The following is a 108695-nucleotide window of genomic DNA, read 5'->3' as shown; positions in this document are numbered from 1 at the left end:
GAAATTTTTCACACTGAGGACAGTCACCCATTGGAATAATCTCCCCAGGGAAGTGGTTGACTCAGGCACATTGGACACTTTCAGGAGTCGTCTGGACAGGGTGCTGGGCCATCTTGTCTAGGCTGTGCTCTTCCTAGAAGGGTTGGACTAGATGATCCCTGAGGTCCCTTCCAACCTGGGATTCTGTGATTCTGTGATTCTGTGATGTGCAGAGCTGAGGAGAGGTGTATGTAAGACTGACTTTACCTTTCTGGAGGTCAGTCTAAATGCTGCTCCATAGGCACTGTATAAGAGATTCAACACGAGAGTTAATAACAGAAGGAGCCAAATTCACCCTGGAGGAAGGACATTATTTTCCAGCAAGTGAATTCCAGCAAGAGGCCAAATTAGGCAAAGACCTAAGATGTACCTCAAGTGAAAGAGGTAAACAGCTCAGTCCCCTCAATGAAATTGTTTCAGGTTTATCCCGGTGAAATGAAGATCAGAAGTTGCCTGGAGGGAGCTTGCTTTATTTTATAGCTATCTAGTTATTTTTTCTGCTGCCCAGACCATCTGTTCCATTGGTGGGTATGTCATCATTCGCACACCCACTGAATGCCAAATTAATCCAAGTCACACAGCTTACACCTCCCTTCTGACTTAGACCAAACTATTTTATTCCAGCATAAAATAGACATCAGAGCTAAGTTTGCCTCACTCACTTCCGAGGAGAAAAGGGTGAGCTTTGGGGCTGACTCTGATCCCCTAAGGGGACAACCTTAAAACACCAGAGCTTTTGTAGCAGATCCCACCACAGATCATCACCAGTGGGCAATAATGGATGCCCAGTGGGAACAGGGATACAGAAACAGAGCAAGGACACAGCCACACTGCCAGGCCCCTCTCTCACACTGCTGAGAACTGCATTTTTGAGAAGCTCTTGAGTCTTTGTATCCAGTAACTCTCAAATGGATTACCTTTCTACCAATCTTTTAAGCCCAGAGACTATTTGTGCCGGCAGCCTCGTGTGGCAACAAGTTACACAGCTGAACTGTAGTTTAAAGAATTGCCTCCTTTGGCTTTCTTTGAAACTATTACTATTGATTTAATTTGATGTTATATTGGAAGACAGGAAACAGTTATTCAACATTTGCATCCTTCTAGCTGCTGAAGATCGTTTAGACTTTTATTGTGTGCCCTCTCTGGTTTTCTGTTCTCCCAGACAAAGGCTCCTGGTCTTGCTGACCGTTTCTCACATCAAAACTGTTACAGACTTTGGACCATCTTTCTTTATTCCCACCCACTTCTTTGAGCTGGAAGGATGGGGACAGAACAGCACACACTATTCAAATGCAGTCACACTGTGAATCGTACAGTGACATGATATTTTCTAGTTTGGTCTTCATTTCTTTCCTAACATTTGATTTGCCTTTTTAAATGCTACTGAGCACTGAGCTGACATTTTCATAGACCTCTCTGTACTAACCTCAGGATTGCTTTCCACTGCAGTAACAGCTATTTGGAGCCTATCATTGCATATGTATAGTTGGGCTTTTTTCTCCCATGTGCATTACTTTACATTTATCAATATTGAATTCAGCTGCCTTTTTATTTCCAAGTCATTCTGTATTATGACATCCCTCTGCAGCTCTTTGCTGCTTTTAGTAGTTGGCCTTAAATTTACTTCTTTGAATAACTTAGTATTGTCAGCAAACTTTGTTACTTCATCTTATCCCACTTTCCAGGTCACTCAGGACTCGATCAATCAGTGCATTCATGTCGGACTCCACTGGTGATCTTCCTCCACTGACTTTTATCCTTTGATTCCTATCTTTTAACCATTTATTTCTCTGTGAAAGTACCTTCTTTTTATCCCATTGCAGCTTAACTTCTTTAGCTTCAGGTTAGCTTTGTACCACTGAAAATGCAGCTTAATGACTTTGAGAGGAACTTGAACATTGGTTTTATCTGAAAACAACTGAGTGGGACACTATGAAGATAGGACCAAACTGACTCTTTTTTGTCATGGTTCAAAAAATGCCATTTCTCCCAATAATCATGAACGGATGCCTGAGACAAACTGCTGCTGCAGAAGCATGCAGACTGAAGATGCACACAGACATCTACAGTAACAAAGAGCACACCTATTTGCAAAGCTCTAGGTTTGGTCCATGTTTGATTTTGGATTCACTGGGACATGCTGGATCTTCCTGGCAGTAGAGGAATATAGTTAGCTGTGCTTTGGGGAGTGGATTTGTTGATCTGAGTTCATGTCAAGTGTGAGGGAGACTGTGGCCTGCACAGATGAGGTCACTGAAATGTTTGGTTGGGAGACAACTGTGGGAGCCACTGGCAGACTTGCAAACCTGGGAGGAAAACAGTAACGATGGCCTTGGGAAGAAAGGGCAGTGGAGGCAATTCCTGAGCGAGACATTTCACAAGGCAGTTCTGCACTGAATGCCAGAGCAGCAGTGATTAATGTTAGGGGCGTTCAAACTAATAGCAACAAAAGATATTTAAAAATACTGAATTGTGAAACTAAAGGGTAAATGTGTAACTCACATAGGACTCATTGTTGCAAGATATTGCTGAAATTATGATTTCATGAGAGCTCAGATTTAGTGTGGACTAAATCAGCTTGCCTGGTGACAGGTCTGTCTTTCCAACTCTGCTACTGATGTTGTGAAACAGCTTTCTCTAGTGATCATTCCTATCTGTCCTCCATGTTTCCCTGCCCAGTCCTAATATCCTTTTTGATATGCCTGTTCATCCACTGAAGTCTATATCCCATTCCAGCAAGTTTTCTTCCTTTTCTTGAGAGAAAAAACGTTCTGTATAAGTTTTCATCTTTTACTTTAAAAACTGTGGAGAATTGTGAGCATTCAATTCTCTGAGAACCTCAGCTGAAGGGCCTTAATCTCCTAGTTCCCTGGGTTTATCAAAGTTGGCCTTTTGCAGGGGAGAACTTTAGTTCCACCTCTCTTTCTGTTTAATTTAAAAGTAGGTCACTCTCCTCAAAATATTGGTGCATTTAAAATGAAATGTCACCAGACCACAACAGGATTGAACTCCCTGAACTGGAGCGTGAGTCAGGGAGGGTTAACGGTGAGTAAGGCAGGTGAGGGCTAACCCATTACTTGTAAGTGAGCAGGCGTCTGGCAAGAAGTCCTTGTAACCCATAGTAGAAACCTCTGAATAAAACTCAGTGGCTGAAAGGTGTGTTGTAAAGCAGAGACGCTGCCAGTGCTGAGGCAGGGCGTGTAGCACGGGTGTGAAACAGCCTCCCGGAGCATGGCAGCTCAGGGGCAGCTGTGGCTGAGACCATGGGGGGGTCGGCAAGGAGGCAGAGAAGTGGTCCCTTGGGTGCAGCTCTGAGAGGCAGAGCGGTGACTACTTCTTCTGAGCCCAGGAAATAGGGATTTTTTTGATTCAGAGAGTCTGCGGGTGACAAGGGAGGTAGTCAGAAGAACACTGGAAACCCAGAGGGGGAAAGGCGGGGAATTCCTATTACTGGGCTGCAGGCAGGCGTGCCATAGCGCACCTCCTCACTGTGGCACCAACCTCTCTGACAGCAGGGCTGGGTAGCTGTGCAATAAGGGTGCAAAATATGTGTGTTTTGGAGGGGTGGCTCCTTCACTGCCATAGTGATCGTGCGTGATCCACAGTGAGCAAGTATGACCAAGCATGGCCAGGGAGTGCTGAGGGAGATGGAGCAAAAGACCATCAACATATCCAGATGAGAGAAGACTCTGAGAACAGCAATTTGATAAAAAAGTAACTGATGCCAGGGCCCTAGTGGCACCACCAGCCCTGACTGTCCCTGCCCAGTCCCCCATAGCTCCACCACAGCCCATGACCCCATGTCAGCCCCCCAGGGCCATCAGCCCTGGCCCCAGCAGTGCCACAGCTGGGCCAGTCTCCAGCTCCCCACAGCCCTGCCTGGCCACGGGCCCCACCGAGCTGGGCCCGCCCATGGGCCCACGTCCTGTCCCCGTCCCAAGGGAGGTGCCCCACTGGGTCTGCTGCAGTGCCCCTGGCTGCCAGCTCCTGGCTGGGGGTGGGATGGGCACTGGCTGCCAGGCTCTTCCCCAACAGACACCCAATGCAAGGTTCACTCTGGTCAAGCAACTGTCTCAGCACACTCCAGCCGGGGCCAGAAGACCAATTCTGTAGCACCTGGGCACTGTGACCATGGCAGTGCTGATCTGTTACCTGTATCATATTTCTCAAGCAGGAGATAGAAGAGGTTTTGTGCTAGGCAAAAAACCCTCAGGTTGATTCCTGCTAGCATTAAAGCATATGGTGCACCTGTGTGTGTCATTTCCCTCTTGCACCTGAGGAGGACCCTTCCTGCCCCCCTCTCCACCAGGGCTTGCATCTGGTGAGTGTTGGTGACTCCAGGCTTGGGAAATTTGGTAGGTGTCTATGGGGAGTCATGGGATACGCAAGGTGCCATCTCACTCTGCAAGAGCTGCAGGGAAAAGCAGCCATCCCTGACATCCGTATGTTGTGCAGGCAAAGCCACAGAGCTCTCCTAGAGCCTAGGGAGCTGGGATAACAGTGCAGGCATGGTGCTCCAGCTTGAGGAGCTGACTGCAAGGCACTGGTGTACAGTCACAGGATGATACTTCAAAAGCGATTTAACAGCTGGCTGTCTCCAGTCCAAATATTAGACTGAACAGACTATTTTGTCAATAAAAAGACAGGTGTTTGGATGTCTAATTCTTTCATATAGGGCTGAATAAAACCTCTTGAACAAAAATATTTGCAGTTATTTCACACTTAAAGTATTTGTGTCCCTTTGGTTAGCTAGCAGGCTGTGTAAGACAGCAGGCAGAGACATTTCTTGGGGGTAGACTTTTTGGCAGACCTTTCTGAGCAAAACACATTTGAAATAATTTCCCACTGCAAAATGGCCCTGAGCATTTTTTGTCATCTTAGTCTGTTCTTGCTCAGGTATCAACAGTGTTCCTCACTGGCTGAAAGGATTTGAGAAGCAGATTGACGCAGTGGAAATTCAGTCAAGCCAGATGCACGTGCCTGCAAGAGACGTGATGAATCCTGTGTTGCAGGGATAAGTAAGGTCAGGATTCACAAAAGAGAACGAGGTACCACTGAGCCATGGACATGCTGATCCTGTCGCACTCTCCCTTAGCTTGGAGATAGTCCTACGGTTTGCTCTATCCTGGATCAACTGCCACTGGATGTTTCTGGGAGCATGGGGAGTGGGGGAAAACCGTATGTTAGGTTTTGCAATGAGTACTTGTTCTTGGAAACCTGTTTGCATCTTGTCATTTTCTTAATTTCATTGAATTTGGATGCCACTTAAGATTTAGTAATCTCCATTGCCCAATTGAGAAGCTAGACGCTTTTTGTTGAATAACACCCTCGCTTCCTGTAGAAGAAAGCAGCATGGATGGTGAGTATCTCTCCAGCATGAATTCTGTGATTTGAGAGAGGAATTTACAGACCTGTTAGAGAACAAAGTGCAAAAAGAGATCAAGGCTGTCTTACAATCACTGCAGCAATGTAAGCATCAGGCAGCAACTTCAGGGAGCTGATCCACAATGCTGCAAGCAGCAGGTTTGTGTGTCCTTGAGGAAGAAATTTTTATATATCAGGGATTCTTTGGGGAAAAAAAAAAAGAAAATGCCTGTGGACAGAGAACTCTAAGCCAGGGATCCTCAAAGTTTTCTTAAAGAAGGGCCCTCAATGGGCCCTGACAGCTGGCCTCATAAAAGAGTATGCAGCCTTTATGTTCAATAGTTGTAACACTGAAAATGGACCTTGGAAAAGGCTGCATGTAAAATGTCCCAGGGGTATATGGTCCTAAGGGTTAATAAAGTCTCTTTATTGTCTAATGATGTTTACGTGCTTCAAAATGGCTACCTGTAGGTTTCATCCTAAGTGATGCTAGACCACTGAAGCAAGCAGTGCTTTTGCAAATCTTACATTATCGGCACTCTTGTGCTTTTGGACAGACCAGAAATTGGAAAGAGAATTGCAAATTTTTCTTTGTAATAAATGTTTCAGGCCTCTGCAAGCTGATTTGCAGTGGGTGGAAACAGGTAGCAGTGCAGAAAATAATCTCTTCCTGGTAAACTGAACAAATGTAGATGCAGAGTATAAAGGGTTTCTTGCAAAGGTAGACCTGGTACCTGTGATAGAAATGGCGGCACAGCAGAGCAGAGCTGAACTCTTTCCACGCAGGTGTGCCGTCTCTGACAGAAGCCCAGTATCAGCAAATTCATCTGTAGAAAGCAAACAGAATAGCTTTCTGTCCCTACTTCAGTTTGTGTGTGGGCTAAGACTGAAGGGGGAATTATGTGATTCAGGCACAATATGGAGCTGCCTGACAGATTGCAGACAGATGTAAGCTTGCTTGGCTTGTGCTCTGCACTGACTGAAGCTCAGCTAATATATTCTATTTCTCCGTCAGGCTTATTGCATCAAGCTCAGCATTGTGCTGATAATGCAGTCACGTGGCTTCTGCACCCCAGCTGGCTCGCTTCCTACCAGCTTGAAGCAAACTTGCATCTGTCTTCAAAATACGATGTAGACATAACCTTATAACAGGCCAGCACTTCTCAGCCTGCATATTGCGGAGCTGGGACATGCTCAAAGCAGGAGGGAAAGGATCAGAGGTTGTCTCAAACTCTTTGAAGTAGAAGGTATTTGAAGATACGTGGTAGTACACAGGCAACCTGGAAGGGGTCACAGTGAGTGGGAGCAGATGGTAGCTTGACTGACAAGTGGAGATGTTGAGCATCTCAGTATACTAAACTAACTGGGTCCCTGGAAGCAGGAAATTGAACAGTGTATATTTCACATAGGCTTGTTACTGTGGCTGTTCCCTGACGAGCAGATTACACCCGTGTGTGACCGTTCCCCTTCATTCCTGTGATGTGTTCCTGACTTGTGATACAGAGCAAGCAAGCAATCTGATTACTGCCATGCTGATACGGATGATTTGAGATCTTGACACAAGATGTCATTTTGTCATAAAAATGGAGATATTGATTGCTCCATAAATTACACTGATTAGAAGTCAGAGCATAGCAAGGACCAGTGAGATGGCTAGAGAATGTCCAAAAGAATATACTTACTTCTGAGCAGGAGAAAATGTAACTCTTTTATTTACAAGATTAATCAATATTATGGTTAATATTATTATTTATAATAATAATAATAATAATGTTAATGATTATAATATTCATAATACCAAAATTAGCCTATATGTACCCACATTTAACTCTTAAGTGCTTTTTGCTTTAAATTTGAAACTTCAAGTAGGATTTCTTTGTTTTAAACTTTATTTTTTTTAAACTGAAATAGAGAGCAAGATTCTAATGTTCTTTCATGCTCTAAATGCCCTGTTCCACTATAAGCTCCATTTGTTTTATGTTTGGAAGAACTACCCATACAGCACAGTTACCATAAAGACAAAAATATTGGGCAGACTCAAATTTCCCCTTTTTCCTAAACAGCACACACCATTCCTATAAAATGCAAATGGATTTTTCCACATTAGTCTTGTCATAATATGTAAATGTATATTCTTTCCTGTACAACGGAGATTCTTTGCTAAGCTTAAGCAGATATTTTTTCAGTGTCAGACTGTGTATGTCCACCACTTCCAGCCATTTTTTCCAGAGAAAAGGATGTGATAAGTGCAAACATTTATAATCCTAACAATTGATGGAAGTGAAAACAGCAATTTTTGCTACAATAATAGTGTGTGCATGTAGGACTTGACCACCAGTGAGAATATTAAATTATTCACTCGAATTTGTATAGTAACAAAGATTGACACAATTTAGCAATAATTTTGTTTTTATAATGTAAATATGAAGTTACAAATCTAGCTATTTATGAGGCCCTATATTTAGTCTTCTGTTTAGTTTGCCATTTACTGTTTAAAATTAATACCTTCCATGCCTCGTAAAGCTTGTATACAATTAAGCTTTCTCCAGGACCTTCACTCATTGACCAAAATGCCCCTGCCTTGGTTTCCACTGTGGCAGGATTGGCTCCTCTGCCTTTCGCTGTTCTGAGATTTCTAGTGTAGAAATGCTGAATGCTTTTACCTCCAGGTGACACTTGTAGCCTAATGTGTTGCTTAAATTAAAGGACCTTTTCAATGAATAAAGGACTACAGTATATCAGACTTCTCTGAGGTTCACACAGGTGGTTTGGGACCAAGGAGAGCATTCTGGTAGTATAACTCTTGGGTGCTCTGCCAGATTGCTTATTACATTAAACTTTTTTCTTATTTCAATATTTATGAAACTCTTGAAGATAAAGATCTAACTTGAGATAACTTCTCTGAAAGCCCAAAAGGACTTCTGAAGACTCTGATGATTTTGCATGTGATTTATAAAACAAAAACTTGCTTTTCATTTCTGTTTTAATTTCCTCAAGCCTCTGTTGTGGTGTCTAAAGCATAGTAGTGCAAATTTATGGTTTCAAGACTTCAAAACCACAGCATATTTACCAGTGTTTACTAACCAGCTGAACAAGTCACTTGCCACCTGAATACCGGAATGATTGTTTTTCCACTTAAGAGAAAGAGTGAAGGGTCCATAGTTTTGTTGCCCTGCATTTTTATCAACCAGTAAATGGAAAGACAGCCTCGTGTCTTGCAGCAAAGCAGACTGCAGTAGCAACATTTTCCTGGGCCGAAGATACGCTCCTACTTCTCTCTAGGAGGTTGCCATCTACAGCCTGTTGCCTTTCTGAGCAGCAAGAGATGGATGTTCTAGAGAAACACATTTGAACTTTTAATAATCTTATGTCAAGACCACTGTAAAAGCAGTGGATTTATTCCCTATTACTACAGTTAAGTACTCCACTCCCTCCCCAGTGGGTACTCTGATGTTTAACTACCATTAACCATTAGAAAGATTTACCTAAAGGTCATCTTAAATTTCTCATGCTGTAGCATAAACCCATTACATTTTTCCCCTGTCTTCAGTCACATGGAAATGAATTCATTCAGGTTGTTTTGCCATAATGTTTTAAATATTGAAAGACTACTCACATCCCCCATTTCTAGACTAACCAACCCCATTTCCCGTCTTTTCTCTTCCTCCTCTTGCCTTCCCTAGACTTACTCCAGATGATCTCCATCTTTCCTAAAGCATGTGATATGTACAGCTGTACACAGTACTCCAGTTGAGTGCTTTTATACACCATGCCTGTCCCTATGAGACTGTCTTTATTCCTGAGATATTCAGCTCTGAAACTACATCAGTAAAATACATACTTACATGGCACAACATGGAATATGTAACAAAATATATGTAGAAGTAAAGGAAGGTTCCATAGGAATCTTCTTTCTAGGGTTTTTTTAAGGTGATCTTTTTGAGGGAGTGTAGATACACGACTGAGACCTTCCAGTTAAACAAAAATTTGAGTAACTGATGAGATGTATGGGAATGGATGATGTGTATAGAAAAGGTGAAAGGTACAAACTGGCTTTGGCAGAAGGCTGGTACTGATCAAAACGTGGCAGCATGTTGGAAGAGTTATAATGAGTTTTGTAAGACCCTGGGGCAGGTATAAGGAAGTAGAATCTGATGTGGAAACAGAAATGAAGCTAATTAAAGGACTTGGAGGATTAATATACCTACCTATTTAGTACTCAACGCTTTCAGAGCACTTCTGGTGATTACACCCTACAGCGTGAAGAATTAAATCCTTTAGTCTTATTCTAAAGAAACTAAAACAGGTATCAGTGCATTGGCTGGATTTTCACTTTCTTCAAAGTGGGAATATCTAAATAGTCAGGACCCCAGCCTTGGTTGCTGCAAAATAGCAGAGCTAAGGTGTAGAGAACAAGCTTTACATTGCCTTGCAGCAAGTGTTTACTCCTTGAGCCATGTTTTAGAATAAGTGGAGATCCCTGTGGGTTCAAATGCTTCCTTGCACTTCATTTGGATGTATGCTAGGAGGTCTAAACTAAGCTTTCCTGAGTCCAAGTCAGGAGGGCCGATTCCTGCCTCTGTCACTGAACACTTGAAAAGAAACAGTAAATCTCAACTTCTTCTCTTCTTAGCCAAGGGGGTGAAATTTGAGCAATTAAACAAGTGGTCAGAGAGAGAGAAAGTGATAATGGCATTCAGAAAGGGAAAAGGAGTGGTAAAAGTAAGATGTCATTTCCCTTTTCCTGATTTCTTTAATGCAAAGCTATTTGTGGAACAGGGAAACATAGTCTAGAGGGACAGACTCTGACGCAGCAATAGTTTGCCCGAAAGGAATCCGCTACTTGCTTTCCCAAGTTCCCTTCTCTCATGCTTTCCTGACAGTTCACAGATTATTTCACTGCCATAAGAAATGGGTCATCTCAGCAGCACCGTAGCATATGGGTCATCTCAGCAGCACTGTAGCAAATGCAGAGCAATGCAAGAGCGGAGAGAGGACTCAAGCTTCTGAGCCTTCTCAGCTCACTTCGGGCACCAACGAGCAGCCAGCTTTTCTCCTGACACAGCTCAGTACCCATTGCTTTGGGGGCAGCAGTGGTTAGCGTGGCTATCGCTAAAGAGATTAATCCCTGTGTTTAAATATCTCACAGATCAGGAACCCTTTCTGATTTTACCCCAGCTGTCTGTACTCCTCTTTGATTCACATTGGAGTTAGACTGTTTTACCTCCTCAAAATGGAAGCTTTAATTGTCCTTGTGTTATATCTCATTGAGGTTACAATACATGTAATTAGATGACCTCAGGCAAAAACTGAGTCTTACAGTATATTGGTATTGTTATTGGCTGCCATCTACTGACCTGCTGCTTCTCATCACTTGCGTTTACTCCAAAAACTGAGCAATGACCTAAGTGGTTTTGTATTGCAAGGGTATGCTAAATAAGTTTATGTAGACTTCTACCTACTGCCCTATAATATTTGTCTTTATTGCACATATCCAGTAGGCGTATAGTAGAGCAGCCATTAAATGTAATGTTCAATATATATGGCCAAAGGAAGTGTGTTTAGAAAGCATGGCTAATAGCGTAGGGACAAATTCCATTTTGTTTCCCACAGATATTAAGGCTGACAGACTGTTAGTTGCGTGATCATTAGCTAAAGTGAGCTCCACAACAATGCTTGAGGCAGAGCAATAATAATGTGGCGGCAGATGCAGCAGGAACAGCACAAGCCAGCAGCATCAGTTAGGAATTATTTTGCTTATCAGCAGAACATTCAGATTCTAGCCAGAATCTTTAGATTGTGTTCTTTCTTTTCTTAAATTTTCTTTCTGAATCCATCCTCAGGTCTTACTCCTTTGTTGACAACAATTTTTCAAAGCAGTACCTAGAGACTATAAATTCCATTTTCTTTGAACAAGCATATGGGTAAGGGAAGTCCTTTATGGCCTAGGAGAAGTTGTTTGTTTTATAGAATATTAGAATAGTTTGGGTCGGAAGGGACCTTTAAAGGCCATCTAGTCTAACCCCCCTGCAGTGAGCAGGGACATCTTCAACTCGATCAGGTTGCTCAGAGCCCCGTCCAACCTGACCTTGAACGTTTCCAGGGATGGGGCACTTACCACCTCTCTGGGAAACTTGTTCCAGTGCTTCACCACCCTCTTTGTAAAAAAATTCTTCCTTATATCTAGTCTAAATCTTCCCTCTTTCAGTTTAAACCCATTACCCCTTGTCCTATCACAATAGGCCCTGCTAAAATGTTTGTCCCCATCTTTCTTATAAACCCCCTTTAAGTATTGAAAGGCCACAATAAGGTCTCCCTGGAGCCTTCTCTTCTCCAGGCTGAAGAACCCCAACTCTCTCAGCCTTTCTTCATAGGAGAGGTGCTCCAGCCCTCAGATCATTTTTGTGGCCTGTGTCTTTCCTGTGCTGAGGGCTGCAGAGCAGGATGCAGCACTCCAGGTGGGGTCTCACCAGAGTGGAGTAGAGGGACAGAATCACCTCCCTCAACCTGCTGGCCACACTGCTTTTGATGCGGCCCAGGATACAGTTGGCTTTCGGAGCTGCAAGTGCACATTGTTGGCTCATGTCCAGCTTTTTGTCCACCAGTACCCCCAAGTCCTTCTCAGCAGGGCTGCTCTCAATCCCTTCATCCCCCAGCCTGTGTTGATACTGGGGGTTGCCCCTACCCAGGTGTAGGACCTTGTACTTTGTAACAGCATGCAGTGTTCAGGGTCTTAATTACTACTGCATTTTAAAAATAATTTTTACATCTATTATTAGTACTTCAAAATTATGATGTATAAATCTGTGTCCTGATGCCTATCCCTAGGACTGGAACACAAAATTGCACCAAAAACCTGCCCATAACTGTAAATCACCCGGCTCTTCTTCCTCCTTGATAACCTGAAAAAAAGATAGGATAATAAGGATTTAAATACATTCTTCATAATCTGTATTTCTTACACTGAACTGACTGTGGCAACAGTAATAGATTTTATAGGTTTGCTCAAAGTCAACCAAATGTGAAACAATATATGCAGAGTTGCGTTTGGGCCCTGAGGGACACATCCATGAAGAACCATGAAGTCATATTTCATAATGACATATTTGCAATGTCATTATAGTGACATTATGAATGTTCTGCCTTCAAATTTCACAGGCATGACAAGTTACTAGAATTTTTTTCAGTTCCCAACTAAAACCAGCCACTTCACCCTATTTAAAATTTCTTCAGATACTGGTTGGTTTCCCACTGCCCTCTCGAGAGTGAGTCAGTTCAGCAGCACCAATGTGACCGCCTCAGTGTTGTGCTGTACTGGGAGGGACTTTAAGACACTCTTCATAACGTGGGTGAAATAGGACTACAGAGCCCAGAAAACTATTCCATGAGGTGGGTGTGTGCATTTATATCAGGCTGTCCCTTCAGCACAACAACTAGTCAAGGCATTAGGAGTTACCTAATTTTTTAGTACTACATAAGGCTTATAAATGTTGAGGAACTTTCTCCACTTTTCTCTTCTAGGAATGTGTCAGAACTCCTTTATCTTCTGCTATTGAGCAGGGTGCCTGCAGTCTGGTCTAAAACCTCTTGATCACACGAAAAATACCCAAGTGCTAGACTTGATTTTGAAGCGATGTTTGACAGAAGTGACTAAATAATGGATGCTCCTTAATTATAGAGTATCTACAAGGGTTTGTGATTTCTCTCAATATGTATTATTAGAAAATTTTCAACCACTCGTGGTTATGTTTTTTTTTAAAGTTTCTGTGCAATAGCAAGGTGTCAGCTATTTAAGCTTACTAGTTAGTAAGTCATATGGCACCCAGTGTCCACCTCCCCCAGTCTCATTACAGCTTCAGTTCAGGGGTCCTGCATGTCAATAAATGCATTTAGAACTGTGCCTGGAGGAAGTCTTTGGGATGTAAGCACACACTTCAATACTGCCCACAATAGGGATGGATCTAGGCCGACACCTACCTGCTCTCCTAAACTCAGAAATGTGTGGGCATTTCTACCAAGACTAATTGCTAATCACAGAATCATTTAAGTTAGAAAGGACCTTTAAGATCACCGAGTCCAACTGTAAACCTAACACTGCCAAGTCCACAACTAAACCATGTCTCTAAGCACCACGTCTGTCTACATGTCTTCTAAATACCTCCAGGGATGGTGACTCAACCACTTCCCTGGGCAGCCTGTTCCAGTAGTTGACAACCCTTTCAGTAAAGGAAGTTTTCCCTAATATCCAATTTAAAACTCCCCTGACGCAGCTTGAGGCCGTTTCCTCTTGTCCTCTCGCTAGTTACTTGGGAGAAGAGACCAAAACCCACCTCACTACAACCTCCTTTCAGGTAGTTGTAGAGAGCCATAAGGTCTCCCCTCAGCCTCCTCTTCTCCAGACTAAACAACCTCAGCTCCCTCAGCTGCTCCTCATAACAGTTGTTCTCCAGACCCTTCACCAACTTCGTTGGCCTTCTCTGGAGACGCTCCACCAACTCAATGTCCTTCTTGTACTGAGGGGCCCAAAACTGAACACAGTATTCAAGGTGCGGCCTCACCAGTGCCCAGTACAGGGGGACGATCACTCCCCTAGTCCTGCTGGCCACACTGTCTCTGATACAAAATGCTAATTCAAAGCTCATTAGCATATGCAGCTTCATTAGAAATGATGTGTAAACATTGCAGTCAATCAACATTTTAGTTGCCCAAATGTTTGTGGAAAGCCAATTCAAGACAACATGAACATGTTAAAAGTGAATTCACCCTGAAATTTTGGCACTTTGTTGTGAAAGTGTTTGCAAGGCTGACCTGCCTCCACCTGGACTCTTTTAAAACACTCGGAGCTTTATCACTGCTATGATTTTTTTTCTGGTTCTAAAATTGGTCTTGTAATAATAGACACATGAAATTTGCTGACAGATTTCCCAGTGAGCTCAGAGGGGCTGAAGCTGCTATTTTAAGCACCGTTGTGAGAAAAGTGATTGGTAGTATATGTACTGAGCCCTGATTCAGCAAGAATTAGTGCAGGATGCCTGCTTCATGTTCCAGCTACAAGAAACAGTGAAAAGGAACTCTACTTGAATGGATAGAAACATCAGATTACTAATTTTGTTAGCAATAGTGAGCTGAAGATTACTCAGAAGAGTCCAGCTCTAGTCAGAGCTTCAGCTGATGAAAATGGGCAGAAATTCAATGAATTCAACAGGGTTATAATAATTTTACACTTACTCAGGATTTGCTCTGACATCTGAATGTGAATTTATTTTAATCACAATTTAGTCACAACTGCTGTCAGTTGAATACCCTTATATCTTGTTGTTCTGCAACAAAGACAAAACTGTTTTCCGTCTCTGTGTGATCAACTTGAACAAACTGGGAAAGCAGTGGAACAGGCACTTGAAGAGGCAGTCTAAACATGGCAGGATAGCCATGTTTAGACAATCTAAACCTATGGTAGATGACAGACCTCTGAAAAAGATAATTTTTTGAATTTAATAAGTCAGCTGCCCCTGGAAGTTGAAATCAATTTTGAGGGTAAACATCCAGATTTCCTAAAATGGCCTGGGAAAGGAAGAGGCTTTAAAAGTAGTTAGTAGTTGTAGTTACTGCGCTGTTGAGATCTGAAGTATACTGAGCTGAATTGTTTCCATATTTCTTTTCAGTTGAGGCTGGATTTAGCTGGAGATTATCTGGCATGGCATGAAGCTAAATATGACTCAGAAGGACATTCTCTGTAATAACTTCAGTGGTTTTGCGCTTACTTAATTTTATTTCGTCAAGATCAAATTAAGCCAATTCTAGTCCATTAGGAAGGTGTGTGCACGACAGCCTGGGGATGTGGAAGGGGGAACCAGCCTTCGGACTGCGTGGATGCCAGCCGTGACAGCTTTCATACTCTCTTCCCGGAGGGGATGGAAAGAATGATGTAGCACAGCAGATTTTATCTGTGTGTGATACTTACTGTTGTTATAAGGGAATTTCAGGGTGTGGAGTTAACCCTCAAAAGTCTGTGTAACTACCTGCACATGTCACGTAATATATGCCATGTTAAATACATCTAGCGTTCCCTAGTGAGTCTTTCTCTTTGTCCTCTCCTATAATTCCCTTGATCCACCAGTGATCTCCCTAGTGCTATTGCAAATGGAGAAGCTTAGGCCCTCTCCACACTCCAGGCTTTTCTCTGGCCCTCAAGAAGCATCTCCTTCAGCACCTTCCTGCTACTCTTGTCCTGTGATATTCCTGGCTAACTGCTAGTTATTCCCAAATCCTGACTTACACAGCAGCTGTATACCACTTACTCCTCAGTGTTTCATGATGTAAAGGAGGGAAGGAGTGCTTTTCTGCATGCAGTGCAGGCTTCATAGAAAACAAGAATAATCTGAGATGGAATAGTTTAAAATGAGCAACATCCAGTCCAACACAGGGCTTATTTTTGGGTTTTGTTATTTTTTTTTTCCTTAAAGAGGTGTATTTTACACCTTTGAGTACCTCACATCACTGAGGTCTCCTGAGGTTAAAAACCTCAAAACTATGTGTGGATAATTCCCCACAGCTTTAGTACAAAATATATTAGTTTAGCCTGAAAAGGTGTTTGGAGAGTAGAGGAAGAGGCAGAGTTTAGTGCTTTACCTCACTGAGTTTTTCTTGCAGTAAAACTGCCATGCCCAATTTCTCCTGCAAATTTATCACATGCCCATTGTTCACTCCAAAGTAAAGAAAACATCTTTTTTCCTTGGGAAGTGTTGAAGACAAAGCTCTAGTCTCCCTTTCCAAGCCTGCCTGCCTTTCTGGGCAGCTTGCCCGCAGTTCAGGATCCCTGTTTATCCTAAGGAGGGCAAAAAAGCACAAAAGGCTTTTCTAACATCCGCAGCTTTCCAGGCGTCAGAGGGGGGACTGTGGGAACCATGGCGCGGGGTCGCTGCTGACCCACCTCCCACAGAGGGGGTCCCCAGTGCAGCTTCAGGCAGAGGAAGTCACTCCAGGCATGTAGAAAGTGGGGGAGCAGAGTGCACCCCTGCACACCCATGTAAAACAGACACGATGGAAAAAAACGTGTGTGTCCTGCCTTTAACAGGGCAGCAGAGTCTGGGGTTTCCCTGCGGTCACCTCAGGAAGCATCCCTCCCCAGGCGTTTGCTGGGCAGTGCAAGTCCACGCAGCCTCTTCTTGAAGGCTGTGGCTTACCATCTTAGCTAGCTCCTAACTATATGTTTGACTCCGCATGTTGCCTTTGCGTGCCAGAAAGTAAAGATCAAACCTCCATTTCTTGGTGGGTTATTCTTTTTTTGATCTCTGGAAACTGTAGCCCTGAACTGTGTTTTCAGTAATTGCAAGATTTATTTTTGGCTGCTGTACGTTAATCACATTGGAATGGGAGGAAAGCAAAAATAGAGAGGGAAGTGCATAACTATTGAACAGGAAGAATAAAATCAAAACATTCGATGTGCCTTTGTGGCCAAGAAGGCCAACAATATTCTGGGCTGCATTAAAAGGAGTGTGGCCAGCAGATCGAGAGAGGTTATCCTCCCCCTCTACTCTGCCCTAGCGAGGCCACATATGGAGTGCTGTGGCCAGTTTTGGGCCCCCCAGTTTAAGAAGGACAGGGAACTACTTGAGCAAGTCCAGCAGAGAGCTACCGAGATGATCAGGGACTGAAGCATCTCCCTTATGAGGAAAGGCTGAGAGACCTGATTTGTTCAGCCTGGAGAAGAGAAGACTGAGCAGGGATCTTATCAATACCTATAAATATCTAAAGGGTGGGTGTCAAGAGGATGGGACTAGGCTCTTTTCAGTGGAGCCCAACAACAGGAGAAGGGGCAATGGGCACAAGTTGGAACACAAGAAGTTCACTAAACATGAGAAAAAAACTCCTTTCCTGTGAGGGTGCCAGAGCAGCGGCACAGGCTGCCCAGGGAGGCTGTGGAGTCTCCTTCCCTGGAGACATTCAAAACCCACCTGGATGCATTCCTGTGCCCCCTGCTCTGGGTGTGCCTGCTCAAGCAGGGGGGGTGGACAAAATGATCTCCAGAGGTCCCTTCCAACCCCTGCCATTCTGTGATTCTGTGATACCTAATTTTCTAAGACTCTTGAAAACAATGGTGCAGTTTGGGGGTGGGGGAGGGGGGAATAGAAAGAGCTAGCTGCCAAAAAAAGTACATAAAAAGCAGTCAAAACTGCACAAAAAGGCATGATGTTCCTTTAAAAAGCTACATGTAACCACCAGAGTACCTGACTAACTGGTACATAACGTGTTCTACTAAGCATAGTAACTCTCCCACTGAGAGAAATACCGTGAGCCAAACAAGAATATACATGTTTTGGAAATACTTTTCCAGAATCATGATGCTTGTTCCATTAGTCAATCTGGTGCATTTTCAATTGGTAGAAGACTGTTGAGCCTTAAATGAAACAGTCACGCAGAAAATACAGAGAGAAACTGGGAGCATAGTTATCAAAAATCAAACTTCTGCAGAGAAGAAAATAGGAGGACAAGATATGATCCTGTTTGGGTCTGCCTTACAGGCCCTCAAAATGCCACTGTAGTCCAAGCCAAAGAAATGCCCACCATTATGAAGCAAAGATAAAGCTGCAATAATATTGCAAAGAAAAGAACCAAAAAGAATAAAGAAAGAACTGAAAGCTGCAGCACTCTTGCAAAGAAGTAAGTTTTCATACCTTTCTAAACGTCTTTGAATCTGTTATGCCTGACTTACTGCTGCCTTTGTCTTTTCTGAAGATGAAGTCCATTTTTCTGGATAATGTTTTGTGTCTCTGAGGTGAAAAATAAATCAGCAAAATAAAAGCCAGCCCTGTGGAATGGAGGGATTCCCAGGAAAGACTCAATTTTTACTCCCACAATGGTCAGTGCCACCTGTAAGCAGGGTGAGGGCAGAAGGTCAAGAGCCTTGTCCCAAAGTCTCTGAGAGAGGCTGAAATCACCTGCTCCCTCCATCCTGATACACTGGCTGGGCCTTTTGCCACATTAAGTGCAGGAGAAGCAAATAAATGTGAAACCCATGTTGCTCTACAGCCCTCTGTGGTCACAGGGGTGGCATTGTATGCTGGGCTGCTGGGCTGGGTGGCAGTGAGGGGCAGCAGGAGCATCTGACACCATCACCTACTTGAGGCTTCGGTTTTGCTGAATGGGACTGGCTCTGCTCCAAAGCCGCAAACTGAGCAAAATTTCCAATCCCTTTCTGAACAAAATTGAATGTGTTGTTGATGGAGCCAGAAATATTGATGAACCATCAAGACTTTTGTTTCCTGAGCTGATTGATTTCTGGTGCCCAGTAAATGTAAGAAAAGCCCTGCACATGTGAAATGGTTCCCAGCTAAATAAATGGGAAAAAAAATCTCAAAAGGACAATCAGTAAAGACCTGATACTTTGTTGACCTAGCTGGCTAGGCTAAATTTGCTCCAACTCAGACCAGTTCCATTATTAGTGAAAGCAAATGAAATGAACCTGGGAAGAGAACAAGTGTTATGGAAATCCAAACAGCTCTTTCCAGTGGTTGTCAGAGGTCATGGCATGCAAAAGAAGTCATGAGTGATCAACTCATGGAGGGGCAGTACAGCCACAAATGGAGTAGTTGTGATGTACTTAACCTAAAGCTGTCCTTGGCCTGGGGTCTCAGTTATAGACTTCAGTAAATTTTAAGTGTTCAGGAGAGAAAGAACAACGATTTCAAAGATTTTACTGGTGCTTGGACAGGGTAGCTGCTTTGACTCTAGGCAGTGCTTACTGTGGTGAGGCCTCAAACATGTGGGACATCCCCAGTGAAGCATGGGGATGAAGCTGTAGCTGAATATATTGATGGCTTGGATGCTTTCTTCAGCTGGGACACATGTTGATATATTTGAATGCATTTGGGGTTTGAAATTGTTTTAGAATATCTTGACAATAGGTTTTTTTTGTGGAATCACAGAAAAGGGGATCTGGGAAGCAGGGAGGCACCTTGTCCATGTTTATCCTGTTCTTAGACACAAACGTCGATGCTCCATTTCTTGGGGGTAATCAATTTGAGTGCCTCATTACCCTTATGAATTTCATAGCGAATTTTGTATATGAGTACTGGAATTGATGTTGTGCTGGCTAATGATATATTACAGTATGATCTATAACCTCATTTTGGTGAGGTCCAGCATTATGCTCTGAAAACACGAGTGCACACACTTTGCTACCCGAGTACATGACTTAACCATCATTTTATGTTGACTTAAGCACTAGCTACTTCCAAAATGGACTATCTCACCTTCTCCTGCCCCTTGCCCAAATATGTCTACTTGCTATCTCCTGGGTATTCATGCAGCCACAGCTGTACTGGAGTCAAGTCCTTTCTCCTTGCCTGCCTCACCCAAGAAAGGGATGTTTTCTGGTGGATCAGGTCCCTGGTCTGGATGACTGTGCAGCGGTAGGAGGGCTCACATTGGCACCACTGGCAATGAGAGTATGCAGCCAAGGACCTGGAGGCGTGGGTGTAGATTAGTGCCAGCCCATTGCAGAAGTGGCCCTCAGGTACCGCCCAGGTATTCAGATATTGCTAGCCAGCTTCCCCTCCCCCTAAGATGCATCACATCAAAAAGAAAACTGTTTTTCTTCTGTTTCTAACCTTCACACTGCTCAGAAGTTCCATATTTGCTCAGTCTTTTTTCCACAGATGCTGAGGCTGGGAATCTCCACTTTAGGAAGAAGGAGACCCACTATGTGGCTCAAGGCACCAGCTGAACTTCATCCGCTCAAGTGGAGTTTTGCTTTTGACTTTGGAGGGGCTGGATTGCATCCTGAGGCTTTCTGCTGGGCACGAAGAGGACCAGGGTTAGGATGGACACCTGAAGAACAGGCAGCGGGAAGAGCCATGCTGTGGCCTCCCTGCATCCCTGCGGCCTCCAGGCATGCCAGCATGCAGTGGGCACGGGTGTAGTATCGCGGGGAAACAGCAGTGCTTTGCACATCTGAAGCTGCCATGTGGCTCTACAGACAGCACTGACATGACCTGCCCTGAACAGTGCCCTGGCACGGCTCCACTCTGAGCCTTCCCATATCTGTGCTGGAAGAGCAGGACCTTTTGGATGTCTACAGAAGCGAGTCAGGAATGAGTTATAAACAGAGCTACCCTGGGATTATTTCCCAAATTTCAGGGCCTATTTCTAGTTTGGGGCATTTTTTGTTTGGCTTTTTTTTCACCTGTTTTTAGCTCGACTTTTTGCCCTATTCTCCCCAGGCCCAGCTTGGGGCAACTTCCAGGTCAAACAGGTGATGATGCAGCTTTTCCCCTCCTTGGAGTAAGGTCCCCTCTGCTGAGGGGAAGACCAGGAAAAAAAATTTCAAGGAAGCAGAATTGTACTATCAGATGCAAAGGCAGGTAACAAGCACAGACATGGATGAACACTGCAGAACTTCAGCCACAAAATCAACATGAAGGTTGACAAAAAGAAAGAATAGCAAGAGAAAATGGCCAGCCTGCAAGGCAAACCACAGCAGCCCAGTTTAATTGCCTAATTAAAAGTCCTCTGCTAAATAAAGATAGCTCTGTAGTTCTCTGAAGCAGCTCATCACTGCAAAAGGCTCAGAAACACACCACAAAACTCCGCGTGGGGAAAGGAGTGTGGGAGAAAAAGTCATAAGAATAATCACAGAAATTATGAAATCAGTATTTCCCACTCAGCAGGTAAAAAATAATAACAATAATAACAGTAATAATGGTAATAATACTTTGCTGTGTTTACTGAAATAACACCAACCTGGACCAGAGGTGCATCTCTGCAGATGTTGTGCGGAGAGATGACATGGCCCATGCCCTGTACCCAGCATGGCCTGGGTCGTGGGGTGGCTTCAGGGAGTCCCCTGACACCAGCCAGGGTCCTCCTGCTGCATCAGTGCCATAAATCTACTTTTGTCTTCCTTCTTGCTGTGCCCTCCGAGAAACAAAACACAGCCCCACACTCCAAAGCATATTAAAGAAAACTGTGCTTTTATAATGATCTTCAGGACTTTTCTGGCATTTTTCTAAATTGGATGGGTATGTTACCTCAGTACGGCAATTAATGACAGTTAAATATAAATTGAGAATTAGTATCTGCCAACTTGATGTGATGAAGTCCTAGCAGGCTTTTTGAGCTGTTTTTTATGGAAATCATTATTCTTCAATTACACTGGTTCAGCTTTGTCAGCTATTGTATAACCTGTGTATGTTGTTTCTCAAATTAAAGGAAAGCTTGGCATTGCAATAGGGAAGAAGCATGGCATCTGCAACAGAAATGCCAAAATCCTGGAAGCTGCTCCACGAGCATGAGTATTATGTGCAGAGCAGATGGTAGGAAACTAAGCATATAAGAAAATATGAGAGAGGTGTGTTTTGTGTAACTATTGCTACATTTTATTTCAGGTAAGTTTTTTCCAATGTATGCAATATACTGGAATACATATTAAAGCACTGGCAATGCTCTGTAGAACAGGAGCCATTCTTAGCATTTGTGCAATAATATAAAGCTTCAGAAAGAGAGAGAAGATTGTTGTGAATCATAAGGATCATTTGGAAAGAACATGAAAAATGCTGCCTGTTCAGCAATCAAGAAAAGCTCCAACCGCTTCACAGGATGCAGTTTCCAACCCTCATCCTGTGTAATGAAGTGAGCCAGGTTACACATGTGACCAAACACTTATTTAATAAATGGTACCATAGATTTTCCAAGTGCATCAGTAATCCAATAAAATAATTCCCATGCTTCAATTAGATAAGTGTGTATTTTTTCCCCCCTATCTAATCAGGACAAGCTGAATTACATCAGATATGGCCATCATGCCTCCTTAGGCACAGACTGGCCGTTGTAAGGTGTCAGAGCCCTGCTTTGCTCTGTAGGCAGCTGGCACTCCCGTTGCAAGTAGAGGATTAGAACCTGTCGAGTCAAAGTCTTAATCTCTTCTCAGTCATGAGTCAGTGTTGAAATGGCAGTCAGAGCATGCACAGTCAGCAAGAGAAAGATTTGTTGTGGCTAATGGGAACACCAAAGGAGAAAACACTTCAGCTGAATTTACTGAAAATATGGAGGACTCTGCTATAAGGAACAAAATTTAATGGCAGTACCCTTAAGAAAATTAGAAATAAACAACCTAGCTGTGCTATGAGGAGAGGGGCTTATTTAAAACCTTCTGTTAATTTTGATAATTACACTGTAAATGCTTTGACATAAAAAAGAAACATGTCATGTCATGTTTATCTATGAACCTAGAGGATTCACAAATCCCATAGCTAATACAGGTAAGATGGCGATCGGCCAGGTAAAAACACTATTAAACAAACAGCTGGTTGTTGCTGAATTACTTAATGGTAAAATAGTTACTGACATTAATATAATATCTTTTATAATAACAATACTGTACAGTCTACTATATTCATCCAGGCATGGTGCAATATAGAGTACTATCAATTCAGAATAAATTCAGAATTAATTTCTCCACCTCCCTTCAGCCAATAAGGAACATCTGTTTTTCCTTTTTATCTTTTTTGAAAAGATATTTCTAAAAATGTAACCCCGATGAGCACTGTCCTGCCTTCTTTTGAATGATGCAGGGATGCGCTTCTGCTAGCAGGGACGTCAGACTAGACATGAAGTCAGGCACGTGTCTTTTCATGGAAGTGTGTTGTTTTTTTTTTTCCACTAGCCGACCATAGGTGAAAAAAACCTTTGGCCAAAGCCTATGGCTCAAAATCCTAGGGAGAACAGAGAAAGCCTGGCAGGAGGCATTGGCTTCAGCCATGAAAGAGTGCAATATTTTTATTAACTTAAAAACCTTTAGAAAGACTCTTTAATAGTATTGTTCAAGACAATTGCTGGCAGAAAGAAGCATTTTAGGGTGTGATGGGGTGTACCAACTGCCAAGGAGATGTAGTAAGTAAATGTTTGTTTCCCCCTGTCTAAATAGCAATCTCATAGTTTGGGGACTCGTCTAGAAAGCTAGAGAGGTTGATTTTAGGATTGCTTCAGAGGCACCCTAAAAAACCACCTCCTGTCAGGAGACTGCTCTAACCACCCCAGTGCCCCCCAGTGCAGCCCCCGCAGCCTCTGCTGAAGCCATGCTGTGAGAAGCAGGGTGTATAAACCCAAGTGCTGCAGTGACTCTGCTGTGCTGCTTCTAGCTCTTGCTCAGAATCAGCCGAGGCAATTCTGAACGAGGCTCGCCACATCGGACTCAATTTGGGCATCTTCTGCAAAAGCAGGGTTTTTTTGGATTGCTCTTCTGAGGTGCCTCCTCCACTGTGTAGAAAATGTAGCTACCTAACCACGGGCTCGGGATTCAGCTCTGAAAGGGGAGGACAGTCAAAGTGGATTTATTAACTCTGCCTACCGTCGCCTCATTTCCTAGTGCTACAGAGCTGTATTATGTGTCATTCCAGGAATAATTCAGATGGATGAATATAAACACACTGTTGCTAGAAAAAATATGAATGTGAAGTGCACTTATATATCAAAGAATAGGCATAGATAGATAATTCAACAACAGCATGCCTGAGCTGAAGAACCATTCCACATAGCACCAAATATTGGTTCAATCCTTTTCATATGCTCTGCCCCTCTAGTTTTTTCAGTCACCTGACATCTTCTAGAACAGCTGTTTTAGATCCAGCCTCATCATCAGAAAACACATAATTTAGCAGGTGTATCTTATCAAATGAAATTTCTTCCTATTTTTCCTTTGATTCATTAAGGTCCTCCCATTCTCAGGATGATCCATGGCAGATTGCAATCTTTTCCCATTTACAACATACCAGGGGCATTTCATTGTCTGCTCTTTAAAGATGAATTACTAATGTACTAACCCATGGAAGCTAGCATATAGCTACATTTGATTTCTTCAAATGCCAAGGGTTGTTTTTGAGGTCAAATCTAGTGAGTTTTTAAGAATCAGTACAGAGGGGCTTAGGAATAGGAATCATTAGAAGTGCCCTAAATGATTAATGATTAATTTAGTGAGGATGCTGTATTTAAAACTAGTAACACACTACCGCTTTTTAATTGCAAAATATTACAAACATACCTCAATACCATACCTTTCACATTGCACAGGACCAAAATGTATATGGAATTAATAACTTTATTTTTTCATAACTCACCTTTTTACTCCGTAGTGTGTGACAGAGGGGCATTTGCAGGCTGTGGGATAGATGGAGATTGAGCTATGTAATAAAATTAATGCATAAATTACTAATGGTATCCTATCTAAAGCTAATATATTGACTAACCCTCCTGTGAACATCAAACAGGTCAGCGCACTAAGAGGTTACTAACTAACTGATGCCTGTGGTGTTTTTCTTATGGTGGTTTGAAAGGAAAAGAAAATGACCCTGATATAGACGGTATTTTCACTACTGCAAGAAATATATGGGCCCATTTTGCAACACTTCTCTGAATTTCACTTTAGGAAACGTTTTTATAAAGTGCTGATACCCAAACTCTCAGTGGTGCTTAGAAAAGTGCAAGGCCTGAATGACAGAATAGCTTTAAAGTTGACTACAGCTACAAAAAGTAACTTGTGTTTATTGAACCTGACAGTGTTTCATCCTCCTCCCATTAAAATTAGAAAGTTAAATATAGGACAATACCTGTAGGCAAAAGCTCCTAAATCATCTCTGTACTATCCAATTCTTTGAAGCTTGTTAAATGGAGGCAATCTAGACAGGCATTTAGCAGATTAACTAATATGTATATTCATACAAGAACATTAAATTTTGAAGCAGTCATACCATCGTATAAACCTTACTAAGCTGAACCTGCTGGAAAATGACTTAAGCCTAAGTGGGGGAGGAAATGCTAAATTGTGCCTTATACTGAAAATTGCTAGAGACAATCTCATTTTACACTTAAAAATGTCCTTTATGTAACCAAGTGCCTTACGTGACCATGTGTTTTTAACCGCTGCTCTGTTGTCTCAAACCATACTGCTGCGCAAAGTTTGGGACAGGGAGTGTCTCTTGCTATGGATTTGTAAAAGTACTAAGGACAATGGGACTTTCATCTTGGTAATATTGCAACGAATTGTTATAACTATTTTGTATTTATGAACATCTTATGCTTGCACATGGAATATTTCTTTTCATATGTTATTTATACAGAGCTGCTGAGTGCAGCAAAATTGCATGAATGCCCCAGAGCTGGATGGCTGTTGTACACATAAAAGCTTATTCATTTAAATTGCACATATTTAGAGAGGGCTTTTGGATTCTCCTTGTTAAAAATAGCTTGGTACAGAAATACCCACAGAAATTAGGACTGGAGGGCACTTTTGACTATGTTTTTACAAGAACAGGGCCATGACCTCTTCTTTTGCCCTGAGGGCAAATACCACGGTGCAGCTGAATACTTTCCCCCCTGTATGTGATGGCCTTGTCCGTAGCAGCTGTTGGGAACAATCTTTGGAGATTTGGTCCCAGGCACAGTGACCAGTGCAGGGCTGAGCTCCGGTGGGGACACCACTGGTAGTTAGCAAGTAGTTGGGTACCAGTGCTTGAGCCTGCTCCTGGCCCTGGAGAGTTTACAGGGACAGGCATAGCCTGAGAGTCTCCTGGTTCATCTCTCTGCCTTCAGGCTGGATAAACTCTCCCTGTAGAGAAATAAATAAACAACAAATATTTGCCTTTTTTTTCCTGAAAAAACTCCAAAGAAGTGGATTCCACAGCCTCCCTGTGCAGTGTATTTTGCCATTTCTTTATTGCTACCATTGGAAATTTTTTCATCACGTTTAATCAAAATCTCCTTTGCTTCAGTTTAAGCTCATTATTCCCTGTGCTCACCACATGAGATTGAGATCACATTATTTCCCTCAGCTTTATCGACACTTCTGCATTTTATAAACTAAATATTTCTGGTTCCTTTAGTCTTTCCCTCTAGGTAATTACAGAAAGGGCATGTCTTTTAGACCTTTAATCATTCCAGTTACTTTTCTCCGATTTCTCCCAAATTAGTCCAATCTATTCTGGTGTATCACGCTCTTAATAGGGGCCTTACCCTCAGAATCTCACACAGTAAAGTTACTTCATGTCTCATGTGTATGACACTCTTCTTTATACCTCCCACTGTGATGTAGCTTTTTTCGCCACAGCATGTTTCTGACCCACGTTCAGTCCGTGATCCAGGCCCCCTTGGTCCTTGTTGATAGAACTGCTGCACTGGATTGGAAACTGCTGGAAATGATTGTTTATGTTTCCTCCATCAAAATAGCTTTTAGCTTGAAAGAACATGCACCGGGATGGCATCAATTACTTAATGCTTTTAACAGTTCTGTGCTCTTGATGTCTCTTGTTATAGCCAGAGAGACCACAGGCTCCTTCCGTGCTAAACAGCTCTGTATCATTTCTGCTTTCCCAGAGAAGAAAACTAAGGACTTGGGAAGTTTACCATATCAGTCTTGAACAACAACGAAGAAAAGCACCAGGTTTTAGTTACACATCCATGCCCGTTTTTAGACAGTCTTGGGCTCATTCTGTACACATTCTTCTGCAGAATGCTTTGAGATGTAGGGATGAAGGGCCATGAGGCAGAACAGGACTATTGGCAGCTAAATTTCTAAGTGTTTGCTTTCTGCTCTAGCTTTCACTTTTTTTTTTTTCAGTTTTCCCCCCTCCCCGGATCCAGCACCTGAGTGCCATCACTCACCACTAACTGCCAAGCAAAATGGGTAAAACACATTACGTCCCTCCTCTACGGGCTGGCCAAGCTATACAGAATAACTTATTATCATTCTTCATTATTTCTTGAGTGCAAGCGAAATGGACTGTGTAGCAGAGGTGACAGGTACCAGTCTGGGAGATGACTGATCCAGAATATTATTAATCTAGATACTGTGAGTGACTCACTCTCTAACCCATACTTTCTTTTAATGCTTTTGTTGGTCTCTTTTTATGGACTAATACAAATACTTTATCCATGTCACTCATTTTCTCCCTTCGTATTTCACCAAAGGGTTAATATTTCAATGTAAGCAGAGTGGGACTCAGAGGCAAAACAACAATCAATATTACTAGAGGCTGTGGGATGTTAATTGTCCAGCCCTGCTTCATGTTTTGTTTTGCTGTTGGTTTTTTTTTTCAAATCTTTTCCTTTATTGATTCCCTACTTCCCCACTAATCTCTTCCAGAAAAAAGGAAGGCCGTCCACATCTTTCTAATTAAAAGTGACAGCTTGGGTGGTAGTGCTCAGATGAACAATCATAGGTTCTTTGTACCAGGAATTGCTGATGTTATTGAGGGCAAGTGCAAGTAAACAGAGGTTACCTACTTCTTCTTTAGTTGTTACCTATCCTGAACACAAAGTACCATGACAACAGAGCCTCTATATCCTAACATGACTGAACAGCATGCACCAGAGATGCTCATAGATGTTGTACTTGATACTTGGGAGCACTCTGAATTTCTGGCTGTTTTCTGAGACCCAATAGTGGGCACCCAGACTGCAAACTGGAGCCCTTCCAGGGGGACCTCCTGCTTTAAAGGGCCTGGCATCCTCTCTTACCACTGCCACTGCAAGAGCAGCTGGGAGAGCCAGAGCTGAATGGTGCCTGGGTCCCATGCAAACTGCCAAGGCATGCACCCAGGAGGAACCCAAAGGGTGGGTTTCTCCCTGAGGCAGGACTGGGGGAAGGAGAGCTAGTATATTGGGGTCCTAATTAGCCTTCTTGTCTGGGAGTGGCTACATGGATGCATCATGTGGTCCTAAGGTGAGAGTTTGGAGGAATTCCACTGCAGAGGAATGGCCACCACTGCCAGATTTCAGGGCATCATAATCTCCTGCCACTACTGGTATAAGGGAGAAATGAGGCTCCAGTCACATCCCACGCTTGGATCTCTGCTCTGAGACAGGAAGAGGTTGTCATTGTGCACACTTACTTTGTAGGAAATAATGGGTGTATGCATACAAATTTGTGTTTCCTTCTATTTTTTCTCCCTCTCATGTAGCGTATATCTTGTACCTGAATGTAGCTTGGCTTGTGTAACTCACAAGTACCCAATGGTCTCCTCTTGAAATGCAAGTCTTCCAAAGTCTCATTAGCAGAGAGTCTCAAGCTATAAACAGATTATATCATCAACAAGAGGGACCAGAGCAAACACTTTAATGTAACAAATATTTGCTTTGTGTCATTAGTTTATATGACTAGTATTAGAATTACTGATTCCACCACAGGTATTACAGCTGGGGGTTGAGCAATGAGCCAGTGGTGTCTCCTTTACAAGAAAGGACAGAGAGGAAGAAGCAGCCAGTGGTAACAGACATTTGTAAGAACCAGACCCTTAGAAGCTTTTTAGTAAAGGCAAAACAAACTAAAATAGTAGAGTTTTGGAGCGTCAAAAGGATGGCTGCAAGAACAAAAAGTTGGTGGTGCTGATAATGATAGATCGACACAAACACAGTGTCTTTGGAATATGGAACATCAATATCACAAACAGATGAAAAGCAACTGAAAATGAAAACAAAATCATACTACAACTGGGGAGAGAAGGAAGTTACCAGTCAGAGGGAGGGGTATTAATTAGGACATGCAAAGTGAAAATCACTAAGAGACACAGAACCCATTAACAGCTTATAACCCCAAGCTAAATTCAAATAGGAGACACAAAAACGGCACTTATACACTGTCTGACACACATGAGCTACCACTGTGCTGAAAGCAAAGCTTAGTTCTGCAGTGGTTTATGAACTATGGCAGCATCCCCCTGAACTGCTTTTGTTTATTGATGCAGAGGATGGCAACACCAATGCGGACAAGGCAATGGCAAGTGTGACCCCAGTACCCACACCACAGGGGTGAAACCTCCTCCGAGCTGAGTGAGGTGTCAAGGCTTCTTACTGACAAAACACTTTCCTTACACAGAAATAACATTAAATAATTCAGGACAGCGTCTTCAGACTCCTCAGGTGCAGAGTCACCAGGCACCTGCATCTGGTTGATGGCAGTTTCCAATAATCGTGCAAGAAAGCAGCCTTGCGACAGTAAATTTCACTAGTGTGCCAGGGGAGAAGTCTCACAGCTCACCAACAAGATGCCATGCAGAGCTCTTAAATGGCAGGGTAGATGGTAGGCAAAGACTGTCTAGCACTGCAAAAATAATGGAGTCTATCACTACACACGTAGGAGACTCCCTGGTAACTCTTAACTCAAGTATTTTGTTAGAAAGCCAAGGATTACAAGCATGAAATGATTCTTATGATTCTGAGAACATGTAAAAACTAACATGCATTTCTCAAGAAGGAAATATAACCATCAACTGGTGTGTACTTTGCAGTTTAAACAATTCCAGGTTGCTAAAAATCTCCAGCCTATGAGTCTTCTACTGAACTCTAATTTCTTCCTGAGCGCATAGTCATGAGAAGCAGAAACCAGCAAAATTAAATACATGTGAATCCCTTAAAGAGCAAATGCCTCAGGAAAATAACCAATACTGAACTGAATGAAATTTCATGACACATGCTGGTTTATTTCAGAGTCCAGTAACTTCTTATTTATTCAGAAAAGAACATGGAAACATCTAAGAGAAACTGCTATGAAACAGTGGAAAGCCATGGAGAAGAGGCAAGCTGCAGGGGTTCTTCCTTTGAGCAGCCTCCGGGGAAGGAAAACTTGTGGAGAGCGGCATAAGAAAGGGGTCTTGGTTTTGGCCAGTGTAGTATCTGACAGCACAAGAAAATGGGGATTTAGACTATGACTGAAGATAACAAGCCTAAACTTTGTGTCCTAAATAGCGAGCTTGCCTAGAGAAGAACCTTTTACCCACAGAAGGAGTCAACACTGACATTTGTGGCCAGCACTGATGGAAGTGTCAGTTGTTTAGGAAAATAATATACCTGCTGTCAAACAGGGTTACTAAAGGTGAACAAGCAATTAATGCTCAGGGCCTTGAACCCTCAAGGTTCACTATGTAAGCCTCCTGAACAACTAGTCTGGATATGACTTAATATTTTCTCTGACTGGAAAACAGGTTAGGACCGTGCAGTATGTGCATGGGAAGTGGATACAGCTTCATGTTGCTTACATTCACAACGGAACCCCACAGGTCTGGGAAAGAAATGGAGGGAATTGCATGTGATGCAAGTGTTCCTCTGCCTTTGGTGTTTCCTAATCCACGTCGTCTTCACTTCTCTTGTGACCTGATACAATGTTCCTGTGAGAAGGACGTGGACATGATCACACTGAGAGAGCACTACATTTCAGTGGTGGTGTATTTTATCTCCCCTTTAGTTCTATTGATCAACAATTAGCTTTAGATGAAATGCAGCACTGTGGTTTTGATTTAGCTGCTGGAAGACCCTCGCTTATGAAACTTAATCTCTTATGCCCTGAATTCATTCCTCAAGGCGGGTCTGAAACTGGGGCTGAAGGGTTGGGAAGGATTGTTCCTCCCTCTGCCATGTTAACTCTTGCCTTTGTTATGGGTGTAACCATTAAGCCTCCCGTTGTGGTATGGAGAAGTATTTGTGAGAAAACTTCTCACTCCAAGAAACGCTCTCATTTGCCTCCAGACACTCAGGAGTAAAGTACAGATTGTGCCCACACAGGGCAGCATTGCCCATCGCCAGGATGCTAGCAGATCTAAACGTTTCTTCTCAAATTTAACTTTTAAACAACTAGATCTTTCTTTCAAATGAAGCTAAATCATTGCAGGAAAGATTCTTGGCAGCACTTTTTGCCCTGGCTTCCTGAGGAATGCACTTACTTTAAAAACTGAATGAAAAACCAATGGCACATGAAAGTGCCTTATGACAATGCTGGCAGTTCCACCAGTTTCTCATCCACCCACGTTTACCAACCACTATGCCTTATGTTAGAATTGTAACTTTGAAATGATAACCTCTGAGGACATGCTTTTTAATCCCCTGTACCTCATGTTCTACTTGAAGAGTGTTGCGGAAGTGCTATTTGAATAGCGGGTGCCAGCTTTTAAATGTCTGTAGTGATTATAATAGCCTATTAATAATAGCATTGAAAAAGTCCTTCAGCTGAGACTTTCTGGGTTCTCACACTCAGAGTCAATGTGAATATTTTAGCCATCTTTACACCTGATATTTGCCATAGCAGAGAACAAAAATCTCAGTGTTGTCCTGCCAGCTTAGGTCCAGTGTGAAACACTTCAGCACTCTTTTGGTTCCAGAAAATATCCTGTTATGGTGACAGTTTGGGTATTCCTGCTTTATATCCCATGGAACGGCCAGTATGATGCTTAGCATGGCTTTAAAAAGCCTCTCATGCAATATTTACCTTTTTTTGCATTAATCAATTTTTCTCATGAACCAAAAACAAAATCAGTCTGTAAGATGAAAATATTCCTGCTCTAAACAGGGAAGTTTCAAGTTTTGTGGTTGAGAACGTCAGCACCAGACTTCGAACATGACACGCAGAGCTGAAGACCCAAATTATAGGCCACTCCAAACACAACAGTTTCAAAGACAGCCACACCCCTCTTTCAAAAACTCCTCTGCGCCTTTTTGGTTTCTCTAAGAACAAGTTGTTGACGATGGTATTTTCCTACTGTATTTACCCAAGCTCAGATTTATAAAAGCCAGGCAGGCAGCACTACCCAGCTGTAGCTGGAAGTCGAGATTTGCTTGGGTAATGGCAGGGGAGACTGCCCAGCAGATAGGACAGCCTCCTTGCATAAACTCGGACTTGTGGGATGTGACTTGCTCTTAAGCTCTGCCTGCAGCCCAAGCTTTAAGTGTGATCTGCGCTGATGTCTCGTTGTAGTTGCTTGGTATCTCTGAAAATCACGTGGTCCCTACGTACAGATATGCTTTGCTTGGAAGAACTGGTGCTTTTTTAGATGAAAATCTAAAAGCTATCATAGCATTTAAGACCAATAATAAGATTTTATCTCTTGATCATATTAGATGATGATCAGCAGCACAAGCTGAGGTTTACCTAAATAGCTTGATAAGGTTCAGATGCCTCATGCTAGCCTCTTGTTCAGTGGTGTGTCAAACGCAGGGAGCAGAAGAGTCTGAAATGCCACCGCAGCCACGCAGACATGGCAAACAGCAGCAAGGATCTGACTGAAGCAGCAGTGCCCGGGTAATTATGGCCAGTGATCCATGCCCGACTCCCCTCTGCCCCTTGCCAACTTAAGACATCCTCCCCTAGGTCACCGTGTGCAGGGGACGGTCACACTGTCACACCGGGCACTTCCAGACGCAGGTCTGCACGTGCAGGGGGTTGGCTTCTGCCCCTTGTCACTGGCAAACCCCTTTGCTAATGGGGATGGTCCAGTGCCCCTGACAAGCACCTCCGTCACGTTGGCTGCTTACGGGCAGTCACTTTGGTGTTCGTGATGGACCACTGCTGATTTCACCCAGTGCCTCCCGAGAGACACAAAGCTGCTGAACACGCTAATGCTAACCGGTGCTTTTTAGAAAGACAGCCACCTCCACAGGGCTAAGTGTCACACTAACTGCTGATAGCTCGAAATATTTGCTGTTTGGGTTCACGGCCCTGAAATCACACACACACACGCACGCACACACATGCGCACGCGCGCGGTCCCCTCGAAGAGAGGAAACGATCGCGTTCAGCCTTTGAATGCTGCAGATATACAACATTCATAAATGTCGCGTGCACGACGGGGCAATATTGCATTCCCTTAAAAAACAAAGCAGCCACAGAGCACCCAGCAGCCGGGGACCCCGGGGAGCCCCGGGGCGCGACCTGCCGCGGGCACAGGCCGCTCCGGCTCCGCGGGCAGCAGCAGCCGCCCGCCCCAAGCCGGCACCGGGCCGGCCCAGAGAGGCCCCGGCGCCGCCGCGGCTCCCCCGGGCGGCTCCAGGCTCCGCGCCGCGCCGCTACACGGCCGAGACGCGGGGCCGGGACGCGGGGCAGCTGGGCACACGGGCGGGCCGTGCCGCGCCGCGCCGTACCGCCCCGCCCCTCGGCTCTCCCCGCCCCGCCCCGGTTTGGGCCCAGCCCTCCCGGCGGCGGGGCCGGCTGCGCCGCTGTGCCATGAGAGGCTTTAAACGGCAGGTGCGGGGGAGCCAGGCAGACGCGCAACCGGCGGCTGCTGCGGCCCGGCGGTAGCGGCGGGAGGGCGAGCCGGTGGACGGACGCCTTTCGGCTCGGCTCGGCGGGAGCCGCGGCGGAGCGGAGCATGTCGGTGGCGACCGGGGGCAGCGAGGCAGCGGCAGCGGGCGGCGGCGGCGGGAACCGGGTTTTCTTCCAGACCCCCCGCGGCGGCGGCGGCGGCGGGAGCAGCTCCTCCGGCGGCTCCTCCCGGGAGGACTCGGTGTCGGCGGCGGCGGCCGTGGTGCAGGTCCAGCAGCGGCGCCACCAGCAGGGAAAAGTGACGGTGAAATACGATCGGAAGGAGCTGCGGAAGCGGCTGGTGCTGGAGGAGTGGATCGTGGAGCAGCTGGGGCAGCTCTACGGCTGTGAGGTGCGGGGCCGGGGTGGCGGGGTCCCCGCCGCCGCCGCAGTCCCCCCCGCCCGCCGCCGCCGCCCGCGGCCCCCGGCACCCCACTCCCGCCCCGAGCCGCATTTCGGCTGCGGGTAGGGTAGAGCTGTCACCGCCACCTCCAAATGACATTCCCGGCCCGCCGCCCCCTCCCTGCCGCCGCGATGCGGTGTCGCCCGTCCCGCGGGGAAGGGCGGAGGGTGTCCCCCGCGCCGTGTCCCGTCCCCGTTCCCAGGTGACTGGGAGGGGACCGCCCTTTGGGGACAGGCGGCGGCCGCCACACGGCCGCGCAGGGAGCGGAGCGGCCCCGCTCCTGCCGGGGGGCGCCGGCGGCTGCGGCGGGTCCGGGGGCGGCGGGCGGCGCCGGGCTCCCGCGGCGGAGCCCCCCGGGGCGGGTTGGGCCGGGGGTCGCCGTCCCTGCAGCCCCCTGGGGCAGGGCAGGGTGGGCCGGGACGCGGGGGCGTCTTCTCTGGGCCTGAGGGTGTCGGTCCCCCTTAGGCGGGAGCTGGCGGGGCGGCCGCCGAGCCGGAGGGGAGAGCAGGGGGCTGTGGGGGGAGGCGGAGCGGTGCGGAGGCGGCTGTTGTGGAGGAAGGACTCTGGTGCGGGTACGGTCCCCGCTAGCCCGTGGTTTTGTATGACCCCGGTCTCCAGGAGCGGTGTAGGCACTAGCCTGGAAATGTCAGTGAGCAGTTAAAAGATCACTGGAATGAGAAATTGAAGTGTTCGGGGCTGTATCTGATCTGAAGGTATCAAACCTGCTTTTCTGTTGCTCTGGGCAAAAACTGAGCGTTGCCAGAATGAATTTTCTAATGTAGAGGACAGGTGAGCAGGAGGATTGTTCGGGATTATTCAGAGGAATAGTAACTATTCTCACTCATATCGAGATGGCAATGTTGTAAGTAAAGAAGTACCAGTACGTGGTTTTGTCAAAGCTGCATTAGAAATGTAGACCTCTTAGTCCCTAGGGTACCCTACCCCCTTGCCACCTTAACTATTTACTGTTATAAAGGGTCAAAATGTTAAGTCTAAACTGAGGTTTGCACATACTTTTCCCATCAGTAGTGTAATTTGCTTTTTTTAGAGACTTCTGAAGTGAGGTTTTCTGAAGCCAAATGTGAATTTTGCAACTAGGATCTCTGGAGCCAGCATCTCACCCCAGGGTATTCTGGAGCTAGGAAGGCAAGAGCTTGACAGTCCCTGAGGTGTGGATGTGAGGGCCTAAATAAGCAGGCCTGAATATCTAACAGGAACATAATACAAATGTTTAAAGAAACTTCCTTTCATCTCAAAATCAGCTTATCAGCAAATTTGTCAGAAGGACTTGCCCTCATATAAAAAAAAAAGTACATGTGACAAGTTAAACCTCCTTAACTGTTGACATCCATGAACTAAAGGGAGGAAAGATACAAATCATAGAATAGTTTGTGTTGGAACAGACCTTAAAGATCAGCTAGTTCCAACCCCCCTGCCATGGGCACGGACATCTTCCACTAGACCACGTTGCTCAAAGCCCCATCCAACTTGGCCTTGAGCACTGCCAGGAATGGGGCATCCACAGCTACTCTGAGCAACCTGTTCCAGTGCCTCACCACCCTCAGAGTGAAGATTTTTCTTCCTTGTACCTAATCTAAATCTACCCTCTTTCAGTTTAAAGCCATTACCCCATGTCCCATCATTACATGCCCTTGTAAAAAGTCCCTCTCCAGCTTTCTTGCAAGCCTCCTTCAGATACTGGAAGGCCACAATAAGGTGTCCCCACAGCCTTCTCTTCTCCAGGCTGAACAACCCCAGCACCCTCAGCCTGTCTTCACAGGAGAGATTCTCCAGCCCTTGGATCATCTTTGTGGCCCTCCTCTGCACCTCCTCCCCCAGGTCCATGTCCTCCTTATGTTGAGGGCTCCAGAGCTGGACAGTACTCCAGATGGGGTCTCACAATAGTGGAGCAGAGGGGGAGAATCGCCTCCCTTGGCCTGCTGGCCACGCTTCTTTTGATGCGGCCCAGGATGCAGTTGGCCTTCTGGGCTGCAAGCACACATTGTTGGGTCCTGTTGAGTTTCTTGTCAACCAACACCCCCAAGTCCTTCTCCTCAGGGCTGCTCTCAATCCATTCTCTGCCCAGCCTGTATTTGTGCTTGGGATTCCCCCGAGTCCTGCATGGGACCTGGCACTTGGCCTTGTTGAACTTCATGATGTTCACACAGGCCCATCTCTCAAGCCTGTCAAGGTCTCTGTGGATGGCATCCCTTCCCTCCAGTGTCAACTGCACCACACAGCTTGGTGTCGTCAGCAAAGCTGCTGGGGGTGCACTCAATCCCACCGTCCATGTTGCAGACAAAGATGTTAAACAGCGTCAGTCCCAATAGCGACTCCTGAGGAATGCCACTCGTCACTGGTCTCCACTTGGACACCAAGCCGTTGACTGCGATTGTTTGTTTGAGTGCAACCATCCAATTCTTTATCCACTGAGTGGTTCAGCTGTCAAATCCATAAGTCTCTAAATTGGAGACAACGGTGTCCTGCAGGACAGTGTCAAACGCTTTACACAAGTCCAGCTGGATGATGACAGTTGCTCTTCCCTTACCCTCCAATGCTATAACCCCATTGTAGAAGGCCACCAAATTTGTCAGGCATGATTTGCCCTTAGTGAAGCCCTGTTGGCTGTCACCAATCACCTCTTTGTTTTCCATGTGCCTTAGTAGAGTTCTCAGGAGAATCTGCTCCATGATCTTGCTTGGCATAGAAGTAAGACTGAGTGGCCTGTAGTTCCCCAGGTCTTCCTTTTTCCCTTTTTGAAAATGGGGGTGATGTTTCCCCTTTTCCAGTCAGTGGGAACTTCACTGGACTGCCACGACTTCTCAAACATGATGGAGAGTGGCTTGGCAACTTCATCCGCAAGCTGCCTCAGGACCCATGGATGCATCTCACAGGTCCCATGGACTTGTACACCTTCAGGTGCCTTATATAGTCTTGAACCTGAGAAACTCTGGTTAAAAATAAGCATTTATTACTCTTCGTGTGACTTGCCTCTCCAGACTCATGATTTGTTAGGCTACATTGCCTGTAGGTGGCAAGGATTTTGCTGAGGTTAGAAGTACTGTGCATGTGATGATCTTGTATCTCTATGATCTGATAATGTAGTTAGTACTTGGCCTACTGGATCTATTGCCTTTTGCTTGACTCTCGTTGTTCAAAAACACCAGGCCTATTTGGCTTGTGTGCTTTTGACATACAAGTGTAGTTGTTCTGTATGTAAGAAAGGATGTGATACATGGGACCAAACCAAAGTCCAGAGGAATTATTGCTGCTCTTTACAGTATTCAGATAACTAGCTTGCTGGAGGAAAAATGGTTTGACACAACAGATGAAAATGTTTAGTTTTGAAGGTTGAGGGCAAAATGTTTAAGTCCTCTTCTTCGCTGTTATGCATGAACTCTATCCAGTGTCAGCATGGATGACAGTAGTGAAAAGGTCAAGCAATTAATATGCTATCAGAATAAAGTTGAAGATGCATGATGAGTGTAGTGATTAAAGACAATAGCAATTTAATGCAGGATGCTTTGCTTGAATCTGCTTGAATTACTTTTAGGCTTACAGATGTAGCTCTCGGGCTGGAACTTAATCACCTATGCAGACAGCTAATAACCCTGTCTGAAGGCAGGCTGGGGGCGGGCGGTGGGGTTGGAAGTTGCTTGCTTTAACTTCTGTGGCAGATGTACTATAACTTCCTGATGCGATGACACTTAAGTTCTGAAACAACCTGAAATTTTCCAGAGTGTCAGAAATAGCCATGGAATTGCTAATCCTGGAAGACCTAACCGGTGTCAGTGTTTCACTGCTATTCAGATTCGGAGCTCTGTTTCTAAAGAGCAATGCACTCCATTCCTGGGAAGAGCAGAAATAATTAGAGAGCGCTTGCAGTGCAGTGCACTGAAAGTCTGCAAGAAGACCTGGGTGTCCCTTTGTGGGACTGCACAAATGTAGTGCTTGCTCACTGTTTTCCATTTAAACAATGTTTTCTATTAAGTTATGCTGAGATTTGTCAGTAAGTGGATACTTGCAGAAAGACTCCCTTCAAAGCTAAACACATATTCATAGTCTTTCAAGTACTTGCAAGTTAAATCAGCTATAAGCCTGTCTTGGCTTGGTGACAAAGTTTAGGAGATGAGGTTGGGAAATAAGAAGACAGGTTTGTTCGTGTTCTTTTTCTAGTGGATCTTGTCTTTGGCAGTACAGTTTTTAGTTCTAAAGATTGGATGCCAAGTAGGATAATGGAGTTGGGGGGAAGTGGTTTAGAAGGAGCTCTTTGAGACTTTTTAATGCTGACCGCAGATCTGTGATACAAAGATCAGCCTTATAAAAGTTACTTCCACATATTGCAGACTTCAGGGATAAAAACCAGCGGGAATGGTAATGGGTTACCAAGGTAGAAAACTTTAGTAGGACCAGAAACTCTTGAGCAGGATTTCTTTGGCACCAGAACCTGTCAGGCTAGTGTACTGGGTCAAGTGCTTCAGGTGAGTATCAGGCTGGCTGTTTGCTCCTGGAGCTCCTTTGTTAAAAAAATTAAGTTTTATAACCTGTTTGTTGGGGTTTCTGTGAGCGCTGAAACTGAGGTTGTAGTCACAGACTAGTATATTGAAAATGCAGTGTCTTAATTACAGGACTTGAACTGACTTCAGTGTTGACCTTTACTAGGTATCCTGTTTCTAAAAAATAGTTTCTCCACAGATGCTTCATGTTTTGGGCTAAGTCCACTATTGGTTAAGAATTGCTAAATAATGCTGCACAGAACAACTTACATCATCGCTATTCATTCCCTAATGGTTTGCAACTTGTAGTTCGGTATGAAAGTGATGACAGTCTAGTTTACCAGATGTATGATCTACGTTTTGTGCACCTGCCAAACTTCTACAGCTTTATATATGAAAAAAGAAGCCACTGGATTTGTCCCCAGAAACCATTCAAGTCTGCAGGTGAATTACTGTGCTCAGGGGTCCTGTCTACCCACAATTACAGCATTTGCTATAAATGGCAGAATGCTGTTGGAATGACCGCATTGAGGGCACACAGATTTTGCACAGCATTAGTAAAGAATGAAGAAAGGTTCTTTTTTTTTTTTGCTTGCAGTATGGGTTTGTTGCTGAATGTTTTTTTAATGTAGAGACATGCATGTACAAATCAAATGAGCCCTTAGATTTTTCACTCTAAAAGTTGAATATAAGACTTATCTTCTAATAAGAGATATTGATGAGCTTAGTATAATAATGTATGGAAATTGGTGCTTGACAAAGGATATGATCTTGGTCTGGAATTAACAGGGAATTATGGCCAAGCTTACCCCTTTTCCATTCCAGGGCAAAATACCCTGGAATTCTGTTGAAAAACTCAGTGTACAAAATCCCAAACAAATAAACAAACAAAACCACCAAAAAACCACCAACTGAAAGAGCTGCTCATAAAGGCCCCTTAAGCATTCTCTTTAAGAGTACAAAGCCACTCCAGACTGACAATTGTCATATGTAGGATTCTCTTACCTCCCGATACGGGTACGACAGTTACAAGAATGACATGAAGCCCCAAAATGGGTAAGGGATTTCATGTTGGCAGGGCCAGTCTGTGGCCATTAGGTTTTTTCGTTTCGTTTTTAAAAAAAAGCATTGGTGGGGCGTGGGAGGCAAGGGAGCAATTTAACTTGGTTCTACATGGATTGAGCTCTCTTCCTCTGGGTGCTCAGTGACTGTAGTGTTGGAGAACACCCTCTTTGGCCATCTTCCTGAAGCTGCTGGGATATGCTAGCAGTGACGCCCTGTCCCTAATATAGCATCAGAGAGTCTGTTGTTCTGTACACACTTCAGTTTGAACTGCCTGGTGCTAGACAGGAGACAAGAGGAAGGCCCTCATCTAGGTTGGAGAGCTAGGTCACAAGAGTAAAAACTTCCTAGACTTGCCTTTCCTTTCTTGCCACACAGCTGTGTGGGCTGTAGTGGTAAAGCTGGTGGCAAGGTGTAAAAAGTGGACTGAGGGTTGTGGGGAAGCTTTGAACAAATTAGCTGCCTCGACTATATTTTCAAAATAGTTTTTTGATACTGAATCCAGTTGCCGACTGGGTGTTGATGGTCTATCAAGAGCAGTGCTTTGTATGCAGAATAACTAGATGCTGTACAGGGTATCAGCTCCTCTGCACATTTGCATCCAAACAGGCATGTCTTGTGATTTGATGGACTCGGTTGCAGCTGTTTCTCTCCCTGCTATTCGGAACTGTATTTATATGGGGCACTGACCTTCTGCACAGTATGGACCACCTTTTCCAGCCCATTCTCTCATGGGTCAGTGACTCTGCACACCCCGCAGATCCTGTGTGTCTGAGGCAGTTGCAATGGTTACTAGAGGTCTGTTTTGCTCTGGGTTTGGAAGAATGCATAATAAAATGGTGCAAGGACTTCAGGGCCAAACAATTCACCCCACACCCCAAACGTCCTGTCCTTTCCAAAACAGCTTGGTCAGCATGCTGCTAAGGCTGCCATGTAGTGATGTGGACCCGATGGTATGATCAGGTACTACTTATTCCTCAGGCTGTGGTGAGGTAATGTTTGAAATTCATTATTATTTCTCAGAAGGGTGTTTGGTAAGGAAATCCACTGAATAAAACGCTACAGAAACCAACTTTTGCTGACTGTCTGACTCTTTGAATAGACTTCCTCTAACTTGGACCAAGATTTCACAAATGGTAATTGCATGTAGGCTCCTTTCTAAATGGATCAAAAGTGGAAAGAGACCGAGAGGATTCTGAGAGTTAGTGTTGCTGCTTAGAAGGATGCAAGTCAGTAGGAAGCAAAATAAAGGATTTCTTTCTTCAGGAAATAGAGTATTTCAGTCTAGACGCATTGGAGTGAAGTACTTAAAGGTCCATCAAATTGCTTAGAAATGTATTTGGGTTATTTCTTTTGGACAACTATTACCGATGTCAGATCTCCATGTTGTACAGCATGAACTTCAGATCACTCTCTTGAGGACAGGGATGCTGCTCAGCATAACCGTATCAGCTGAAGGGTTGCTGTGAATAGAGACTTAAAAAAAGACACAGGCAACGTTGGTGTAGCAAAGGCTTTTCATACCGTGTAGCAACCAAAGAAAGGCATTCCAGTCTCAAAATAGGAAGCCAGACTTGGCCTATAAAATGCATGTAGCTGTAAACCAACCTTTGTAAAAGGCATGCTGCTACTTTCAGAGGAGTGGGTTTAAGTACCTGTGAAGGTGTCAAGCACCTGATGACGGTGAGGCCAGAGCCTTTTGTCTCTAAATGTGCTGCTTAAACTCTCACCTTGGGTTCTAAAGACCCTAATCTAGTAGGAAATGTACCACCATTCAGCTACTTTCCTCCTTTTTACATGCAAAACTTGCACTGCATCTCAAAGGAGTTCAAGAAAATTATTTTGCTACTACTTGAGCTTTGAGGCTGGATGTCATTTTATCTTAAGTAGCAGCAATATTCTTGACTTCTAATTTAGAAGCTTTGCAACATAAATCTTCATCTTCCATCAGCTATTCCATAGCAAATCTTTTGTCCTTTCCCTCTCTGTTCAAGATTCAACTGGTTCCTTTGCTGGAGCGGTAGGTGCGGTTGTTTTATAACAAGGCAAAGAAATAATTGATTGCTTACATCACTTATATTTTTGTAATTGTACTACTTATAAATTAGCTCTCAGCCGTTGTGGCTACAAAGGCTCTTCTGCCTTTAGGCAAATTGCTTTACATAGAGTCAGTGCTTGATTATCCAGCGTAACAAGGGTGGGGAGTGGGGAGGGGGTGGAAGAAAAAGCATGGATACAATAGAAAAAACCGTGGGGTGTGTGTGGTTTTTTTTTTTTTTTTAAAAGTAAACTATGCTGCAAATTATGCAGTGAACATACAGCTGAAGGGGGGAGAGGGGGAAATCAATCATTAATCTACCCCTTTCTCCAACTCAAGTTCATCGTGCAAACAATCTATGTTGCTTTTGGACTTCATTCTGGCTTGGATGTGTCTGTACTTGTACAATTAAACTGCAACATGGATGAACTATCCACGGATAGCTGAGAACTGGTTATGTTGTGCTTTTTTGAAGACACTGGTCTGACTTGTGCACTGTTGGTCCCTTGTACTCCTGTATTCTGACAGAGTGAGTCAGAGTGGGGTCTCTCCCATTATTCGCATAGCTTTGCATTAGCTTATCTAAACTGTGCTACAGAAGCAAATGCCCAAAACAAAAATAACCCTGTTTAAATGAGGAAAATACGTATTTCGTAGCACTTCTGCCACCTCTTAAAAGGCACAGGGGATGCTTCTATGAAGATGTTGTATCCAAATAAAAAGATGTTATACTTCAAGTAAGATTTTATTTTACAAGTGGTGTGATAGTTTAGGGTTGACATGAGACTAATTCTCTGTTGACCCATGCTTTGCAAAGGCTGGCTAAACTCGTTTGCATTCTCATAGCTCTCCCTTTAGATTAGGTTGTGTCCAGCCACTTAAAAGGCACTGTACTGGGCCCCAGATCCAACCAAAACCGCCTGACCAGTTTTGCAGTGCATACTACTGTACATGTGTGTGAAGCAGCTCTCTGAGAGTACAGGAGATGATGAAAAAAGTATGCTTTCCCCATCTCTAACCTGATTCAGTCTGAATTATGGTCACCTTGCCTCTTGTCACCACAGGTGATAAAGCAGCAGCAATATCAGTTCATTCTTCCAGCAGCCTTGTGGTTTGCCTGCAGTATAAGAATGCTAAGTTCTCATTTTTCCCTTCCCTCTAACTCCAGAAACTTCTATTTGACAGCACAAATTGAGTAGGTTAGCCATGGCCATCCATCTGTGTCACTGCAACTTTTGGCTGCTTGTCATAAACCATTGCCAGTTTCTCTTGCTGTTCCCTCATGTGACACATGGACTTATGGAAGTCAAGATTTCTAGAAGTTATTAATGTTGGAGAAGGGGAGGATAAAATCTTAATTGTGTGCAGTCCATACAGCAACAGTATGACTATATTTCAAAGGTAGAATAAATTTAGTCTGGTAAAGATCTTGGAACAAGGAATTGCTTGGGCAGAGGTACACACTGAAACAAATCAAAGCTCCTTTGAAGTGATAAGTATTTAATTCTGAGTATTACATTTGAATAGCAGAACTGTTACCTTCCTGGCCCCCCCCCTTCCCCCCCTCCCCGGGAACATGATATCTATTCTAGGAACCAGTTCAACACGGTATCTTAAACTATTTTTGGGGAACACAGATCACAGATCCAGAGGCATCTTATCTTTTCAATCCACATGATATCTATCAGTAGTGCAGATGTAGTGGATCTAAACCTAGAGAAAAATCATAACATGTACTGTAGGTCTTTAATTATTAGAATGCTGGTAGCTTAATTAATTCAATGCAATACTGTTCTGCATATGGAGCAAAGCTAGTACAAAAGATAGCAGTAATTAAAAGTGGCCTAATGGTAAGTAAGTAAATGGCTAGCTTGTGCAGCGGTGCTAGGCTGCAGGTGACAGTTCCAGTGGTGACTGAGAAAAGCTCACCATTCTGGGTGTGCTGCCAACAAGGGGATCACATACTTCAGTCCTATGTGTTGGACTTCATAAATGCAAATGATGGCACAATCAATGCCTAATGAAAATCCTCTTATCAGACTGTCTTAATAGGATTACTTTCCAGAACACAGAATTGGGAAGGATCTCCTAGGTCACAGGGTCTGTCTTCTCATTTGCAGATAAGCTCTTTGCATTTGATATAGTTTTTTAATGGAGTAACTCAGTTATATGATGTTCCTTTCCACATTATTTCATAGATTTAGATATACCTTTTAAACCTTTTAGACACTAGGTTCTTTTCCACCCCCTTCACAAAATATAGAAAGACATAGACAAAAAACAATGCTTGTTTGTGATAGGCTTGCCTGGACTTTCACTTTGCGGTGAAGCTTAAACAGATTGTAAATGCACTTTACTGGCTGTCCTTACTCTGGGCATCACTGAGTTCAAACGATGACCGCAGTAGAGGGGTGGAAGTATAGAGATGATGATTCTGCTGTAGGTCACTTACTACCTTATAACAAAGATTTTGTTATAGTCTTTTGAGTAGATGTGTGCGCAGACTCTGGGAGAAATGTGCTCACTAATATTTCATGGAATTAATTTCGCAGTACTTGGAAAATATATGATGTTAGCTGCTCAAGATCCTAACCTATTTTAGCACTTGAATGGTAACTTCTTTGAAGTTGATATCTAAATTAACTCTAGTGTGGTACAGATGATTTGTTCTACTTTAGGTGACTGATATATAACATCTTGACACATTTACTTTAGACACAAAGAATGCCTCAAGCTTTTACAATTGGCTGCTTTACATTTTAAAAGATAATACCTGAAGCACATATTGCATTTTCTTTTTTTGTCAGAAAAGAAGTCTAGGTGTTCTGGAGTACATTCTTGGATCTTTTTGTTTTTGTTATGCTGGCAGTAATCATGCCTTTTTAGGCTTACTGTCTAATTCTCTATTCCTGTCTCAGGTGCACTGAGGCAAAACTGCTTAGTCTTCCTTCTAAGAAAGTTAACAGAACTCCCTAAATCTGGGTTATGGTTGAATTCCTTCTCTTCATATTGAAAACTGAATCCTCTCCGAGTGCAGAAAGTAATGCGAGGAGTAGCACTGGTGGGAACTTGCTCAATGGCAGCAAGAAACATCTCAGCCCTTACTTCAGCTGTCACTGTGGTACTAGTTTACTAGTCTGCTTAGCTAAAGATTTAATTGACTTGCTTATAGATATAAGCTATATCTATATAGCTGCTATTTAGCTAGACCACACTCTTACACAGATGATTTGCTTTAGTGTCTTGAAGTAATTCTGATAACCAAAGAACGCACTTATATGAGGAAGCAAGACAACAATCCTTCACTTTATAATCTGGAGGCTGTCTTGTCTCAGGTTGCCTGCAATGGAGGCTTCCAGGACTACTTCTGGAAAAGCAAACAACTAAACAACCCTCTCCCCTTTCTCAGTAGGCCTCTGTGCGTTCCTTCCTGTTAATTTTTTAAATAATTTCTATCAGATTTCACCTTACAATACATAATGATTATGTTTGATGTTAGCATTGTTAGCTCTGACTCTGGGTAAGTAGTTTGCAATGCATTGGATGTAGCAAGCGGCAAGAGGCAGGATATTTGTCAAAATACATTTTTTGCAATCTGACAGCGAAAGAAGCACTGGAATCAAACAGGGGTCCTACAGAGTCTTTAGCTTCCTTCTCCCAGGATTTGTTGTCCCTGGTGGGATAGTCCCAGCAGATTATTCCACTTCCTAGATCTGGAGCTGTTTGGTGAATTAATTTTAAAGATCCCTCAGGCACTTTTCTATCCTTTACAGTCCAGGGACTTGCCTGGGTAGTGAAGTGGTGTCTCTGGCCCCTGGAGAATTGGAGTGTCTCCTTTAAAGTACCTTAGAAGTCCTGCTGATATTTCTTGACACCAGTGGACCAGAGCCAAAATGCATTGACTGCCAGTCCCTGGCCTGCCTGCCGCTCAAAATTAGCATTTTGGGGAAGGGAGAGGTCTAGCAGGCATCACTACGTAGAGCATGCTGCTGTGTCTAGGCACCACTTGAAGGAATGACTTGTTACAAACTATGAGAAGCTCTCCAGATCTCTTACAGACTACATTTCTTCAACAGGATGATTATGTTGCTCCTAGATTCTGCAGGATGCAAGGGCACTTGTTTTGGTACCACTGAATAAAACATTCCTGCCTGCTCCTCCCCCAGAAGGCAGACTTGCCTCCCATATCAAATCTGGCAGGACTTCTAACTAAAGAAATATTGATATTTGAAAACTGTGTTATTCCAACCTATAATGCTTTAATTACCTGGTAACACAAAAATGCAGCGAGAGGACCATGAGTGTGTCAGACACTTAATGTACCCACACTGTATGACCCTGATTGCAGAAGTCAATTTACACACAGCTTCTCAGCATAGGGAAAATCAATACTGGAGACTAACAGATTATTTTTACAGGGCTGCTGAAGCTGAGGTGAGGAGAGCTGTTTAGAGGCCTCATCTCGTGTGCTCTTTCCTTGTGTTCTTTCAAGTGCTCTGATAAAGTAATTAATGCTTGAAGTGCCCCAAGTGCCTAGCCTACTTAATTGCACTGCTGTTTACCCTAAATTCCCAGAGTGCAGAGGACCTGGTGTTGATCCTGTTTGGTTGAAATGTTTTCTTACAGTGTGCTCCTTGCAACTTTTTTACTTCCACTCTTGAAAAAAGCAGTCAATGTGTCAAATTTGACCTAGCACGGAATGGTCTTAGTCATCAGGGGTCACTAAGAGAATGTGGCACCACCATGGTGTGAGTGAAGGAGAAAACTGATGAACCTCAGGACTCCTCTGAAGTACTAGGTCGGCACTTAGGAATCTTAAGTTAGAGCTGTATGAATTTTATTCCTCTCTGAAAGGGAAATGAATCTTTCTAGAGGCTAGAAAGTCAGTTCCAACCATGGTATGTGTTTTCCAAGTAAGGCCATATTAGCATGGAAATGCAAGGATGAGGTGCGGTAACCTGTAACTGTAGTCAATGCATGTTCATCCTGTGTTGTCTAGCTGTGGAGCTCAGATGTGCATCCATATAATGCAGCTTGTTCTCGCAAGCACTTCTTTTCTTAGACAAGAAGTCCTCTCTTCAGCTTCTCTGGTTCACCATTGCCCTTTATGTGGTGGAACAACACAGTATGGGCTTATCTGTTATCAAACTATTGCATTCTTCCCAGACACAGAATTATGTACAAACTTCGTGGAAGCTGTCAGCTGGGCTTCTGTTATTTGGAGGTGAAGAGTGACCTGCTACTGTGAATCAGGCAGAGATAGGGATGTCCTGTGACACTGCTATGTAGAAAGTCATTCCACTGGCATAATCCTCAAAGTACCACCGTTCAGAAAGCTCCTGATGGCTTAACTTCCTCTGCCTCTCAAGGATGACTATGTAACAGTGAATTATTATACAACATGTATTTGCTAATACCAAACTATTTCTGCCCTAAGTGGTTGATGACAAAAAACGTGATGCTTCCTCCCTATCTGCTTTGGAGTGTTTTGTTTAACAGAAGTGACAACCAAGCATAGACTTAGCATGTCCTATTTTTATATCGAGACCACAGCGCATTTGCTGTGGAGACAGCACTTGATTTTTAACCAATGTTTTGCTGAGATTGGATCCATGTCATGGGTATGGTTAGGAAGTGCTGAATGCTCTCTCTTTGCTTGGTGTAGTTTGAGATCAGTGCCTCTTCTACATTTAGCAATTTCATGCTATAGTGATTCCTTTAGACTTCTGTAGAGATGCACAAATTAGACAACAATTCCTTAACCAGCATGTTATGGATATTTTTGAATAAGCTGAAGTTGTTTTGACAGTTCAGTTATGAAAACAGTAAAATACCAGTGTTAGTACTAAAGAAGGCTAAATGAAGTCTAAACCTTACTGTGATTGGATGTCAGTTCCTTCTCTATGCTTACTAATGACACAGTTGGAGAGTGCAAGATTCTTTACTTTCTCTGCATAAGGAGCAGAGGTGTGTTTTTTGTCTTTTTAAAATTAACCTTAGGGCTGAATGGAATGCCTGGTGTGCTGTATTATTCTTATTATTGGCAGTTGATTTGGGGGACACAGGTATTCTGGTGTCCTAAAATAATTTCCTGTAGTCACATGTTTTCACCAATTGACTTCATTTTGTGTTGTGATAAAGACAATAGAGAGTTGCAGCTATCATAACTTCGACAATAAAAGTCAATCCCCTGTTATGGGCACCATGAGGTGTAGAGTTCTCAGAATTCAGAATCTCACGGCATTTGGTCTGGTATTTCTTGTGGTGCTTGTTTTCCATAATTTAGTAGCAATGGCATGGATCCCAGAGAATTTGCTGCTCTATCTTGTGTCTTGCCCACACCTCCACCTGCTGGCTACATCCCTGCTTTTACTGCCTGTGACTCTAGGGTAATTTACCTTCTTAGGATGCATACCACAAGGACACATCTCCTGCCTGGAGAACTGCTCAGAAATTTAAGTACTTGTGAGGATGGAGTGGTTGGGAACTCTTTTGGGAGCCCTTATCCTAGAAAGTGCAAAGGCTGCAGTTGTTGATAGGGCTCTGAGGACATGAGGATTTTCCCACCCTTCCTCCACCTAGTTCTCCACTGCCAGCAAGTAGAGAACAAGTTCTGTGCCAACAAATACTGTGCTGTCTTAAACACCATGTCTGATTAGTGGAGAACAAATACTCCTCGCTCCTCTAGAGCTTGCCTCTGTCCATCTCTGTAATAGGTGGTAGAAGGGTATCTACTGCCTCTGAATCAGTGGGAAGTGTTGGGTTATCAGGGCTAGGTAGGAAGAGACTGGAGAGGCAAAGCAGAAAATGGAAAGGTGGGTGGACCCAGAGAGGCAGAATTAGGGTAGAGGTGGTAGAATACATATAGAAAGCCTGTGGCAGGCTGCCTGCCTTGTGTCCATGTTTCTCTATGTTATTTCTTTCAGTGGGTACTTCTGATCCAGGTATGTGGGTATATGTCTCCTTGCCTAAACTCTGCTGGCTTGCTTCTAGCAGCAGGACTGTGGGCAGTAGAAGGTGCCAATTTGATAAATGCAAGTAATTATTCAGTAGCCTGCTTTCCTCCTGTGCCCCCAAGTCCCTGATTCAGCTTGTTCCCCTTCTGTCTTTTTCTTCATTAGACTTTAAAGACTCACAAAAATATTCATTATAGTGGAACTTCAGAAGCCAGGGGTTGTAGGGACAATGAGATTGACAGTAGTTAAAAGTTTGCTTCTCTTGCTCTAGAGGCTGCTCTTGAGGCAAAGGGATACTGGGTTTTTGTATTTTATGAAAACTTATTTCAATAATGTTTAAAGCAATACCAGTATTGGAGACTTCACTGGAAGTGGATTACAGGGAGAAGTAATATGAACACTATCACCAACTGCTGACATTTCTGCAATTAAGTGAGGTCTGTACATTTAGCTCTGAAGGCATGTGATGTACCCAAATGCTTCTCAAGAATTTGTTCAATGTTTTTTGTAACTGGTGCATTGGATCTGGGAAAGTATCTTCAGGTACACTTGTGCAGTTGCCACCTTGCTCTAAGCCTATGACTAATGGGTTAAACGGTCTTTGTAAATGTTTTTTCCTCAGACTTTTCTGGGCTGACAGGTGTTAAATAAGATATATTGTTAGTGGCCATAAGGAGTTTCTCAAGGAACAGGAACCACCAGGTCCAAATGTCTGAGGTACAGGCTGTGGCAAAAATGAAATAATAGACAGCTTTGAGCTGATTTTCTGCACTCTGTGCCTCTTAGAGGCATGTTATGAGGGAAATTTTTAATAGAAGCAATTTTCCACTCACTGAGTCCTGCTTAACACTTATTTAATTTTAATACTCCAGCTATGGTACAAACAGTTAGTGTTAGAAAATTATGGTCTTTCAACATTAGTCTTGAAGTGACCTGTTCACCCTGTCACATTATGGCATCTGCTGTTATTCAAAAGGATAGAAAATACTGCTAGTCAGGACTTTTTTTTTTTAAAGTCTTTACAAAAAGGCAAAACCCGAACTATACATGCAATTATTTCCACAGTGCTGAACAGGAGCACTAGGGATGTGCTTCTGAAATACTGCAGCAGACAGGCTGGCTATGCCTTGAAAAAGCAGGTTTCTTCCCTTCTGACTTTCACTGCTGCAGTGTTAAGCATAAAAGCAGTGAAGTTAGAGTATGTCTGACTCTATCCTCCCACACTGGCTTGTGTGTTTTTTTTTTTTTTCCTCTTCAAGCAAAGAAGAAATTTACGTTAAAACCTAGCCTGGGAACTTCTTGCCCCAAAAGTCAAAATACACAGACAAGGCAAAAAGAAGGGAAGCCATCTGTGAATTAGCAAAGACTGGCTCACAGAGGAGCTGTGTACAGAGCGGTTGGCTTCCAGCTCTGCTGCTATAGATGAGGAGTCTTTGCTTGCTGTAGGGTAAGGAGAAGCAGAAGAATAATAGCAAGCAATGGGGGTGTGTTATAGGAGGGGAAATAATATATGCAAAGACATGTCTGTTTGGCATTACTCTTAGTTTGAGGTGCTGCAGGAAATGAGACATGGAGTGGAAGCTGGTGGGAAAAGGAGCGTGATCTCTTTTCTCTCCTAATTTATGATCCCTCCCCTCAAATCTTGTAATGCTCCGTGTAGAGCAGCAGCGATGCTGAAGTTGTCTTTTTGTCAAAGCATGGCTGCAGGGGAGTGGTACTTCTGACAAGGCTGGCTGGCAGTGAAGGAAGGAAAACCCAAGTGCCCTTGGAGAAAGGAGGAAGGGTGGCAGCAGCAGCCCTGCGGCTAGCTCCCCAGTGCTGGGCAGGAGACGTTTCTTGCTTGAGGTTGGCTGGGGATGCCACTGCTGCTGGCTGCAAAAAATAGTATTTGGTGAGAGATTTTGTTTTTCACCATCTGTTTTATGCAGTGGTCTTACAGTGCTGTGCGGGACCTGTGGGGGCTCGGGCGCAGTGTGCGGCCCTGGGCCTTGCTGCCAGTTGTCCAGTGTGCTCATGTTGCACCTGGAGCATGCAGGTTGCCTGGGCCAGGCAGGGCCAGCCCAGGCATTTGGCATTTCCCTGGGGATGGGCTGAGGCCAGACTGGAGGATGGCCTGGCTTGGTGGGACCTGTGGCTAGGCAGGGATGTGGGGAGCTGGAGGCCGGCCTGGCTGCCCAAGTGGCATCACTTGGGGCAGGGGCTGACATGGAGACATGGGCCATGGGGAGCCCTGGGGGGCCGGGTAGGGACAGTCTGGGCTCATGGTGCCCCCCAGGCCCTGGCACTCAAGTGAGTTTGGCTTCTGGGTCTGGCTTGCCTGAGGGCAGAGCTCACTCTAGGATACATTCTTTAAAAAGCCTTTAATCCTGGGTATTTCTTAAGGCTCTCAGGGGCAAATATGGGAAGCTTGGCCTTGTAGGGAGAGCTCCAGGTCTGGAAAACAGGCTGTAACATGGGGGTGTGGGGTATATTAATGTGCCTGTCGGAGACTGAGCATTTGAAGATGTTGGTGCGAACCCAGCTGTGTTATCATAACCAGGGCGGCCGTGTGGACCCTGATGAGGAGGTGTGTGTTGCGCCATTAATTTAGTTTTTATGCAGAGACTCATTTTTTGAAGCACCTTTGTTCAGTCATGAAACATTTAAATGTCGATTTTTGGAATGATGTTTCTTATCTTTGTTACCTCATATCACAACATCTTGATATGCTGAAAGATTCTGCTTGCCACAGACTCTCCATGCTGAGGATGACATAACTGTATAAGGCGGAGTAGGGGAAGGGAAGGGAGAGGAGGGGACAGGCTGAGCCCAGAGCCCATGAAGGCTGTGTGGAGGCACTGCAGTCCTGTTGGGGACCAGGGGCTAGCTGGAGGTGTTAAAGGAAGGAAAGATGGTAAGAGCAGGAGTGCTATTTCTGATCCAGTAATCCTCCAGAAGTCAGCCATGCAACCCCCTCCTGTCACTTTGTCATGGAAGTGCGGTGGCAGATAATGCACGATAAAAAGAACTTCAGGAGCTGATGAGTTTCCTGGCTGTATCTTCATAACATTCAGAGTACTGCCTGACCTGCAAAGATTTCTGCAAAGATTCATGTAGGTTGGGGAAAAAGGATTAAACTTATTGGATAATAGTTTATTTGCAGCAATGTAAGCCAGTCGTGGCTGCTGCTGGGTTAATGGTGTCTTAAAGAAAACTATCAGCAGCCTAATGGTAGCTTTGAAAACAGAAACGTACCCTACTCTGTCCTATTCATCTCCAAAGAGATGAACATTTCCAATCATAATGATCCATTTAACTGCCAGTATTAAACATACATCTCAGGGAAAACTATATGCAGTTAAAAGAAGCCTGTTAAAGTAACATTGAAGCTGTGTGATTGAGGACAGTCAAGCAACTGGAAGGCAAATTTTTAAAACTGAGGTTAGTTTTAATATGACTCTTAGTCACAGAATTTTATTCTTCTGGTTTCCATGATAAATATTTACATTGCTTTAATTCTGATGCACACTCAGTCTCAAGTGCTCAAAGGTTAATGAACAAAGCTTCAGAACCAAGGCCTAGCTAAGTATTTCCTCCACGCCAGAGATGGAAATAATCATTTTATGACTTGTCCAATGTCAAACACATACTTCATGGTAAGATCCTACTGTAAGGTTGTTGGCCTCATTAATCTCAATTAATTGCAGGACTAACTTCGTTCACTCTGTATTTCCTGTTTCTTAAATGTAGAGCTCCTCACTCTTTTTGAGAATACACTTCCTTGTGAATTTTAAACTTCTGCAAGCCTTGGGTAGCAGTCTTGTAGCATACGAATTAGTTCAGTGTTCAGTTGACATGTTTCTTCTGTGTGTAAAATAACTTTGCGTGCAAAACACAGCCAGATGCAGAGCAGGTGGACTAACCTGGGCCCCCAGGCCTGGTGCACTTGTAAGCCGAATGGATTGCTGTGTACCTAGGCACTTCAGTCCCATATGCCCGTTGCTAGGACTGCCAGTGTCTTATTCCCATGGTTTTTTGTGGCTTGTGGTGTTTTTTTTTTTTTTCTTCCTCCAGTAAACTGAGCTGCTCTCTATTTCCCAGTGAATTGTGGGAACTTGTCTGTCCTTGGGGCATGTTTTGAGGGGGAAGGGAGGAAGATGTTGTGGGAAAGCATCAAATGACTAAAATTGCTTTAGGGCTGTAATCAAAGGGCTATAATCATCAAAAGGTGGAAGAGTATCAGCCTACAAGTAAGCAGCAGTGGGGTTTTTGTGTGTAGCTCCAAATAGGCCAGAGTGGCTGGGAGTGGAGCATCGAGTACATGGTGGACTACTTGTGTGGGTAGGAGCTTATTAGGAGCAATGCATGAGTAAATGCCAAAGCTGAGTTGCTATGAAACAAAGTGTTAAAAGAAGGCCAGAGTAGTTTATTATGAATAAAAAAAAGAGTCAAGACAGATACCCTTGCCTTGGCTGTTAGGGCAATGTGAAGATGCTTTGATGTAAAACTTTGGCCCAGTGCTCAAAACAACTCTTATCACCTGAGCCAGATTGCCAGGTTGAACATGTATACAACATAATCCACCAAGCTGCACTTACCAAGGAATGAGTAACTTTTAACTGCAACTTTAATTTACCCTCACTTGTTCCTCTGTATATTTGGAATCTTCCTTGTAGATTGGTAGCTCAACCAGCTGTTATTTCTCCTTTGACTCTTATTTGAAGTATTTCAGGATTTCACATGAATATTCCCTATTCGAGTGCATACATCCTGGATTCTCTTCAAATTAGAGAGAGTAGTTTTTTTCTCTGTACTTTTTTGTTTATTTGGTAAGAACAACAACATGTAGAAACTTCAGAAGTAGCCTGCTTTCCTTACTGTCTTTGCATAAGTAGTCATCCGGTGCTACGTCTAAAACCACAGCAGGAAGTAAGTTCTGGTCTGCATAGAAACAAGGTGAAACTGATGTCCTAATTTTTGTAATTAAGTACACAATTGTTTAATCCTTTTGGACTGGAAAATGGTGTTGCAAGTTTGTGCATTTTCCTTTTGAATATTTTTGTGTTGCAAAGTGTCTTATGACTTAGCTTGTCTTTGTTCAGTGGTAGATGCCAAAGGCATTATATGAAGGATCTTCGGTGTTTTTGAAGTGGAGTACTCTTAGCATAGCTCATCTCCCCTTTACAGCTGTAGGTAATGTGGACTTTAAACAAAGGAATATTGGATATGTTCAATTTTAGTGAGTGGCAATGGATTCTTCCACCGCTTTTAAATCTCTATTCCATAGGCCAGTTAAAAAGCTTGGGTTAGGTTCTTTCCTGGTCATAAAATGCTCCCTGGATGCCTGTATTCAGTGCTGAAGTGACCAGGCGAGGGCTGCTGCACCTGTTCCATATTCACTAGATTTTATCCTGTGAGCTCTTGTTATGGAAGGTAGCACTCCTTATTATGAATGTAGGATTTATTAGGGTCCTGACTTCTCTGCTTGGCATTGTGTGTGCAGAACTGCACTGACCCTTTGTGCTTTCTCTAAGCTGCCTGCTTGTGGGAGGAATGTGGGTACAGTGTCCTTTACACTGACCTTTTACAAGCTGTGAGGATGGGTTTGAGGGGGTTGTTCCATCTTTTATTTTCCAAACCGTCTAGGTTTGGAAGAATTTGAGGATTAAAAGTAGCTGTTTGGTAGCTTTGGGCAATAATGAAAGTGGGGTCCTCAAACAGTGTCCAGATGTAGCTACTTTAGTAATATATCAACATTTTTCTCTCCTTTATTTTTAGAAAACACTTCTCCCTTCCCCAATCCTTTATGTTGTCTTTGAACCAGCAGATAGAGACCTCTTAAATGGCCCAACCTGCCCAAGCCCTCTGTCACAGGAGAGAGTTAGACATTTCTTAAGCTGTTGCTCTGACAGTGCAGTTCAGTGAACGGGAGTGCAGTGCAGGAGTGGGAAGTGTGGCTGCTGCTGTTCCTGGATGAATTTGTAATGTCTAACCACGTGCTCACTCTGGAGATACCCTGAAAGTAGTGAGGTGAACTTTAAACTCTGTTTTGACTGACCATTTGAATGATTAAGAAGGCTAGCATCAAGGGAAGGCCGGTGGGAAGGAACTGATGATACTACCTGGTGCTGACTGTGCCAGTCAGTGCCTCTTCTGAGCTTGGTTGAGAATGCTTTGGCTTGGGTTTGCTGGAGCAAAGCTTGTCTTTGGAGGTTGCATATGTGTGCAGCCCCAGCTCCCCTTAGTTGGAGGAGAAAGTCTATCTAGGAGGTTGGATTCAGGCCAGTTACTACCTGAGAAAATTCTCATGCTGTTCCTGTATTTTTGGCATGCTCACTCACCCTGACTAGCTCTTGGAAAAGCACTAGTGTTTTGGTGTTTTTTTTTCGGTTGGTTTGTTTGGTTTTGGCTTGTTTTTTTGGTGTTGGGTTTTTTAAGCATTTGAGGGTGTCAGACTACTCATCCAAACTTCTAATTTGAAACGGAGTATTCTATTATTAGCTGTAGCCTGAAGTGATTTTCAGAATCGACCTGTCACTTTGATTATGCTGACTCCTTGTTTTGTTTCCTTGTCCATTGATAAGAGAAAATATTAAAGAAATGTGCATCCCTTGCAGCTTCTCACTAATGTGGTATGCTAACATGTTTTAGAATACCAGATTTTATTAAAACACTCTTTTTAGGCAATGTAGGTTGGACAAAGAGCAATTGTATGCAATTGTGATGCTGCATGGGTAGTCCTCTAAAGCTCAGGCTTTTAATTTGAGGAGGAAAGAGGAGAGGTTTTAGGGCTACCTGAGCACTGATTTACTACTACCAATTTTAAGAGGGGCCTCTTCCACTACAGAAAGTCTTCTGAGCTGGTGCTAGAGGGTACTTAACCTGCTCCTGCTCAGCTTTTATTTTTATGGGCATAAATGCTGTTTTCCAAGCTTGGAACAGCTTGCTGAACCCATTCAAATGTGAATCCTGAAAGCTGCTTCTCTGGCCAGTACCAGTTTGGACTGACACTATAACAGGGTTGGTTGTATTTTAAAGGCTCCAAGTGTATTTGTTTCCATTTTTAAGCTAAAATGGCAAGCTAAAAGTGTTTGGCAGAAGGTCCACGCATGTGTCTTTTGCCATGCAAACTTTTATAACACTAGCTTGAAATTGGCCAGAGGGATAGTGATATCATAGCATGATAACTGTAGAATTTAGCTGCCTGTTTTCACAAAACCTGGAGACCCCATGAGTATCTTCACTGAAGGGTAGATCTTTATCCTTTATTAGATGGTAGTGAATCCACACAGGTAAGATCTTATAACTCCTTATGTATTCTTAATAAGGGAAGAGCTTTATTTGGGCACCTGAGCAAATGAGACATGAATTACAGGAAACCTACACTTAGGTCCGGTACATCCTAACCTGTGTCTTTGCTTCTGCTCTGTGTAAGAACAGACATGAGGAATCCATCCACAAATGTAGGACATGACCCTCTTTTGAGTAGCCCCTATGTTGGTCTCTGACAGACCAGACAAACCTAGTGATAGTGGATCATAGTGCCATCTCTTTTTTTTTTTTTTTAGTTTGAGACACAATGTTCACTTTAAAGTGGACATTGTCTTAAAGAAAATTACCTGTTAGTAGCAAGTCAGACTTTCGTGTAAAACTTACTTTCAATCTATTCCTCATCCCCTCAGTCTACTTTGTTGAGGTGCCATTTCACTGGCAGTCATTGCTCTTCTGTGTGCCACAGTGTGAAATAACAAACAAAAGAACAAAACAACTCACCTCAAAATACCACCCCCCTGAACCCTGTGATCCTGTAGGTTACCCTGGAAGCTAGGTGAACATTCTTGTTGCTTCTACAAGTCTTGTGAAAGTCAGCTGTTTCAGGATGTATTGGATGTAGTTTGTGCTGAAAACTATTGGCGACTGAAATCTTTTAAAGCAGGGAAACAACAGAGATGTGAGACAGGAGCAGCGTGCAGCTTCCTCTCTTATCTTTTTTTCCCAGGAAAGGAAAGGGAGTGCCTGACTTTGATCTTATTCTCTTCCTTCTACCTGCTTCTGCGTGCATGTTCATGTAGTTTCATGTCTGAAGACTTGATTATTGTCTCTGGTGTTTCTGAAATATCTCCAATTTGAGAAAATCTGTAGGTGGAAATAGAAACAAGCCTGTGAGAATCTAGAAGAGCAAAGATTATAGGAGTCTTCCACATGAACATGTTTGTGTCCAGGCTGATCTCTAAAACGGCTTCAGATCTTAGACTTTGGATGCTTGTAAGAAAGGTAGCCAGTTAAAAATAACTTGTTTAACAGTATTATGCTTTGAATTCAAAGTTCCTTTGAATTGGTTGTTCTGTATTAAACATAGAATAGCACACAACTGGTACTTTAAAGATGCACCTGAGTGCTTCTCGATTCCTTTTGATGACCTCACAGTCACGGTACAGGCTGATGCCAGCCTCAGTGGGGTTTTCTGTTTGCAGAAAGTGTTGATTACTTATGGCTATCACTTTGTCCCTAGAATGGAAATAGGCTGCTGCAGGTATTTGGTTTATATGCAGGTATTTTGCAGGCCTGGGTCATCTGGGAAGGAGCTGAAAGACTTTGTTTTGGATTCCTTGGAGTTAGTTCCTTATCTATGCCCTATGGGATAATGTGTTGTATTTCTTATACATACTTCACTGCCACCCAAAGGCTCTGGATTTGAATGTATATGCTAAGTACAGTGTGTCAGTGAGAACACTGCTGTCCTTTACATACACCATTTTATTTTAAGTCGTAATGTTTAACTACCTGAAGTTTTCTTCTGCATTTCCAATCCTATATTTGATTTCAAAGGTGGAATAATGTGAGAAGAATGCAAAATAGCTCTTTGACTAAGGTGTGCTAATGAGAAAAAGCTACATTATGTTTAATAACTGGAACAGAAAGGATGGTGCTCTGATTGTGTAACTTCCTTTTCTTGGTATCTGGAAGTAGAAAATTTTCTGCAGAAAAGACTACTGCACTATATTGGGTAAATTAATTAAAATCTGTCCAAGTTAAGTTTTAAACCTGAGGCAGGCTAAGGTTTATATGGGTTTTCGGCACTGAAATTAACACTTGTTGTGTGGTCAAAGTAGCCAGCTGGTAGTGCCCATCTTTAGAACTTTTGATGTGTTTCATTTGTTCTGGTAGTAAAAAGTTTAGTCTTAAAAGGCAGTATAACAGATGGAAAAACTAAATGACATTAACTGTGATTTGTAACATGTCTCTTTTAGCGAAGCAGTATGAGTAACACAATCAGCCAGACTTCAAGACAGTCTGTCCTTAGTCTCATGTCCTGACTCAACCTTTACCAAGGTACACTGGTTAACTTCATCAAGATCTGAGGAAGGGCATTGGCTCCAGCTCTCCTGGACTAAGATAATGCTGTATGTTGCCTTCAGGATGAAAAATAGTAGGAGTGAACTTCAGCTACTCCCATAACAGGAGGATACAGGTCTTCTCTGGAGGTATATGAGAGGTACCATTAGGAAGATTCATCTGCCATAAGACAGACCTCTATGCTATAATTGCTGACACTCCCTTTATAGTCTCCTGTTGTTTACTGTAGATTGATGGTAGACATACAAAGCCAGGTGAAAGAAATCCCAGCTTGTGAGTCCTGAGCCTTGGTTTTAAAAAAAAAATAGTAGTAATGTTTGTAGCTTTTCTTTGAAATGTTGCCCAGCACAACATGATTTTGAACGGATGAAGGTCTCATTTTGGAAAATGATTGCTCTTGAGTTAGGTATGACTGTTTACATACTAAGCAGCTTCACATGCATGAATTTTGGTTGTCACATGATCGATGTGTTTGAGAGCAGGGGAGATGAAGAAAGGAGAGGGCTAACCTCCAAGTGCTTTCAAGTGGAAGGAAAGTGAAACTCACTGGAATGAGTAACTGAAGTGTGGATCCAGCTAAATTCTTTGAATGGTTCCTTGAAAGTCTGCCAGAGGCTAGAAACTAGCCAGTGCTGTCCAGGAGGAAACACATGCTGTTACAGCCTTACCTGATGCTTGCTCAAGCAGGTCTAGCTCCTTGCTGTAAATATATTAGCTGAGTTCAAGATGTAGAAATTTTGAGCCCCTAATACACAAATGTAAGATAATTTAGACAAACAAAGTTGATCTGTCTCAACTCCTTAATTTCTCTTGCCAGCAGCTTCTGAACGATGCCAGTGAACTTATGATTAAAATGACTTTGGCAGCTGTTGCAGGAGCTTTTGCAAGACCAAGCAACTAAGATTAGAGCGCTACTGTGATAGGCACTTAGTTGCAAACCCAAATGAGAGATAGTACTGCCTGAAAAATGTGGTGCTGAGGTGTCTAGTGATGGTGACTGTAATGCACTCAAGTGAGCTGGTATAGGATCCATCCAAAAGCTGTTGGTAGTCTAAAGCTATCATCTGAGGTGGCTGGCCTCAAAGTAGCATGTTAAAGATGAGGGCCATTTTAGACCCTGAAAAGGTTCTGGGTGGCAGAAGATTTAACTGTTAATATTTTGCTTGTGAACACAAAGGTGACTTTCTAGAAGGACACTTAAGGAGCTTGCCTTTCATGAGGTTGCAGACATGGGAGCATCAGCTCACTGGACACCCTCTCATGACTCTCTAGTAATGTTTACATTTGTCTGTTAAGGGAGACTTTCAATTACTCTTAAGCATAAATGTTAAAATGCAGTAAGAAATGTCATCATCCAACCAACTTCTAACTACAGTATTTTTGCAACACTATTCCATGTGTTCTCAGGCCTGAGAAATATGTTTAAGCTTCTAGCCTCTCCTGATGGCGGTTTACAGAGAACTGGGCTCAAAACTTTCAAATCCTAAGCAAACTTCACCTACTTTAGCTGGATGTAGCACTAAAGCAGAAGGTACGTCATGTGCTTAGCTATTATATGGCCAGGGAGCAGTACACATAGGCATTACCTGTGTTCCTTGTGGCCCTGGGAGCAAAACATGCTGGCATTGTGATAGTCAGTAAGATACCCTATGTAGCTGGGACTGAAGCCTATGGATGTAGATGCATGAGCCTTTGAGTCATCAAAGTTTGCCTTAAAATATGATAAAAGTTCACTTTTACCTTGTGCTAAACAAACACATTAATTATTTGGCTGGCTCTGTTTAAAATGCTGGTCTGTTGTAGTAGAGACTAATAGAAGTTAGTTGCTGTTAGTCTCCTGGTGTAGAGGTTCAGCTGCTTTTATTTGGGAAAGCAGAACTTCCCATGTTAAGGAGACTGGTATTTCTGCAGTGCCCAAGCAAGATATGTTGCAGTCTACCTGATTTGATGCTTCATTTCAGAAGAGCTGTGGAGCCCTGGGGCTGCATGTATGTTATGTTTTGCTGGCCATGTTTGCTGAAGCTGGGATTCGCACTGTCATAACAGTGCTGTAAAACCACAGGGTGTGCTTTTCCTCAGGTGAAACACAGAAGTTAAACTGTACCACCTGAATGCCTTGAAGGAAAGCCTGCTGTCATGGGAGGTGGTAGGGGAGGAAGAGGCATGTTTTTGTCAATGTGAACGCTTGACTCTGGAGATGCCTCAGAACAAGGCCCCTACATGAATGTCTCTTGATGAGCAGGCAGAGAGGCTACTGTAGTGGGAAGAGGTGGATTTTAGCAGAACAAAATGAAGCTATGTGCCCTGCCAGAAATTTTCTCCTCTAACCTGGCAAAGCTGGTGCTCTTTGACTTCAAATATGCTTGGTTATTTGTTCAGAACATCTGTCTTTGTTGTGAGGATCAAAGTACTATCTGGAGGTACATGTGAGGTAAAGTGTCTGAGACTGTTTCAGAGCTTAGGTGTGACAGTAACTTTTCTGGTGAAGAGCAGAAAGTAGTTTGGAATTTAACTTCTGAACTGATTCATCATTTTAAGCAAGACTCATGCTGTGCTGGTCTCCCTGTTTGGAATTCAAAGGCTGAAGAGTTTAATATTAAACTTCAGTTCTAGCTCTTCTGACTTAAGTGCTACACTCTTCTTTTTTAAGATGCAAACCAGCTGATTTCACAAGTCAGTGGTTTCTTAGTGTAGTGCAGATGATACTGGCTATTCTTGCATTTTTGCGCCTTTTAATGAACTAGAGCATCTTTTAGGATGGGGCCTGGCATGCTCTAAACTTGAGGATTTGAGCCTTGGGAAAGTTTAGTTTAATCTTGATTCTTTTAATGCCAGCTTTTCTAGCAGAAAGAACTGAACTGAGGTTGCTGAGACTTAGCTTAAAAATTTTGGAACTAGAAGAGAGCTGTTTTGTGTCTCTTCATAGTAGCTGGCCCTGACAGTTTAACAGAGCTTATTGACCATCTGCTTTGTCTAGTTTGCCACATGGCAGAGTAACAACTAAGCCAAAATACTGGCTGCACAGTGTATTAATTAAACAACTTGCTTGTGAACACTGTCAGGATACTAAACTGATTGATGTTGTACATTTAACTTGAAGAGTTTTGTCCTTTCCTTTGCTGCAGTCACTGGATATTGAGCTAAAGAACCTAAGATAGGTGTTAAGAAAGGAGCTGTTTGACTGTACGTTGGAGTCCCTGTTTGTCTCCTTGCCCTCTGACTTCTGTTACCCATTCTCAACATATGGGACATGGAGTATATTACAATCTTGTTCCCCTGCTGCTACTTCTGACTGCTGCTCTTTGCCTCTCTCAAAGCTGGCAAAAGCAACAGCTGCTTCATAATTTCTCTGTTTGAAGGGAGAAACATAGTGGGGGGTGGGGGGTGGGAGAGAGAAACTGAAAGACTAGTCATCTTGCTTGCAAAGGATTAGAGAGAAATGTTGCTTTTGTCTCCTCTTCAAGAGCCAATATCTCTTCTGAGAACAGATTTCATGTTCTTCAGTGCTTGTGTTCCTGGAAATACAATGTGTCTTTCTCCGAGGTGAGAGCAGAAGTTTTAGAGCTTTAAGCAAATAGCATTGGTAACGTCTGCATATCTCTAGCTGGAGGAACCTGACTCTAGGCTGCTTGTTAGTGTGACTAATTCTGCTCAAAGGCACAGCCTCCTGGGAAAGCAGTTTCTAAATCCAGTCTGTGCTGGTGGCAGAGACATATAACATGTTCTCTGAAAGGGATGTGGCAAGACTTTGGCAATATCCAACAAGTGTCTGCTTGATCAAGGGATGTGCTGTAGGTAGCATCTCTGCAGCTAGAAGCTGAATCCTGTTGAGCTGGTTATAATGAACAGATGGCTTGTTAATATGCTCTGCTGTGCTACGTACAGCAAGCCATGCTTCTTCAAGGCCTTGCTGCCTATATTTTCATTGCAGAAATTTTTGTACAGATTCTTTTTCTTCTGGTAACTTTCTGTAACAACAGGTAACTGTTCATACATATGTGTAGAAGGTGCATATTTGTGGTCTATTAACATGCTTCTGAAGGGCTAGTGTGTATGTATATGTGTGTACACTGTGTATATAGTATGCTGTTGGATGGTGTAACATGAAATAGTACTGCAATTCAGTATAACATCAAACTGAATGAAGCTACTGTTTGGCTATATTTTTAATATACCGAAGCTGCTGGAAATGCTTTGCATAGCAGGTAAATAACTTCAGAAGAAAACTGAAAGACTGCTGTATTCGTTTGGGTTCTGTCTGAAAAGCTGTGTCTCCTCGGCTACAGACAAAGCTCCTGCTAACACCTCCCTGTTTTGGCCTCTGGAAACTCAAGAATTGCTCTGACTGTATTCTGGACTTCTGGGAGTTGCAGAGGATCTCTGATTTACACTGAAGCACTTTGGATCCCAGGTAGTCCTGGTGTGTGCTGTCCTACAGAACCAGGAAACTCTTTAAGAAATGGGATCTTGAGTATGCATGCGAGTTCTCTCCTTTCTGGGAAGTTTTGGAATCCCTTATAATTGAAGGTGGCTCCTTCTGGCATTTAAGGGATACTTGAGAAAATTATACTTGCCTTAAAACCTTCTTCCCTCCCCACCCTTTTTTTTTTTTTTGCCTACTGTGTGAATTAATGTACTTAACAAAAGAGTGATAGACTACTCTTAACTTCAAAACGTGAGGATTATAGCACTTCTGCCAGGGCTCCAACTCAGTAATGAAGGGCTAGGTGTGATGTAGCTTTTCAAAAATTAGTCCCTTCCCAGAGCTGCATTTCAGTCATAGGAAACCTGTTTAAGCAGTTGTTTTCTTTAGTGTGTACATGGGAGTTGTGCTGTTAAGCAGGAGGAAAAAATATTAGTGTTAGTGTTCATCCTTCAGCAGTTTGTTGGGGCTCTTTCCCTTCAGTTCAGCCCAATTGCAGTTTCTCTGTACTTGATACTGCCAGTCTGTAAGTTCATCTCATTTAAGGGTCCTCATCAGTCCTGGACTTGCTCTGTTTGCCTGCATCATCTTTCAGCTACAGTGATTTGTGAGGGCTAGCAGCTGTTGCATGAGCATCTGGAATTTTTACGGTGTGCTGGAAAGTATTGCCTGTTCGTGTATCTGAGGAGCAGAGAGACACCTCAGTGCTTTGGCCCCATTCTGGTTTGGGCTGCTAACACTGTCATGATCATGTAGCCTGCTGGAAGTTTTCATTATCCAATGTCAAAAGGTCTGCCACATGTTTACTGCTAGCAAGGTAGCATATCCTGGAAGATGATGGGATCTTTAGCATTTAAAAAGTAAAGCTGTGAGTAAATTAGATGCTTCAGAATGACTTTTTTTTTTACTTCTATACCAAGCCAAACCAACAAATATCTTGGTTTATGTTATATTTTTCTCCTGCAGTATACCTTAAATGACTCTTCAGGCTATGGTTATGGAACCACAAAGCTTTTATTCCTTTAAGAAAACAAAAGAAAGAAATATATCTGTATCATCCATAGCTCAGAATTCTTCTGGAATGCCACTAAGAGAAACACATGGTTTTTTTCAGCCTGTGACCATTTCCAACAATGCAGATGGTTAGAGATCTCTGAAAAGTCCTGACTTTGCATATTTGTGTGTGTCTGAAAAATGGAGGAAAATATTTTATCATACATTTATGACATCTGCTTAAGAAAGATAAATCTTGAAGTTGAAGCAGGAGAAGGAGAACAAATTTTTGGCTGACCACAGCAAAGTGAGAATTCAGTTGAAAAAGTGCACTGTTTAAGGATCCTGGGAGCTGAAATGGGAGGTCCTGATGCTGCCAGGCTACCTTGGAAGGCAGTTAGGCTGGTGTCTGTTCTTAAAACAGTTGTTGCAGATCACCTGCAACAATCTGCAGACTCTGTCAAATGATACTTGCTCAGTTTGCATTTTCAAGATGGCAGCACCATTTATAAGGTTGGCTGGCTGTTTAGAGTGCAATTCTTTCTTTGGCAGTGAGCAAAGGTTCATTTCTCTTGGGACAGGTAAACGTGCCCATAGGGACTTCGTCGTGAAATGGGTAGAAGAATGTGGGAGGAGCTGGGACTGAGAAGGGTTTACTGGAAGCTTTTCTTTTAGTGGTGCTTTGGACTTCTTTGCAGTGAACTCTAGCATTCAGTGCTCTGGTTGCAAGGATGTGCTTCTAATGTGGAAATACAGTGTCTCCTTACAACCTGTTTTTCAGAGACTCAGCAAAGAGTGAATGTGTATACTTGGAACTAAATGAATGGGAAGATGTTTTTGCCAGACTTCTTAGCGACAGTAAATGGAGGTATCCTAAAATGAAGCCTAAAGCCTAAATTCCTTTTGAATTTGCTACATTTGGATATAATGAAAGGATTTTGGAAAAGAGTGGGCTAAAACTTACTGGCAGTTAGATGTTAACTGAGATGGGATGAGACGACATATAGAACCTGTGGGCACATATGTCAGGTAGTGAAATGGTGTTTTTGCAAGTGTGAAGGAGGTGTGATGCTGCATGACAAAAATCCCAGTTAACAAACCAGCTGGGAAAACAATGCTTCAATGCAAGAAAAAGAACTAAATGCTTCCATTGAAAATCCTCATTTTGAAAGGGATTAATACACCTACACCAATGGCAGAGAATATAGTCTGAACTTCATGTTCATCTTTCATCTTCCAGCACTCGATTATTTGTTCTGTCTTCTGTTGACACAAACTTTTCAGATGAGAAATCTATTAAATTGTCAAATAGTAGAGAAACAGAGCTTTACTTGCATGTTTCGTACTGGCCTGTGCTATTTTGCTTGTAGAGAAATGTTGGAGGAAGATGCTTTTTCTAAGTTAGCAGCTGTGTCTGCATTGGCATCACCATGACTCTTCCTTGTAGACTAGGCAAGGATTTCCTGGCCAGGAGAGGAAAGCCCAAAGCTGTTCTGTCTATTCAAGAGAAATGGCCACATTTCTGTTGTACTGGGCGGCCGTATTAGTGTCACAGTTAAAACCATCTGATTTTTTAGGGCTGTCACAATTTTTCTGAAGCTATCAAATACCCATACAGTAAAATAATAGAAAATAACAAGTTTTATCTGACTCTCAGCTTCTATTTCCCAAATGAATCAATAGAAGTATTTAAATGAATGATGGGGCCATGAACCGAGCAAGGCTTGCCAAACTGTGTTTTTTGGCCAGTGTGGGATTCCTAGAAACTGTTCTGTTCCAAGTCAGAACCTATTTTGGTTTCTCACTGTTGGATGCTTTGTGGCAGGAGATCTGAGCAAGTGCTTCCTAAACAGCTGCTCATACAAGAACTACTGTGTATGGACAGACCAGAGTCAACACTGCAAGTGTGTGACCCCTGACTAGTGTTTCAGTCACCCATTCAAGCAACAGATAAATGCCAAGCTAAAAATAGCAAGTCCAGGGCCCAGGATAAGTATTTTCAGTCACCTACATAATAGGGTCTTTTCAAAACTTGTTAAAACACAAGATACCAGGAAATTAATTTGCCAAAAAACCCTCAAACTCCTATATAGTGTGTGTATGCATTTTTTTACATTTACAAAAGCCTATTTAGTAGCTAATTAGAGGAAAAGTTACTACTGTTTATTCTCTGCAGATTACTTCCTTAGCTCTCATATAATTAAAAAAAAAAAAAAAAGCTGAGGGGGGAAAAAAATCTTGATCAGAAATGGGGAGAAGAGAAGTAAAAGGTTCTGTTACTTATCGTTATTGGCTGAGGTGCCTACACGAGCCTCCAGTGCTGTTTATGGAGCTGCAAGCTGCATCTAGCCGTACAGTTACCTCCCTGCTGCTGATGGGAGAAAGCAGGCAGTGAAATGTGGCAGCTAGCCCATGCTGGCTCTAAGGGTGTCTAAGTAAAAAGGCATGGCCTTCTGAAAGAGCACAGAAGGTCTTCCTTCCAGCTAAAAAAGTGGTTGGGTGTGTTGGTGACCAACAGCAGGCAGTGTGTCTGCTAGGCGAGCCCAGCCTCAACTGAATTGGCAGAGTTTGAAGTGCAGTAAAACTACAGTTTAGCTTTCCTAGCACATTATTCTTTCAATAGCAGCTTTTTGGCCCTGCTAGCAAGCAGAACAGAGAACTGGGGGAAGAGGAGGACCAAGGTTTCCTCTTCTGCAGAGCCAGTTTTAGAGCATTTGGCTGAGGTCACGATGGCATTCTCATACGGTCTATATAAACACAGAGGCATCTCTGACAGTAGTGGTCACACTGATGCAGAAGTATACAGTGAATTTTAATGGCTGGTTAGCCTTCATTGATTAAAGAGAGCCTCTGACCTCCATTTGAAAATCCTGTTGTCATTGCTCTTGGGTGTAGGTAAGCCAGAGTTTACATTGAAACAGCTCATGGAAATTTTGATGTAGCTTAAAGTGCTTGCTTCAAGTAAATATGCCAATAGTTTTTCAACTACTTGCTCTTTTGTTGTATGCTAAGTGCTACCATGTTTTATTCCAAGCCTTGTGTTGGGATAATTGTGTGGCACTAAGGTAGTTTAGATGTGATGCACAGCATCTGTCCACAGTAGCAGGAGAGTGGGCTATATTTTCAATTGCTCCAATTCCAAAAACCTTTAGTTGTGTGGCCTCTATATATTGAGTTGTCCTCTGAAATTGGCCCTGCCTGCCTTTCCCTGAGTAACTTCACTTCAGTAAATGTTTTGGTAGTACTTGTACCTGTCTTGCTGTGCTTTAACTTAATCTTCCCTTCCCCTCTTCCAGCTGACTTTTGACACAGCTGGCCATCTTACCTTCCCACACCCCTTACACAGGGTAAAATCTTATATGTGCTAACCATGTTCTGATGTAGGACCTAAGCAGCTGACTTAAATTTAGCATTTGGACAGCCTGTAGCTGTAAGGAGTTTGTCCAGAGGAAATCATGGTGTGTTGCCATAGTCTTTCTGCCCTCTAGCCTTCTAATGGAAGGAAAGGCAAAAATGCAACAGCATCTGCAAAGAGAGCAGCTGCCTCTGTGTCAAGTGTCAGTGCAGGCAGGCTTGTGTCCTGTGGGAGGGTGAAGATATTCAGGGAAGCTGGGTGGGGACCCTTGCTCTGGATGTGGAGGTCCTTTCCCTATCCCCTTTCACAAAGGCTTGCTCATAAAGGGAGCTTTCATAAAAATTGCATTGAGGGGTGAAATTCTTACCTCTGCCCATAACCCTGATCCCTCTATGCTGACAGAGGCACCCTGGCTGAAGTAAGGGCACAAGAGAGTTGCTTCTTTTTGTGTCACCGAAGTGCCACGATTGCGCTCTTGCTATTTTGGTGTACTTGAGTGTTATTTTATAATAAAAATGTGTGCTGTGTGCTATTGCTTTAGAGGGGCTGACTCTTTGAATGGAACTTGTAATTGGAAAAGCATCTGTCCACTTCATCTATTCTGCAGTCGCTTGAGAGCCAGGAGGAGAGGCTGATCTGTGGCAGTGCCAGCTTGAAACAAAAAACAGTTTACAGTGACTGAGGGAAGAGAAAGACCTAGCTTGGGTAACGAGGTGGAAGAACTTTGCTTGAGTGGGTGCTCCTCCCCTGCTTATTGAAAATATCAGTTGTGGTTAATGGCTTTAATACGGTTCATAACTAGAATTTTAAGTGGCTTGTGTACACTGTATAGTCATTGCCCTGTTAGTATATTTTTAATTTCCATTTGAATTCTGAAGCTACAGCTGTACTTAACTCCTGGCACATATAAGGACATTAAGAGGCCCTTATACTTAAGTGATTCCCAGAAGTTGCTTTAAATTTGTTTTGCACCATGTTTTTTCTTTAAAATTTTTTAAGTAAGGAAGTTTGAACTATTCTTGGCTATTGATAAGCAACACTAATATACGGGATTAATGTCCCAGTTTGCCTAGGGTGATATCCTTATACAGGGATTGTCCTGCTTGACATAATTCTGTCCTGAATTCTTCCATCACCCCAAACCAAACCACAAACTTGTGACCCTCATGATTTATGCTTTCCAGGCAGCTTGCGAGAGTGTACTGGTTGGCAAGTTATGTTGTCAGATAACGTAACTCACAGAGAGAGCATGTCCCTGTTTGACTGCATCCCTTTAAATTTAAAAATTCTCTACACGTGTCATTGTGTAGGCTGGTTAAATCCAAACTTTGGGTCTTTTCCTTGCATGTAAGGGACATGTTGCTGAAACTGGTCTACTACCTGTGTAACAGGAAACGATAATGTGGGCAGTGGTGGGTATGGAGGAGGCCAAGCTACTTAGAGGCTGCCCTTATACTTCAGCTCTGTGCCTCTTCCTCTATGTTTCTCTTGGCTAACTTTGCCCCCTTTCATAAGCTTCAGAAGGGAATCAGTGATCCTGAATAGTCAGAACTCACAGGAGTCCTGCCACTGAGGAGTCATTCTCACAGGATCCCTCACCTCCGTTTTTTGCGTTTTGGCCCAGGAAACCATTTGCTTCAGATGTACCGTGGGCAAGTGTTTCTTAACTAGGGTTAACTTTAGGACACCTTACCAAGCCTATAAAAAGGAACCATGTTCTTCACCAAAATGCTTGCAGATGGCTTATATGAAATGGGAGTAAAAGCCCTTCTCACCCCTAGTCTCATTTTCCCTTTGACTCCATATTGCTCTCTATTGGAGAGCGTTCATCCAGATGAGTGTGTTAGACCAACAGGTTGCTGTCAGCTTGTGACAGTATGGTTTTGCAGCCCTACGTGCTTTTTTCAAATATTTGCAGTTAACAATACTATGTAGTTTTTCACCAGGAATAATGAATGAGCTGTTTGATATAAAGCTAAAGAAGGAGCTTCAGTCTTCTCTGTTTTTTTTACTTTTTTCCTTGCTCACTGGTGGTCAAGAGAGAGCTCCCTGCTCTTTGAAGCTTCAGCTCACAGGACTCATGTTTTCCCAAGTCACTTGTTGATCAGCTGCTTAGTGATGTGTGTGAGCATACTGATATATTGGAGGTATGTTTTGTACAGAAAGTACTAGCCTGGAAAATGTAGGGGGATCTAGTCACTATTATATCCTCTACCCAGTCTGTGTTGTCCTTCCAGACTTTACTGACTTAATTTAAATAAGGTTATTTGTGCAAATCTGCCTCTATTTTGAAGTGGATGTGTTAGAAGGTTGTGTTTACTTGTGCTGGGGTAAAGGGAGAAAGAAGAAGGAAGAACTCCTAACCACGATGTTTTAGTGAAGGCTGGCTAGATAGTGGGGTGGGCATGCTGTTTCACTTGTCCAAGGAGCACGGTCTTGTCCTCTTTAACAGGTAGTCCTGTGCTGTGCTTTTTCCTCATAGTGTGTCTCCATTTGGGGGCAACACGCTCCTAAGTTGCATACTGAGATGCAACATTAGATGTGGTTAGATAAGGTTACACATTAGACCTGGGAGCTCAAGGGTGCTCCCTGTTCCCTGGGTTCAGACATCAATCTCCAACAGTCTCCTCTTTGTGATTTTCTTGGAGTAAGATGTGCTTTTCTTAATATAAGCTGTCTTAATATAAGCTTCAGGCTATTTGCCCACCTATGTACTAGCCAACTTAGGGTGAGCTGGGAAGTGCAGACAGGCATAACCAGCTCTTTCTTCTCTAAGCCATGTGGATGTGGGTTAAGCTTTGGTCTGGAAATCTGATTGATGTGTTAATAAACTATGGCACCTGAATGTGAATGCTGTGCCAACAGGGTTTATTCTCTTGGTCTGCAAGCTGCACTAATACAGCTATAGTTTCTGGACGATGCAGTTTGTGCACACTGGCAGAGCAAGCTAAGGTCAAGCTGTACCTGCCTATGTAGACACTATCATTGTGTGTGTGTGTCTGTCTGTCCATCTTTCTCATCTAGCTTAATATCCTTTTCCTGCAGCTTTGTTACATCATCTTTATTGCCAGGCACTGATGATTCCCAGGTAACCTCCCCCTCTGCTTCACAGCAAGATGTGTATTCCTTCATGCAGAGCCCCATAAGCATTGTTCTTGGCGTTACCCTTGATTTAACAATTGGAAAACACGCTTTTAAAATGGTGAACTTGTCCAAATTGAAATAATCTGAGCTGAAGAGATTTGGAGTGGGTGTCTGCCTCATCTGGAATATCTTGGAAAGATTTTTAGGTAAGAGTTCAGTTATTTCTGGTGTTGAGACCATAATCAGGAGGAAAAAAGTGTTTTTCTACATTATATGAGGATTTTCAGCAGCTTAGCTGAAACTCTAGTATGTCTGATCTTGGAAATTTCAGAGGAAGCAGACTTCCTTTGTGTTGGAGATGCCTGTGGCCGGTTTATGAAAGTGTACCCAGATTAATCAAGCATCTCCCCTCCTCTTTGACTTGTGCTTGTCATGTGCCCAAACTTGTGAAAGTTTGGTAATAAGCTCAAAGATTCTTATGTGAACAAGCTTCCTCTGTAGGGAACAAGGAAGGGCCGGGCTCTTGCAGTTTGTCTGGGCAGGGAGCCCTGGTCACAGTGCCTGGATCTGAGTCCAGCTTTCTCAGCTTGCAGCGGTCCTTCTCCCCCTCAGCTGGGGAGAAAGGGTACATAGGAAGGAGGCAGAAGCAATACTCCAAAATGTAGGAGCAGAGGAGGTAGGATTTTGCAGGTAACATCTGAGAGTAAAAGCTGAGGACTAAACTTTTAAGAACAGGAGCACAGGGAAATGGGTACTTGAGGACAAAAATTAGACTGTTGTTCTCCAGACCTGAGAACTGAATCTAGGTCTCAGAAAACTTCCAAGCTCTACCGGCAACTTCAGGGGCCCTCGCTGTTTGTAAGGTGTTAACTCCCTCTAGTGGTGTGTCTGCAAGGCTATGGGCACAGTCCCCTAGTAGCCCCAGTGGTGAGGGTAGGTCAGGTCTAGACCATATAGATAAAACACTGCCCTTGACTTTTATCTAGCCATTCTACCATGTTATGTAGATATAGATGCACTTGGTGTTCCTGTGAGATACTGGGCAACTTGAGTAAGGCATTCTGTTGACCCATTGAACACTTACTGTGCTTCTCTTTCTGGGTGTTTAACTGGATCCACATGAGATCAGGCTTGAAGACAGGCTCAGCACAGGAGAAGGCTTCTGTAAATAGCCGCAATGCCACAGATAAATTATGATATTCAGAAACAGTAGGATCATTGACTCAAATGAGTGGACAAATTTGGTAACAGCACTTTTATTTAATGAACAAGAGTGATGAAGAGAGGTAGACTCCATGTTGGTGGAAGAGACTGCTGCTCTGGTTAGAACAGCCTGGGTGCATGCAGCACAGGCATTTCTAACTCTTAGTTGGAGCCAAGACTGGATGGCATGTGCTCAGGGGTGTGGGGCCTTGCTTTCTGTGTTTGAAATTTTGCATTCAAGTGGCTGGTCGCTAATGAGAAGTGTCTGATGGGGGACAATATAGAAAACTGCATAAGGATTGTATCATACTCGAAGCAGCATCCTAAATGTGTTCACTGATTATCAACTGTGCAAACTAATATTCACTGTTCCATGAACCACTTCACCTGGACCAACAGAAATGAGAGAGAATTTTTTTGCATGACTGACATTAGATCATCATGGCTGCTATGGCATTACTGCTGTTAATATTTGAGGACTGGAGAAAACATACAGTCATTTAGTAATGGGGTTGTACCACTGAAGATTCTCATTTCTACTGCAGGTGTCCCCAACCCTGGCACTTCTAAGTCTTTTCTTGCTGTCTTTAACATCCTTTCCTAATCTTCTGTTCCTCATAATAATCAAGAGACAGTAGAAGCCTTCTTGTGTTGCAAATGGCTTTATTTTAGCTGTTGTATTTTGACTCTCCACTTAATGAGGATTAGCTTTAAGTCGAAAAGAACTTTCCTTGATCCTGAACTCATATTTTTTGATCACTTAAACTATTCTTTTTGTTCTCATTTTTAACTACTTTTGCCCTGACCCATAAGTCGCCAAAACAACTGAATGCTTTGAAATGAGGAACACGTGGGTTTTTCATTTGTTTCATACAAATGACTATTTGCTAGTATTCTTTTACCTGTACTAAGTGCAACCCATTCGTAATCCCACCAGGTTACATACGAAACCAACATCTTCCAGTCCTGGTAATTTATGGCACTTTTATTTATCATCCTGAGACTTAAAACATTGTCTACCATTGGGGCAGTGCCATCTATATCTGCAGGTGAACTTGTTTAGAGCTAACTGTATTAGATGTCCAGCAGATATATCTTTTTAAAAATAAATAAATAAATCTTTTCTAGACTTATACATTTAGTACATGAAGAACTGGTCTTATTTCTAATTTATTTTTGATGACTTACGCTGGCCATCTTCCAGGACTTTGAGAGAAATCCCAGTGTCGTACAGTCTGAAACTTTCATACATTTGAATTAATGGTCATCTTTCCTTCCTTTTCCTTCATCTTTCTCTTGCTGTCCTTTCAGGTTGCTTCTAAACTTACTATACAAATGATGGCTTTAACTTTACTTAACTTCTCTGTTCTCTCCCAAACTTAAAATCTTAACTAAAACATCAAACAACCTTTCTCATTATTTCCCAGCACTGCGAATGAGATGATGCACAGTGAATGGTCAGTGAGGATGAGGGACAGCAGGCTAATTTGAGAGTTGTATTTATAGTGGCAAGTTTATCCATAGGACAACTATTGCCCTTTAAATTTTAAAGTATCAGATAAATGTTTAATTCGTAAATACTTGTAATGTTGTCAGACCTGCTTTTGCTGTTCTGGAGGTGCCGTCCTCATGGTCAGCAGACTAGAGTGTGCAAGTGTTTTTCAGCTGCCCCTGCAAAATCCAGCCCTGGCTTGAACTGCTGTGGGAGGTGGTTTCAGAGGCTGTCAGACCTTCCTTGGCCTCACTAATGGGCCTGTTTCTGTTCCATTCACTGTTGGGGCAGTGATCACCTCTGCCAGAGGCTAAATAGCAAACAGTTGGAGAGGTTGTAATGTCTTAAACTGCTACAGCTATTTACTACTTAATGCATGTCAGTGCCCTAGTGTCTTTTGCCAGTAGCCTGCAAAGCATTCATGCAACCTAAATAACCATGGGGCTATCTTCCAATGAAAGCTTGAATTTAAGTTGCCTTCACAGAATCACAGAATGGCAGGGGTTGGAAGGGACCTCTGGAGATCATGTTGTCCACCCCCCCTGCTTGAGCAGGCACACCCAGAGCAGGGGGCACAGCAATGTCTCTGGGGAAGGAGACTCCACAGCCTCCCTGGGCAGCCTGCGCCGCTGCTCTGGCACCCTCACAGGAAAGAAGTTTTTTTCCTCATGTTTAGCTAGAACTTCTTGTGTTCCAACTTGTGCCCATTGCCCCTTGTCCTGTCGTTGGGCACCACTGAAAATAGTCCGGCCCCACCCCCTTGACACCCACCCTTCAGATATTTATAAGCACTGACAATATCCCCGCTCAGTCTTCTCTTCTCCAGGCTGAACAAATCAGGTCTCTCAGCCTTTCCTCATAAGGGAGATGCACCAGTCTCCTGATCATCTTGGTAGCTCTCTGCTGAACCCTTTCCAGTAGTTCTGTCTTGAGCACAAAACTGGCCACAGTACTCCAGATGTGGCCTCGCTAGGGCAGAGTAGAGGGGAGGATAACCTCCCTCGACCTGCTGGACACACTCCTTTTTATGCAGCCCAGGATACCATTGGTCTTCTTGGCCACAAGGGCACATCGCTGGCTCAGGGTCACCTTGCTGTCCACCAGCACTCCCAGGCCCTTCTCAGCAGAGCTGCCTTCCAATAGGTCAACCCCCAGCCTGTACTGGTGCATGGGGTTGTTCCTCCCCAGGTGCAGGATCTTGCACTTGCTCTTGTTGAATTTCATCAGGTTCCCCTCGGCCTAGCTCCCCAGCCTATCCAGGTCTCACTGAATGGCAGCACAGCCTTCCGGCAGATCAGCTACTCCTCCCAGCTTGGTACCATGAGCAAACTTGCTGAGGTTACACTCTATCCCATTGTCCAGGTCATTGATGAATATATTGAACAGGACTGGACCCAGCACAGACCCTGGGGAACACTGCTGGTTACGGGCCTTCAGCCAGACTCTGCCCCATTGATCATGACCTTCTGAGCTCTTTTGTTCAGCCATTTCTCAATCCACCTCACTGTCCACTCATCTAACCCACACTTCCGTAGCTTGTCCATGAGGATGTAATGGGAGACAGTGTCAAATTCAATAGCATGGAAGCTAACTTTGGTGATATTTTTGGACCTTAGAATACTCCAGCAGAAATCAGCTCCTGCCCTGCCTACATTATTAATGCAAACTGGAGAGGATGCTTAAAAACAGTGTGTCCATCCTCCCCTCCCCCCATTGTTTCAGTTGATGGGTGTTTGCACCCACAAGCCCCATACCTCTTCTGTTCTAGCTTTTCAGAAAGCTGCTCCCTGTCAGCATGCTTCCTGTGGTCTGTTTTCCCCCTCCATCATCTACTGTTTGCAACACCTTGTCTCCCTTTCACTGGAGCAGAAAGTTGCAGTGCTTTGGTTTCCTTGCACAGCCTCATGGTGCTAACAAGACCCTTGAAGTACCAACCTTCAGCTATGCACAGCCCCTTTCAGGCTTGCGGCAGCCTAATCTGGATCTACCTGCTGAATTGTAGTAGGATCAACCACACTTACCTCACCAGTAAAATCAGGCAAACAGAAGACATGACTGTTTCTTCCTTCCCTCTGTCACTACAGTTGTTGTGGAGTGGTCTTGGTCCTGACCTAAGCATGTGTTTTTCATTCCTAACATAAAACACCTGATCATGCAGGCACCGTCATTCAGAGGGCAAAAAGTGCGTTGTTTGTTCGTTCAGCCAAAAATAAGAGCAAGAGTTACCTTTTCGGGCTTCCTCCCCTCCATTTGTGTTGTGTATCAGAGTTCAGATTTGCTGTAAAGTGATGAAGATATGCATGATCTTTTACAGAAAATGTAACTTAATTGAATGCCAGTATGCCAGACACAATTATAGTCCCTCATTTCTGAAGTATTTCTAAGTTGTTTGGTGGTTGTTTTTTTTAATGGCTTTTGTTGATGTAGAGGCACTGTGTTACGTCTTATATCAAAACTTCAGTGAATTACTGGTACAGTCGCCCTCTGGACTGTAAGAGAAAGTTGATTTGAAGAGTGAAGACGGATAGAAGCAAGGATTTCTCCCCACGACTGGTACCAATCGGAGTAAAATTCCTTCCATGAGCACTCGGCTTCAATGAATTATGATCACAAAAAAGCACTATATACCTTCTAGGGAATCCCACCTCACTGTCACCTTCAATGTCATTTCAGTTGGACATGCCAACAAGACAAGAGTTCAAAATGCGTATCAGACAAAATATTCAATGTGCTGAACTGCACTCTGAGTGCGGACAGATGCACAATTGGCATTCATGCAGGTCCATGGGTGCGTATTTTAATAAGCTTACAGTATTAACAATAACTCCAGGCACCCTATCTTAATGGTATTTAGAATGAGCTGCTTAGATGAAATGTTCAGGATGTTTATTGTCTGTTTAGTGACTTTCTTGTTCTTAGTGTGATATGCGAATTAGCGTAGGGTTGGGATAGTAAGCTACTAAGTAAGAGTACCACTGTTATGGATTAATCTTTATCCCTTCCAATTCTGATCGCTTTTACTGAATATCGTCTGTGGAAGACTTTTTTTTTCGCCTCTTCCCCCCATTATTTAAATTGCTAATGAGTCTATAGCATTAGGTGAGAAACTCCCTTATTGCCAGATTTTGTTACAGTAACTAGTATTTTTGATTCATCTCAGCAAATGGCCATACTTTCTTTCTGACTAAAATGCATGCTGAAAGAGTGAACCTGCTAATTGGGAAAAGGATGTGCTTTGTGAATTTTTATTCATCGGGTCTAACAGCCTGCATGGCTGTGTTATTTTGTTCCTGCATGCTTTCTTTCAGAGGTGGGGAACGGGGAACTTAGTCATCCTATTTCTGTCCTTCCTCTTCACACCCAAATAAAGAATGAGCAGTTGGCATTTTAGCTGGAGATTCTGATATAGGCAGTTGTTTGGCACTCTGGTACTTAACTTTCATTAGATTAACCTGAGCTAACTTGTTATCTTCCTGACTAGTTTTTGGACTCTTCTTTTATCCAGTAGAAGAGTAATTTTGATGTTACTTGTGGCACTTGCTATTGGAGCTGTTAAATTTTTTCACAATTGTAGAAACTTTTGCAAACTGCTGGACCACGATGTTCCTGTCAAAATGCTTCTTTAAAGGATCTTGAAAGTGTTGGTGGGGTACAAAAAGACAGCCCCTGCTGGGGATGATGGTCTTGTTGCTTCCTCCTGGCTCTCAGATCCACCCTCCGTTTTGAATGCTTTCAGGTCCCTGCATTCATTCAGGAGGTGCCAAGGTGATGCAGCGCCAGGGAGCTGATCAGTGACAGGGCACTTGTGGGAGAGGACCCAGGCCTTGCCTTGGCTGCGGCAGGGGCAACAGAAGAGCCATGTGTCTCTGGTGCTAAGGCCACTGTGAGGGGGGGACTTGGTGTGGGGGAGAGGCTGAGACCAGAGGGTTTTGTATGTGCAGTGAGGTGCTGCTTTACTGTTCTGAGCTCTTTTTTGATGAGAAAATGCAAAAAAGGGCCACCAGAATATTTTTGTGCATAATTGCAAATGCAATAAACGGTGCTATCTGTGGATGATGAATTCTTATTGGGATTCCAGAGCTCGGGTCGTTCAGAGTGTGTGGACTGCTGCCCTGACTCAGAACAATGTGTCTGATGTACTGGTGATGCAAAGCGAGAAGTGTGTGGGTGGAGGAGTTTTAAAAAAAAAAAAATTGCCTTAAATGCTCTGGCTTAGACTTTTGCTTTACTGCAGGCACTGGAAATCTGAGCTCTTCTGATGGCGCATGTGTGTCAACCTTGTAAGCCAACTTTGAGCAAGGGAGATCTTCTATAGTGTAACAAAATAAGCAGTCCAATCAAAAGAGTTTTCAAAGCAATTTTGTGGCTTGCTGCAGCTTTTATCTACTTCCCCTGCCGAGACCTCTTCTTCATCATCTTCTTTCTCACTACTATGAGAATAACATGATTGTGCTGCTGGGCATGGATTAGTAACACAGCTCCTGGCTGTGAGGGAAGGGTTATTTAAGAGCAGTCACCTCCTGTGTGGCTGGGGCTTGGCCTTCTGCTGGGCCAGGGGCAAGGAATCAAGCCATCGTCCCTTACTGATTTCCTTCTTTTCTGGCTCCAAGCAGATGGGGTTATGTGTGCTATCACTAGGCTGCTTTTGAGGTTAGTTAAAGGATATCTGTATGGACTAAGTAGGAAGTTTTGCTTTTCAGGAAGAAGAGATGCCAGATGTAGAAATTGACATTGATGACCTTCTTGATGCAGCCAATGAAGAGGAGAGAGCTCTCAAATTACAGGTAATATTATTTTCTAATTTTAAATCAGAATGTGTGGCTGAATTAATGCATTTGGGGCTGTATCTTGTGTTTGAATCCACTATATGTGTAGAATTAGAACTGAGAGGTTCCTAGGTCTGAGTTTAGCATAATCTACTGAACTGTGTGAAGGTAATCAAAATCCTTTAGGATGAAGAATTTCTGGAAGGTAGGTGATAATAGGAATAAATAATAGTTCAAAGAATCCACTAATGTAGGGAGATATGCTTAGACAGATTAGACACATTCTTTGGGGGTTGGACAAGATGATCTCTAAAGGTCCCTTCCAACCCCTACCATTCTGTGATTTATTTTACAAGGACATAAAATAAAGAACAGAAACCATAGAAAAATGAAGAACAGTCACATAAAAAGATTCGGCATCTGCGACTCATGACCAGGTAGCTTCTGTGATTCACTGCAGCAGCAGAAATATACATGCCTGCGTATACAGAGCAGAAATCCTCCGTTGTCCATAGGATACTGAAAACTTTGTTCTCTGACTAGGCTAGCTAGAAATTGGAACCCATTGAGTTATCTTAGAGTAACTTGTCTAAAAGCTTGAGGAAAGGATAAGATGGTAATCAACAGGAATTAGTAGGGAAATTCAGAAGCTATCTGCTGAAATTATACAGCTCAAACCAGCTGTCGCATTCTCTGAACACTGCTTGAGGTAAAAGTTAATGAACAGAAGAAGGGGGGGGAAGAAAAGAAACATTGTCTTAATAGAGACATGTGTATCTAAATCAAGATATAAAAACAGTATGAGGGTCTCTGTTTATAATATTTTCAGATGCACTACAGGAAGGATGCCTGTCCCAGAGCAGTGGTTTGCCCGCAGCTCACTTCTGGGAGGTGACTAACTTGGTGCTTAGATGCACCACTCCTGATTGTAGTGCCTATTGGCACCCTTTCCTCAGTGCCCACTGCCCAGCCACAGCGGCATGGGGTGGTTTTCTCAACATTCATAAATAGCTTTGCTGCTTCTGCCTAAGCTAGCTGCTGCAGCCCCCCTGCTAGGAATGCCTGACTTAGCTAACCTCTGTGTTTCTGCATTACAAAGGCTGTGGTGCCCTCACAGAAAGCTCCCTTTCACATGTGTATCGCTGGGAGAAATGTTCTTGGATTCTCCTCTTTTCAGTTTTTCTTGGAGAAAGAGATTTTGTGATTTCCAGCCTGGAGTAAGAAGCCGTTATTTTTCTCCCGCTGCAAATCATTCTGGTCCACCTAAGGGGGCAAAGGTGACTTGCTGTAACACTCAGTTTTCAATAGCATCTTCATCCAGTGATTCCTGATTCTTGCTCCTTTTCTTTCTGTACTCCCTTGCCAGGTTTTATACTGTAGACTTGTTTATGTTCACTGTTATTCTGTATTGGAACTGATGCTTTCTTATTTTGCTTTTAGGAAACTCTTGTAGATTGCTACAAACCAACAGAGGTAAAACGACTTCTTTTAAATACTATTCTTATGTGGAAAGTGTAGCTATGTTCAAGCTAAAGTAACTTCTTTTTATACATATGATAAAGTAACTATAGGAATATTAATGGGGAGCTGATGGTCTGGGGCTTTATATCCTGGAAATATTTGTGCCTGTCACCTGACTACATTAGGAATAGGACTGGGCCCTGCGGAGGTACTGCTGGTCATTCCAGCTGAAGTATCAATACTGTCTACTTTCTCTTAAAGCTGTCATGTTACAAGAGAACTAAATACAAATCCCATCAGATGGTTAAAACACTGCTATGTTTGCATAAAATTTCAGTTTGAGAGACAGACTGAGTGCTCTTCAATGTGAAGCCATCTAATTTTACCTCTGACAGTAAAATTGTTTATTCTGGGAACTGTTATGCAGCTATGCAGCTCAGCTAATTGTTCCTGTGAATAAACTTGAATACAATCACGGGATAACCTGAACTAGCAGGATTTAGTTAAAAGTACTCAGCTTTCAACTTGAATATCCATTAACATGTGCAGTGCCAATGTAGCTTACTTCTCATATAGTAATGTGTGCTTACTAGGAAGAGTAAATATTGTAACAAAAACTTGGACTTATTGTTTTTTTTAACAAACAAAAAAACCCAAACAAAAAAGAGTTTTAAGTTGTGGGTCAGTTTCTTGGTTCAGTGCTTTCCCACCAGTGGCTGCTGCACAGTATTTAATGGAGTGGGTGGCTTGCAGGATTGCCCTAGTTAGACACCTTTCAGCTGTGCATGACTAGGAGTCAGGTGTTTGGTTTTTGAAACAAGGCTGTCTATAGCTTGGTTCCTCTGTAGCATCTGTAGCCATGTAAACTAGGTTTACTCAGGCTGTCAGGAAGAACCACTAGTATGGTTAAATAGACACTTCCCTGTGTATCAGATACTTTCTTGAGGGCTTTTCTGTTGTTATCGATGCCTGTGGTAGACTGGGAAAGTTTTCCAGAATTGCAATTACAGTTGCTGCTACTAACATTTTGGCAGTGCAGGGAATTGACCCAGAAATACTCACATGGCTTGTATAGCTTGGTCTGTGTTGCACCTTGCTTTCTTTACAGCCGGTAACACGTCTCCCATTATGGATATGCCAGGCCAAAAACCAAAGTCTTCCGATGTCTCACTGTAGTAATGCTACACTACAGATGACCCCTGTCAGCCTCCTCCAGCCTTCTCTCAGCGTGTGCCACTGAACCTTATGGCACCAGGCTGATGTGGCATGTGGAACCTGGCATGGTTCTTCCCACAGGCTAGTGAGAGAATGTGGGGGTCATGAGTGAGTGGGAGGAACAGGTTGCCAAGAGTGTAGCAGCCACTCATGTACTGACCTCTTATCTCCACGTTATCTGAAGGTAGATGAGGAAGGCAGAGACTCAAATGATTACCCTTTTTTCTCCTTCATTGAACATGTAATAGAAGTTATTTTTCTTACCTCTGAAGCTTGACATCTAGTGCAATGACAAATTTCAGAGCTCTGATAAAGGTACATGACAAATGTTAGTGAGTTTTCACCTGGAAACGTTGGTGGTAGAACGGCCGGAAATATTTGTGCCACGCTGGTAAACTAAGTTGGCATGCCAGTTCACAGGAAACAACATCCTGGACATGTGTGTTCAACTGCCCTCAAGACTCTTTGATCAAGCTGAGATTTTAATACTGAACTTGTGACTTGTCTTTTCAGTCCTGTGCTGATGGGATGGAGGCAGATCCTTTACCTGGGGGAACATCCACCTTCCTTGACAAACTTTTGAGATAGCCAAACTGAGAGGAGTACTTAATCTGCTCTACTGTGAGGGTAGTTGCCAAAATGGGAGTCACTTCCCAGGACTGTTTTCACAACAGCAGCTTTTCTTCATCTGTAGCATGATAAGCCCAGTAATATGGTATGACTGCTAACTTAGGCCACTTAAAAGTAGTGATTTGGTTTTTTTTAACTTGCCACGTGTGGACTAAGAGCCTTTAAGTTGGCTTAAACTTGCTATATGAGGATCCACACCTCGTCTAGAATATCGGCAATCTTTTCATATTTGCAGACCATTCAAAGCTATTGAGGTAATTGGTTTGTGAAAGGATTTCTGGAAGATTTGTGGAGAATGGATGTGAGCTGATGGAATTTCTCCTGACCAATCAAATACAGTCAACCAAGTGCACTAGGGATTTAGCACCAAGAGTTATATAGTTTGCAAAAGACAGTAATCCCTAGCAGGGGAAAAATTTATGTAATATGATGCCTTCACTATTGAGAACATAAGGAAAAATAGTACAGGCAGAAAGCTTAATAACTTGAAGCTCTTATCCCATCTGTTCATTTATCTTGTCGGTTTTGCTTAGTGTCTTCCACTTAGACTAAATGTTAAGGAAAGACTGAGGCCTTCTTGCATGTATTTGGGATTGACTCTTCATCAGAAGCAGTAGCGTTATCCAGGTCACTGGAAAGGTGGGAGGAATTCTTAGCCTCTAATAAATTGGCCAAAGACAGTAGCTGACAGTAACTTATGAGGAACTGCTATGAAACCTTTCTTTTAAGGGAAATATAGCCAGAATGTTGAATGTGCTCTAAAGTTTTTAAAAGCTAAGGTAGGTGCTACAGCTGTTGGTTTAATTGGTATGGAAATATGCTTAACATGGGAACCTTGTTGTAGAGAGTTGTGTAGTTTACCCAAACAAGGCAAATAAAGGTTAATCAGGGAAGTGCACACAGTCAGTATGATTTTTGGGTGCTATTTAAGTTTATGTTAATGATCCTTAAATTAAAATGTTGATTTGCTAATCAAGATTCATATGCAATGTGACTGATGTGTCACTCAGTCATTAAAAGTTAGTTTTGTAGAATGTGCCAGAAACTAAAAATAATTTCTGGGCACAATTTGCCAACTTGGCTGTTTGTAGAAACATAATAATTAAAAAAAAAAAACTAAAACCTGGTGGCTAAGAGATATATTTGGTAACTAGCAAACTGTAAAGTATATGTTTTTATTGGCGTTAATCACTGCAATATGTGACTTGTATTTGTACTTGACATCCTTTACTTAAGCTGCAATCTCCCTGCTCTGTGTAGTTAAGTTGCACTTGTTGAAGAGAGGTTGAGTAGCTGCCTGACTCAAGGCATAGGCTTTGGGATCTCAAATACGGGCAGTGCTTTGACACATGATGGTTTTTCCACCATGCCAAACTGAACAGTGCTAGAAGTATTCTTCAGAGAGTTTACACTTTCTCTGCTTCCTCTTCTTTCCTGTTACTATCATGCCTAGTTGAAAAATGGGACAAGTCATGTAGCCTTGACATAAGGCAAGGCTGGGTGTGAGAGAACAGCAATTAATTTTTAGGACTGCACAAACTTAAAGGGTATGCTATCTGCAAAATCACTGCCACAACCAAATCGTGGATCTGAACTTTTGTGGTTGAAAAGGAGCAGGGAGCAGCAGCATCCTCCTGCATCACCTGAGTGCCACAAGAGCCAGTGTTTCTCTCGTCGCTATACATCGCCTGTGGAAAATCCCACCCACACCTTTGTCAAGTTGTTATCTTGGTTCTGTCTACGTGATGGAGAATCTTAATGTAGGTCACAGGGAATTTTAGGTTTCATGTTTGCGGTGAATGCAACAAAGAAATTTAAATATAATCTGTAATCTTGATGATAGTTGACAATAGACTCTTATTTAGAATAGGAAGACTGTTGTAGGCATGAAATCAATGAAGTTTTGTCAAGACACATACTTTGAAGGAGGCTTGCTAAATCTGTGTTAATGTCTCTGCTACTGGCAGCAGCAAGACCACCCATTTATACGGGGCTTTGGAGAAAATCTGAAATATTTGTGGCTGTTGTGAATTAGAGCTTCCACAGGTGAGACTGCCAAAGTGATGACAGGAGAAATGACAAGGACATTCTTAAACTACTATAGGAGAGAAATCCAATGAGGGGGCAATTTTTGTTTACTGACTCTGAAGGGTGTGGTTGAGCTACACAGTGGCTGTAGATAACTAATCTTTGAAGAGAACTGGATAAATTAGGTTTGGCGTTTCTTTGCTTCTTTCTATTCTCAGAGAAATATACAAAGCTTCAGGTGCATGGGCTAGAGATCTCTCCCACTCAGGTAGGCAGGATTAAATCTATCCAGACCATCTCATTAGTATAATTCTTCATGTAGTGCAGAACAGAAGAAAAAGCACATGAAGTTGCATCATAGAAGAAAGTTATTTTGCTCAAACTTTTAATTAATAACAATTTTCAGTATGATTTCCAAACAAACTATGTTAAATTGCTGTGCATATTCCCTGGAGAATTTGGGCAGAGATTTAAGTCACTGACTACTCAATTACTTCAGTGGCTGGGCTATTTCAGGAGCTTTTAACACTTATTTTTGAGAAAGGTAGAGATGCACTTGCTTAACTACATGTTTCTCCAAATTTAATTCCTAGTTGGAGCAAATGACAGACTTGTGATGCAGTGTTTTAGAGTGGTCCAAGCACTGTGGTTTTTAAAACTGAAAACTATTTTGAGTATGTCTTCAGATAACGTATACTTAGTATGCAGATACAAACAGAAAGCTCAACGCTTCTGAAGTGGAACCTCTAAAATTTTGAAGGATCATATTTTTTTGGTCCTACTATGTTTTATGAATTCTTCCAAATTCATGCTACTATTTGTTTTTTAGTATAACCACAAGGCAGCAATACATAGGATACCCCTTCAAAGCAATAGTAACTAAAGATGTGTCCTAAAGCGTCAGTGCAGTGCACTGCCATACATCTGAGGGAGCCCAGAAGCTCATAGACATTTATTGCAGCTCAGCTGATGGGTGGTAAATTATTAAGCCATAGTAACTATATTATGTGTCCTTATTACTTGAGATCAAATAGGACACTTTGTAGTGAAAAAAGTTGAGAAGCATGCATATTTACAAGCAACGCAGACAGAGGCATTTCTAGAAAAACATGGTTTCTTGTTCATCCATTTGACCACTCTGAATTCAGTAAAGTAAAACTGTTTATGTGCCTGCTGAGATTTGCCATATATTTTATTACCGTGTTGGAGGGAATTAAGCTTGTTCAGCAAGTACTCGTGAGTACGACTTACAAATACCCATAGCGATATTATAAGAATAGTGGAGCAAATGGTGATTTGGCATGAATAAGCTGTGTTTGTTTTACATGCTGCTGAACTGGAGAGCACTGGACTGTATGACTTGACCACAGCTAAGCATTATGTTGTTTAGTCAGTGCCTTGTACAGGGCTCACTGAGAAGATAAATTGCTGCGTATTGTCCTACTCTGGAGCACTAATGGTGCCCTGGCCTCACTGGAGAGGCGGGCCCATGGGATTGTTCAGTGAGGCAGCAGAGACACCGTACCAATTCTTGCTAATAGAAGGTGGCTCCTGGCCCTGCTATCCTGAACCATCTGTGCCTCCTCAGTTCCCTACTTCCTGATCAGCTTCAGGTTTGAGCCTGTGGGGAAGGTTTGTTTTTGTTTTTTTTTTCTTTCTTCCCATTCAGATGGCATTTTTGAGCTATTGTTTAGTTTCTTCCCCAAGTAGCTGTGGAGATTGCTTTCCAGGCTGACTTTACTTTTTTACATGCAGCCAATGAGGCTGTCTCCAGGAAATAGCCTTGGGCAAACACTCAAGGAAATCTTGATAATTTTTTTTTTTTTTACTTGGCTGCAGGGAAGTAAAGCTGTGGAGGAAAGCTGGTTTAGGGTTCATTTCATGCTCTAGTGAAGCAGGAGGTCTAGAAACCCTACATTTTGGTTTAAGAACTAGTCCTGTTACATATGTACTGCTTGTGGAAGAGAAATCTGTAGAGACAGAGTCTAATTAGTCTCCAGAATTAACTGGAATTCATTGTCTGTCAAATGACCTCATTAAAACAATGAATCGCGCCTGCAAAGGAGAGAGGTGAAGTGATTTCCTTCCCTCTCCTGAATCATCATTTCACCTTTGTTTGTCTTCTATTCTTTTATTCTGCATTAGACAAATGCTTTTGCTGAACTGAATGCCTTTGATTCAAGGGAAAGCCTTAGACAAGGGAGAAGACAAATGCCTAAGGCTGAATATAGATGAGCTCAAATGAACTATAGATTTACTCTGTCTCATTTAAATTTGCCTTTAGAATTAGAAAGACATCTTCTAGAAACACTGATTTTGTATTATGAATTATCAGGACCCTCAATATTTGTAACAAAACTGTATTTAAAGGTGGCCTCCTTGCAGACAATCTATAAAAAGAATTTACGCTAAGTCTGTGTACATTTTTGCCTTTTTTAATTTTTATTTACCAAGGCCCAATGTGCTGGTATCTGTGTACTTCTGGCTGTAGCCCTCCATGGAAAAATTAATAAGTCTTGAATCTTTAGCTGAATTATTGTTAAATGTTTTCCAAGCCTGTGAACTAAATAAGCATCATATAAGTATACAGAAGTAGATAATCCAGCCTGTGTTACAGAACTACTTTTAACGTAGATTGGTACATGATCAGCTTTCAAATGCATGATGCTAAACTTCAGCATGTCTCCTAGAGGGATTTCAAGAAAATGCTCTGTGTAAAATGATTTTTGTGTATTAGGTTGAGATAGATGTGGATGTTAAGCCTTCTATTAAACCTCAACTCAGATGTCCACAAGGAATAAAACTGCATTTTTGAGTGATGTTTAAAGAAAACAAATGGGTTTACTGTATGTCATAAAGCTGAGTTGGTTAGTTATAAAGTGAAGGCTTATTGAAATGCTGTGAAGTTTCCTTTCCTGCCTCCAAGAGGGAAAATATGCATCTTTTCTAGAATTCTTCCTTTCCTTGATGGGGAGCTGCAAAACAAGAAAGGCATAAGCACCAGAGCACTGCTGTTAATGACAGCTGGCTCCATGCAAGCATCAGATGCAAAATGATACTTATATCAGAAATATACTGAAGCAATTCTGTGGTTTGCACACCCACGGGATGTGCACAACAGCACTACTGCATTATGTAAAATGTCTGCCACAGACAAAATGCTCTTGTTGGGTTTTACTGTTTGGTAGTGCTGACCCTTATTTCAAGGAAAATAGTTCCTGAGGGGTAAAGCCTTTTCAATTATTACATTTACTACTTCAATTGAATACAGTTCCCTTTCCTTAAGAACAGCCTCAATTAATTCAGATCTGGTTAGGGGGTTGCCCTACAATTTCGTTTATTTTGGCAGCACTAAGAAGTTTCTAGGTGGAGTTAATACTGAAAACTTCAAGCAAATATATTGTTTTACAAAAGAAGGTGCTTGTGGCACCACTGCAGAGTATAAGTGGGGGAACTCCCCTCCCCTGCTGTAATGTTGTACTGAAAAGCAACTGACCCTGGCTATATTTCATATCCAAGGGAAACTTGCTCCAAATTCTTCCAAGTTGTGGAGAAAAATGGACAGAGAAATGGCAGAAGTGCCTTTCAGACAGGGATATTCAGAATGGGTACAGTCAGAGTACTGTAAAATTCCCGGTCCACTCTGCAGATGGCCCTTCCTGCAGTGCTCTTACGTTTGACTTCTGTGAAATAGTTGGACAGTTTCCAGTGGAGGCGTCTTGTTGTTGCCTTGATGGTGAAAGAAGGTGGTGTAGAGTATTTGTGCCTTTAACAGACGACTAATAAAGTCATTCAAAGGGAAGAATTGAACTTCAGCCCATTCTTTCCCTGTCTTAATCTGATGTTTTGGCGTGGGAATATAGGGCTTTATGGAAAGAGCTGTTGAAAGGCTCTTTAGTAATTGCATTAATCGCAAGTAAAAAATCTTTTAAGATCACTTTAGAGAGTTTATTTCTATAATGACTTCACGCAGGGCTTCATTTAAGTTTGATAGTAAAAAATCCTAAAGTACATTTAGGATGTTTTGGACAGTACCATGCCACATTAGTTTTGTGTTATCTAGCAGTTCTTTACAGTAAAATGATGAAAGGATAATGCAGAACCAATGCATAGTGCATTGAAAGCTGTGAATTTTTATAGTAAACCTGTCTCCTTCCTTTTTCTGACCTCTGAATAGATAAGTACTGTACTCTGACAAGTTTAGGGTGGATATTGTTGCAGTGGCTTGTGCCGGTGTGGAAAAAGACAGCTTCTAGGGGATGGAGGGGGAGGATTTGAGGTCTTAACAAATCTGCTTTTCCAATCATCTCTTCAGGCTATCTGCCTATCCAGATGGAAAGTGCAATATTGATATACATCGATGTTTTCCTGTACTGGCCTTGATCTAGTTAGTTCAGGAATGGAGGCAAGAACAAAAAGGGTTTTTGGTGAGTGTTTGTAGCCCACGCTGACACGTATGCTGCTCTGCCTTTGCTGTTGTTAGTTGAAGCCACAGCTAGTGTGGGTGCAACAATAACCGTGGTGCAAAAGTACATGCAGTGTAGCATAGATGTGCATAAACTGTCAGGAAAGGAAACTGCTCTGCTGGGCTGATACCTGCCAAGATTGTGGTCCCACCAGAAAAACCGGACATCTTTCTCAAGGTAAAACACACATTTACAGAGACTTTCCTTATTCACAGTGTAGCACCTGGATAATATACATTTCAGTGTGACTTTTTTGAAAGGTACTGTGTTGTCATTTAGGTGGTGACCTTGTTCACTGGAATTTTTAGCCTCAAGCATTCAGCTAGGAAGTCATGCTTTTTCTACTTTCACATCATCTTGACTGACTAAATCTGTAATTACATTCCATGTTTATAGCTAAATGATTTCATGGTAAGAACCCTTTTGTAGCTATATACATAGTACTCTGGATAAACATTATTCTCCCAATGTTGACAGTAAGGGGGGTGATTTAGCTTTTAATGCATCTGCAGTTATTATAAGAAATTGTATACCAAAAGGATTTCAGATAATGGTGTAACTCTGTAAGCTTTTGTTCTCCCACAGTTTAAAAAGAGAAAATCTGCTGAAACTGGGGAAAATATCACTGTGAATAAAGACCTGGTCCATGAATTTTTTTGTTTTGGTGTTTGTTTTGTTTTTGTTTTTGTTTTTTTTTGTTTTCAGAATGGTGTCATTCACTGAGCTCCACAACCCAGCATAAGCCAGTGGTGCTACCTCTGGCTCCTTGTTCCTGCCTTGCCTCAGACTGGTGTGAGCATTGGTGTGGGGCTGAGTGGTGAGCCTCGTCAGAGAGCTGAGGCAGCTTGGAAAGTAGTAGAGGAAGAGGAAAAAAAGCTGAGTTTTTAGCCAGATCAGCTTTCTGAGTATGCAGCCAACCAAAATGCTAGTGCCGGCATGGAGAGTGATGAGAGAAACACCTCTTTTGGCAGGAGTGCTGGTTTCTGTGCAAGCTTAAACTGTGAAAGTCTCCATTGACTCTTTGCATTGTATCAGCCATAGATTTTTGTTTGATTCAACAGTTGGTAGAAGGCCCTGTGTAGCAAAAACCTGAAAGTCAGCTAGCAACTGAGCCTGATCACTCATGCAGAGGAGAAACTAGTTGTTTGCACCTCTACTATGTGATGAGAGTATGCATATGAGGTTTCTAGAGATCAGGCCAGGGAAACTCCAGCTTAACAGTAAAAGCTTAAATAGAAATGTATCGTTTGCTTTGATTTATAAAACAAAACAAACTCAATCATGGTATTATGGGATCATAAAAATTACTCATATTTTCTAATCTTTTTTCCTAGGAATTTATCAAAGAGCTGCTAACTCGGATAAGAGGAATGAGGAAACTCAGTCCCCCTCAAAAGAAGAGTATATAAATAACTCAAAGTAGTAGCACTCTGTAAAAGACATGGCAAGGGAAATTGGACTTTGAATACAAGACCTTTATTAAAATAGTTGTCTTTCTCCACAACTTTTTTGATTTCATTCAGTTTTGACTCAAGGAATTTGTGTGTTTTAAGGGTTCTTTTTTAAGTGTCAGTTTTTTTATCAAGAATATCAACAATTTGGATGCAGCTCAACTTTCACTTGAGGATTACTGAAGCAAGTGAAGAATCCAAGAGTTAGTGATGAGGGGCAGCAAGCCTACGTGGTGAACCAGAAGATCTTGTAAATTTACAGAGCTAGGAGACTTCTCCTTGCAACTAGTTCGATAACGTTTTTTTTTAAGTTGGTTGTACATTTAACTCATGGATGTCAAGTTTCTTGTGCTTGTCTGTACATAAACTATACAGTGGGTTGTGAATACTGTTTCACACGGATAGAAGGAAAAGTTTCTTACAGTAAATTATTTAAATGGTGGTTATTGCAAATTTGCTACCAGAAAGTACTGATTTAGATTACTAAAATGAGTGCTGCCATTTTTCTGAATACCCTTAAAGCAGCCCAGTGAAGAATTTCATCATATCTCCTTGTTTAGACTGCAGCATATGACAACTGGGAATTTTAAGGGCTTAATTTGTAAACTTAAAGTTATTTGATTGACTTTGATGCTTTGCCAGATTGTTTCCTCTCTGCCTCATGGTGTCTTGGAACTGTGGTAACCTATACTGAACAAGGGCCTCCAGTGATATCTAGAGAAATGTCTGTCACTGTTCAAAAGCTGCTTCACAGTGGAGGAAAGGCAATGCTACCAAAATGAATTACAAGCACTGTCTTGCATTTAGTGATAAGGTCTTAATCGAATGCAGATTCCTCTCCTATTAAGGTAGGCAAAGAATATTATAGTCTTTGTTTATGGCTCTGCCCTGAGAAGTGGGGAGACTTCCTAACTTGGGCTCTCGTACTTGTAAAAGCAAGAACAGAAGAGAGATCCCTGCTCCCTCCTGGAAAATGTCCTAACTAAAATGTTCAATAAGCTACCATATGCTGGTAGGTGACACTAGTCAGGCATTTTATATCAAGGGTGCTCTGAACATATTTTATTTTTCAAAAGAAGTACATGTTTGTGAATTTTATGTATACCGGCAAGCTTTTTTAATGTATTTAATTTTGTAATGTTTACTGATGATTTTATTTACCAGATATTTACTCAAATAAATGGAACAACTTGTGACTTGTTACATGTACACTTTACAAGACTACCGTTGCTGACTAGGTTGGTAAGTGGACTACTTCATCAGAAAAAGAAGCCTGTGAGGTGGTAAGTACATGGGAACCCAACTGTATAGACCCTAGTTGGCTTTTAATGTGCAACAAAAGCCCTTGCCCAGTATTACTTGGCCAAGCTCCTGTAACCTGGTCCACAGCCTCGCTTTTGAAAGTCGTCTGCAAATGAGGCCTGCCTTCGTTGTGCCCTAGGGGATTTAAAAAATGGGGGGCAAGCCTGGAAATTCTTTCAGATAAAAGCTGCTGCTTTCTTTTTTTCCTTCCACCAGAGGTGAGAGTAGGGGAGGGCTTATACTGGGTGACACTCAGTTCTCTACTGAAGGTGTGGAAGAAGGGTGTCTTTCAGCAATAGGCATTCTACCTTTCTTCCCTTCTGCACCCCTCTGAATTCTTCTCAAGAAATTCCAGCAGCCCTAAGACAAGACTTGGTGGTTTTTGCCTGCAGCATCTTAAATTTAAATCTTGTGCCTTGCTGAAGTTGCAGTTCAGCTCCGGTTTCCTAAGGAGTCTTCCAGCAATTTTTTTGAAATTGTGAAGCGAAACCTGTGCTCCAGGGAAATCAGGGTGGGGGAGCTTGTGATTTCGTCTGTTTCTGTGTTGGGATCTCCCACTATTGTTTGTGTTATGCCTGGGATGTCTTTGGCTCTAAAAGAGGTGCATATGAATGACCTCTCTTGCCACAAAGAGACAGTCTCCTTGGTCTGTGCTCCTTGCAGAGGATCTGATGTAGCAAGATCTAAATGACTAAGTTTGGATCAACGTTGCCCTTTGAGGGAAGAGAGTTACAGGAAAAGCTTCCCTAACTCCTGAGGTAAGGGGCCTCTTGTTAGACTTTTTTTTTTTATTCAACTCTGGAGGCAGAAGTCAGTGGTGTTAGTAAAAGTCTAGTTACTAGAAAACTTCTGATGTTTGACTAGGCAACTACTTTCACAGGCCTTTTTCTGGAAAGCCTGTTGCTTTGTAAACCTTTGAGAGCCTGTTGTAAGCACCAAGTTTATTATGTCCAAGATGGAAAAAACCTTTTTGATTTGAGACTTGTTAGTAATGTTTAGAGTTTTGAGCTGGTGTCTGAAATGCTGTCTGCTCATGGGTACTGTTCCCTGACTCATAAATTTATTCACATGCATTTAACACATGGGCTGAAACAATTGAGACCATGGAATACACCTTCCCTTCTGAGGTGGTTATAGCTGTCTACATTTTGCAGGTGATATTTAGAAACAACTTCAAGTCTGAACAAAAAGGTTCTGGTAACTTCCACATCAACAAAAGCACTTCATAACTTCACTTACAACCGCAAACATAATGTCTTTTCTTCCTTTATAATAATGGTGTGAAAAATTGGAAACATCACATAATGGCAACGGCACCAGTTCTCTCTTACCTCCTATTGCAAAATGTTACTCCACAGATTTTTCCCTTGTTACTTAGTTAAAAAATGCCTACACAACTGTGTGCATCATCCTTTTGTGTCTTCAGTCCTATTCCTCTGGCATTGAAGTAGTTGTGGAAAATAGCAGTCTAACCCTTCTGAAACCAATTGGTTTGGTAGTACACTTAGACAATGAAGTTTGGGACAGTGCTTACTGTTTTCTTGTCTTGTGTGGATGGGACAGTCAGTTCTGTGAAGGGCTTCCTTTCCTCCTGCTCTATGTATTTCACTCTCTTACAAGTGTCAGTGAGCAAAAACGAACTCCAAGTAGTTTTTGCAGCTGGCATGATTACAGGGTCTCATTCTCGCTGCTTTTTACATAATGGAGATACTCTTGGCCTTGGTGTAAGTGAAAGGAGAATCACCCATTCACTTAAGATTTCATTGTGCTTTATGTCTCTATACTGTGTGGGTGTTCCTGGCTCTGGGCAATATTCAAGGGGCATATCAATAGCACACTGTTACTGAAACAACTTGAAATTAAATCTTACAGCCCAGGCTCTTCATTGCCCTGGCTGGACAGCTTTCATGTGAAGGGCCACGTCTGGCTCCAGTGAGAGCTTCCTCTGGGCTTTTAAAGTGGCTAATGAAAGGAGCTGAAGCTCCCTCTTATAAATATGTAGAGAAGCTGAGGTTTATGTTTTGGTATTGAAGTGCCTTTCCAGCATACAAAGATTGCCTGCAATAGCACTTGTTTCTGGGGTCTGCTTTGTGGCCAAACTAGCCTTTGCATGTTTTACAGCAGAAGCTGAAGTGTGATGTCTCCCATGGTTGATCTTCCAGTTGGCTTAGAAAGAGGACTTGTAATCATATTTAGTGTGCCTTGTGAGGCTGTAGTGACAGCGTAGTATATTGCTGTGGCACAGAGAAAGATGATGAGCCATTCTCCTGCCAGCCTTGGTTTTGCTCCTTCCCCTCATTATTCCTATGGTGGGCTTTACTCCTAAAGTTGCCATTAATGTGGGGAACATCTGGGGAAAATGTGGGGAACATCTGGGGAAAATGTGGGGAACATCTGGGGAAAATGTGGGAGGGAAGCTTTCCCTACTGTCAGAGAACATGACAAAAAAAAAAAAAGCAGAAGCAAAATACCTGCTCCTTTTGTGCACTTCAAACTCTTTGACACTGAGTCTTGGTAAGAGCCCTTACCGCTTTATCCTGCTAGGTATAATAGTGTATGTGAAATCGGAACTATTCAACAATCTATTTCTATGATGGTTTTCCTGATTTAAGACAGCCTTCATGTAAACATGCACCTCAGGGATGGTGGGGGTATCATGTGGACCATATCAGCAGAGAGCCTGTTGCTTGGAAACTGGAAGAAGATAGAGGTCTCATTCTGAACACACAGTTGAATTTAAACTCTTGAAGTGCTGTAACAAAAGGATTAATTGCTTCTTGGCTACATAGGGTTTGCCATTGCAAGCATCATGCACTGATGTTAAACAGGTACAGAATAACTGCATGCAATGCCTTTAGTGATGTTGAGGTTTTGGGAGGGAGTCAGAAAAGAAACCAAGTACTGGGTAGTCTAGGGAAAAAATCACTAAGAAAATTACTCTGTTAAGGTTTAGCTATTAAGAAAAAGAAGAATCTTGTTTTGCTGCATATATTTCTGTATGAGAAGAAAATGAGAGCTGTAAGGGTTTTCATGTATTGGAGAAAGGCATGAGGAGGAATGCCTGGAAGACAATGGAAGGAAACTTCGAGTGTGGAAGAAGATAAAGGACCCTGATGGTGAGGGCGAGGAGCCCTCTGAGCCTGCTACTGAGGGAATAGGTAAGATCACCATCTATTAGTATGCTCAAATTGAAATGCTTTTCTAGATAAGGGTTCATTAGATGAGTTTTTTCAGTTCAGTCAAGGTAAAGGTCTTAGAACGGTAGACATCTTCAGATTTTTGTCTAGAATTGTGTACAGCAGAGGAAAAAACAAACTGATTTATGTATACAGGTATTATGCTTATGTAGTAGTCAAATCACCAGTACCGGTTACATACATTATGTACAGCTCTACTACTTTTTACTTGACTTCCATGTTACTTTGCCTTTCTTTTACTTGGCAGTAAGCAAACGGTAAGTGTGAATGTAATTAAAGTTGTTATTGAAAGCCAGAGTGAAACTGAAACGAAGAAGAGGAAATGTGCCTAGAAAGTACTTAGTGCTGCAAAACTTATTCTTGCCATTTGAGGACTCTGCCAACAGCGTAGATACAGTGTTTCTAAGGTTTTGAAATGGTTATTTATAATAATCTTACCTAGTGCTGATGGGATTTTTATATAATTCGGAAGACACTAAAATTTGTAAATTTTCTTTCTAGTCTTTTGGATTGATTTGGTATTGGCAGCAGAGCCTCTGTGGCAGAAATAGCACCAGATGACACATTCCCATTCCCACTGAGTAGTAAAAGGTCCTTAAGAGAAATAATCACTGTTAAACTTGAAGGAATGGGGAAAATTAATGCAGGCTGTAGACAAATGTACTACGACAATACTGGAGGCAATGGGTGCTAAAACTGATTCAGTAACTACAGCTCTGGTAGGCTTGAAATTAAGCCTATAGATAAATATAAATTTGGTGAATCTATGGTCTTGTAGTGCTGGAGCTTATTCACTTTTTGCCTTATTTCTTGACTTCACTTTCCCAAGTAAGTCTTCATCAGTGTGTGAATGCAACTCAGCCACATAGTGTAAGGAGAGAACAAAGCTTCTGGAGCTAATAGAACAAATTTTCTTACATTCAGGGCAGGAGGAGGAAAAATGTGGCCTTTAGGGTTTTTCCCCCCAAATATCTGGAACGCACTTCAGTAGCATTTGCAGAGCTGCAGAAATGTTCTTGTTTAAAAACCTGAGAGCACAGTGCTCTACAAGGAGTAATTCCAAACAAGGAATAACTGGTGGCAGACACACAAACTTGCCAAATGGAGACACTGTTTGTCCTTTGGAAAAAAAACTTCCATGTCTCCTGAGCTTGGCACTTGGCCACGGAGTTTAACTTCCTTCCATCGGGCTCCACTGGGCTCTGCACTGGGTCCAGGCAGTGAGAGGTGAGTACCAGTTCTCCAGGTGTAATGCAGATATAAGCGCATTTGTGTAATCACATACCAGCTAACTTGCTCAACCCTGAATCGAATGTTTGGGCTGCTAATAAGCCAGTGTGTCAGGCAGAGCATTGGTAGGATGTGTCATCATTCTGTAGCATTTTGCAGTGTCTGTGATGTGTGTAATCTCTACTGCTACTGCCAATAAGGAATACTACAGCTTTTCAGCCTTGAAATTAGATAAAAGCATGTTTTTTGTTTGGGAGGGACAGAAGTTTGTTGCCAACCCAAACATAAAAATAACTCTGTACCTCTGATACATACCTAAAAAAGCAAGTCTTTTGAGTAGGTATAGTTGTACATATGCTATTACTAACTGACAATGTCTGGTTTTGAGGGAAAATGAAGCTGTTTAATGTTCTTTTATCTGGACCCATTTAATTCATGTCTCCTAAACTCCAGCTGTCCTTTTGATGTAGCTTTCACAGTCATCATAAATGCTTTAACATATTCCTTGGAGGAATTTTTCTTGTGCTGATTTATTCTTAAATACAAAATGATCCTCTATTGGAAAAAGGCTATGTACACTGTAACTTGTTTGCAAGATTCCCCTCCTTATACTTGTCTTAAAGGTGTTTCTTTCTCCATATCAACAGTGTACCACAGTACTGTGTGTTTTATAATGGTAAATCCTTGGAATTTTAATAGTTGCTTCAGGTGCCTGCTCTTTCTTTTGTCCTCTGATATGCTGTGGTCAAGAGCTGCCACTTAGCATATTGTATTGATTATTTCTTTGTCTATAGAGCTGTACACTCAGCTCACCACTTAATCACTCTGAGGCTGGATTTTCTGTCCTTGGAACAAGGACAATGTGTTCAAAAATACATGTCAACTCTTCAAAAATTAGAAGTTTTAATGCCAGGCTTGAGTGAAGTGATAATTGTTTAAATTTCCCCTTCTGGTTACCTCTCACATATGAAAATCTGAGTGCTTCCTGGAATTAGTATGACTTTTTCACTTCTGATCTTGTTAGCTGTTTCCTAATTCATTTAGTACTTGTATTTCTTACAGTTTTTATTTATGGTTGTAGTTGGTATCTACTCTAACAACTGTTCCCCCTCCCTCAGAATTCCTCCCTTGAGCCTTCTCATCCCTTTTGCAACAGCAATTCAAGTATGTCAAAATTATGCAACCTCTGCAGCACCAGCAAAGATAACTAGGCAGGGATTCAAGAGAGATTAAATAAATCAAGATTAACCCACAGTATTGCTGTGTTTGCTTTGCTGAAGAAAGTTAGGCTATCATGCCCAGCCCCAGTCCTGAGTTTCACATCCTCTCTCTTAAAAGCAGAATCTTCCCTAGGAGAGTGGGTTTATTTTTCTAGGCAGGAAGCACCTGAAAGGAAGTGCTTAAAAATCTGGGACTTGCTTCAAATATCTCAGATCAGGCTCATGTATGAGGTTGGCCTTTTTTTTTTTTTAAAAAAAATTAAGGTTGGGACTGTTCAGACCCTTTGTATCCAACCACAGACTCTTGTTAACTAGAAATTGAGGAGCAGCTGTCAAATATGTGTCAGGACTGGGAATCGGATCAAACAGCAAGTATGGTACAGGAATATGCTGACCTTCCACTTCTTTCAGTTTCTTCCCTGCCTGAACCTTGCTAGTCTAAAATGCTCAAAAATCATGAGGTAAGTAATGCAGGCACTCTGAGGCTACAGACTCCTGAATCTTTTATAATGCATATTGGATTGCTCGATTGTTTCTTGAGATGCTTTCTCAGGGGCCACTTTAAATTGTTCACTCTGTTGGTGGAGGACTGAAACTTCCTTTTCCCATCTCCAGCAATTTTGGGAACAGAAATCCTAGGAAGAATGCTGGGCTTGTGATAAAAAAATTGAGGTCAGGAACAATCAAGAAAACAACATTTGTAGATGCTGGAGCTGACCATGCTCTTGTTCTGCGACAGTGCCCTTCGTGAGTCCCAAGTAGCCAGTGGAGCTCCCCCTGTGCTGGTAGGACCGCAGGTCTGCTTGTGAACAGAAATCCACAAGGCAGACAAGCTAGATAAAATTAAAATACGCTGGCAGCAGTTGGGTTTAGAGCTGATGTAGTCTACCCTCTGTCCAGTTAAATGCAGGCTACTCATGTCATTAAATAGAAAGAAACCTTTAAATTGGGATAGTGGTAGGGGGCTTTCATGTATCACCGCCGTGCTTTGCTGCGGTACATAGGGACCTTGGTGGAAAAAACAGTTCTTGGGTGGGTGCTAGAAACAAACAGCTCATTCTTTTTGTATAAATGTTGAGGACAGAGAGAAGCAAGCTGGTTTTTAAAATATGTTAAATTGAAAGTGTGCTGCAGTGGAGCCTAGCTAACACCCAAACCAATTATACTTCCAAATTTTGCCCTTTGGGGACAGGAAAATGCTGTCAAATGCTGGACTGAGTTCTTCTCATTGTTAGAAGGGTCGCTTGCTGAGAGCAAACGAGACTAATAAATGAGTGGTAGTTGGTGCTCAAAATTTGGCAGGAGGTTTCAGAGCTGTGTAATGGCATTTGGGAGATGGATCCACAGCCTTTTATGCCATGTATTTGTAGTCTATGGGGACCAAACTAAAATGACAATTTCATGATATCCTTTTTCTGTAAATGACAGATTAGGTATGTGGTTCAGTTACCCACACCCACACATCTTTCCCACACAATCTGCAACTGTTACACTGCTGAGGGAACAGACAGATAACCAGTGGCTGCTTTCTGTGCAGAGCTTTGGATGTGGATTGTCTTACAAAACAAGTGTGTGACTGCCACTGGGAGATATTAAAAATAAACAGTATCTTATTCTCCAGTGCATGGGACCCTCCCCTTAGGGTAACGCAGGGAAACAGAAGGGTTCCCGGAGAAGGAACAGGGCTGCATGGAAGAGTAAGTAATCCTACCTGTTTGTCATGTGTCAGGCAACTCAGAGCTGAGCAGAGGTAAGTGCTTGTAGCTCATTTTCACAGGAGTGCACAGGAGACTTGAAGTCCCTTGCTCAGGGATAGCAAACGAGTGAACTCTTATATTCAAAATAAATACCAGAAAATATTCTTCTCCTGTTTGTTGGCATTAAATAGAATTATCTATTTTGTCTATTGTTCTGGTGCCCACTCAGCTTGTCGCAGCCTGAGGCTTCTGTCTCATCTGTCCTGTTCTGACCTAAATATCTCTTACTGTCTGCCATTTTGTTGCCTGTCTGTCTGCTGCTTTGCAGATCTTGGAGAAATGTTTTCCACAAAAGGTTATAAGACAGCACTTTCTGTTAAGCCACTGCCATGACAGGAAGTGGCTGTTAATTCCTACTGTCCCTACTTGGATCATGACAGTGTCCTATCCATCACTGCTTAGGGAAAGAGAAGGGCTCCAGTGAGCACAACCTACCTACCTGTTCCTGTTGGGCTCAGGTAAAATACAGGTCCTTGCACACTCACGCAGAGGCTGCCTAAAGTGGTGTCAGCAAGTCTCACGGCTCAAAGCCCAGATATGGGTAGTGCTCCCTCCTTGTACGTGTCTCAGATGGGCATGTCACAGGTGCTTAGTCAAAAGCAGTGTCAAAAAGCAAGGAGCAGCACTTCACAGAGCTCTTAACAGCCAATGGACTGAAAGCTTGACATACTAGACAGTCTGTTGCCTGTAGGAAAACAAACATGCGAACTCTCTGGCATCTAATATTAGGTCACATTGTCAAAACAGATTGTGATGATTCTCTCTGAAGAAGGAAAGGAAAAGTCTTCATCTCAAGTCCCGGTGCCCTTCATAGCTTTGACAGCAGAGCTTCTTGGGACAGCAGTTTCTTAAACAAGACGCTGCTAGTATCTAATGGTATATCAGGATTTTTCCTTCCTTATTCCCTTATTTCTAGTTTCTTAAAGGAGTGGAGTTGGTCCTTTGAGCAGCTGACATGTCAAAAGCATCCAGGAGGAGACTACAGGAAGCTGGCAGTGACTTGGAAAAATGAAGCAAATCTGCAGGGAGTCTCTTGGCTGATTCGGTGGCTTTCTAACATCTTTCCCTTCCAGCTGGACCTGCCTCCTGGCAGTGAAGACTCTGTCTAGGCTGTACACATCAGAAGCAGAAGCAGCACACTGACCTCTTTAATTTCTGAGGGTTAATACATTTTACTACTTAAGAACAACACCTAAATGAATTCTGAGGAGCCTTGCTCATGTTTCTCTTTCTCTCCTGCATCACCTTGCAGTTGCTCACTGGCAGGAGTCATAAATAATGTAGTATTTATTTTAAAATACCTTTGAAAATTAAAATAATAACTGATGTGAACTGTGTAGTATAAGATCACTTGTGAGGGGCAGCTATGGCAGATGTAACAAGTGGGAATCCTACTGAGGGACTGTTTGGGCATATTTCAAATGTTTAAATAGGATTAAGGTATTTATTATTAATGGGAAAATAATCTTTATCCCTCCAGAACATTAGAGATACACCATTTTTTTAATGCCACAGAACAATACTCTATGAGCAGCAAATATCAAGTTCCTGTAGTCTAAATAGTCTAGCTTGAAGCTTGCCCAGCCTGAGGATTTTCTCTTACTAACAACACACGCTGATTATTCTGCTGCAATCTGGTTTAAGGCTGATGTCTGAGATGTTCATAATTAACTACTGAATTGAAGAGCCTTGATTTATCTGTGTTCCAACATGGGGCATTTTAAAAGGACCTTTATTTAAAAACTAATGACTCTTCACAATATTTCTCACCTGGAGCACCATGAATTTGAGGCTACCAAACCTACTGGCTATCCTTGAAAGTCTTCTGAAACTGAGGAGGTGCGTGCCAGAGTCCTGAGGGAATTGGCTGATGTAGTTGCTAAGCCACTCTCTGTGATATTTGAAAAGTCATGGCAGTCAGGCGAAGTCCCTGGGGACTGGAAGAAGGGAAACATTGTGCCCTTCTTTAAAAAGGGTAGAAAGGAGGACCTGGGGAACTACTGTCCTGTCAGCCTCACCTCTGTGCTGGGGAAGATCATGGAACAGATCTTCCTAGAAGCTATGCTAAGGCACATGGAGGACAGGGAGGTGATCTGAGGCAGCCAGCATGGCTTCACCAAAGGCAAGTCCTGCCTGACCAACCTAGCGGCCTTCTATGGTGGAGTGACTACATCAGTGGACAAGGGAAGAGCTATGGATGTCATCTATCTGATCTTCCGTAAGGCCTTTGGCACGGTCCCTCCCACATCATCCTTCTCTCTAAACTGGAGAGATACGGTTTTGATGGGTGGGCTAGTTGGTGAATAAGGAACTACTGGATGATCGCATCCAGAGGGTAGTGGTTGTTGGGTCAATGTCTGGATGAGACCAGTGGTGACCTTCAGGGGTCTGTACTGGGGCCAATACTATTTAGTATGTTCATCAATGACATAGTGGGATTGAGTGTACCCTTAGGGGTCCATATTGGGACCAATGCTGTTTTATATCTTCACCAATGACAAAGACAGTAGGATCACCCTTGCAGAGGGCACCAAGCTGAGTGGTGCAGTTGACACGCCAGAGGGATGGGATGCCATCCAGAGGGATCTGGGCAAGCTTGAGAAGTGGCCCCAAGTGAACCTCATGAGGTTAACTAGGCTAAGTACAAGGTCCTGCACCTGGGTCAGGGCAACCCCAAATATCAGTATAGGCTGGGGGATGAAGGGATTGAGAGCAGCCCTGCAGAGAAGGACTTGGGGGTACTGGTGGGCAAAAAGCTGGACATGAGCCAACAATGTGCGCTTGCAGCCCCGAAAGCCAGCCGTATCCTGGGCTGCATCAAAAGCAGCGCGGCCAGCAGGTCAAGGGAGGATCACCTCTACTCTGCTCTGATGAGACCCCACCTGGAGTGCTGTGTCCTGCTCTGGAGCCCTCAGCACAAGAAGGACATGGGCCTGTTGGAGCAGGTCCAGAGGAGGGCCACAAAAATGATCTGAGGGCTGGAGCACCTCTCCTATGAGGACAGGCTGAGAGAGTTGAGGTTGTTCACCCTGGAGATGAGAAGGCTCTAGGGAGACCTTATTGTGGCCTTTCAGTACCTGAAAGGGAGACTGTAGGAAAGATGGGGGAAACTTCTTCAGCAAGGCCTGTTGTGACAGGACAAGGGGTAATGGTTTTAAACTAACAGAGGGTAGATTTAGACTTGATATAAGGAAGAAAAAATTTTACTATGAGGGTGGTGAAACACTGGCACAGGTTGCCCAGAGAGGTGGTAGATGCCCCATCCCTGGAAACATTCAAGGTCAGGTTGGGTGGGGCTCTGAGCAACCTGACCCAGTTGAAGATGTCCCTGCTCACTGCAGGGGGGTTGGGCTAGATGGCCTCTCATGGTACCTTCCAAACCAAACCATTCTGTGATTCTGCAATATCGACAGGATGAATTAATAGTGTACATCTATTTAGGCATTGCCTGTGCTATGGAAGTAAATTAAAAATAATAAAAAGCCAGGCTTTATGATTACATAAACTGCTTTTTTCTGACAGGCTAATGTTAACATCTGATTTGTATAGCAAGTAGTAGGCTTTTTTGCCATATAAAAATAACGGGTTAAATTTTAAAAAGTCTCCCAAACCACCTTCTGTTACCCTGACAACTCTTTTAAAAATGCAGCAGGTAACATTATGTAAAATGTTTTTGACACTGACCACTGCTTCCTCCTTTGTCCCTAACGTATATGCAGCACTTTCTGCTTTTTGAAGGGGGGAGAGGCATTTTGGTGTGTTTGCATGCCTTAGTTCAGGGCATAAGAGATTCTTTGCTGCGGAGTGTGGCCTTCTCAGCATGTGGAGCAGAGCAAGGTCATCTGCAGCAGGCTGAGGAGGGGAATAAATCAATGAACCAAGCAAAGGCAGTCACTGGCAACTAGCTAAGAATAAGGAGAAGGGCTCAGATATGCAGTGTTCACAGTCAGCAAACAGCTTGAAATCCTCAAGCCAAATGCTGCATTTCTGAGCTCGGGGTGAGGCTCAGAGGAAGCCCAGGTTATTGGATCTCTGGATGCTGTGGCCTGAGTGAAGGTCAGTGTCAAACAATGTTTGCTGACAAGTGCAATAGCTGAGTTGCTGCGTGAGCTGGCTTTAATGGACTTGAATGAAATAAGAAATGTTGGACCTGAGTGTTGGTAAAAGGTTTCATGTATGAAGCCATTAACTCTTGGTTTTGTCGCTCCACTCATTTTGCCTGGCTGGGAGATGGCAAAAAACCTCGGGGGGGCTCTTTCTGACCCAGCCAGGAGGGAAGAAGAAACCTGAGTGCCTGACTGCAATGTTTCCAGCCCAGTGGGCAGCCTGAAAAGAGCTGGATGGTTCAAATGCACTATTAAAACACTACAGCTGCTCTGGGAAGGAAGTAGCATGTGTGGGGTTTCTTGTGTGCTTAATCCATTTTCAGTTTTATGTATTGCACTCTTTTTAAACTGGCTGCTCTGGCTATGTAATGCTGCCTTGGCACATCTCCTTTCAGATGTTGCCAGCTGACACTGGACCAGGGTTTGATCCAGCTCAATAGAAAGGCCAGATAAAATATTCTTGACCTGATATGGAGCAAGCCCCACATTGCTTCTACTGTGCTTGCCCTCTTGGGGTACTCCACTGTGCCTGTCCCCATGGCCCCCAGGCTCTGGAGCTGTTCTTGCCCTCCCTTGCCCACACACCAACCACTCCTCCTTTGGCAGCCCTGCAGAAAAGGGCAGCTTGACCGGCGTCCGAACCCCCTCCTTCACCCTAGGGCTCTGTTCAGCTGTAGCATCTCAGTGCTATTCGACAGCTCAAGGAAGGTGCACAGGCCAAGCTGAGGGTTGGTGCTCACAGCCAAGAGGCTGCACAGCATCACCATGCAAAAAATCACAGGGATCTCCCAAGCTATTACTTCTGTGATGTACCTGGGTGGTGTTCTGGGGATTTCACCTGCAATATAAGTGAGCTTGGCTGCAATGATAAAAGAAATGGAGTTGATAAGGGATCTTCTGGGCTCTGCAAACTGGGATTTAGGCTTGCTGTTCATTAGCAGCCTCCTGTGTGGTCTTGAGAAGGTTGCTTCTGCACATCAGCCCCCCCTTGCAGTAATGGTCCAGGGCTGGTTTTGTTAGGATAAATGCAGCTGAGGCAGGAAAGCATCATGGTGACACAAGCCATCTGACTATCTTGGATTGAACGCAATGAACACGATGCCTAACTCACCCACGTAGTTTCACCTTGGTGAAGTACATTTTCTTAGCTTGTCTCAAAACTATATTGATTTTTTAAAGCAGAAAACAAACCCAACTCCAAAGTCCAGTGTATAGAGACAAGAAAGGTTATTTTTAACAGTGTGGAAAGCGCTGTACTTACAAGGCTAATGCTACCCATGGTGCGTGCCTTACATTTTGCTCAACAGAAGCAGAGCCCTCTTGGGTTACAGAGCTAAAGGGGAATAGCAAGCTGGTGTGCTAATAATTCCTGTGTTACTATTTTTAAAGTTCTGCCTGTGTTGTTTGTAGCATTGTTATGCAGCAGTATTCCCAATGCCAGGTTACTTGAGGCAAAGTTGGTGTTTCCATTTAAGTCTGTATTAGTTTTCTGACTTTTTGTTTGTTCCCCCCCTTTTTTTTTTCACTTCCATTATAGTCTTACCCTTTTGTGCATAAAAAACCCCCAATAATAGTCTTGTAGCCAGAAACTTGAATTTGATAAAACTTTCATTGTCTGATCCAAATATTCAGAGTTGTACTTGCAGAGTCCCAGCACCCTTTGCCTGCCTTTGACCTTAGTTGTGGGTATGCAAAATGGCTTCTGTGACTTCCCTCCGCCTTTGGCCTGGTGGCTCAGTGCTTTCCTAGTCAGCTTGTATGTGCAAACACCGCTGAAAGTGTACAGGCAAGCTGACAAACTAAATAATCATAGTCACAAAGCTCCTTTCTGTATGCCTGCCCCAGTCCTTGGCAGAAGCTCACAGGGGGACATGATCTGCTGCTGTGGGGCTTGGTGAAGCCTCTGCACTGCTGGCGGAGCTGCCTGGGAAGTCTGGCTCCTTTGCAAGGGCCCCGGCAAGACCTATTGACAACTGTGAAGATGCCTGTGGAAGGAGAGCTGCTGTGAAAGAGCAAACAAAACAGTTACTTGCAATAAAAGCTGAAACATTCATGAGAATTCCCCTGAAAGAAAGGGAATTTTCTGCAGAGGTGGGCAAAGTCATTCTACAGCTCAGCCCATGTGGTAACTCTGTCTTTTACCCTTCAATGCACAGGGAGATGCACTGATGTCCAGCGCCAGTCATCCTGTGGCACTGTCATAAAGCATCACTTACCTGGAGGCGGCACGACTGCCTGCCTGCTGCTGTGTTCTCGGGGTGACAGCAGCCTTCCCAGGTGTGTGGAGCAAATAGGGAAGGGGGAGAGCTGGAGGGGCCAGCTCAGTTTTGGAGTCACAGGCACTGACAGACCTACCTCTACAGGGGCAGAATGTGTGAGAGGGAGAGGAGGGCAGGAGGAGGAGGAGGAGGAAGCTGTGAATGGGGAGGTCCTTATGTGTCAAGCCATCTCACTGTGTTCACAGAAGTCCCTTGTTGTATTCTCCCGTGTGGCTCCACACAGAGGTGTAACATAAAGGTTATACTAATGGATTATTCCAGCCTTCATTTTTATTCCATGGGGGATTTAAATTATTAATGTGCAGCACAGCAACAGCTGAACCTGTTGTTAGCTCGTACCTCGTAAGACCTTTTTAAATATTTAATGCTTACTAACAGAACAAAGCAAACAAACAAGAATAGCTAAAAAGGGTTGAGGATGCACTTAATTTTTAAACAGTTAAAAACAAATTAGGCAACACTTCAGAAGACAAGCGCACAAAGGCCGTTTACCTCAAACCAAGTGATCTGCTTGGCGATAGAAGGCTGTCTGCCTACTCTAGATTTCAGTGTGGGGCTGACTGATCAGTTCAGTGGACAGTGCTGTTAGAGTGACAATCCTGTAGACTCAGATGCTTGGCAGCTCCTGGATTTATCTTTTTGGTCAGCCATCATGGGGACTAGGCACTTTTTCCTTTCTAGAGATGCATCTGTTGTGGTCAAACCTCGCTGTGGTACATCCTTGTAGACCTGAGCTGGAGCTCCCACTCTGCCAGCTTCCTTCTATCTTCCCTTCTGCGTGGGTGGATGTTGCCAAAGCGAATGGGTAGCAATCACACTTCCCCCAGGCAAAGAAAATAGAAAACATTCCCCAGCAGCTTTCTTGATTCCTTATCCCAAAGTTCTGTTTATCTTATCAATATTCATGTTGCTCTATATATTTTCAGGGTATTTCTCAGGCCAGTGGGAGACTAAGTAGGTTCAGGAAAGAGCTGTTTTCATTAGGGGTTATAAAGCAGCTGAACAACTTGCCTGAGATCATGCAGAAAGTACAGAGTGGGGACTTTGCCTCTGAGTTTGCTGGATTTATTGTTCTCCCTGGGCCATGGGAGCTCAGCAGTCTCTCTTGCTGTTGCTGGTGGCATCCAGAAACATCAAGGGGCAGATGTCCATGCTGCTTTACAGCAGCTAGGTAGAAGGAGTGGGTGTGACTTACTGACCTCCAGGAAAGGCTGATCACTTTTGTAGCAGGTAAAACAGTAATCTTGGGTCCCTGCTGAGAAGCAGGAAAAAAACCAACAAACCCAAGACCCGGCTCAGGCCTGGTTGCAGAAGCAGCTCTGCTTAGAGGATCTCCCGTTTATCCACCAAAGCCAAGGGACAGGAATAGCTTTTCCAGAGCCCCAAAAGGCTGGTGACTCTGTGGGTGGACTGAGGACATGCCTGCACATTGGGCTGGACTGCTGGCCATGGGGACGAGGGGTGAGGTTAGCGCAAAGAGCGAAGGAATGGATGTACCTGAGAGAAATGCTGCACTTGAGCCTGGTCTCTCCCTGTGGCAGGAGGGGAGATAATGTGTGACACTGAATTGCACTGGAATAAAATGTGTATGGATGACAGCTTGGGTCAAGCCAGAAGGAGCTGTGTCTTGAGAAGAAAGATGAAGATAGGAACTGATTGTGTGAGAGAGATGCAGGGGAATGGCATGTTTGTGAGGCAGAAGAGGGGAAATAAAGGGTGAGGGAGCTTGAGAGGCAGGGAACAGCTTGGGGTCAAATGAGAAAAAGCGGAACAGAGTACAGGCAAGCGTTATTAGATATAATAAAAATCCAAATAGAAAACTCAGCAAGGACTAGAGAGCATAAAATGAGGTGTGGCTGGGTAAAAAGAAGATTAAAATTGTGGAAATAAAAATTACTAGGGCTGCAGAAATAGTGGAAGATAATACAATAACATTAAACAGAGCAAGTGTGTGCTTATTTACTAGGATAGGTCAATGCTGTATTTATTTGGGTAACACAAATACACTTCAGGGTTGTTTAAAAGGATTATATGGCTCTAGCCCTAGTATAGTGAGCGCTGGTTGTAATAGGAGACAGTAAAAAATTATAGGTGGGAGGGCTAGAGTTACTAATTATTAAAATTTCCTTACCCTGCTCATTATAAGATCCTTGTTTCAGTTACTTATAACTCTAAGAATCTGACTGGGCTGTAATTTTCCATACCAGCTGTCTGCCTCAGGCTGAATGTCTTTGAAAAACAGCATTTCAAGACAACTGGGACGAGACTGGAAGCGTGCAGGAGATGGAAGCGGCACCAGACAATAGGAGTATAAAAGCATCACTTGTGTGCCTAAGGACAAAACCAAGAAGAGAAAAGCCCAGCTAGAGCAAAGATTTGAGGCAGACTTTAAGGGTAACAAGGAGGAATCCTGCAGGTATGCTAGCTGCTAAAAGAAATTTGGGGTAAAAATGGATCTGCTCACAGATGGGGGAAGGCAGCCTAGCGATGGTTGACACAGAAAAAGGCTTCAGTGCTCAAGTACTTGAAAAATAGTTGTGAAGATGAAGGACCTGAACTCCTCCCAGTAGTGCCAGGGAAGTATATCAAGGGGCAATGCCCACAGACTGCACCATGGGCTGTTTGGGTTGGACCTGAGGAAAAAGGAGAATGGTGCTGTGTAGGAAAGGGGACCCAGAGGAGATTAGGAGGTTTTTGTGACTGAGCTAGACAAAGTTGCAGCTGACCTGATGTGGCTTTGCCGATAGCCCTGCTGTGAGTGGGGGATGGGCTGCCTCCTAACCAGCATCTGCTTGGTGCAAAATGTTGCTGTGACTATGCTGGAAAAAGGGCCGGTGACTTTTTATTTAAGGAGCTTTGTTGTCTTTGTATTTTAGCTTTGAGAGGCAAAAGAGGTCAGGCTTTAGGTCATGGGTAAGGGACCCAAAGCACTGTCCACCAAAGCAGCCTTTACTTCTAAGCCCATAAAGACAACCAGTGTTTTTCTCTTTTAGTTTGTCTCTGCTGTCAGGAGACACGTGGGAAGGCTGTGGGCAAAATGTCCCATCTTCCCCGATGTTGCAGATGAGAAAAGAAGCAAACCAGGTTTGGCTCTCAGTTGTGCTTCTGTTTCGAGTGGCAGTCGTCAGCTGTGTGTCTAAACTCCGGCAGGGTTTGCACATATTTTTCCCCATTTGACATCTGAATGTTTCTGACATGCTCGGAGACCTGATAGGAATGACAGCCTTGAAAAGCACAAGAGGAAGCGACTAATTCTTTTTCCAGAGCAGGGACTAAGTTGTGCCTCATGCAGAAAAATAAAGTGAAACCCAAAATACTGAATAACTGCTAAGTGAAACCCAACTATTCTGTGCAGTAAATAAGGCAAGAGTTCTGTGGGGAAAAAAAGATGCGGTCACACTGTAAAGACTGTATAGTAAATGAAAATAACTGACAGAAGTGGTTTGTTTTTTATTTTGGGTGGGTTTTATTTTTCCCCTCAGGATTTGATCACCCATGTGGTGCCTGGTGTCAGGCAGTCGGGTTCAAGCAGGAAAGATCTCTGCAGCAGTCTTTCACACCAGGCTCTACCTGGCCCCAAAACCAAGCAAACAGCATCTCACTTTTTTTTTTTTTTTTTTGTAGACCCCTTTTTAATTTAGCAGGCAGTTGTGTACATGAGGAATGGGTGTAGGTGAACAGTGTAGCTGTGTATCTCTTGTCTGCGGGGCAGAAATGTTACTGATGGTAGTTACAGGAATTCAGAAATGTGGTTTCGAATGTAATGTGGGAGGGACGCAGAGCCCAGCTGAAACAAACTGAAGACCTGAAGCTTAGCACAGAGTAGGGGATGTTGACTTGCTGCCTCTCAGAATACCACTCTTGGCCATCCCACAGGAGCGAAAATCCTTATGTGGGTTTGAATTCAGGAACCAGGGCAGCAGAAAATGTGTGGTTCCTGCAGCAGAGGAAAATCACCAGAGAAGCTCCTGGGGGTCTGTGCAGTTCAGCAGATTTATATATGACCTGGAAAAGGGGGTCATCTGTGAGCTGCCAAAATTTGCTGATGGCATTAAATTTTCAAATAAGTAAGGAGTAAGACTGTCTATCAAGATGTGTAGAAGAACCTCATAAGACTGGGTGTCAGAGCAAAAAAATTACACATGAAATTCGGTACAGATGAATGTTAAGGGATGCACATAAGAACAGAACAGTTATAACTCCACATATAAAATAATAGCCCAGATAAGAGTTGAGGGAGCTGGACAACATAATTAAGTGGTCAGTACTGTGATGCTTAAAAACATCCAGCATATAAAATGTTAGGAGTTATTAACATGATGGGGAACAAAACAGAACATTGTGCCGCTATACATTTTTTTTGTTCCTATTCCTTGAATTTTCTGTGCGCTTCTGATCCTCTCATCTCAAACAGGTTATGGTAGACTTGGAAAAGGTTCAAAAAAGGGCAACAAGGATGATCTGAGGTGTGGTTAGCCTTTTGTACAGGAAGGAAGATGTTAGACTAGAGTAAGAGGTGTGTAAAGGTGGATAGGCTAGTAGTTTACAGAATCATGGGGAGGGTAGGTAGGGACAGAACTTGGCTAATATGAGAATTGAGAGGCATAAAATGAAGATAATTAACCCAGATTCAGAACAAACGAAAACATGGGGTTCTCTAAACAATGAGTGGCTGACCTGAAGAGCTAAGTCTTTGCCACTGGATGTTGTGGGTGCCAAAAGTTCAAGGAAGACTGAACGATTAGTAGGAAGAGAGTCATTGGTTACTACAAAAAGATAAACCCTCATAACCCTCATACATATCTGATTCAGGACAAGTCTGAGCTGGAACTAGGGAAAAGGTGGGACAGTCAGAAGAATCATACAAACTTGTCATATTCTCTTTCTCCCTAGACATTTGCTTATGGTGGCTGCTTGGAGAAGGGTTCCTGGGCCAGGTGGCTGTTGGTCTGATCTTACCTCCTGGGAAGAGTGGTTCAAGGAGCAGACCCTGGGCCTGTTACCACTTGCCATATCTGTGAAGTGTACAAACTTCTTATGCAAACTGATGAACTGGTTAAAGAATTATACTATGTATTTTTATAATTATATTTTAAATTGCTATTTTGAAATGTCTTAACTAGCTCTAAATGTTCCTGACTCTTACAAAAGCACATCTGCGTCAAATACTCATTTCATGACAAATCAAGCTGCATGGCCCTCATTCCAGTGTTATGTAGGCAGCAAATATGGTCCTTTTACAGCAAACATTAGTTTTGGTAAAAGAGCACTTTCTGCGCTGACCTTCAC

General features: G+C 43.0%; 1 protein-coding gene across 1 annotated transcript; it reads left to right on the top strand.

Moving 5' to 3' along the window:
- The first annotated feature begins 33374 nt into the window (after positions 1-33374).
- PPP1R14C (protein phosphatase 1 regulatory inhibitor subunit 14C) lies at positions 33375-89289 on the top strand. Its single transcript, XM_075087948.1, has 4 exons — positions 33375-33809; positions 76999-77082; positions 78505-78537; positions 88199-89289. The coding sequence occupies exons 1-4, from the start codon at positions 33525-33527 to the stop codon at positions 88271-88273; spliced, it is 477 nt and encodes a 158-aa protein (XP_074944049.1). The 5' UTR covers positions 33375-33524; the 3' UTR covers positions 88274-89289.
- Positions 89290-108695: the final 19406 nt, after the last annotated feature.

This window comes from Phalacrocorax aristotelis, chromosome 3, assembly GCF_949628215.1.
Source record: "Phalacrocorax aristotelis chromosome 3, bGulAri2.1, whole genome shotgun sequence".
NCBI lineage: Eukaryota > Metazoa > Chordata > Aves > Suliformes > Phalacrocoracidae > Phalacrocorax > Phalacrocorax aristotelis.
This window is presented reverse-complemented; position numbering and strand designations above follow the sequence as displayed.

Excerpts from the sequence above, each read along its gene's own strand:
- PPP1R14C (XM_075087948.1), top strand. The coding sequence starts at position 33,525 with ATGTCGGTGGCGACCGGGGGCAGCGAGGCAGCGGCAGCGGGCGGCGGC. Across the intron at positions 33,810-76,998 it reads GGCAGCTCTACGGCTGTGAG|GAAGAAGAGATGCCAGATGT; the intron begins GTGCGGGGCCGG and ends TTTGCTTTTCAG. Across the intron at positions 77,083-78,504 it reads AGAGAGCTCTCAAATTACAG|GAAACTCTTGTAGATTGCTA; the intron begins GTAATATTATTT and ends TTTTGCTTTTAG.